The 144,179-nt window shown below is 37.0% G+C and overlaps 2 protein-coding genes across 6 annotated transcripts; one reads left to right on the plus strand and one right to left on the minus strand.

Moving 5' to 3' along the window:
• Positions 1-4,313: 4,313 nt before the first annotated feature.
• NUP205 (nucleoporin 205) lies at positions 4,314-120,816 on the minus strand. Of its 5 annotated transcripts, none has more exons than XR_011976830.1 (45): positions 120,353-120,815; positions 114,662-114,804; positions 113,826-113,997; positions 110,642-110,786; positions 110,018-110,177; positions 109,411-109,639; positions 107,184-107,348; positions 105,658-105,833; positions 103,934-104,050; positions 103,003-103,140; positions 100,121-100,271; positions 98,718-98,923; positions 95,827-96,009; positions 93,886-93,936; positions 92,960-93,169; positions 89,480-89,579; positions 88,890-89,027; positions 87,322-87,511; positions 86,722-86,842; positions 85,197-85,278; positions 84,735-84,899; positions 83,932-84,056; positions 83,129-83,243; positions 79,234-79,383; positions 78,153-78,224; positions 76,764-76,921; positions 75,971-76,051; positions 74,512-74,703; positions 73,864-74,146; positions 73,676-73,774; positions 67,411-67,559; positions 66,412-66,603; positions 65,475-65,596; positions 59,447-59,585; positions 57,431-57,557; positions 55,088-55,164; positions 52,479-52,604; positions 52,201-52,327; positions 45,385-45,551; positions 42,891-43,014; positions 33,799-33,927; positions 31,805-31,878; positions 20,752-30,167; positions 6,207-6,260; positions 4,314-4,674 (listed from the first exon to the last, which is right to left on the minus strand). XR_011976830.1 is itself a non-coding variant. In XM_072652634.1 (44 exons), exons 1-44 carry the CDS (start codon positions 120,378-120,380, stop codon positions 4,669-4,671), a joined length of 5,961 nt encoding a protein of 1,986 aa, XP_072508735.1. In that variant the 5' UTR covers positions 120,381-120,816; the 3' UTR covers positions 4,314-4,668. The 5 variants fall into 5 exon arrangements, 2 of the variants coding, with proteins under 2 accessions (XP_072508735.1, XP_072508734.1); XR_011976829.1 differs by having other exon boundaries at positions 78,153-78,227; XR_011976831.1 differs by lacking the exon at positions 120,353-120,815 and adding an exon at positions 119,755-120,104 and having other exon boundaries at positions 78,153-78,227.
• LOC140531041 (uncharacterized) lies at positions 19,554-63,940 on the plus strand. Its single transcript, XM_072650225.1, has 4 exons — positions 19,554-19,571; positions 19,756-21,135; positions 21,411-21,512; positions 62,723-63,940. Exons 1-2 carry the CDS (start codon positions 19,554-19,556, stop codon positions 20,917-20,919), a joined length of 1,182 nt encoding a protein of 393 aa, XP_072506326.1. The 3' UTR covers positions 20,920-21,135; positions 21,411-21,512; positions 62,723-63,940.
• Positions 120,817-144,179: the final 23,363 nt, after the last annotated feature.

Raw genomic sequence — 144,179 nt, forward strand, 5'->3', positions numbered from 1 at the left:
AGTTGAGAACATCAGTACCAAGGTCTCCTGACTCCTAGTTCCAGGGCTCTTTCTACTGACATTTCTTCATTCTTAGCTATTCCTCCATCGTGCTGAAAGCACTCAGTATTTGACAACTGACTACACAATTGTGTTCCTCAGACGCAGTGAAGATGTAACTTGAGCACTTGAGTATCTATGTAGAATCCCTTTTAAGGGACAATGTATTCCCTTCCCCAAGCCCAGAGACCTAGCAACAGGGGAAACTAATTCATCTCAATCAAGGATCAAAATGCTACCTTGTAGTCCATAGTAGTGGTATCAAACTTAAATAGAAATGGATGCCTTTGGGCCACATGTTAACTTAGAAAACCATAAATTAACATCTATGCTGTATTGTATTTTTGTTAAACATTTCCCAATTACATTTAATCTGGTTACAGCCATTCATGGAGTCCTAACCTCCTACTATAAAGATGACAGACTCAAAAATGCAGAATGAGATGTTTTTAGACATGGTCAAAATACGAATTTGGTTTGATGCATATTTGTTATGATGGTTTTATTTTTCTAATTGTTATTCATTGTGAAAGAGTGACAATAAATTCTTGATAAAAATAAATTTTTAAAAAATAACTAGGAAATGCTAAATAATCTTTGGCAATTAACAGAAGACATGCCATGATTTTGAACTGTATTATTTACTCATCGATACTGCTTTTTGTCTCAATGGAAAAAGGATCAGAATCTTACACTAAAATTTACGATAAATGAACCATGTCTGTTTTTATTCATGTAAATTATCAATCTGTGAACTACTAATTTACTGGCAGAAGCAAAAATGAAAAGAAAAAAATGCTGTGTGCAAATTACAGTACAGGAAATATAAGAGAAAGCTCATTTCCTCTATTACTGTATGTAATGTTCCTTCAGCAGAGGCTAATCAGAGCACAGTGAAAAAGGAGTAGACCACAGGGGAAATACAAACATTGGTATACTATCCAAAGGGTGAGGTCTAGCCTAGTGGAAATGAAAACATTATGTGCTATAAATATACGTGTACTTGCTCTGTGAACACATTTAAAAATACTCATGTGGATGTCTTCTATTTTACCTACATTCACACAAATGGAAATTGAAGGGGAATAAATTAGGTGGAAAAAATGAAATGCTGTAATAAAACTGTTCTTTTAGCTCACGCAGCAGGAGCTGAAGTTTACAGCGGCATAAAACACCAAGTCAGAAGTGGCTAAAAGCATTGGTAATTTCAGCCAATGAAATTATTGGTCCTTCCTTTTTTTTGGCAGAACATTTTAAGTTTTTCTATCTCTTCATAATGTAAAAGTACAGTGAGTACAGCAGTTTCCCAAATTACTCCACAGAAGGCACATTCTACATAAAGTTTAGAAAAGTGCATCATGTAGATTTTATCTCATGTGATCCTCACAAGAGCTATATGGTAGGTGGTTGGGGCAGCTAGGTGGTGCAGTGGATAGAGCACCAGTGCAGGAGTCAGGAGGACCTGAGTTCAAATCTCACCTCAGACACTTGGCACTCACTAACTGTGTGACCTTGGGCAAGTCACCTAACCCCAAATGCCTCATCCTGGGTCATCTCCAGTCATCCTGATGAATATCTGGTCACTGGATTCAGATGGCTCTGGAGGAAAAGTGAGGCTGGGGACCTGCATAGCCGTCCCTCACTCAAAACAAAGTCAAGTGCAAGTCATGTCATTGTTTCTCTGATGGTATGGTCTGGTATCGTCTTCTTAGGCAACAAAGGACGAACGAACACACACACACACACACACACACACACACACACACACACACACACACACTTCTGAGTAAAGAAAAAACTTCTGAAGACCTTCTCTAGATGGTCTTGCAGCAGAAGTAAAGCAAAAACAACTTTCAGTATATAGCAGTTTCCCCAGAACCTCCTAGAAAACTATGGCAAAGATGATAAAAATAGTCACTGTTGGAGATCCTTGAGAACACAGGCACACCAACTGTTGGAGGAACTATGTATTGGCTCATTCGTTCTGAACAATTATTTGGAATTACGTGACTAAACTAAAAATCTTTTAACCCAGCAGAACAGAATTCTAAGGAGGTCAAAGACAGGAGAAAAGGTCTTAACTATACAAAACTATTCACAGCAACACATCTAGTAGTAGCAACCAGGAAGCAAAGCTAACATCAATTGGGAAATGACTGAAAAGACTGCGGTACTTTCATGTTTCCTGAGAGTAGGGCAGAGGGGATATAGCATGCTAGACATTGAGAAGAGAGCCTTAATTCAAGTACCCCTCCTATGATCAGTAATTGTGCAGCTGTAGGCAAATTATAAACTCTCTGAGCCTATTTCCTCATCGGTAAAATGGGAATAATACCTGGAGTACCTACCTCACAGAGTTAATGGAAGGCTCTTTAGATAACCTATATAAGTTACATACAAGCTTCAAAGCCCTATATAATGACAGCTTGTAGCAGCTAGCATTTGTATGACATTTTAAGATGTTCAAATGACTTTACAAATATGTTCATTTTTATCTCCAAAATCCTGGAAGGTAGATGCTATTTTATAAATAAGGAAACTAAGACAGACAAGCTAATAGATAAGTGGTCCTTTGAGAAGAGATCTGATTTTTGAAAATAGCTAAAAATCTTTCAGAACCAAGTGGTTCTAACCAGATGGGTTAGACTAGTTGGCCAATGACAGCAAAGCTTAGTAGAGACAGGAAGCCTTGAAGTCAGGAACATCTTCCTTCCAGTCCCACCTCTGATATACAATGGCTATGGGACCTTGAGTAAGTCACCTAACTTCTCACTGCCCCAGGCAACAGCAGGTGATCTATACTTGGAGATCAGCAATACAGCAGATAGAGCATCATGTCTAGAGTTAGGGAGACTCATCTTCCAGAGTTCAAATATGGCCTCAGACACTTACTAGCTATGTGACTCTGGGCAGGTCACTTAACTGTTTTTGCCTCAGCTCCTCACCTATATAATGAATTGGAGAAGGAAATGGCAAACCACTACAGTATCTTTGCCAAAAAAACCCTAAACAGGGTTATGAAGAGTCAGACATGACTGAAATAAATGAACAACAAACAAATGAAATCAATAGGTCTAGGCCCAAATACAAAATAACCCCAGCTGGTCAAAGCCATTTGTGTCTCTTCCCTTCCCTTGTTCCCTCTCTCAGTCCCCAAAAAGTAATAACTAGTTTTATTATGAGGTTTAGAAACCAGATGCAAAGGTAATGCTGATGGAGCACAATAACACAGATTTTAGAATGGGAAGGGCCCTTAGAGATCCTCCCCTTCAATACTTCCATTTTAAAGAGAAAGAAAATGAGACCTACCAAGGCCCAAGGTTATACAGGCACTAAAAGGCAAACATCTGTAACTCTGGTCTCTGGATATCAAATCCAACACTGTTCCCACCACACTAGGCTCCTTACTTAGTAGAAAGGCACCATGCAACGGGGACATCATTTGGACAAGTTTTTGGCTTCCCAAGGTGATGACACTTGGAAGTCTACTGCTTTGGATATCTAATTTCTAATGGGGACTTTTTTTAATCCCTTACTTTGTAGTTTCAAAATACACAGTGCTGAATGTGTATAAAAACATGAACAACTAGTTCTTTCTGTTTGTAGGCTCTGTTAAATAACCTGGGTTATTATTATTATTATTATTATTATTATTATTATTTAACACACCACCAGTGTGGTTGCTAAAAACTAACCAAAACTAAAAAAAAAAAAAAGACATGCAAGTATCCCTAGAGCAGAACTCCTGATTAATTTTGGTATATTTAAAATACATACTTTTAAATTAGCATGTGGGTTGGGTGGTTCATCCGCCCAACAGCAGGGGTCACAGAAGAGAACTAGAATACACACAACAGGAGAATGTTCCTTGAATTTGTCAAACAAATACTGTATGGGTTGAGCCAAATTTGTCAGAGAATGTATCTCTGAAATACTTAAAATAAATATAAAAGTACAGTTCAACAAATACTTTCTTTATATACAACCTTTCACTTATACACAATTACAGCAAGTTAGATCTCCTTAAAATGAGAATAATCACATTTAGGAAGCAATATAGGACAAAATAAGTACATTAGTCATAGAAAAATGTATTCCAAGGAGACCAATTTCAAGAGCAAGTTTAATGTCCTATTTCTTTTCCCCCCAGAGAATATACTGTTGGACAACTAAGAGGTCTGAAAAAAAAAATACTTGCTCATTATTTAACTGGTTACACAAACAATTATAAAACTGCTGTGGTAGAACATAAAATAAATGGAAGTCACCAGAAATCAGTTGCTATATAATGGTTTTAATTGATTTGGAACAACACTGTTTGACACTAAATGCTTATAAAGCATCCAGTGTGGTAGACATAATTAGAAAATTAGTATTACTGCCATCTGTTCAGCCATATAAAAAGCAACTTAAAAAATTACTAGAAATCCACAATTTAAAAGGTAAGGGGAGAGATCACTAATCAAATCTAGCATTTCCTAGTCAAACACCACGATTCAAGCAACAGAATCTCCCACGCAGATACAGGGTTCCGAGGAGTCCAGGAGCAATAATAAAGGGTAGTTTTGGTGTTACAGGTGTAGTTTAGCTCAAAGGCATCTCAGTGTATCTCAGGGTAAAGACAGTCATTCAGTCCTGGAAGAGAGAATAGGAACTTTTGTTTTGAATAGGAAAGCATCCAGACGATATTACTAGATGTTGGCATTAAGAGTTAGGAGGTTTCTTCTTGGCATCTACATCTTTTTTAATCTCTTCAAGCTTTTTGGCCAAGTTCGGAATCTTTGAAAAGAAAAGAAAAGTTTTTAGCTTTGCATATCACCAATACCCTCTCCCCTTCCCATCTGTCCACCAAAGACCAATAAATTTCATAAATATACATATATGAGATAAATTTCCTAAGTTTACATTTCTTTCCAAAAGAGTTCTTGAATCACAGCACTAAGAAGTACTATAAATATTGCTAGCCGAATGCTAAATATGTAAAAATTTATTAAGTTAAAAAAAGGCTTCCTTTGAAAACGCAAACTCCCTATTTTCTACAAATCACAACACATTCAAATGCTATATGAACAAATAAGACCCACAACTAGGAAATTTTATCATTCCAATGAGAAGGTTGCTACTGCAAATGCTCTTTGTGCGCTAAAAATTTGAGTCCTGATGACTAACATAATTTTACCTACCAATTCTTTAAAGCAAAAACATCCTTCTCTCCTCTGAAAATCTTTTCAGGTTCATTTCTACCTCATCCTTTATAGGTAGTCAGGCATCCTCTGAGTTTCTAATCTATTTTTATCAATGATTCATTTGGTGATTCTGGGAAAAGAAACTTCCTTCTCCATCAATAAAGGCTTAATAGCATCGCCCGATGATAAGGATGATGATGATGGTGGTGCTGGTGGTAGTGATAGCATAATTTAAGGCTTGCAGAACTACACACACACACACACAAACACACACACACACACGTAAGTATTATAATCTCTGAATCTCCAACAACAACCCTATGAGGTAGGTGCTGTTATAATCTAAAGCTAAGAGGGATTGTTACTTTCCCAGGGTACACACAGTCAGTATATGTCTAAGGCCAAATTTGAACTCCCAAGTTCAGTGCTCTATCTGTGAAACCATCTTCCTTCCTAAGATGGTTCTGAAGAAATCTAAACAACTTGCAGTAACTGTACTATAAAAATTAGTCTTTAAAGTTACTGGTAAATTCTGTCACTACAATTAATTCCTCTCAACAAATGGAAGTGATGGGAAGCAAACATCATCCTGCTAAAGGTCTTTTATGCTCTTTCTACTTGATTTTCCACAGGACGTGAAAAAGAGCCTCAATTAAATGAAACAGCATTAGCTCAGGGCTAACAAGTTACAGCATAAGATCACTGCGAGACTGCTCTCCACTGCTGACAAGCTGCCCTCTTGCGGTGATCTGGGGCAGAGAGTACCACGGCTGCATTAAAAGTGTAATGGAAAAATATCTACTAAATGATGGACTTGCTCCAAGATTTAACACTCAGCCATCATCCCTTAAATATTTAGGGGGAAACTGCTCTTTATTTTTGCTAGGATTCAGTTCTGGCAAGGAAAACGCCCACACTTAAGGTAAATCACTATAAAACACTTCAACAGAGACAAAAAGGTTTTGAATGACAGTCACTTACGTCATAGTTCTGAGCCAGATACATCCCGACCACATTGCCGAGTGTAAATCCTAGCTGAAGGAAAAAATGGAATAGGAGTTACAGATGTAAAAGCAGAAGGGAAGGGAATAAGTATTTACACAGCATCTACTAAGTGACAGACAACACATTAAGCACTTTACAGTATCTCATTTGATCCCAAACTGATATAAACTGATCATCTTTTTTGGAGAACAAATCTCGAAATACATGATGGAATTACAAAACTGATTGTTCACCCCTTCACCCAATGATCCCAGCAGCAGGCACATAGCCCAGAGGCTTTTTTTTTTTTTTTAATAAAAAGAGAAGGAACCACATCTACACAAAATCATTTGTGCTGTTTTATTCGTAAAAACAAACTGGAAACAACTTATCAAAAGATTTGGGGGATTACTGAATAAAACATGGCATAACAATGTACTTAAATATTATTGTGTTGTTACAAATAAGTTACATAAAGAAATGTGGAAAGATAAAAGCAAAAGCAAAATTAGAACATACACACTGAATGCAACTATATAAAAAAGTTTTATTAAGCAAAAAGGTCAATAGGGAATAGTAAACTATTTTAACATTTAAATTCTTTAAACTGCTCAGATTATATAACATTCTTAGGAGTTTGGTCCTTATTTACAGTTGTTTACACAAATTTATGACAATACCAAATCAAATACCATGACATCTTCCCAGGAATAAAGATCAGGTGTTATTCCACAGACAGATGCAGTGAAATTCCACCCTATATTCTCATCTACCATTAAAGTGGGAACTCATTTTCCTTGCCAAGGATAACCTCTCCACATAGATCTTTGGTCCCATCCCTTCTTCGACCTTGCTACTCTCAAACCTTCAATCTTTGCTCTCTCTACCAACCAACTCCTTCCCATCTGCCTACAAACATGCTCAGATCTCTCCAGCCAGAAAAATCTTTCGTCCCTTTAAGCTAACATCTTTCTTTTCCTCTCCTTTCTGCTGCTAAACTTTGACAGAGAAATGTACATTCACTGACATACTCCCCCACGACCTCCACAATCTGGCTTCTGTCCTCACTACTGAAATTGCTCTCTACATCCAAGGTGTCCAAAAAGTTCTTAATTGCTCAATCAACTGGCCATTTTTTTACTCTTCCTCCTTGACCTTTGCAATCTTTTAAACACCTTCTATAGGAAACGTGTTCCTTCTTCATTTTAATTCTAATCTTTTCATTCTCTATCAGTGGCATCACTGTCAATTACTTTTTCTCAAGGCCATACATTTGAAATTACTTGAGGGAAGGGGGCAGAATAGAGGTTAGTCAGATAAATCATAGGTTAATTATTTAATTATTGTACAGTTTCTTTGATATGATAATAATAATAAATCATGGTCAAACTTGAAGGCCAAAATTAGAGATGCAAGAACGAAATAAGGCTTTTTCTTGTACTTGTGGGGCAGCATACTAGATTTAGGGGTACTTGTGGTGCAGTAGAAAGACTGACAGACCTGGAGTCAGGAAGTCTCATCTTCCTGAGTTCAGATCTGGCCTCAGACACTTACTAGTTGTATGACCTTGGGCAAGTCACTTAACCCTGTTTGCCTCAGTTTCTTCATCTGTAAAATAAGCTAGAGAAGGAAATGGGAAAACACTACAATATCTGCCAAGAAAACCCCAAAAGGGTCATAAAGAGTCAAATACAACTGAAAAACAACCAAACAACAACAAATACTTACATACATACATAATTCAAGCTTGTTTGGATCAGTAATTTGAGAGAGGGGGAAAAAAGAAAAAAAGACTAGATCCAAAGAGAAGTCTCACAAAATACCACTTTCCAGTAATTTTCTTTAGAAAACTGTAGTCTTTCCACACTATCATGCCACCTCCCAAACTGTTCAAATACTTTTTGTAGACATTCAAATGTGAAGGTAAAATAGAGCTAGCTGAAAAAAAAAGTTTTGCTATTTTTTGGTATCAAAAGTTAAAATAATTTATACAACTTATTATGTAACATGTTACCTTCTCCAAGCCTCATTTATCTTCTGAAAAATTAGAAGTCTTGACCAAATCTCTGCAGTCCTTTTCTAGATTTAAGATTCTAGAAGTTCTTCCTATGCCTCAAATTATTTTTAAAAGAGTTTTAATTTTGCAATTTTCCTGGGAATTAGAGCAAGCAGGATCATAGTTACTAGAGTAAAATCTATAAACCATCCAAACAGACATCATTCCAAATTCCAGTTTTTGGATTCATCTTAATGTTTGCACAGAAGTTGTGTCTCAGAAATGCTAATTAGTTGCTAACTAATTGAAATTAAAGTTAACTCACTTTAGTTTCACATGTACTAAGATAAGCATTACTTTCTATGGTGGTCTACCAGTATAAAAGGACAGATTATGACCATTAGAATACAGAATTTCAAAACTAGAAGGGACCTAAGAGACCTTCTAGTCTAACTTCCTTAATTCTAATTGCTACGAAAAAGGATGGAATCTGACCAATTTTTTCCACAGGCTTTCAAAGAACCAAATTCTTTATGGATGTCATTTCACCAATGCTGGTACTCCCTACAACTGCATAAATTGCAATACCTTCTCTACCTCCTTTTCCAGGCCTACATCTTTGATGACATTTTTTACTGCATAACTCTTCACTGTGTGGAATAAGCTCTAACCTATATCTGCTATGCATCTCTCCAATGCCCTTTAGGTGACCTAAAACCTGAGTCTTTATGATCTGCAGCCATATGAGAATATCAGAAGACTATTGGTATTTAAAAGATAGGTTTGTGGGAGACATGCACTGGGATATGGGGTGTATAGGGTATTCAGGGAGGACTAGCACCTCTTATGTGGGGGCTGCCAAGCCCTTTTCAGGGCTGTGCACCCACCTTTGGCATCCACCTTCGCACAACTCTCATCTGTGGCTCCAAGAAGCTGTAGCATGTTCAGGTTTACCCTGGTAAACCCATCTCTACAAACAGCCTAACCTAGATTTAAAGTAACCAACAGGCCTCAAACGCAATGAGTTAGGGGATGTCCACCCCAAGCATGTGAAGACTTCTCCCAGCTGAATGGGCAGATGAGAACAATTTGTTCCAACAGCCCCGGAGGCAGCTGAAGCAGGCACTGTAGAACACTTAGAGCTTGCTCAGACATTGAAAACACCAAGGTCATCCACTGTATCCTGGGCCATCCCCAGTCATCCTGACTTCTGTCAGAGAGAGTCTGGCTGCCGACTTCGTGCAACCTTGTGTATTTAACCTCACTTAAATACAACTCATTCAGAGTCAAGACATCAACCCATGATGTCACTGCTCTTCTTCAAAACAATAGACAAACAAAAAAAAAACCAATATTGGGATATATAGAAAATATAAGAACTAAACATGTCAATAAAGTTTTCTTCTAAAAAATTTGATCTCAGAGAAAAGAGGAAGAAATCAATCTTTCTCCTTTTTTCTTTTCTATTAAAGGGGTCATCCCCATGACTACCTTTTAAAGAGGCCTATTCACTGAATGGGCATTACCTCACTTTAAGTGAGGACCTTAAAAGGATTTAGCTTAAAAGGCCAAGGTGTCCCAGTGCATCCTGGGTCCTCTCCAGTCATCCTGAGGAGTATCTGGTCACTGGCTCTGGAGGAGAAGTGAGGCTGGCGACCTGCACAGCCCTCCCTCACTCAAAACAGTCAAATGCAAGTCATGTCATCATTTCTCTGATGGCACGGTCTTCTTCAGCAACAAAAGACAAACACAACAATAACAACCAGAAAGATGAAGAATGCTATGTGTTCAATCATATGAAGTCACAATTATTTAACTGGTTTTTCTTCTTTGCTAAAAAGCTAGGCTTACAGGGTAGAAGAGGAAGAAGGAGATATTCAGAAGTGTCTTTTGTAAAAAGAAAAAGCATCAATAAAATAAACAAAAATAAAAATACAGGTTTTTGTTTCTGGGAGATGCTTCCAATCATTAAAAGCACTACACAATTTCCCACTTTCTTGTATACCTGATTCTCCTTTTCAACTCTGGTCCCATTTTATTATTCATCCACAGTGTTTATCCAAGAAGTGCACTGACAGACTAATATATTATTCACCTAACTACCTATCAGTCTGGACAAGAAGTATCCTTCTACCACCTTCAAAGCAGCAGACCTTCTCTACTCATTCAAATGTCTCTTTAATAGTCAATAAACATAGAAGGATTCTGTACCTCCTGATCAATAGCTTCACTGCAAAGATGTGGCACACTACAGAACACTGCCTGCAAAAAGCCTGCCTCTTCCCCCATACCCTCATCAAGGACTCCCTCAACATATGAACAGATCACTCTCATAAAGCCCCTGCGGAAATATGAAAGCAGGCACAAGGGTCCATGGCAACTGATGTCATTAATCACTTTTTGTCTGTAGTTAATATTATATTGTTTCCCAAGCATTCGGTATCCTCCCCTTTTTCAGATATATTGAGTCAAATAACCTCACCCCTTGCTTTAACAAGTCAGTGATCAGAACATGTTATCAGCCATTTCAGATTAGATGTATGTAACCTGTTGTTTTCTAGCTCTTAAGACACAGAATCTGCTAACCTCTTCTATTCCTACTTTTGTAATTAAGTCACTAAGTATTAAGTCCCTCCAAATTAAATTAAATGGTTTTACTAAGTCCTTCACAGAATTTTTCTATCATCCTCTGCATCAAATGCCCAAACTACAATTATTATTCATGGTGATCTTTTTTCTTTTCTTATCTTTTTTCACAAACTTTCACAGTGAGTATTCAAATAAAATACCAAACATACCATGAAATAGAAATTATTGTTGCATTTAGACATACCAACTCTAAAACCAATTCTGCCAACTTCTTTATTTGTCTCTCCAAAAATAGCCTGTGAGACATCTTTCCATTTAGCTGTAACTCCCTTTTGTCTCCATGCTTTAGAGCAAGAATGTCAAAATGGATATGATTCAGGTACTCCAGCGGTGTGTCCACTCAGTGGTTTCTGAGGACACGCACTTCACTTTAGAGAAACAGCAACTGAATCCATATTACAGACTGTCTAGAGGCTGCACAATTCTTAGTGCCTTTTGTCCCTACTTTTTTTTTCTTGCCATTCTGCTACCATCACTGCATAGGCAGGGGAGGCCACACAAGAATTAGTCATTTTGCATTTTTCTTTGTTTCCTGGGTTGCCAAGACTAAATAAATAATTCAGGACCTAAAAAATCAGTCTAAGTACCAAAGGTTAAAAATAATTCACACAACTTCAGTTTACTGAAACTAAATTCTGATTTGTCGAGTGAGAAAATACCCTTGAAACACCAGGTGACCATTTATTTCGGAATAAGTATTTCCAAGTGGCTTACAGCTATTTAGATAAATGTCTGTGTTTTGTAACATAAAGCCTTTCAATCTGGGAGGAGTATGCCTTCAGTGTATATACAGTTGCCTATTATGTACTCAGAGTGTCCTATTCAGCCTATTTCCAATTCTCCCAACCAGTAGGTCAGGATCTACCAGTAGCTTCTGAAGCTTTGCTTCCAATCTCCCCCCATTTAGATAATTCTCCACATAGTAGCCAAAATAATATGGAATAGAGAATGTTGGCAGTTAGGTGGCATAATGGAGAGAATGCTAAATTTGGAGCTTGGGGTCAAATCAGCTCTTGCCTCAGACGCTCCCAGGTTGCATATCCACTAGGCAAATCACTTCACCTCTCTCAGACTCAGTTTCCTCATTTGCAAAACTGTTATACTAATAGCATCTACCTTTTTTTATAGTACTTATAACTGTGCCAGGGACTGTCCTAAGCACTTCACAATTATCATCTCATTAAATCCTCAAAACAATCCTGGGAGGTAGGTGCTGTTATTATCCCTGCTTTACAGACAAGGTAACTGAGGCAAATATAGGTTAAGCGATTTGCCCAAAGTCACACAGCTAAGTAAATGTCTGAGGCTGGATTTGAATTCAGGTCTTCCTGACTCCAGACCCAGTGCTCTATGCACTGTTCATTCTATATACCTAGCTGCATCAGAAAAAAGGCATTGTGGAGAAAATGCTGTGTGAGAAAGCCTTAAAGGAAACTAGGGATTTTGAAAAGCAGAGGTGAGGAGACAGTGTGTTCCAAGCACAGGGAACAGTCGGTGCAAAGGCATGAAGACAGGAGATGGAAGAAGGGCAAGCAGTGCAACTTACCTAGACCACAAAACACGGCAAGGGAAGTAATGCATAAAGTTGGAAAGGCAAAGTTGGGCCCAGATTGGAAGAGTTTAAAAGTCAAACAGAGAAACTTATATTTTATACTGAAGGTAAAAGAAAACCACTGTACTTTACAGAGGGGGAAACAGGTACATAGTCAGACCTCCACTTTAGGAAAAATCACTTTAGCAACTCTAAGGGGCTCTACTGGGGAAGGAAAAGATAAAGCAGGGAAGCTGATTAGAAGGCTATTGAAATAGGTGATGCACACTTGAAGTAAGGTTAAGGTTATAAATAGAAAGGGGATATACGTGCAAGAAATACTGCAGAGGTCAAAATGGTAAGACTCTACTGATCAGATCTGTGAGGATGGATGAAACCATTTAGTCGGGAATGACACTGACTAGTCATCCAATAAACATTTAGTAGACAGCTATTATATATATGCCAGATACTGTGCTAAATGATGGAGATACAAGGAAAGGTAAAAAACAGCTCCTGTCTTCAAGGCATTCTCAAGCTAATAGGGGGATGCAATACACAAAAAGCTGAAAAGTGAGTGTGGGGGAGAAGGGATACCATGGGAAAGGGCAACTGAAATTCTACAGGCCAGGTGGTATCTGGGATATGGGAAGAGGTCTCTGACGTCCATCCTCCAATCAAAGTGACAGAGGGTCCCCAGGGTCAAGAGGTCCTGAGGAAATGTGAGTTTCAGAGCTGATTCAATCTTGCAGAGAGATGAGTTTCTGGAAACAATGGAAACAAGTCCAGAAGAGGAGCCAGGTGGGAAATGATGAGTATGCAAACTTGGGTTACTGGAAAGATGGTGGTGACCTCAACAGAAATAGCAAGTTCCGAAGAGAGATGATGATGCAGATGATGCTTATGACACATCAGTTTCAAAATATCTAATACCAGCTGGTGATGTAGAACTACAAATACATAGTTTTACTATACCACACTGTCTCTCACAGTCTTTAATCTTTAGATTTTGATTTTTCCAGTCATTTCATATTACTCTCCTTTTCATATTCTCTGTTCCAGGAAAATGGAACAATCTACTCTCTTACATTTGTGAAAGCCATCTCCTACACCTGTAATATATTTCTCAAAATTCTTACTTTTTTTCAAGGCTCTTGTGCCATCTACTAAGGAAATCTTCCTTGATGCCCTCTATAATCAGTGATGTTGCCCTCCTCAAATTACCTTATATTTATCTATTTGCTATATTCCCTGATAGAATACAAAATTCTGGACAAGTACATTTTGTTTTTGTATTCCCTACTTAAGATACAGTAACTTGGCACTTAATTTGTTTGATGAATTGAACTGACAATGAATTAGAATAGGGGTCTGCAATACTGTCCAAAGTCAAATCCTGCCAATAGCCACTTGCTTTTGTATAGCCAGGCTTTTAGAAAGGTTTTCACATTTCAAATTATAGTAGGGTTTGGCCTACAAGGTCATAGCTTGCTAATCCCTGAATTAGAAGAAGAAATGAGAGATTGGCTCACCAATTAGGTTACTGCCTACATAAGTAGTGAAAATATGAGATAAGGAACTGAACCAAAGTGGCATCAATGGAAATTAAAAGCAACGGATACAAAAAACCACAGATCTACAGGTATGATTCCATAGTCCAAACATGTACTGAATACCCATGTACCAGTACAGTATAAAATATGGTCCCTGTCTTCAAGAAGCATATAATCTAGCTAGAAGGACTAGACATATACAAATGAAAGAGTTAAATAACAATACAAGAGAGTATTAGCATATTACCTTATATATGAGATGCCCAAAGATATCCAATTTGATATAAGTAAGGGTAATGATGTGATATTAGAAAAAATAAATACAAGATGTCAGAGAAGAGCTCAGTGCAGGTTCTAACAGTCATACAGTACTTGAATTCATGGAGAAGGTAGGACTTGGATTAGGATGAACTTAAACAGGTAGTAAAAAGTGATAAGATCTTTCCAGATAATGAAACAAAGAGAAATCATTAGGAGATGGTAAAAAACAGGAACTCTCCTATAGTCAAGTCCATTGAAAAACAGGAGACAATAATCAGGTAGGGCCAAATACCCCCAAAATCCAGGGAAGTAGGAGAGATGAAGTTTAGAATCGATAAGGTAAAGAAAAGGAAGTCATTACTTAATTTCAGGGCAAAGAATGACACTGATCTGGAATTTATATGCCCATGGGTTTTGACATGGTAAAAAAATAAAAAGCCTGCCCCAAAGTGGGCAGTGGCAGTGTGACTTTTGTTGCTGCTGTTGTTCAGTCATTTCTGCCTCTTCGTGACCCCATTTGGGGTTTTCTTGGCAAAGTTACTGGAATGGTTTGTCATTCCCTTCTCCAACTTATTTTACAGATAAGGAAACTGAGGCAAGCAGGGTGAAATGACTACTAAAATGTCTGAGGCCAGATTTGAACTCAGAAAGATAAGACTTCCCGACCCTAGATCTGGCACTATACCCACTCTTGCCACCTCGCCGCTCAATAGTGGGACTGATAAAGGGCAGATCCAAGAGACATTTATAAAGAAAAATCATCAAAACTGGGTGACAGATTACATATAAAAGGTAAAAGTATCCAAAGTGTTCAAAGATGACAAGATTTCTAAACCAGATGAGTTGTGAATCCTTAAACAGAAATGCAGATGGAAGGAGAGGAAGATGATACACAATTCACATTACTGAGCTGTGTCACAGTTCTCTGAATCATCTGTATTACTACGCACAGGGTGAAAGAATGTATGACTCATATAATTAATCTGTATTCTTTTTCCATATGCAAGTTATTCACAATCCTTATTGTTAACATACATATTTTAAAAAAAGTTCCAGAAAAGTTAACTTGACTTACTCTTGTACCACTTCCCATTCAGCTGAAATACAGTTACATGAAAGGCTATAAATTTATTCCAAGGGTTCCTTCTAAATATATGTTAAATCAAAAAAAGCTTAAAATGACTCAAAGAATTCATTTTTAAAAGTATGTAACACTCATTAATACATGTGTGCATATATACACACACACACACATTAATCAAAATTACTTTGTGTTTCAAAAGTACAAAAATCTGAAAATGACCTCCACAAAAATTTGTGATAATTTGTAATATTAACTAAATTCAAGGAACCATCAAAACTACTTCTTTCTAGTTTGAGTAGAGTTTTTACAACACTATAAACAATTTAAAAGGCAAAAGTAAGTTTGAGAGTACTATAGCCTGGGGATGGAGCCAAGATGGCAGAGAAAAGCCAGGGACTCACCTGAGCTCTCCCAAATTTCCAAACAACTTTAAATAATGCCTCAAAACAGAATTTTGGAGTGGTAGAACCCACAAAAGGAGAGGTGAAATAATTTTCCAATCCAAGATACCATAGAAGCTTGACAGGAAAGGCTTGTCACACAGGGTGTGAATGGAGTGCAGACATCAAGGCAAGCCAGAGCAAACTAGTCCCTGGCAAGCCAGTGCAAGCCTTGGGAACAAGTGACTCACAGAGTCACTCCAGATTTCTGGAGCTCTCAGCCCACAGACAGATAGATACCTGTCAGAAGATTACAAGGGACCCTTTGCTGGCCTCCTGTACTGCCCATGTGTAGTTCCAGTTCACAAGCCACACAGAAAGGAGGTGCACTAGCAGGAACAGAAACCCTGGACACAACTTCAGGACAGAAAAGAGTACTCATGGTCACTCACTGACCAGTGCACAGGCCAGGAGAGTAGTTAATACACCTCTCCTTAGATCATACCACTTGAAAGAACTGAAAACTTTCAGATCCCCCAGAACTAGTTCTGAAAACAGCTGCACAAAAAACTTGAAACTTGGGACAGTTCCCCCTCTACCCCAGGAACAGAGCCCAACTTTAACATAAAGTTTAATATCAAGAAATAGGCTGAAAAAATAAGCAAACAACAACAAAATAATCTGCCACAGAAAGTTACTACGGTGACAGAGAAGATCAAAATACAAATTCAGAAGAAGATAACAAAGTCAAAGTCAAAACAGAGACATCCAAAGCTTCAAAGAAAAATAGAAATTGGTCTCAGGCCCAAAAAGAATTCCTGAAAGGGCTCAAAAAGGATTTTAAAAATCAAGTAAGAGAGGTACTACTAACACACACACTCAGTTGGGTATAGAAACCTATCTTATGCTACAGGAAAGTAGGAGGGGAGAAGGCTAAGACAAGAGGTGGGAGGAGGGGGATGGTCTGATAAAAGGGAAAGCAGGACGACTGGAGGATACAAAACACTTTTGAGGAGGGACAAGGTAAATGAAGAAAGCAAGCAGGGTAGACTGGGGCAAGGGACTGGAAGGAGGAAGATACATACTGAATAATCATAATGGTGAAAAAAATTTACAGCAGATCTCATTTCTCAATAGAGAACTGAGTCAAATTTATAAAAATAAGCCATTTTCCAATTGATAAATGGTCAAAGGATATGAATAGGTAGTTTTCAGATGAAGAAATCAAAGCTATTTATAGTCATGAAAAAATGCTCTAAATCACTATTTATTAGAGAAATGAAATTTAAACAACTCTGAGGTACGACCCTACACCTATCAGATTGGCTAATGGCTAACTGGCTAATATGATAGTAAAATGACAACAGCATAACATTTCATAAAGACAAGACAAATCTGCCAAGCTTTTAGGAAAACAAGAATTAGCCAAGAAGTTAAAATAGTGGGAAAAGGAATAAGCACGTACATAGTGCTTACTATGTGCTTGTAGTCTGCTAAACAGTTTTTATAAATATCCTAACTGATCCTAATTTGATTGTTTGTTTAAATAACGGAAGGAAATATGTAAATTTCAGTTCAAGGTTAGTGAAAATAAAGAAATAATTTCTTTTCCTGTCCAAGTTCAGGGTCCAATGAAATTTTTCCATGGATCTCACTATTCTGGGAAGGGATCAAATAGGCACCACCAGGCTACCAATGGGTTCCATGATACAAAAAAGGTTAAGAACCCTTGAGTTAGAAGCAGTGTGTTATGTAGTAAAGAGCACCAGTTCTAAAAGCTCTAGTAAATTCTGCTGTTTACTATTGTATACAGGCTTACACAGAGCATCCAGGTGGTGCAGTAGATAGAGTGCCAGGTCTGAAGTCAGGAAGACTCATGTTCCTAAGTTTGAATCTGGCCTCACACAATTATTAGTTGTGTCACTCTGGGCAAGTCACTTAACCTTGTTTACCTCAGTTTCCTCATCTGTAAATGAGCTGGAGAACGAAATGGCAAATCACTCCTTGCCAAGAAAACCCCCAATGGGGTCACCAAGAATCACAAAGACAGAATAACAACAAAGTAGCCTTAGACAAGTCACTTCAACTAGATCAACCTCAGTTTCCTAGTAGCAAAAATGAAGTTAAACAGAATGATCTCTAAGGTTCAGTCCTACCCTACATACACACAGACACATACACACACGCACAAAACTGCCTGCTGGCATCTTCACCAGGATGTCCTATAAACATCCTAAACTCAGTATATCCAAAATTATACTTATTTTTCCCAGTCACTCTTCCTCCAAACACTCAGGTTTGCAACCTTGAAGTCAGTCATCTCTGACTCTTGTTGCTGCTATTCCTCTCACCCAGATACCAAGTCTTGTCAATTCTACTTTTATCTTTCACATCCAGTCCCTTCTCTACAATCAGAAGTCCATTCCTCTAGTTCAAGTTCTCATTTCTCACTTATAATATTACAACAGACTGTCTCCTTGCTTCTTTTCCATCTTCTACACAGCTGTCAAATTAATATTCCTAAACACAGAGTCTGTCATTTACCTGCTCACCCCCTCTATCATCCCACTGCCACAAACTTATCCATGTCTCCCTGATCCTCATCCGTTCTTGCTATTCCGCTATGTCTTCTTTTTCTGGCTAAACTCCTTGAGAAGGCTGTCTAAAACTGATGCCTCCCTGAGGGCTTCAAGACTCTCCTCACTCCAGTCCATTCCCCACTCAGTTATCACTTGATCTTCCTAAAGTGCAAGGATGATGATGTCAGCTTCTCTACTCAGTCAATGTTAGTGGCTCCCTATCACTGCCAGAATCAAATATAAAGTGCTCAGTTTGGCTTTTAAAGTCCTTCACAAGCTGGTGCCTTCCTATTCTTCCAGTCTTCTTATACCTTGGGACTGAGAAAAAAGAGAATTCAGCCAGAGTCTTAGCTAGTTCTGAGTACTTATTTTTTTTAAATGCCATTAATGCCCAAATTGGAGAAACCCATATCTAAAGCACAAAAATCTACTTCAAGGTCAAATACACAGCTTCATGTTGACAACAGCAATGTTATGTCTCACTTTGATAATAAAGTTGACTGTAATCAGGTCAAATTTCTCCCTTTTATAATAGAAGCAAATTAACAATGTAATTATTTCCTACAAGTAAATGGCATAAAGATATTATAAGTAGTTACTAGACTACCAACCCACGTTGGACACCTGTAAGGTAACAGAAAACTTGCTGAGAGCAGAGTAGTAAGAGTCCAGTTGGGCAGGTCATGACAATGATCCTTTATGCAGGCCTAGACAAGTAAGTGCTGTTATTGTTTGCTGTGTCCAACTCTGTGACCCCATTTGGGATTTTCTTAGCAAAGATACTGGAATGGTTTGCCATTTCCTTCTCCAACTCATTTTACAGATGAGGAAACTGAGGCAAACAGGGTTAAGTGACTTGTTCAGAGTCACACAGCTAGAAAGTGTCTGAGGCCATCTGATCTCACAAAGATGAGTTTTCCTGACTCCAGACCTGGCACTCTATCCGCGTGGTCACCAAGCTGCCCAAGATAACTAAGTAGCTGTCAATGTTAAAAGAATAAGGCTTTACTCTCTTGTAAAAAAAATAATCTGATCCCTTCCCAAATGCTAATGCTCTTTCTTCCAAATTACCCTGTATTTAACTGGGTTTTATGTGTTTTTATCTATTCACTTATTTGTTACATATATTTATGGAAATACCTCTCTTCCCTATTAGAATGCAAGCTCCCTGCCAGTAGATAGTGCTTCATTCCAGTAAATGCTTAAAACTGGTTGATTAACCTTATAGGAAAGAAACTTTTCCTAAACTTCAGTCGGTCACTCAAAAGACCTTCACCTATATGGCACTTATAAAATACTAACGCCTGAAGAATGTGCAGTCAGGAGGAGGTAAGCTACGGGTGCTCTCAAATGACGGGGATTTGCCGAGCCATTTGTTACAAAGGTTCATGTCAGAAAATGAATGGGATATAAAAACTAAATGGCATAAACTTATTTTTAAAATAAAAAAAGAATCTAGGATCCCAAATCAGAAAATAAACGTCTGCTTTAATCAATTACTTGACTTGAAAAGTTATGGGCAAGTTCACTCACGACACTTGCATCGTCCGTCTACGGAACCTACTACCTCTTTGGAGAGGGGACAACTCAATCCAGTGCAGGTGAAGAACTGTATGTGTTAGAAGGAAAGGTGTACGACAAACATGCCACTCCTTCGTGGAGCACTCGGGCGAGCCCCAGCCGCGCACGGCCCCACCGGGAGCTCCCGGATCCGGCAGCCGCGCACGGCCCCACCGGGAGCTCCCGGATCCGGCAGCCGCGCACGGCCCCACCGGGAGCTCCCGGATCCGGCAGCCGCGCACGGCCCCACCGGGAGCTCCCGGATCCGGCAGCCGCGCCCCTGCGCGGGCACCCGACCCGGCGTCCCCTCGGCCAGGCCTCGTGCGCTGCCCTCCTCCGCTACAAGGGTGAAAGCCGGCCTTCACGTCTGCTTCTCATCTCCTACGACGAAGACGGCCAGCAGGGCTCCAAGTCGCGAGAACTGACCCCAGAGGTCAGGGGAAAAGAACCCTTCCCCCGACCCCCCACACCCCCACAAGCACCAGGCTTTAGTACCCGCAGGCTACAGCAGGTTTCTTATGAACCAGACAAACTCAGAAAATCAGGCACGAGGAGAAGCGGCGCAAGGGGTAAGAAGGCAGATGGCCATTTACTTCCACGGTCCTTTAGGAAGCTTCCTGCCTGGCAGCCTCGGGGCGCTCACCCACCCGGAGGGAGGACACAACTCTACCCGGCAAGACCCCCAAGAGCCGGGGAAGTTCTCGGAGAACTGGGGGTGCACAAGGCGGCAAGTCCCGGGAAGCCAGGAACCCTCGGAAGGCTCCGGGCTGCCGACACGTGGCCCCAAGGCGGGCCCGGGCCGCCGCGGGGGGTCGAGAGGCTCCCCGCCGGCCCCGCCCTCTGCCCCGCCCCAGAGTGGGGGCGCGCCAAGCCTCCGCCAGAGGAGCCGCCCCCAAGTACCCCCCCGCAGCGGTGGAAGCAGGAAAGGCCGCGCGAGGCCGGCACTCACCAAAAACTGAATCATGGTGATGGCGGCGGCGGCAGCGAAGCGAGACACCGAACCAGTAAGCTCTGTGCCTCCCTCGGCGAGGGCTGGCGGAACCGGGGACGGGGAAAAGGGGAAAGGAGTTTGCTTCCGGGTCACGAGGACATGCGCGTGGTTCCGTCTTATTTGTAAACCCCGAGATCCTCCTCCCGCCTAGAGTTTGGAACGGGAGAGTCTCCGCCCCTGGTGGAGGAAGGGTCGAGGCTGCCATCTGAATTGGTTCCCACCCCCGGCCCTTTGGGTCAGCGCGGCTGTCAACTCTGACCTGGGCAAAAAGCACAGAATCTCCTAGAATCGTGGCTTAAGAGTGGAAGGAATGACCCCTCGGTGGGGGCACGCTCCTGCGTGGTTAGTGTCAAATGAAGGGAACTGGACCCCCTGGACCGCTTTAAACCTGTGATCCCGTGACCTAGACCAGGGTTTGGCGAGCGACCGCCCAGGGGCCACCTGGTTTTTTTGTGCAGCCTTCATGCAAAGAACTTTAGAAAAAAATTAAGGACAATAAAATATTATTTTAAAATGTAAAAATCATCTTTAGCTTTTTCGCTATGCAAAAAGGAGGGTGATAAATCCATAGTAATCTACTGACCTCTGAGTTCTGATCTCATTCCCTCACTTTATAGATGAAGAAATGGAGACCCAGAGAAGCGGTGCCTTGGTCAGCATGAACTGAGCTGAGGCTGGAACCTGCATCCTCTGACTAAAAATCCAGAGCTCTTTTCCAGGTAAGTCAACGACATGATCTTTGACCTCCAGGAACGCACCAATCAGTTATCTAGTCTTGTAGAATCTCCCTCCACAACATTCTCTTCCCCTTACATCTACCCTAGATTTGTAGAAAGTCTATTTCAAAGGGGTCAGAGGAAGGATGGGTCGAATTCCATGGGCTCTAAAGAATAAAATTCCAAACACCCAAAGTAAAATAATTCCCATGAGGAGAAAAAATGGACTGATATGGATGCACAGACAATTTACCAATTAATTTAGATTGTTTGTTTTAATGAAGCAGTATCTGCATAAGGAATTGAGAGCTGAGCTTCAGAGTCAAAAAAATCTGAGTTTAAATTACACCTTTTGCATGATCCTCTCCATGCCCCCAAGTAACTCTCTAAAACTCTAAATTGTAAAAGTTATTATCAGCTATAAATCATATGAGATAATATATGTAAAGCACTTAGTACCGAGTCTGGGACAGAGTACCATTTAATAAATGCTTATTCTCTTCCCATTCCACACCCCTTAAGGGAAGTGGTAGAAAGAACATCTTTAGGAGAAGTTCCCTATGCCAATGAAATCATAGGTCAAGACCCTCTCAAAAAAAAAAAAAAAAGCAAAAGATGAAACAAGGGAAGGTAACAGAGGAGAGATACAAAGTATGGCACAGCTCTGTAATAGTATCAGTAGTGTGACAGCTGAGAATGGCACAGAAAGTTAAGAACAAAAAAAAGATGTTGGGGAAGAAATGAGGTTCAAAGGGACAAGCCTGCTCTTCTCAGAGTGGAGAAGATGATGATGATGACAATGACGAATGACAATGGAAAGATGGCATAGCTGATCAACCCTTATTTTGCTTTCATTTTCTTTGCCTAAGAGACTGGTATTTGAACTGGGAAAACTGGCTAAAAAAAAACTTGATACCTAACACAAAGAAGAGATCAATAGTTCCCCTTGATAAATTGAAGGCACCTGGCCTAGGTCAATTAGACAATCAATCAACAGGCATTTATTAAGTACCGACTGTATCAGACACTTATACAAAGACCAAAGTGAAATAATCTAAGTCCTCAAGAGCCAGCATTCTTACAGAGGGGGACAACAAAGTACATATATCTACCACAGGAGCATTCTCTATGATATGTTAACTCAAACAGAGGTTTTCTCACCTGATCAAGGTCTCAGAGTTCAAAGCAGCTTGTTAACTGTATTACTCTAGGTTGAGGGGTATGGGACACCTCACTTACATAAAAACAAAACCTAGGAACTGGACCCCAGGATGTGTTGGAGTTGTCACTTATCCTGCTTTTGAACTATTAAATTTTCATGAAATTATTAAATTGTTATGTGAAAATGTCATGAGTTTACACCTCAGAAATCAGTAAATTCTACAAATCATAGTTTGATTTCTTGTTTCCTTGATTTTGAGACTTAAAAAAGTAATGAAGAAAATGTCAATAATGTAACAAACTACTTAAAAGTATGTCATGGGTACTTCTTTTGGAAGGGAGGTGAGGATAGAGCCAGCTGTTAAACATTTACTAGCACCTGTGATTTCAGTGGTACACAAACTCCTAAGAAGGAAACTTCCTCTGCCAATGAAATTCAGCACCTTCTCTGAAATTTATAATCTTAATTTCCTAGAGCTCTAAGAGTTTAGAGCTTGCCCAGGGTAACACAGCAGTGGATACCAGAGGTGCAACTCAAATCCAGGTCTTTCTGATTTTGAGCCTAGTTGACCTAACACCAAGACCATGCTGTCTTTCAAAAGTATGCCTACAGCCTCAGTGCTCCAAGGCCTGGGACTGGTATCCTTCTCAGCTCACTGGAGCTGCTGCCCCGTAAGCTCCCTCCATTATCTTCCCTCCCCGCCCCCCCACTCCCGGTCCCTCTCCTCTCCCTTATATAGTTCCCTCATCATCATCCAGGATATTTGGCCTTATTTTTCAGGGTGAGGAGAGGATATGGCATATGCTACTGTCACAATGCTCCTGTAACAATTCATTTTAGACTAGGTGAGTGGTCTATCCAGATTCAAGTATGCAGCAATTTAATTGAATTAATTATGTGGCAGGAGGAGCACTTAAGGCTGGTTGTAGGTTAATGACTCTAAATTGACATATAGGGTTGGGAAAGCACATAGTTAATCAATTCAGTATATAGCTTAACTTCCACAATAGCTATAACTAGTTCAAATTTCCCTTTGAGACGTCGTGTTGTGGGGAAGAAAACTTCCCTTTAAAAGATAAGCCAAAGAAACACAGTATGTCTCATACGCCTTACACTTCATTTTGTAAAGCATTTTGCTGATGCACTCTTCAGGTACTCCTAAATACCTGATTCACTGAAGAATTTCCTTTCTAATTCATCAACACAAACTTAAGTTGGCTGAAGTAACCTAACAAAGTACCATTATGTTGTGGTACTAAGAAAGTGACCTTTCAATAAAATTACTGAAATGAAAAAAAAAAAAATATGCATACAGTCATGCCTCAGAGACATTACAGGCTCACTGGGTTCAGACCACCGCAATAAAGTAAATATCCCAATAAAGTAAGTCACGTGAATTTTTTGGTTTCCCAGTGCATATAAGTTGTATTTACACTGTGCAAGTTTATTAAGTGTGCAGTAGTATTATGCCTAAAAAATGTATACATACCTTAATTAAAAATGCTTTTTTGCTACAAAAATGCTAACCATCATCTAAGCTTTCAGTGAATCATAATCTTTTTTTGCTGGTGGAGGGTCTTGCCTTCATGTTGATGGCTGCTGAAATTTCTTAAAATAAGACAACAATGAAGTTTGCCATATCAATTGACTCTTCCTTTCATTTGAACACTGACAGGCCACGGAAGGGCTATTAATTGACTTAATTTCAATATTGTTGTATCTCAGGGAATTGGAAGGTCCAAGGAGAGGGAGAGGGATGAGGAAGGGCTGGTCAGTGGAGCAGTCAGAGCAAAAACAACATTTATCTATTAAGTTCACTGTCTTATCTGGGCGCAGTTAATAGTGTCCCAAAACAATTACAGTAGTAACATCATAGATCACCATAACAGATATAATAATGAAAACGTGAGAAACAGTGTGAGAATGACCAAAATGTGACACAGACACGAGCACATGCTGTTGCAAAAATGGCACTGATTGACTCAGCCGATGCAAAGTTGCCACAAATCTTCAATTTGTAAAAAATGCAACATCTGCAAAATGCAATAAAGCAAAGTGCAATGAAATGAAGTATGTCTGTAAACATAAAATCAATATAAGGTAGCTTGGCGTGGAGGTGCACGAGCTGCTGGGGAGTGAGGGGAGCTGGGGACAAGAAAGGCTTTATGAAAGTGGTCATCAGAGAGGAAAATGTGGAGACAGGTACCAGAAGAAACAAAATTGTTCTTTTACTTTATGGTGCGTATGTCTTGATTAGAACAGAAAATAAATATGAGAGCAAGATAAGACAGTGGCCATTCTCTCATTTGGAAGTACTGATTGATCAGTGGCAGAGACATTTGTAGCCACACTCCAGTAATAAGTGAACCCTAGACACCCTAATATCATCACTGAAGAGAAAACAGGTCAACAATGTAAACCTGCCACTACATACTCCAACTAGCTATGGTCCTTCAAGCAGAGAATAGTCATAAAAAAAGAATTAGAACACCAGCATAATCTCTCAGACACATCTCTCATAATCTCTCAAATGACTTTTTCATTGGTTGCATATGATGTAATCTCTCTCAAATCATGATTCCAAGTAAGTGCTGACCTAAGGCTACCCAAATGAGCAACAACACCATCTAGTGGTAACCTACCCAAACAACACATTCCTGGAACTCAAATTCTGAGAGGATGTTATGAGGATTAGACACTTTTAGACCCAAAGGATTTTGGCGATCATCTAACTCTTTCATTTTACACATGAGATAACTGAGTCAGAGAGATGACAGTCTAGAGCTATTTCTTGTGGACTAAAATATCATTCTGATTCACCATAGTCCTTAGAAATCACTGCCAACTGTCAATAAACAAGAAATTGGGATAAAGCATATCTAATATTATAACAAGTCAATACACTTCAAAAGATGGGAGATCATCCACTGGTGTGAATGCCCCTGAACCTGATTCTAACCTTCTGTACTTTTAAGGGCAGAGGTATCAAAAACATACATACCCATGGAAGACCCCAGAAGAACCAGATTAAAATGTAATTGGGAAACATTTAAGAAATAAAAAAGACAATAATATATAAATAGCATTACCTTTTAAACTAAGCCACCGTGTTGCCCTCAGGAGCCCTTCTGTATGGATCAGGCCTCACTCCCACTGGAGTTTGACCCCCTCTGGTAGAGATGACCAATTTTCCTCTCCTTGCATTTATTACGTTTTCCCTTGTATGCTAGTTATTTGTGTGTGCCTTTCACTATTTGGTTTTAAACTTCTTGAAAGAACAAGATGCTTCTCATTCACTTATTTGATAAGCATGTACTAGCTTATTAGCTTGTTGTCAGTCACTGTGCTAGGTACTAAGGGTTACAAAAGTCAAAATGCCTTCCATGCTTTCCAGGAATTTATATTCCAGTGGGGGTAAATCATAGGCACAGATAAATATGGAAATATACAGGCATGCATACATACACACACACACACACACACACACACATATGTAGTGATACAAAGTAATTTCTTTTGAAGGAAGGAGTTTACACTAACAACTGAATCTAGATAGTATTCCTGTAGGAGCAGGACATGAACTAAACTTTGAAGGAAGTTACAGATTCGAGAAGACTGAAGTCAGACAGGCATGGTACAGAATGATTTGGTACAGGGCCAAGGAGGCAAGAGATAATATATTATGTTCAACCAAGAGCAAAGCAGTCAGTCTGCCTGGAAGGCAACATTCATGAAACCAAAGTCCTATTCGCTAAGCCTAGAAAGGTTAGCTGGAGTTGTATGGTGAAGAGCTTTATAGGGCAAGCTAAGGGAGGCAGGCAGAAGTGACTGGACTGGCCGAAAGAGCAGTGGATTTAGAGTCTAAGACTGGTACTCAAACCCACATCTGCCACTTTATACCTGTGGAACTTCAGACAAATCACGTATCTCCCCTCTCTCAGTCTTCCCTAAATGAGGGGGCTGGACTAACTTCTAAAGTCCCTTTTTGTTCTGAAGTTTCCATCTTATCCCAGGCTGTGGTTCTTTATTTGGGGTTCAAGAACTTGATTAACTGTATTCTTTTGTAATTCTATGGATTCTGTTTCATGCATTTAAAAACATTATTCTGAGAAGTGGTCCACAGGATTCATCAGATTGCCAGAGGCGTTCATGACAAACAAAAAACGGTTAACCTCTAGAATGAAGAGCTTCTAAACTCTTACTGGAGCTTTCTAAGCAAGGGAATGGCAAGTTAGGGCTTCAGGAATATTTAAAAGTTGCGTTAAGGATGAAATGGAGAAACTGAAAGCGAGCCTAATCAGCAAGTTATTGCCATAATTATCCCTAAAGCCTGGCATAGTGCTTTCCACACAGCACATATTTAACTGAATTGCTATGGACAAAAAAATAATAATCATCATCATCTGGTATCCACCCTTAAGTAACAATAATAGTTAATATCTATATGGCACTTTAAGGTTTTCAGAACACTTTTACATGTGCTAATTCATGTGATTTTTACAACAATCCTGTGAAGTAATATTATTATCCTCATTTCACAAAGAGAAAACTGAGGCACAGAGAGGTAAAGGGACTTACATAGGGTCGGTCGTACAGCTAGGGAATGTCCAAGGCAGCATATGAACCCAAGTCTTCCTGACTCCAAGTCCTCTCCTCTAATGAATGTAGTTACTATGGTGAAGAGTTTCTCAAAATATGGCCTTCCAATGACATACAGTCCATAAAAGGGGTCCCCTTTTCCACTTCATGCCTTTCCAGTTTAGTAGGACCTACCAAATCCTGGCTAACATGTCCTTCAAGAACCCAGGATACATCCACACTGCCACAATGCATTAGAGAAAATGAAATTTTATTTCCTGATAACTTAATTTTAGAACATCTACTGTGCAAAATAATGGAAGAGTTAAATGCAGAAAGAAGAGTTAAGACCTCTTCATCCAAACCCAAACTCACTTTACATATTGTTAGCTTCCTCCTCTCCAGTGTGGTATGTCAAGCTTCCCAGGCTGTCATTATTAGCAGTTGGGCTTCCAATTAAACTGGTTGAGAGGCAGATAGGCTAGTCAGGTCTAAAGATTCCACAGAGGGGAAGCCAACAAACTTTTCTCAAGCAATAGTCTTCAAGTACTTAGATCAAAATTACTAACCCAAGTGATTAATCTCTGTATGGTTTTGCCTAGCAAAATAAAACTTAAGAGTCAAAAAATTACAATTAGCAATTCACAGGTAATGTACTAACAAATATTTCATTTATCTAGCATCAGTAGAAAATAAATTATATCACACAAATAAAGCTGCCAAATAATTGAATTTTCTCCATTATTTTTCTGAAATTTTATGTATAAAATGTGTTCCACTCTTCCTTATCAAATAACGTATGAGAAATAAGAAGGGAATTTAACCCACTTCTGATGTCTAAGGGATACACAGAAGCATGTTGTCGTATATGGAAGCACGTTGTAGTATAACTTGATGCGCCACCAAAATTGCCACAGGCCACTGACATTACTCTGTTACCTTCTCTCTCCATTTTAACTGTTATTTACTTCTCCATGCCTTTAGTTTGAAATAATGTTCCCGACTCTTGCCTCCAATGTGTTGTACTCTGTGAATTGAATTGAAAAGCAGCCGACATCTAAAGTCAAGCGACTTTAAAACCCACAATCTTAATTAAAACACAATTCAAAATCAAAAGGCATGGGAGGGCACCTTTATTATAAAACTAGACTTCCTAACAAACAACTGCTTTCCCTGATCTTTTCTTTACCTGTCTTTTTTCTGGTTATTTCAGCATTGTATCTTTGCCAGAAGAATGATGGGTAAGTGTACATTATTGTAAATGGTATTTTTAATCATTTTTTAAATTCAAATAGATTGCCTTTAATTTCTTCTATTTGTTAGCAGTGTTCTTCTGAATTAAGTAAGGGATTTTTGGTCACCACACAGCTCAATTACATCTATCCTAATTTTGTTTTTTGCTCTAGATTTTTTTATTTCAATGCCTTTTACCACTGTAGATCAGCAACAGTTCTGCGATTTATTCTTAGAGAGTTAGCTGGGACACTGAGAAGGCAGTGAGACAACTTGCCTAAGGTTACACAACCAATTATTTGTCAGAGGCAGGACTCAAAACTAGGCTTTCCTGACTCCCCAGCACAGGATGCCTCTCTCTCCTCCTGGTCCTTTTTGTACAGTTCTGTCCTGCAGTGGGTGGGCCAAGGACTAAGTCACTACATGTTCACTTTTATCCTCCACTGCTCTCCTATACAAAACCCTCTGGTTCTAGCCAAACTAGTCTATTCAGTGTCACTAAACATGCCACATCCTCACCATCTCTGCCCTTCTGATGCTGCTGCCTGGAAGTTCTCCCTCTTTTCTATCTAAATCTTACCAGCATTTCTGGGCATCCAAACCAATTCCAAAATATTATTTGAGAGAAACAAAGGCAATTTGATAAATATCTTCTGTAGTTACTTTAAGTCTTCTTAATTAACATGAAAATCTATAACATCAGAAGCAAAGTTTTCATTTTCTTTGCTTACCTGAGTTTAAAGGAGCTATTGTTTCTTCTCAGCAGTATTTCTTAAGTACTAGACCAGAATGGTGAGATTGAAATGAAAAAGGGAGCACTTTTATAGACAGAAAATGTGATCAGAAATGGAGTAATTAGATAGAGCAGTGACATGTGAAATTTTGGTCATTTCCATCAAGTTAATTATATATGAAATAAAAATATAGAGTTAATTTGGGAAATTTCAAGATAAGGTTTGAAAAAAGATGTCAAATAGTTATTCCTCCAGTTATATGTATAACAGAATTTATATACTTTCAGCCCATAAAACATTACTGGAAAAGAGTGGTTTTATATTTCTACAACATACTATTCAAAGCTAGGCCTAATTTATAAAATAGCACAGTTATATCAACTTTTTCATATTCCTACCCTGAAGGGTAAAAACGAACATGAAAAACAAAGAGCACCACTGTAAGTTTTACTGTGATGAAGGAAAATACAAAGTTTCAACAATACAGTTTTTGTTTTACATATAGAATAAGATCCAAGAATTTTTTTTTTGGCCCTGCCCTCCCAATAGGGGATCATTCGCTAGGTCATTTTTCAAAAGATGGAATATTCATTTGTTTAAAAAAAAACCTTTATTTTTTTTATTTTTATCTGTACTAATAGGGTATCAATATGGGAAATGTGCAGAAAACCTATTTGTATAAGAAAAAAGTATGAAAATATTTTTGGCCATAATTTAGAAACAAACTAGTCTATAAAACTGAAATTAAGAATGTCTCCTATTTCATCTGTTCAGGAAGAAAAGAGTATAAAGAGTCTTTCAGCCCCTTGACAGTCTTAACAAGCCACGAATGCGTCTGACAAGTGCTTGTATGAAACAATAGCGAGATCGAACTTTGGAGTATAATCCTTCAATGTCCAGAAGCTTCCTTTGCAGTGATTCACCAAAGGCATTGATGGCTTCAATCTGAAGCTAGAGGAAATGAAAAGGACATTTCTCAAAATGGCAATGTCAAGGTCATTTCACAATTTACTACAGCTCAGAAATTTCTAGACCAATTTGGTCCTTATGATCAATTGGTCATATCCCACACTTTCTACCCCAATAACAATTGATGTGATAGGGGGTTTTTTGGATTGGAAAAAGGATGACAACTCTTTTTAATAGATCTATCACTTACATATAATGTATATACTGTGCAGATCTGTGATTTCATCACAGTTCTGGAAACTCTTGGTATGGAGAATCATTCCCCTCACTAATGCAGATCAGTTTACTCATCTTTCACTGACATTCTCAGAAAGTTGCCTGGAGCAATGAGAGGATAAGGGACTTGTCCATGGTCACAGAAAAAATATATGGCAGAAGTATGATTTAATCCACATCTTCCTGACTCCCAAGTCAACCCATCCCCATTATCTACAATTATCTACCTCCAACAAAGTAATTGTCATCAATTTATCTAATTTTTGTATTTCAACTGTTTGAGGTTACTACAGCTCTAATATTATATATGTACAAAAGACAAATTCCCTGTATGTGTGTATGTATCCACATACAGCACAGCAAATGGAAGATGTATATATGTGTGCATCTTAGAACTATAAATCGGCTTTAAGTACTGATTACAAATTCAGTGCTTATTTATTCCTTATTTAGGCAGCTTCGCAGCACAGTGGATAGAGAGGTGGGCCTGGGAAAGGAAAGACCTGAATTCAAATTCAGCTTTAGATGCTTACTAGCTGTGTGACCCTGGAAAAGTCACTTAATCTCTATCTGCCTCAGTTTTTCTCCATCTCATAGGGTCGTTCTGAGGATCAAATAAAATAATATTTGTAAAAGCACTTAGCACAATGCCTGGCTATGTGCCTAACACACAGCAGATGCTTAATAAATTCTTGTCCTATTTCTCCCCTTCCTTTAATTCTATGAGACTAACATAAATCTATAATCCTACAAATAGCCAAACTTAAAACTGATGTGACATCACAATCTAGTCTGGCCAACAACATGCAAATAAGTTACCTCTATAAAATAACTGTTACATAACTGTAGATAGGTCTAGACTGACAGCAGAGCAACTGAGGCATGAATATAAAGCTAGACCCCTTCCTCTTGATCCTGAACTGGACCCAAATTCAACCAGATTATCTCATTTGACAAATATTTGAGTGTGTGTGATGTGGGTGGTGCACCCAGACCTGTGTGACTTGCCCTAGGATACAACCAGTATGTGTCTGAGGTGAGACTTTAAACCCATTCTTCCAGATTCCACTGTTAGCTTTCTATTCACTATGCCAGACTGCTTCTTGTGTATTTATAAGGCATATCCAAAATGAAGCAAAGGTAATATTCTGCGCTCTTACAAAATAACCCTAGCAAGGTGTTTGACTACTATTTTATCATCAAGGCCCCGTTTCCAAGGTCATTAAAAACTAATAACTACTTAGGGTCTAAATATGCTACAGGGTTAATCAGGAGAAGAAAAACTATCAGCCAATTTAAAATGACTGATTTAGTATCTTCCAAATTTGAGTATCTGATTTCAATTATATTCTAAGGTTATTTTAACTTGTTTTATTAAAAAAAAGTCATGGTATCTACCTTACCTGTTCTATATCATGCTGGCTCACCCGAGTCAGCCCACTTCTGAAATCCAAGTTTGTATCTGGAGTGAAAGCATCTAGAAATAAAATAAATTTACTTTTATTATAATTAGAATGTATCTACATATCAATTTATCCACATGTTCCTGAATAAAGATTTTAGATACCACCATGATTTGCTGTCTGAGAGATAAAACCTGCTTTACAGTTCCATGCCTACCTCTGTGAAAGCCAAAATACACAGGATAAAAGTATTGTTAACTATATTTTCAATTATTATAGAAAGCAGCATCTATAAAACATTTTGCTAGCCAGTCACATCTCAGAGGTTCTGTATGAATCTACGTACAGAGGTATTCTAGAGCTAAAGTGAGTCCACAACTGAAGGACACAAACAGATAGGGTGCATGAATAGTCTTAAGCCCAATACTGGAGTAGAGAGGAAGGTCAAAGACCAAGTAAACTGGGTATATGTTAGCCCAAGGATCTGAGGATGGAATGCTACACCTATAGCAAAAAGCAGGATGTAAGCTGGCCACCTCCAAGCCAAATGAGGTATGTGACTAAACTTCAGCTACTTATTTGCTGATAGGCCACGTAACTTTTTAACTCAGGGAATCTGTACTCTCTGTATCTGCTTACCTAAAACAGGCAAAATCTTGTCCATTACTCCTGGCTTCCGATGATTCTACACTAAAGTATTCCAAAGTACAATTAAAATTGTTCTTTGCTTAAATCTGACTCAGCTGCCTAAAGCAAAAATCAATTTCTTTTTAAACAAAAAAGAAAAAATTCTTTAAAAGGACAAAAAACAACAACAGGTGATACTAAATACTTGAGAGTCTACCTGCCAAGACAAACTGAGGAACGATATGAAAACACTTAAAAAACACTTTAAAGATAAATACAGACAGTTATAAATAACTGGAGGAATATTAATTGCCCATAGGTAAACCGAGTCAATAGAGTAAAAATGACAATCCTATCTAAACTAATTTATTTATTCAATGCCATGCCAATTAAACTACCAAAGAATTATTTTATAAAGCTAGAAAAAAAATAACAAAATTCATCTTGAAGAACAAAAGGTCAAGAATATCAAGGAAACTAATGAAAAAAATTGCGAAGGAAGGTGGCCTAGGAGTACCAGATTTCAAAAGTATGTTACCAAACAGTAATCATCAAAACAATCTGGACTGGTAAATAAATGGTGAATCAGTAGAACAGATAAAATACACAATATATAGTTGTAAATGACCACAGTAATCTAGACTTTGATAAACCCCAAGATCCAAGCTTTTGGGGCAAGAATTCACTATTTGAGAAAATTTGCTGTGAAAACTAGAAAGTAGTTTGGCAGAAACTAGGTATTGACCAAGATTTCCCATCGTATACCAAGGTAAGATGAAAATGGTTATACGACTTAAATATAAAGAGTGATATCCTAAGCAAATTAGGGGAGCAGGGAAAAATTTTAGTTCTCAGATCTATGGATAAGGAAGAGTTTATGACTAAACAAGATAGAGAACATCACAGGAATATAATGGATAATTTTGATTACACAAAATTAAAAAGATTTTTTCAAAAACAACCAATGCATCCAAAATCAAAAGGAACACAGGAAACTAGGGGGAAAAAATTTCCATTAAGTTTCTCTGATAAGGGCTTTACTTCTCAAATATATAAAGAACTAAGCCAAATTTATAAAAGAGCCATTTCCCAACTGATAAATGGTCAAAGGATACGAACAAGCAGTTTTCAGAAAAAGAAATCAAAAGATATGAATAATCATATAAAAAGACAAAAATTTTTTTTTATTGAAATGGGACCTTCAGATAACTAGTTAGTAATAATTAGTTCTTAATAGCTTGTGATGATGTGGCTACTTCCACTAAAAAGTCAAAAGAAAGTTGCCTTGTCAAATATCTCATTCTCTGTAGGTATTTAAGTTTTTCTATTAGCATAATGCAATAATGTGCATGCAGAATAAGTCTTACCTTGTAACCGCCTACTTTTAAATGCAGCCCTAGAAGTCAGTAGAGAATCTTGGGAATCAGTGGGAGTACATCGTAAAAGATAGTATTCTAAGTGGCGCCAAAAAATAAATAAGCAAGTCTCTATGATATCTGTAAGTATGACCTCAGGTCAAGGAAAAGAGTTTTATTAGGGTGATTTTTCTTAAAAGGGATCTTCTGAATCTAGTGTACACTAGAGAAAAAATAAGCCTTTATAAATATTACTGGATGTGATGCATTAGCACTATTCTCGTTATAGTTTTTGATGAAGAAAACAGTCATACACAATATTTAAATATTAAATGTACACAAACACATATAAACACATATATCCAGGATGGAGTAGCTATTAGCAGTTTTAATCAAAGAGAAGAAAAGACTTAAAAGTCATATTAGCTTTGAAGATAACAATACCTACGTTGAAAATCACTCATTTAGTTATTTCTTTCACTGATCAGAGTTGCAGGAATATCAGTGAAGGAGGTATCTTGCTTGGAGATTTGAGGATTGGAAGGACAGAGCATTACTAAAGGCTTTTCCAAAGACATACAAGAAGTAATATTAGAGAATAAGAACGAAGAAGTTAAGACATGGGTACAAAGCAATCTCCGGGGAATCATAAGCAAGGTCAGGGCTCTTTGTCCCTCAGATGTTCATAACCTCTTATTGTTATGCCATGAGTCCAAATAATTTTTAACCAATTAATCAACAATTTTAGTTTCAATATATTATATTTAAGAGGCAATGAGAAGAAAATCTTTCTTGTGTTGAGTAGCTTGGGAGAAAGAAACAATGGATAATATAAGATTTTACTTATATAAACTCCAATCATTCACTGAACCCATTCAGAACAAGGAATACAATAGTCCTGTTATCCTCAATCCTGTTCAAGCTACATCTGGCCACATCAGTTCTGAGTAATACTTCTGAGGAAGGATATTTGTAAGCCACAGTATGTTCAGAGGTCAGTTACTAAGATGAATCATGAGTGAACTTGAAGTGAAGGTGACATTTCTAGATTCAATTTATAAAAGACAGGTAATACAGAAGATAGAGCATGGGCCTGGAATCAGGAAGACCCAAGTTCCAATCCATATTCAAACACTTACTAGCTGTGATCCTAGGCAAGTCATTTAACCTCTATTTGCCTCAGTTCCCTCAACTTTCAAATGGGAATATAACAGCATTTACCTCACAGGGTTGTTGTGGGGATCAAATAAGATAGTATTTGTAAAGTGTTTAGCACAGCACCTGACACATAGTACGAGCTTAATAAATTCCATTCCCTACTGCCCCAAAAGGGTAAGTCAAAGAAGAGGATTTGTTTCATTCAGTTTCTTCAAAACTCTTCTATACTCTCCTCCTGTTCCTAGAGTTTTTCTTAAAGAGAGAAGTTTAATGAAAGTTCAAGGAAAGTGAATAATTTGTTTTTAACCTAAAGGTAGAATTTCAGTTATCTCTATTAGATTTAATCTTATTTTCGGCAAATTACTCAAGCTTCTTCTACTTTCAACACTGTTCTAATCTATAAGAACATATTTTTAATTCAGTCACTCAACATGTTATCTAAACCTCTCCATTTCTGCACTACCTGTAGACCTGATAACTATATATTCCATATCTTTATCCAAGTCTGTTACAAATTATAAATTATGATAGCTATCTTTTCTATGCCTTCATCCAAATTACTGATAAAAATTACTAAACAAGACAGGGTCAAGGACACAAGTCAACACTCATTAGATTAAGCCAGCTAGAATATACCTAACTGTACAATTACACAGACCACATTTCTCCAGACCACGTGACCTTAACACTCAACTGCTGCATTCTCTCCATCACCATTCCCACAAGACAAAAAGTTCAGTAACCTGCTGATAGACAGACTGAATGGTGAAGAAGAAGAATACATCTGAAGGAATTTGTTTCAGTTCCAACTATATATGATACAGTTCCAATTACATGTGACCAACTGACCTTACTGTCATTGCCACCTTTTTAGGCCTTTAGTGCTATTTTGAGAAGAGGAGGAAAATAGCAGATGGATGAACAGGAAGCTGTTAATCTTCTTAACTGTAATACTTCATTAAAAGATAGTTCCTAAAAAGCCAAAGGATAAGATCATATGAAGACTATCGCCTTGACCGGGTAATTTTAAGTAAGTCACTTTCATCTCAATGGGTTTAAAAATGAAACAGACCGAAGATGGCGGAGTAGAAAGACACACATACGCTAGCTCCGAACCCACAGCCCATAAAATATCTGTGAAAAAGAACTCCCAACAAATTCTGGAGAAGCAGAAGCCACAGAACAACAGAGCAGACGAGATTTCTGTTCCAGAGAGCCCTGAAAACCTCTCACAAAAGGTCCTTCGCGCTGCGGACCCCGGAGCCGAGCCCAGCCCTGCCTTGGCCACACGGCACTGAGAGGAGCAGATCCGAGCGGGCTTCAGGGACTGAATCTCCAGCGGCCGCGCGGGTCCCTCCACCCACAGGTGACAAAGGTCTGTGAGAGGGTCTCTTTGGCAGGTCGAGGGGAGTGGGGTGCCCCCATAACTCAGGCCCCCTCGGGAGGTGGCAGCAGCAGAGGCAGGAGCAGACCGGGGCTCCCCAAGCAGGCAGGAGTCCAGATCCATTGTTGAAGGTCTCTGCATAAACCCCCTGAGGGAACTGAGACCCAAGAGGCGGCCCTGCCCCGACCCGAGCACCTAAACTTGATTTCACACTGAATAGCAGCGCTGCCCCCACCAAAGCCCTGAGGCTGGGAAGCAGCATTTGAATCTTAGACTCCAGAGCTGGCTGGGTGGATCTGGAGGCCAAGTGGGTGTGAAGAGAATATTCAGAAGTCAAGTCACTGGCTGGAAAAATGCCCAGAAAAGGGAAAAAAAATAAGACTATAGAAGGTTACTTTCTTGGTGAACAGGTATTTCTTCCCTTCCTTTCTGATGAGGAAGAACAATGCTTACCATCTGGGAAAGACACAGAAGTCACGGCTTCTGTATCCCAGCCCACTCAATGGGCTCAGGCCATGGAAGAGCTCAAAAAGGATTTTGAAAATCAAGTTAGAAAGGTGGAGGAAAAACTGGGAAGAGAAATGAGAGACATGAAAGAAAAGCATGAAAAACAAGTAAACACCCTGCTAAAAGAGACCCAAAAAAATGCTGAAGAAAATAACACCTTGAAAAATAGGCTAACTCAATTGGCAAAAGAGGTTCAAAAAGCCAATGAGGAGAAGAATGCTTTCAAAAGCAGAATTAGCCAAATGGAAAAGGAGATTCAAAAGCTCACTGAAGAAAATAGTTCTTTCAAAATCAGAATGGAACAGATGGAGGCTAATGACTTTATGAGAAACTAAGAAATCACAAAACAAAACCAAAAGAATGAAAAAATGGAAGATAATGTGAAATATCTCACTGGAAAAACAAAACTGACCTGGAAAATAGATCTAGGAAAGACAATTTAAAAATTATGGGACTACCTGAAAGCCATGATCAGAAAAAGAGCCTAGACATCATCTTTCATGAAATTATCAAGGAAAACTGCCCTGAGATTCTAGAACCAGAGGGCAAAATAAGTATTCAAGGAATCCACAGAACACCGCCTGAAAGAGATCCAAAAAGAGAAACTCCTAGGAACATTGTGGCCAAATTCCAGAGTTCCCAGGTCAAGGAGAAAATATTGCAAGCAGCTAGAAAGAAACAATTCAAGTATTATGGAAATACAATCAGGATAACACAAGATCTAGCAGCTTCTACATTAAGGGATCAAAGGGCGTGGAATAGGATATTCCAGAAGTCAAAGGAACTAGGACTAAAACCAAGAATCACCTACCCAGCAAAACTGAGTATAATACTTCAGGGGAAAAATTGGTCTTTCAATGAAATAGAGGACTTTCAAGCATTCTTGATAAAAAGACCAGAGCTGAAAAGAAAATTTGACTTTCAAACACAAGAATGAAGAGAATAATGAAAAGGTAAACAGCAAAGAGAAGTCATAAGGGACTTACTAAAGTTGAACTGTTTACATTCCTACATGGAAAGACAATATTTGTAACTCTTGAAACTATTCAGTATCTGGGTACTGGGTGGGAGTACACACACACACACACGCACAGGCACACACACATAGAGACAGAGTGCACAGAGTGAACTGAAGAGGATGGGATCATATCTTAAAAAAATGAAATCAAGCAGTGAGAGAGAAATATATTGGGAGGAGAAAGGGAGAAATGGAATGGGGCAAATTATCTCTCGTAAAAGAAGCAAGCAAAAGACTTATTAGTGGAGGGATAAAGAGGGGAGGTAAGAGAAAAACATGAAGTTTACTCTCATCACATTCCACTAAAGGAAGGAATAAAATGCACACTCATTTTGGTATGAAAATCTATCTTACAATACAGGAAAGTGGGGGATAAGGGGATAAGTAGGGTGGGGGGGATGAGGGAAGGGAGGGCATGGGGAGGAGGGAGCAATTTGAGGTCGACACTCACGGAGAGGGACAGGATCAAAAGAGAATAGAAGTAATGGGGGGCAGGATAGGAAGGAGGGAAATATAGTTAGTCTTATACGACACGACTATTATGGAAGTCATTTGCAAAACTACACAGATTTGGCCTATATTGAATTGCTTGCCTTCCAAAGGGAAGGGGTGGGGAGGGAGGGAGGAAAAGAAGCTGGAACTCAAAGTTTTAGGAACAACTGTTGAGTACTGTTCTTGCCACTAGGAAATAAGAAATACAGGTAAAGGGGTATAGAAAGTTATCTGGCCCTACAGGACAAAAGAAAAGATGGAGACAAGGGCAGAGATGGATGATAGAAGAGAGAGCAGATTGGTGATAGGGGCAATTAGAATGCTCAGCATTTTGGGGTGGGGGGAGGGGACAAAAGGGGAGAAAATTTGTAACCCAAAATTTTGTTAAAATGAATGTTAAGGACGAGGCGGAGCCAAGATGGCGAAGTAGAAAGACGCACATACACACAGCTCCAAGCCCACAAACCACAGAGCGGCTAGAGGGGACCAAGCCAGGGCGAATTCTGCACCCAGAGACCATGGAGTATTGGAGCGAGGGAGATTTCTGCTCCGGAGAGACCTGCAAACCTCTCGCAGGGGGGGTCCTTCACGCTGTGAACTGGGCGCCGGGACCGGGAGCAGAGTGCAGTCCCACCGCGGCCACGACACCGAGGGGAAGAGATCCGAGAGGGCTACGGGGACGGGATCTCCAGCGGCCACGCGGGTCCCCCCACCCACAGAGGTACCTGCAAACCTCTCGCAAAAGGTCCATCGCGCTGCAAGCGCAGTGCCCAGCCCGGACCTGCGGCGGCCGCGGCTCCCAGAGACACGGATCTGGGAGGGCTCTAGAGACGGGATCTTCAGCGGCGGCACAAGCCCCCCCACCAACAGGTGACTGACGGGGGTAGGTGAGAGAGTCTCTTTGGCGGGTTGAGAGGGGAGTGGGGTGCTCCCATGGCTCGGGCCCCCCCAGGAGATGGAAGCTGAGAGACGGCTGCAGACAGGGGCTCCCCAAACAGGCAGGAGCCTGGATCCATTGTGGAAGGTCTATGCATAAACCCCCTGAGGGAACTGAGCCAGAGAGGCGGCCCTGCCCATGACCTCAGCACCTGAACTTAATTTAACACTGAATAGCAGCCCTGCCCCCACCAAAAACTCTAAGGAGGGAAGCAGCATTTGAATTTCAGTCCCCAAACGCTGGCTGGGAGGACCAGGAGGCGAGGTGGGTGTGAGGAGAACATTCAGAGGTCAGGCCACTGGTTGGAAAAAATGCCAAGAAAAGGGAAAAGAAATAAAACTATTGAAGGGTATTTTAGCAGAGAAAAGACACTTCCTCCCTTCCTTTCTGATGGGGAGGAACAACGCTTGCCATCAGGCAAAGACACGGAAATCGAGGATTCTGTGTCCCAGCCCACCCAATGGGCTCGGGCCATGGAAGAGCTCAAGAGGAATTTTGAAAATCAAGTTAGAGAGGTGGAGGAAAGACTAGGAAGGGAAATGAGAGGGATGAGGGAGAAGCATGAAAAGCAGATCAGCTCCCTGCTAAAGGAGAATCAAAAAAATCTTGAAGAAATTGGCACCTTGAGAACTAGCCTAACTCAGCTGGCAAGGGAGGTGCAAGGGGCCAATGAGGAGAAGAATGCTTTCAAAAGCAGAATTAACCAAATGGAAAAGGAGATTCAAAAGCTCACTGAAGAAAATAGATCTTTCAAATCTGGAATGGTACGGATGGACGCTAAGGACTTTTCGAGAAAGACATATCTCAGAACATACCGCGCAGATTCGAAAAATGGAAGATAATGTGAAATATCTTATTGGAAAAACAACTGACCTGGAAAATAGAATCAGGAGAGACAATGTAAAAATTCTGGGACTACCTGAAAACCATGATCAAAAGAAGAGCCTGGACATCATCTTCCATGAAATTATCAAGGAAAACTGCCCTGAGATTCTAGAACCAGAAGGCAAAATAAATATTCAAGGAATCTGCAGAACACCGCACGAAAGAGATCCAAAAAGAGAAACTCCTAGGAGCATTGTGGCCAAAATCCAGAATTCCCAGGTGAAAGAGAAAATATTGCAAGCAGCTAGAAAGAAACAATTCAAGTATTGTGGAAATACAATCAGGATAGCACAAGATCTGGCACCCTCTACATTGAGGGATAGAAGGGAATGGAATAGGATATTCCAGAAGTCAAAGGAACTAGGACTGAAGCCAAGAATCACCTACCCAGCAAAACTGAGTATAATACTTCAGGAGAAAAAATGGTCTTTCAATGAAATAGAGGACTTTCAAATTTTCCTGATGAAAAGACCAGAGCTGGAAAGAAAATTTGACTTTCTAACACAAGAATGAAGAAGAACCATGAAAAGGTGAACAGCAAAGAGAAGTCATAAGGGACTTACTAAAGTTGAACTGTTTACATTCCTACATGGAAAGACAATATTTGTAACTCTTGAAACATTTCAGTATCTGGGTACTGGGTGGGAGTACACACACACACACACACACATGCACACACGCACACATACATAGAGACAGAGTGTACAGAGTGAATTGAAGAGGATGGGATGATATCTTAAAAAAAAAAAATGAAATCAAGCAGTGAGAGAGAAATATTGGGAGGAGAAAGGGAGAAGTTATATGGGGCAAATTATCTCTCATAAAAGAGGCAAGCAAAAGACCTATTAGTGGTGAGATAAAGAGGGGAGGCAAGAGAAAAACATGAGGTCTACTCTCATCACATTCCACTAAAGGAAAGAATATAATGCACACTCATTTTGATAGGAAAACCTATCTCATAATACAGGAGAGTGGGGGACAGGGGCACAAGCAGGGTGGGGGGGAGGATGGAGGGGAGGGCATGGGGAGGAGAATGCAATCCAAGGTCGACACTCATGGGGAGGGAAAGGACCATAAGAAAATAGAAGTAATGGGGGACAGGATAGGATGGAGGGAAATATAGTTAGTCCTATACAACTCAACTAGTATGGAAATCATTTGCAAAACTAAACAGATATGGCCTATATTGAATTGCCTGTCTTCCAAGGGGAAGGGGTGGAGAGGGAGGGAGCTAAAGAAGTTGGAACTCAAAGTGTTAGGACCAAATGTAATGTTCTTACCACTGGGTAACAAGAAATACAGGTTAAGGGGTCAAGAAAGCTATCTGGCCCTACAAGACAAAAGAGAAGACGGAGACAATGGCAGGGAGGGAGGATAGAGGAGAGAGCAGATAGGTCACAGGGGCAATCAGAAAGCTCGGGTTTGGGGAGGGGGAGGGGATAAAAGGGGAGAAAATTTGTAACCCAAAATTGTGTGAAAATAAATGTTAAAAGTTAAATAAAAGAAAAAAAAAAGAAAAAAAATTCATGTTAGTCATGATCAAAAACATAAATAAACAAATATTTCAATCTTTAAATAAATAAATAAATAAATAAAATGAATGTTAAAAGTTAAATTAATTAATTAATTTTTAAAAAAAATGAAACAGACCAAAGGAGGACTCCTTTCTTTGCAGAAAAAAATACCCTTTCCAGTGAGAATTCTTTACCAGTTTTAACCCCCTTCCTACAACTGACCTGGGGGAAAAACATATTGAATGTGTAAAGTCACCACACCTGACTCCCCCTGAAGAAGTTTCCCCTTTGAATGGCATGTCCTCCAGAAAGAAAAACTGCCCCAGATCACGGCAAAAGTTGTTGCAAAGAGGTATGGATTCTCACTCCTAGCCTGGCAGAGGAATGACTGTTTTTAAAAGTGAAAGAAAAATGAATGATTCTGGCTGCCAAGAGAAAGATCAAAATATAAAAGTCTTAGGAACCCAGGAGAGAAAAGGAAAGAGCAGATTTACTTGCAATCCTTATCAACAAATAACTCTGAGTTATGGTGATAAGAGCTCCAGGCTGACAGGCAAAGACAGTAAAGATCCCAGTTGGACTGGCCTTGTCCTTACAGCTGAGCAGGGCTCAGCTAACAAAGCATGGCTGTTAAAGGAGGAATCTTCCTAGCTTTCCTGCACCATTCTCCCCAATGTCTGAAACTTTATTCTGAGATAGGCAGGGTCAAGATGCCTTCTTGGCACTAACTGTGGGATTACTGAACACAATTCAGTAGGAAACTCACAATACTTTGAGTTGGAAGGATTTAAGAGATACTTTGGTTTGGAATTCAAATGTGCACAAACATCAAATTTCAAGGACTTGTAGTTGGACTGCCTCCATCAGGGCATGCTGCAACCCATTTATAATTTCCAGTGTTAAAACTCCAAGGCACAAGGAGGTTATGTGATATGCCCAAGGTCACTTAGCTACTAAGAGTCAGAGGCAAGATGTGAACTCTGACGTTCCAATCTGCAAGTTCAATGTACTATACTACTCCGTAATGTCCCTCACATAGAGAATAGATCACAGGGGAGAAAAAAACCTGAATCAATTTCAATTCAACAAGCTGTTATGGTGTCCAGTAAGAGAATAAATAAACATGCCATAATTTTCGGTAGTACTCAACAGGTTTACACTTTCCAAGTCTTGCTTGGAAAGCAATAATGATTATTTGATTAAGGATACAAGAACAAAGGGAAAGCAATTTGGCTCTATTGTTGATCAACTTCACCAAGCGCCGTCTTGCCAAGATGTACTTCTGGGAAGTGGAGATTTTATCAACTCCAGCTGGCATCACTGACTGGCATAACTGCAAAGAAAGGGATGCATCATGAAGAATATAATATAAATCCAGCAAATTTTCATAGCATACCCAGTATGTGCAAGGCCCATACAAGCAAAAGACAGCACAAAAAATTTAAGCAATATGGCCACTAATGTCACCAGCTGTGAAGACAGCAGCCCTTTAGTGCTGACAATCTGTCTCTGCTTTTACCAACTTCAAACTATTCTGACACTAACTTTATATCTAAAGTAATTCTAACTGGGTTTGGTTGATTATTTGTTTTCACTTTTTTTCACCTCTTGTATTTATGGATTTCTTCCCAGATACTTCCTGGTAATTAACATGCAGCTTGTCGTGTCACTTATCTCTTTAGCTCTAAATAGACACCACATAAAAGCTAAGGACTGAAATATCTAAAACCTAATTACCAAGAGGGGTTGGCTTCAATGTCTAGTGGATCAGGAACTATGTCTGGAAACCATCTCATTTCCAAAAAAAATTAACAAATTAATACTCTGTAAAGTATGGAATGTTCTTTTCACAGCTTAATTGTTAATTTAACAAATACAAGCATCTATTCTATACTGACAGTGAAAGAATATTCATACTGATGAGATCACAGATCCATTGAAGGATTTATGCAAGTCTTCTCATTTGGAAGCTTTCAGTATATCAAAATTGTTTGATAAACCTGATAAATTACTGATCATTGACTGATTAGCAGACTAATTCAGAGTAATATCCTGAGTTAAAACGATTAAGTAGCTCAACTAAAGGAATCAGCAAAGCAAGATTAATATCACGAAACCTCCAAAAGGGTAAAGAGGGAAATACTGTACATGAAATTGAATTTTTAGTTTTAACTAATTCTTAAAGTTCAGAACTTTAATACATGAGTTTCTACTGACATTTCTATAGGACACAAACTAAGTAGTAATCAGTATTTGAATAAGTTTAGGTAATGGTCCTTATAATAAGGTTAATTCTTCAATCATAAACTAGTTTCATCAGCATGGAACATATCACTAGCACCTACAAGCAGACTGCACAAAGTAGACGCTTAAATGACCTAAAGTTCAGAAAGAGTATGACTATTAGGAAAGTATAAAGATGGGAGATGATGGTCAGGAAGGAAAATTTCACCATTCATGATAGTAAGATCTAAGCTATTATTGACCCACAGAGTTGCTCAGGTAGAGACAGAATGCGTACGATTATGCTTTGGTCATAAGAAATTTTCTACAATGACTAATCCCACACAACACTACCTCTGGTGTCAGTCCTTGTACCTATGGTAAGTAATCTTTCGCTGGTGGCCATAATAAGTTCTGCCTCTTCTGAAGACCAACTTCAAAGTTCAACTGCAGTAGTAGCTGTAATAGTGGTAGTAGTAGTAGCAGTAGCAGTAGTAGTGGTTAGTAGTAGTAGCAGTGGTAGTGGTAGTAGTAGTAGCAGTAGCAGTAGTAGTATTACTAGTAGTAGTAGTAGCAGCAGCAGCAGCACTACAACTACTACTATTAGGATGATGATGACGACTACTCCTACAACTAAGGTTCTTAATTGCCTGATCTATCTATCTCTGTGTGTGTATGTGTATGTATGTATGTATGTATATATATATATGTATACGTATATATGTTTAACTGCCTTATCCATATATATTTATATATATACATACATATATAACTATCATCATCATTATTATTAGCAAATTATAATGCCTTATAGTACTACTTAATTTTTAACATGTGCACATCAGGGACTCAGGACCCTGTCAGACTTCTTTTATATTGTCCGTTACATCTAGCATAATGCCACATACATACAGACATGCAGTACATATTTGCAAAATGAATAAATTATTTTCTGTAACAAACATAAGGTGATGTTTAGTGATTAATGCCTTTGGCAGAAAGGAAAAAGAGAATCCATGAGTAAAATGTACATTTTAATAAGATGTCCTATTTAGACTGTAAGAACTTTAATGAAAATGATAAAGGCACATTGAAAGCTTACCTAAAAAAATCACCTTTAGAGGAAGGCAGCCACCTAAAAATTCTAATTTCCTCAGCACAGATTTTAGACTATAAGCTCCTAAAAATATTTACTCAAAAGTAAATTTTCTCACAGACTGACAGGTAGGTTCCATGTGCGTTTTCCCACATCACATTTGACTAAAGAATTGCTAGGTTTACAAGGTACAGCCATTAACATTAGAGCCTGATTCCATAAGCTGCACACCAGAACCAGTCTCATCACTTTAGAGCCACTCTTTCTTTATCTCTCATCTTTCTTCAGTTATCTAACAACAACCTTTTTCTTTATCAAGAAAACATTTTTTCTCAATTTTTTTATTCCCCAATAAGGCTAGGAAGTTTATCATAGAGTACACACCTCTTTTATCTCATCTGGGGGAAGCTGTTCTACATTCTGTAGTTTGTTTACATTCTGTCGATGACTGTCATAATAAGTGAAGAAATCATTAGCACTTTGTTTCAGCAAGTACATAATAATGCCCAAGCCAGGCAGACGCCAATATGGGACCACTGGAGCTTGAGTGTCTAAGGAGAAATGACAAAATAGGAGAATATTTAACCCACAGTTATATCAGTATATTAATCAGCATCTATAATGACCAATTTTAATACCCATCATACCTGAGGGAGAGGGGCTATATTAAAAGATTGCATAGCTATTATATTCCCAGGGACAAATATGCTTCCTTGTATCACTAAAAACAATTTAAAGGGCAACCAGTATGGGGAAGGGACAGGAAACCATGTTGTATCATAATAAAGCTAATATTTATATAGCACTTAAGTTTTTCAGAACAAGTAACAGTATTTCAATTGATCCTCACAATAAGCCTTGAAGGAAAAGTACTATAGAAATTACTGTCCTCATTTAAAAAAGGAGGAGATTGAGGTTCAGGGAGGTTAACTGACTTGTCTATAACACAGCTATGAAGAATTAAAGCAGGAATCAAATTTCAGTCTTCCTGACTCTAAGTCTTTCCATTCTATCATAATATTCTCCCTTATGAGGATTAAATGAAGGAACTAGAGATGACTTATTAGTGAAGATAACAAGGTGAGTATGAAAGTTGTCTTCAAGTATTTGAAAGACTGCCATGTGGAAGAGGAATTAGACTTGCTTTCCTTGGCTCCAGAGGATAAAAACAGGAAGTTAAATAGAGGAAAATTTAGAATCAATACAAAGGGCACTATACCCTTTGACCCAGAAATACCACTTTTAGGGCTGTATTCCAAAGAGATCATAAAAATGGGAAAGGGACTCACATGTACAAAATTATTTATAGCAGGTCTTTTTGTGGTAGCCAAGAACTGGAAATTGAGGGAATGCGCATCAATTGGGGAACGGCTGAACAAGTTGTGGTAAATAAATGTAATGGAATACTTTCATTATAGTTCTTCTATGCAACATGACTAATATGAAAATGTGTTTAATAGGACTGTATATGTAGAGCCCATATCAGATTGCATGCCATCTTCATGAGGGAGGGGTTTGAATTAGACGCTCTCTAAGATACCTTCCAACATTCAAGATTCTAGGAATCTATCTGTACTGAATTTATTTTGAGTGGAACAGGTATATTTAGTGAAGACCCCTCAGGGGCCCCGTGTGTCAGCCCTGTTTGTCTTACCCAGCTCTGAGAAACCAAACAATAGAGATTCTGTTTTTCTTAAAATTCTTTTTGTGTTACAAGATAGTCCTTGACAGAAACAGCATTTGCTTACTCCCAGACTGCCTTTACTCACTTCCTTATCTCCTTTCCTAGACATTACTCTATGTTACGTGACAGTCCTTGACAGAAGTTGCTCACGCCCTTACCCTGCTTTTTCTAAAAATTGCTCTTGTAGACTTATTCCTTGTTGCTGGGGTAGATTTGCTGGGGTAGATTTTCTGTGGATAGATTGTACCCTCAAGGCTCAGCCAATGGACTAAGAGGAAGGGGGTTAGAGTGGGGGTATTGTGGTCAGGGTCTATAAAAACTGTTGTGCAGGGCACACCTTCACCCTCCTCAGCCATTGCCATCTTGAGCGCAAGCAGGAGTGCCCTTTCTTGAGAAAGCTGAATAAATATCTTTCCTTTTTACTCCTTTGGTCAAGACTCTTAATTTTATTAAGGGGGTCATCCCACACAATTTCTAGCTTTGTTTCTCTCACTCTGGTTATTATATTATCATCTTAAAGTTATTCCTTATTTTCAGCTTGAATTACTTATTTTGGAGAGGGAGAAGAAAGGCCCTTTTGTACCCAAGTGGCAATAAATTCTGTATAAAGAAGGTAAAAAGGTATCAATGCTACAAAATACATAAGTTCCATATTATCCAACTTGGAACTAAATATTTAAGGCAGTGGGGTAGGGAAAAAATAAAACAAAATAAATTCCTGTTAAATTCAATTACATTAAGATAAGAGAGAAGGAAAAGGAATAAGCATTTACATAGTGCCTACTACATGCCGGACAGTATACTAACAACTTTACAAATACCATCTCCTTCGATCCTTACAACAACCTTGTAAAGTTACTGTTCTCATTGTACAGCTGAGGATACTGAAGCAAACAGGTTAAGTGACTTGCCCAGGGTCACATAACTAATAATCTACAAACTTAACTGGCTTTCAATATAAGAAAAATTCTGTTGGTTCACTACAGAAAAACTAATGAAAATTTTTCTCATTTGCCAAATTTAATGTTAGTCCAAATTAAACTTAATCCAAAATAATTCCTGTTTCATTCTCTGGTTTCGAAGAAAAGGAACAAATTTCTGAGAATAAAAATGAATCCTCAAACCATGTATACAAAGGCTAACTGCTTGAAATGCAAAATTTTTTCTTCTATTAAACTTCTATTCTACAGGAGGAAAGGCAACAGGAAGAAATCACTTTTTATAAGTCTTTAAAAACTTTGTTACCATATATTTAGAAGTGATTTGTGGAGTTAAGTATAGGAGGAAAAGACACAATCTCTCTAAAAGTAATTTGTGTTAGAGTAGTTCATAAAAGGATAGGTTGTAAAACCCCTGAAGTAAGAAAGAAAAATAGATTCTTATTTTAAGCTCCTGGAAAAAAAGAGAGTTTGGGAAAATTAAGGGTTAGCTTTTAGAAACAACTACCTTTACCCTTGGAAAAAGAGAATCACAGGGGATTCACTACTGCCTACATTCAGTCATGGGGTGCTCATCACCTTGCTTCTATTTTAATAACTGGAAAGTCAGTTTCTAGCCAAAGAAAAGAGATAACTGAATTTACTGGATTATTAGAGGGGAAAGGGAATAGTGAGACTGCTAACTGGAATATGAATTCTCTCCCTATGATAAACTGTAAGCAGACCTTGAAAGGTTTCTCCTGAAAGAGTGGAGAAAAACTTCCATTAAAGGATTCTGGTACCAAGCTACTCTGAAGACCGGACACCAGGGTTGAGAACTGTGTTTATACTCTGTAGGGTTTTGTCTACAAGGAAAGATTCAAGGTCAATTGACATTTACTCTACTTAGACCCAGGGCAAATAAATAGGATAAATTAAGTAGAGATTGTTACCAGTAACACAAGGAAACATTTCAGTTCTGAACCATAATTAAATAAGTTCTATTGCTGTTTCAGGAAATGGTGTGTCAGTTTACTTCCCTAAGGAAAATATCCTCCTCCAAACTGTTTTATCTCTCCCTATTAGAGTACGAGCTCCTTGGGGGAAGGGACTGACTTCACTTTTGTATTTGTATGCCTAGTGTTTAGCCCAGTGCCTGGCTCTTAAGTAACTGATTAATACTAGATGCCAACAAGGTAGTACAGTGGATAGAGCACCGGCCCTGGAGTCAGGAGAACCTGAGTTCAAATCTGACTTCAGATACTTGACACTTACTAGCTGTGTGACCTTGGGGAAGTCACTTGATCCCACTGCCTCACACCTCCCTCCCCAAAAAAAGTAAATACCAGATACTGATATTTATTTAAATCTGGCTCTTAAATGTATACTTTACAATTTCACACCAATATTAATAAATAAATGGAAGTTTTGACTGGGTACTCAGTCAACTACAACCTATGGAAACTTTCTTGCTCAGATTATGAGACCAGACCATGTAACCCATCCATCTGGTAGTAGTTTGTTCAAATTTACTGCCCAGTAAATTTTACTTATAAGAGAATAAACTGCTTCATACTGCTAGCCTAGAAAAGCTCAATGCAGGTACTGGGGAAAGAGCTGATCTCAAAGCAGGAAGGTCTAGGTTCAAGTCTTCTAACACATACTGACCCCTGTTTGAGACCCTGACAAAGTCACTTAATCTGTAGGTGCTCTATCAGAGAAGATGCAGGTTTGCATAGATAGGGAGAGCTTCCTCACCAAAGAAGTCACAGATCCAGTTCCAACCCATACAAGGTAACAGCAGGTATGGCTCTTACTACTATGCAAAGGGTGAAAACAAGATCTTAGGGTGAACTAGAAGCATGCAGAATTACCAAACTGAATCAAGTAAGTTACTGTATAACATATTGATTCCAAATAATTTAATTACTTCCCTCCATAGAACATGAAAGCTAAATGTCTGGAGGAGGGGAATGAGGTAATTCACCTCATGCCACCAGCTCAGTCAGGGAATACCAGTATTTTCATTTCAGGTAAAATGACCTGGATCTTCCAAAGAGCAAAAGGAAAACTTCTTCAACCTTCTAATTTTATTTTTGAAATCAAATAATGCAACGTTAGAAGTAATCTGGTACAACTTCTTCATGTTATAGATCAGATAACTGAGACCCTGAGAAAGTGACTTGCCTAAGATCACACAGCTAACTAATAGAAGAGTCAAGGCTAAAATCTCATACAAGTTTTTGAAAATGCAAATAAAATAGGAATGTTTGAAATGAATCCCTGGATAATGGCACAGTTAATGATGTTGCCAGTCAACAATGAGGTGCCTACTCATTGTATTTAGCTTAATTTATACATGGTAGGGAAAGATGGAAATGGCTTAAGAATAGGAAAGTGAATTTCAACAGTGTAATACCTTCCTGTCAAATGTGTGGTTTATCTCAATCAGTAGATTGTGACTAAGCATCATAAATATTTGTTGATACAGATGAGAAAATCCAGATATTTTAGCTTTCCTGGTAAAATTGCAAACACAAGGCCTCATTTCTAGAATATATAGAGAACTAAGTCAAATGTACAAAAATACAAGTCATTCTCCAATTGATAAATAGTCAAAGGACATGAATGGGCAATTATCAGAGGAAGAAATTAAAGATATCTATAGTCATATGAAAAAATGCTCTAAATCACTTTTGATTAGAGAGATGCAAATCAAAACAACTCTGAGATACCACATCACACCTATCAGACTGGCAAACATGACAGAACAGAAAGATGATAAATGTTGGCGAGAATGTGGGAGAGTTGGAACACTAATTCACTGTTGGTGAGCTGATCCAACCCTTCTGGAGAGCAATTTGGAACTATGTCCAAAGGGCTACAAAAATGCGCATACCCTTTGACCCAGCAATAGCACTTCTAGCACTGTATCTCCTAGAGATCATAAAAATGGGAAAGGGTCCCACATGTACAAAAATATTTATAGCAGCTCTCTTTGTGGTGGCCAAAAACTGGAAATCAAGGGGATGCCCATCAACTGGGGAATGGCTGCATAAATTATGGTATATGAATGTAATGGAATACTATTGTGCTTTAAGAAATGATGAACAGGAAAACTTCAGAGAGTCCTGGAAAGACTTATATGATCTGATGCTGAGCAAAAGGAGCAGAACCAGGAGAACTCTGTGCACAGCAATGACCACAATGTGTGAGAGTTTTTTTGGTAGACTTGGAACTTCGTTGCAATGCAAGGACTTAAAAAAAACTCCCAGTGGTCTTCTAAGGCAAAATGACTTCCGCATCCAAAGAAAGAACTATGGAATTCAATCGCAGAATGTAGCCGATCTCGTGTGTGTGTGTGTGTGTGTGTGTGTGTGTGTGTGTGTGTGTGTGTGTGTGTGTGTGTGTGTGTGTGTGTGTGTGTGTGATTTTGTATGCCATCTCGGGGAGAGAAGAGGGAGGAAAAAGTAATAATCTAAGTTATATGGTAGTGATTGTAGAACAATGAAAATAAATAAAATTAATTAATTTAAAAAGAAATAAATAAATCAATGAACACATGGGTAAAAAAAAAATTGCAAACACAAAGGTCCATGAGTTGCTACTGAATTTGTGTTCCACCACTTAATGAATGGAAGACGTCTGGAGAACACCCTGGAAGAGGGTCCTAACCCAATCCACAAAGTTGTACCACACCTCAAACATCCCCTCTTGGGTCACCAGCATGTCAAATGCTTAGTCATAGCATGAAGTAAGCATTTACTTTACTCACCACAAAGAATTTGAGAGGACAAATTATGAAAACCTAAGAAAATTTTAAGAACAATACTCAGTAGCTGGGACTCGTTTAACACATGAATGGCTATTATGGTTTGAACCTGTTTCTCCCCAGTACCAGCTATTTGCCTCAGATCTTTGGGAAATCCTTGTCTTTCATTTCTCTGCTCACAGTACAACCTCTGGCTCCTAACTGAAACTGTGCTTTCCACAGACACTTGAACCAAGGCCCAGCTCTTATCCTGTGCCCAAGAAATCCATTAATTTCATCTATACCCATGTATGCTCCCAACCCCCACCACCTAGCCTGAACATTCAACCTTTCCCTGATTCTAATATGAATACCTTTCAAAAATCTTGCCACTATCTGTTAAGGAGGATAATTTTATCCCACCCCAGAATCTGCAGGCCAAGGACTGTTGTTTTTCCCTTTTTATTTTAATTCATCTACATAAATTAGATTTAATTATAAATTGTTTTTATAATTTATTTATATTTTATATACATTTATTATTTGTAACTATATTATACATTATGGAATATAACATTATTACTTATATATCTTACATATATATAAAGTATATTATATCAAATTTTTATAATTTATAATTTTTATTATAATTATAATTTTATAAATTATATCAAATTTTTATAATTTATAATAAATTGCTAAAAAGTAATTGTATTTATGATGACTTCAGTACTGTCTCAGTAAGGGATATTTATCTCACTCATTAAAATAAAAATAGAACTTTGTTGTAATCATTTAAAAAACAGACTCAAGTTTCCAAACTTAGAAAATAGAGTAACAACTCCCACCTTGTCGTGTTCCATCTCTGTTAATGGTTTCAGAAAGGCTAGGAGTGAAGAGACACACTGCATGCTGAAATGTTGGAGAACTCTGTAACATGAGTGACTGGCAATATTCCATGACGTTGGCACAAATCTACAGTGGAAGAATGGTAGGCAAAACTGAGACACATATCACTGAAATCTAGTCTCAAGGGACAATAACGCCACCACTTAATTTCTAAAACTATTTCAAATTATATGATTTTCAATTTAAAGAATATGTCCAAAATTCTTATTCCTCTTACCTGCTGCATAGCCAGTTCAATCTCATCTCTCTTGTTCATTCGATCTACCTCCACACCATCTTGAAACTTAAATTGTCGCAGTCTGTCTGAACCACCAAAACGACTTAGTAGTCCTAGGCACTGGCGCTTTAAAAAAGTAACAAAATTCTAGTTGACATATCATTGAGTAATACAAAGCAGTTTAGGAAAAGACTGATGTAGAAAGGGGCACTTGAGCTGAATACTGAAGCAGGTAATGGCAAGAAGGGAGTGCAGTTCAGCCATGAGGGACAGCCAGTGCAAAAGGCAAGGAGATGGGAGATGAGAGAAGGTAATGCCATGTGTGAGAAACAGCAGTGGATAGACCACAGAGAGAGGGAAGGGGACTGATGTGTAAAGAGGCTGGAAAGCTAGGGAAGGGGTGGGTTGAGCTGCTTTAAGAACCAAAGAAACATTTATAGTTGATGCAAGAGGCAAAAGGAGCTAGTGGAGTTTATTGAGTGAGAGAGTGATATGGTTGGACCTGGATCCCTTTAAGGAAAAAGATTTTGGCAGCTGTGTGGAGGATAGGTTAGAGAGATTCAAAGCAAAGACCAATTAGGAGGCCACTGCAATAGTTCAGATGAGAGAAGGAAGAGGAGATCAGACAGTTCTAACCACAGAGTATCAATGTGGCTAGCCTACATACAGAAAGTGAATTACTATATATAGGCAGCAAGTCATTTCACCTCTGCTTGCCTCATTTTCCTCAACTGTAAAATCAGGACAGTAATGGCACCTACCTCACAGGGTTATTGTAAGGGTGAAAAGAGGTAATGTCTGTAAAGTGCTTTGCACAGAGCACGGTACAGAGAGGTACTATATAAGTGCTCGCTACTACTACAATCATTGCTACTGTAACATGTGCATCTTATTTTGACAAAAATTAATGAGAGGGTTTTCAATTTTAAAATGTCTATTTTAAGGTCCTAATGTGTGACTCTTACAGATATCAGAGCTATATAACTTTCTCACTGCTTACCTAATGACCCATTAAAAGCAAATGTCTGCCCTTCATTCTTATAACAAGTGCATTTTAATTAAGCAAATACATGGGATGCTGGGAGTGGGGAATAAACTGCCACCTAAGTAAGAATTACATCGGAGTGAAAAAAGGGATGTTTAATGAATGAATTTCAAAATATATCAGCCTAAAAGTCAAACTATCACATAATCAATTGTACAGATATTTGCTTTTCAAATATTTTGAAACGAGAAAAATCATCAGCCATACAAACCAGAAGTACAAAAAACCATTTTTGATGTAGATAGCTACATCCTCAAACCCAAAGTGTAAAGAATGATTGTCAAATAGTATTTTACAGAAAACTAGTTATACTGACAGCTTGTTTAGATTTAAAAGACACAGATACATTTTACAAGGCAGAAATGCCAATCTCTTTAAAAGAGAATGAGGTTTGACAGAGCAATAAGACTCTAAGTGTGGAGTAAGGCAGATGTTGTCAGATATAACCAACATCTGTTTTATTTAGCTATATTTCGTTTAATTTTTTACTTAAATTTTATTTTATCTTCACATGAAGCTCTGAATTCTCTCTCTCCCACCTCCCTCTACCCTTGAAAAAAGCAAGGAAAAAAAAATCCTTGTTACAAACACTTACAGTAAAACAAAACAAATTCTCAAATTGGCCATACCTAAAAAAAAAAGACTAGTTCATTATACTTTGAATCCATACATTTTTTTCCCCAGGTTTCTCTGAAACTTTCATCTCCTTTATCATTTTTTATACCACAATATTATTCCATAACACATATATTATAATAGATTCAATCATTCCCCAATTGTGGGGTATTCCCTCAGTTTCTAATTCTGGCCATCATAAGGGGTTAGAAATATTTTTGTACACATGGCTCCATTTCTCCTCATTCTTTGACTTCTTTGAGGTATCCATCTAAGAATGGTATCACCAGAACAAAAGTTACAATTTAATGGCTTTTGGGACATAGTTCCAAATTGCTTCCAAGAATGGAGCAGTTCACAGCTCCACCAATAATTGTATAAATGTGCCTTTTTGCCCACAGCCCCTCTAGGATTGGCATTTTCCTTTTGTGTGAACTTTGGTAATCTGATGGATGTTAGATATGCTTAACTATATTTCTTCATCATAAGGAAGGGTTCTATTTCTAAAGAGAAGTAGAATCATTGAGAAGTGACAACAATGCTTTTAAAAAGAGAATTAGTAAAACATTCATTTTTCTTCAAGTAAATGAAGATAGGCCACAATATGAGGACTATGAAGTGGCCAATATGAACCCCTCAGTCTTCTATTGGATTTGAATCTAAAAGCAACCAGAATAATTAAACAAGCATAGTGTCCATCATCTGGCTGTCATTACTGAGTTGTGATACGTATCAAATTCACTTTGAAGATGATATCATCACATACAACTGGCACAGTAACTTAGAATACAGGCGTCAAATTTGAGGTGTGGAACAGACTTCACACGTATTTTTCCAAAAGAAACACAGCACTTAAAAGAAACAAAGTGAAAGTTTTGAACATGGCAATATTGTAGCCAAAGAAGTTTATCCAAGGCACAATCACTGCTAAAGAAACAAAGTGAATTACCTGGAATCGCCCAATGTGACCCTGTAGCTCCATCAGAGACCCTTCAGTTACATCAACATCTAGTTCACTTAGCACCCCTACAAATACATGGAGATTTTTTTAAATTGTACTTTTATAAACAAACGAAAAATACTATCAGATTTCTAATATTTATGCACCCTTGATAGACCTCTGAAATAGATATTTTAGGGAATCTGAACATAAGTGCTCATGATATGAGAAGAATATCAGATGAAAATGCTAAGGGTAAACAAAATGTAAACTCCTTGAGACTTGAAATTGACTGTAAGAGGCTATTTTAAAAGTGTTCTGAGGAATTTTCAGAAATACTCATCATCACAAAAAATTAATTACATCAAAATTCAGAAGGAAAATTATTTTTAAAGAACAATCTGAAATACCAAAAAAAAAGAATTAAAGAACTTATCATCTGTAATTTCTGCAATAGAAATGTTCTTTCTCTAATTAAAATGCTAATTTTTTTTTTAATTTCCATTTAATTTTTCAGTATGAATTCAATTCCAGCTTCCAGGATAATTTCAGCACCAGGTTCATGTTCTTACTCTTCACCCCTTCATCTTTAGAAATTTAGAGTTCCCTGTTTTCTTTAACCTCAATTCCACACCAATCATCTACCACTAGCATGTACATAGTGCAGTCTTTGTCACTGCAAAGTAATGCTGTCCTCTCTCAGCACCTGTATGGCACAGGAAGGGAAGGCCTCAGGGAGGAGTCGGGATTTAGGACGAGTTCTGAAGGAAAACAGTGATTCCAAAAAGTGGAGGTGAGGAAGAATCTGTGCAGAGGCACACAGAAGGGACATAAGCCAGCCAGTCTGACTAGAGTGCAGAATGGAGATGGATAGAATAACACTGGAGAGAGAGTCTGAGGTGGTATAAAGGAATGTAAACAACAGAAGAATGTAGAGTTGATCCTATAAGTAATAGGAAGCTACTAGAATTTATTCATAGGGGCATCTAATGAGCAAAGGGCATACTTGGATAGAAATGTGCTTCAGGAATAATTCTGTGCAGGTGGCATTAGAGAAGGAAGAGACTTGAATCAGGGAAACCAATTAGGAAACTATTGCAATAGTCTAAGGCACAAGCAACTTCAATTCTCATAAAAAATTTATCAACTTGGAGAGAGAAAACTCACACACATAGAACAACCCACACCCATCAATCAAAAATCATTTAGTAAACTATGTGTTCAAGAACTGCACTAAGCTCTAGGGATACAAAAAAAGGTAAAAGCTTGTGTCCTCAAAGAAGCATTCTAAGGGAGAAAAGGGAGAACAATATATAAAAAAACTACATACAAACAGGATTTACACCATAATTGGCAGGTAATCTTAGATGGGAAGGTATTAACAGGTGGGAGACTGGGAAAGGTTTCTTGTCAAAGGCAGGATATGAACTGACATTTGAAAGAAGTCAGAGAAATTAAGAGATAGAAGTAAGGAGAAAGCGCATTCCTGGAATGGGGAACATCTAGTAGACAAGATAAGGAATGTCACATTCGAGGAACTGCAAGTAGGCCAGCACAGCTGAATTACAGAGTACGTGGAAGGGAGGTACAGCATAACAAAACTAGAAAATTAGGAAGGGGCCACCATACATGACAGAAGATAATCAAATGCTAAATTGTATGGAGGACCACAAGTGGTACTGGAATTCAGAGATGGAGAAACTGATGTGGCCTAGGGTAGGTAAGGGAAAGTTCTATAGAAGAGATGAAATTTGTAATAGATCTTGAAGAATAGTTAGGATTTTGACAGAAGGAAGAGAAAGAATTCCAAGTGGGAGGTGCACAAGGAACAAAAGTATGGAAGATGAAAGAAGGAGCAAGTAGTTTGCCAACTTAGATGAATGTTCCTCAGTGAGGCAAATGGAAATTAGAGGAGGGGGAAAATAGATCAATTCACACTGTAAGTCTTAAGATGGCATGTATTTTGCTTTGTCTTTGTTCCCCCATTGTTTCACATGTGTATATGATCTTTTCCTAACTAAGTCATATAAAGGCAGAGGCCATGACTTCTACTCCATCCACCCCTAAAGCATTTACACAAAGTAAACACTTGATAATCACATTCAGAGTGGCTTGTTCTGAATACCACCTTTTCAAAATAACCAGAAGATTTCAGTTTAATCAACAAAGTTTAATCAAAGGAAATTAAATCCATGTAATGACATTGCCAAAGATTTACTATTTTAGTTCATTTCAGTTAAATGAGCACAATAGTATCACTGGCGTCAAATTCAAATCATATGCCATCAACGTTTCAAAAAAAAAAAATCCACAGTGAGTCTGTAAGTAATCCATTTACCACAATTAGCTCACCAGGCAATGCAGCTTTGCTGATGATTCCTGTGAGGAGGGCTAGCTCTTGCAGAGAGCCCGCACTGACATCCTGACAGCGTAGTATTGCTTGTATGGTGTCAGAGTGGGAAATGAGAAACTGCAACACCTAAGTTGAACAGAGAATGAAAGGAAGAAAGCAAAAAGAGAGGAATACTAGTGAGGAGTTTTCTTATAAATTATTGCAGTACAGTTTTTAGTGACAATTAGCCATGGCCTTCAATAAACTGAATAGAATCATTAAACACAAGAACCTTTTCAGACCATGATTTCATCAATGTAAGGATTCCTGGTAAATAAAGTCCCTCTACTGAATCAGATCAACGTCTGTTGCAAACAGAAAAGCTATTAAACTCTTGCAAGTGCAAGATGTCCTTCTTTCTCCAAATTTCATTTGGAACAGATTTTATTTTTTTAAATAGTATTCCTGGAGTTGACAGCTAATGATAAGGATAACAGGAAGTTTAGAAAAGTGTCATCTCCAATCTCATATATAAACTAGGCTAGGATTTAATTAAGCTAATAGAGAAAATCAGAGGAAGAGTGAAAAAGAATTTACTGCTACTCAGTACTACAGGAGTAGATAAACCACTAAGCCAGGAGGTTTGGGTTTGGTTTTTTTTTTAATTTTACCTTTTAACTTGCATGCAGACAGGCAGCATGGCATAGTGGACTGGAGTCAGGAAGACCTGAGTTCAAGTACCTTCTTGATATATACCAGCTATGCCCACAAAAATGGATTCCATTATAACCTCCAACACCTGCTCTCCACAACAACACTTTATGACACATTGCTCTTTAATTATTTCATGCATTTTAAATCTTGACTATCCAAAAAAAAAAATCTAGGTTTCTCAAGGGCAGGAATAGAATCCTAGAGTGATAACCCACTTATCTGGAGATCTGAGTTTGTTAAATATCTACTATACCAAGACAATGGCAGTAAGTGAAATATGCACAGTACTAAATACAGAGTTGATCTGGATGTTATTTCATTAACATAAGGGAACTCTGAAAAAAATCCTCAACCAATACAGATCAGAAATTATTTTGTAACTTCATTTTTTACAGTAGCCTGAGACCCTAAAAGGTTAGACAACTTGCTCAGGGACATATGGACAGTATACATTAGCAATTCAGCCTGTACCTCATATCTTCCTGACTGAGCGTCTAGTTCTCTATTCACTGCCACACTGTCTCTCGATAGTTTCCTACTCAGTCGTAAGCTGAATTTAATTTTATACTCAACAGAACCAAGAGAACAATTTATACTCTAACATCAATACTATATAGACAAACAGTTTTGAAAGACTTGAGAACTCTGATCAATGTGACAACCAATACAATTCTAGAGGACTCATGCTAAAACCCGCCACCCACTTCCTGATAGGGAGGTGATCGGACTGAGTACAGATTGAGATATTTTTTGAACATGACCAATATCATAATTTGTTTTGCTAAACAATATGTATTTGTTACAAAGGTTTTTTTTTCCTTTCTTTTTCAACTAGGAGTGTCACTGGAAGTTAATCGAAAAAAATTAAATTTTTAAAAAATTTAAAGTTTATTACCTCGCAAAATATATCCTTAGATCTATTGCATTCCACTTAATTGCTCTGTCCATTAACCACAATGTCACATTCAGTGTACAGCAGTAGCAGTAAAACCCAGTATAATAGATTAAAAACAATAATAGGAAACTAATAAAGTGAGTCAGCATACTTGGGTTCTAGCTCTAACTACAAACAAGCTGTGAAATCTAGACAAATCAATTAATCTTAGTTTGCTTATTCATAAAATGAGAGAGTTGGACTGAATGCTATAGCGTCTCATAAACTGTCCTTGATAGAATGATAGCTTGATAGCTGCTTGGGAATAAGGACTGTGTCATTTTTTGTTCTGTAACCCAAGGGCTCAGTACAGTATCTAGTATATAATAGGCACATAATAAATACTGGTTGAGTGATTCCAACTCCAAAATTCTACAATCCCTCTTACCTGTCCTGCTGCCTGCAGATGCTGAGCCATACTGGACGTGAGGATGACCTGACACAATTGGAGAGCAGGAAGAAGAATCTGGCGATATCGATCCACAGGGGCAGGAATGAACACAGGGGGATCTCTCATGCCAAAGAGTCTTTATATATTTCAATAAACAGAGAAAGCAAATGACAAGGTTACATTAAAAAAAATAGTTTATATTCAAGTTAGTGGAATTTGCAAAATAAAACAAATGACAAAAAGATGATTAAGTTAAGCTATGAACTTCTATTACTGCTATTAATAGAGGGAGACAAAAGGGTATGTGACCTGTATTAGTAGTGCTTGCTTCAACAGCACATATACTAAAACTAGAAGAATCTCTATTCTGGTTCAAAGGAAAAAAGCTCTCACCTATACTGGATATATTCTGCACATACAATTATAGCCTGTTAACAAGAACTATTACTACAACTTTTTAAGACTTCTTAGGAAAGAAATTTATTAAAACACAATTTATTTTTCATAAAACAGAGCTTGAAATTTCTACTATAATTACAACCCTGGTTTATGCAGATATTGCCTCAGAAAGAGAAAACAAGTCACTTCCAAATGCTCCTCTCTTGACTTTAAAAATATTTCTGTATTCTTTGAGTTCTAATAAGTTCTAATGAGTTCTAATAAGTATTCTAATGAGTTCTAATAAGACTTCCTCTCAGACTCTACTAAAACTATTAATAGTTTTAAGGTGACAAGAAAGTTAGTGTAAAGTTGGAAACAAATCTTGTAACCTTCAAGATTAGGCCTCAAGTTATCAACATAACATAATAATCCTGCCCATCTAAAATTTGGAGTTAGAGAGGGGCAGGTAAACTAAAAACTTGCAAACTTCTTTAATTTAGCAACTAGAACCTCACATTCTTAGCCCAACTAAACTGCTAAATCAGGAGGAAATGTTCAATCACATGCAGGTTAATCGCCTAAACTGTCAATGTAGTTTAAGCAAACACTTTTTGTATCTAAGTTCAAATTGGAATGAACTAAACTAAAACTAAGCCAAAAGAAAATTGAGTAATGCAAAGAAATTTGATGGGAAACTTAAAAATTAAGAATTGGCAGTCAGTTCAGTACATTTTTACAATATCAAATGTTGAATTCAGAAAAAAAATTTTAATTTTAAGTACTTGCCCAGCAGAAGATTCACCAACTAACTTATTTAATTTCATCTCCGACGCTTAAATAATACCAAAATTCAAAGGCTTGCTGGAATGCAAACAACATCCTCTCATAGAAAAATCAATCTCTTACAGCTTAAAATTTCTTTCTGATAATGGAAACTTTGTAACAACACAGTGAATTTTTATTACTTCACTGACAGTGAAAAGAGCAAGGGAATAGATATTTTTAGCACAGTTTTAATTTTCTTTTTGGAAAAGGAAATTATACTTTACCAAAATTATGTGATTACTTTTCATAAACATTCCCCTCCTTACAAACTCATATTTCTCATATTCATCAAATTCCATATACTACCATCTGCCTAATCATCCACTTGAGAATTTATACCTGAATGAGTTTTTGTGTATCCATTTTTGAACCTAGATATGAATATACATGTGTGCACATGGGCCATTTGCTCTCTTGTTAAATAAACTAGAGTAAGATTCTGTTCAATTATGCTACCTCAACAGACAGCCCTGAGTTTTGTTTCCTTCTCCAGTCCCTTATCTGAGAGCAGCTTCCCCCTTCCCCCATTAGGCAGCTCTGGCTCTTCCACAACAACGAGAAGGCAAAGAAGATAGCAAACAGTTCAGAAACACTCTGAGGCAATTAAGTGTTAATTAAGAATACTTCTGGGTCATTAAGAAGATTGTGGTAAATGGATGGCCAGATCAACATGTTAAAGAAATATTGCCAACTTCATTCATTATTATACAGATTCAAATAACTTGCAAATAAGACCCAAAACTACAAAGAGATTTTGTTTTATACAAAGGCTCTATATTGGAAAAGGTATTAATATAGAACTAAAAATACACTAACAGATTATAGTAACACAGTTCACTACACAATGGGATTTGAATATTGTTTAAGTAAGGTTAGTTACTTCTAGATAGCAAAAGCACTGTTCATCAGTAACGCAGCCCTACAGCGCGGTCTTTTTTGCCACCTCCAGAGTCAGGTGGCAGGTTTATAATAAGACTCCACTGAATGCATTTTGAATAAATCAGACCAGTTTTACACATCTCTGAATCTCCTAGCTCATTAGATTTTTAAATGAACATTTTTCAGCTATTCATATAGCTCCTAGTTATTCAGAAAAAAAGATAGTTCAATATGTGGGTTAATCCTGCCTTTGTCTTTCCCCTTCTATCACATTCTAGAGAAAACAAAATGATAATTCATCTACTCCTAGTGTTCAAAATTTCTTAGCTCCTGGGCCCTTTTATGCTTGGTTTGGTTTTTTTGATTGCCATGCTCCAATTGTCCAAAAATTGTGTATCTTCCATCACTGCTCTGAAAATTTCAAACACCATACAGGTGTTGATTCTATATTTTTAGATGTATTCAGCTCAACTGAGTTTAAATAGAGCTATGAATATATAATATGAATCTGTTCTAAAAAAAAAAAAAAAAACTTTTTTTTTTTTTACTATAGGTTAAAGTCTGAAATAACATGAGGCTTTAAGGCAAGGTCTGTCCAACACTATGCCTTAGAGGATTAACTATAATAACAGGATCCTGATTATTAGCAATATATTAATAAAAGGAAGCAACAGGGAAAAGAACTACAAGGAAGAAACCCCAGTGTTAAAACTTTTAAAAACCCAACAAACTGAAATATTTACTCATATGTCTCTTTTCACCTTGATATTTTCAATATAAAAGAAAGCATCTTTCCAATATAATTTATGTATATTTTGTTGTTGTGTTTACTTAGCCATCTTCATTAAATAATTACTAAGAGTGATCATCCCTTAGGATTTAGGAAAGAATACCATCTCAGACAGAAATGGAATCTAAAAATCTCCTAATATTTCCACAATAATTAAGTCACAGGATCTCAGTGTTAGGAAGAACAAATGGTCATTTAGCCTGACTTCAAACCTGAAGTCTGAATCTTGACAAATATCCCAGACAGATGGTCAATCAGCTGCCACTTGCATATCTTCAGAGACATGGAACTTAGTGCCACAGAAAGCACCAGATTTTATTTTGGAACAGCTTTAATTGCTGGGAAATTCTTCCTTAAGTTATGCTGAAATCTGTCTTACTGTATTGCTTTACCCACAGATTCTGATTCTACCTTCTGCAGCCAAGAAGAACCAGCAAAATCCTGATCCCTTCTGAGAAACCTTCAAATAATTCAACAAAGTCATCATTCTCCACCAAGTTGTCTCTTTCCCAGCTGCTTTCTACTTAAAAATAAAAGACTGCTTTAGGGGGTTCTGGGAAAATGGCAGAGTAGGTCAGATAACTTCCAGTTCCCCAAATTTCCTCCACAAAAGACAAAACATTGCCTCGCAGTAGAAATAAACAAATGTCTATTTTTAAAGCAGTTATCCTCCTAAGACAACTGGAGAGGACAGGAAAGACTAGACTTCCAGGAATGGAGGTCTGGCTAGAGTGAAGTACAAACACTTCAATGGCATCAACACACAAAAAGCTCTACGGGCAGTTAGACTGGGAGGCAGCCACAGCTGCAACCTCAGAAATGTTCACCTCAAGGCCAGTGTGGGGATATCATGGCTGACCACTGCACAGCTATGCAGACCAGATGCAGTTCTGGGCTGCAACTGCAGAGAAGGGGCTAGCACATGCCTGGTGAGTGCAGTAGCAAAGACGCAAAGACCCTGCCAGCTGTGGGCACTTCCAAGAGAGCAGAGTCCCTGGCTTCAGTTCCAGGACAAAGATGATAGTTGAAATTTGCAATTTTATCTGATTTATTTATTCAATACCATACCAATTAAATTACCAAAAAATTATTTTACTGAGTTAGAAAAAAATAAAATTCATTTGGAAGAAAAAAAGGTCAAGAATTTCAAAGAAACCAAGGAAAAAATGCAAAGACAGTCTGGTCATTCGTGTGTGTGTGTGTGTGTGTGTGTGTGTGTGTGTGTGTGTGTGTGTGTGTGTGTGTGTGTCTGTGTGTCCATATTTAATTGTAGCCTCCTCTAGGGTGATTACAAAAAAAGCATAAAATTGGGAAAAATCATAAATAAATAATCTGTCACATTGGATGTGATTGTGATGGAATACCTGCTGTGATATAAGAAATGATGAGCTGTACATAGCAGAGAATGAAAGAAAACCTAGAAGAAAGCACAGAAAACCTAGGTTGTTTTGAAAACAATGTGTAGGATTTATTATATAGGTTTTCATGAAATGGAAATGTATTGTTTTATATAGAATCCTCCCTTAAGTCCTGCTGTGTACATGGAAGTGTTCTTTTTTTTCCCTTTCTCATTTAAAATGAATAAAAAAATTTACAAGAAAAAACAAAAAAAGAAACAGACTGCTTTTAAAAAACTATCATGAAGTACATGTTTATAAGAATGGGAGAGAGAAATAGTACTAAAATGCTTAAGTATGATTAACATAATGAATGCAGGGAACCATGGAAACATTCAAAGTGAAGTAAGAGAACCAAGAAAACAAAATACACAATGACTGTTGCTGTTGTTCAGGGGTTTTCTTGGCAGGTACTGGAGTGGTGTGCCATTTCCTTCTCCAGCGGACTAAGGCAAACAGAGGCTAAGTGACTTGCCCAGGGTCACACAGCTAATAGGTAACTGAGGTCACATTTGAACTCAGATCTTCTTGACTCCAGGTCCAGTGCTCTATACGCTAAGCCATCTAGCTGCCTCATACACAATGACCGCAACAATGTTAATAGAAAGAACCACAAGAAAACAAACAATGTGAATGTTGCAAAATTACAAAGAAGAAATTAGAGATGAGAAGACACCTCTAGTCCACTCCTTTACAGAAGTCCATGACTGTAGTATATTACACATATCAGACCTTTTTTGACGTTCTGACCAATTTTGCCAATTGCTTCCTACTCTTTTTCTTTTTTTTCTTTAAAATATTACTTGTTATATAAAATGACTCTCTGTGAAGGGAAGGAATGCTGGAGCAAATTTTGGTGATTAAAAAAAATCAACAAAAATGCATCTTTAAATAATTGTGATGAAGAACATAGTTATAAGAATTGGAAATAAGAAATAGTACCAAAGGTCTTAAAACGTGATATGGAACAAGCAAGATTTTCCTTCTTTTTAGTTTTTAGACTGGATCAGAAAAATTAGGTTCAATTATCATAGCCTAGGACAATGCAGAGGACTTTTTTTTCTAATGAGAACGACAGGTCACCTGACTAGAATATGGTATAAAAGTGAGAAAGAAGCAACTAAGCAGGGATAAAAGTAGTGAGTACTACTAACTAGCTCTCATCCTCTCTTCAGCACAAGGTTGTGTTTCTATTGGGAATGTGGTTACTATTTCAAATTAAAATTTTAAGTGTGTAGTGAGGACTAGGCAAACATTTCTTCTAATTTTCTTTTTAAAATAGGAAGTTTAATTAGTAAGTACAGAAATTATACTAAACATTACATCACCATTTACTATTCATAATCATTTCTTCACTGTATGTTCATTTTAGTGATTATAAGGGAGGACAGGAGAAAAATGCAAGAATAAATGGTTTTAAACAAATTTAATTTGTTACTAGTCACATACAAAGTCATTAGTAATGTCTAGAAAAAGGGATTTCATATGGACAAATCTGATCTCTGAAAATTTCTGTTGGTATCATTTGCAAGTGACAAAATTTATATGAGCTTATCTTCGGAAAACTGAGTATAGAATGCTTTGTATAATCATATAATACAACAGCTGAAGCAGAATCTTACCAGTAATAAGCCAGGAAAATTTAATTTTCACTGGCACATTGACTCTTACTCTAAAAGTAGGGAAAGAAAATGATACAATATCCCCAAACAGAGAGAGTACTCCCACTGACTCCCACTGTACTGATACTTACCCCTGATGATCTACTTCTGGACGCATGTCATAGACTTGGCACTGAGCCAGTCTCACAATCACACCAGACTTCAGCAGCTCTAACGCTCCTTGTTGTATTTTGGCCACTCTTGTCAAGAACGCCTAACAAGGTAGAAAAATTTATTAAGCAACTAGTAGGTGCCAGGCACTGGGGAAACAAATACAAGTGATGATCATTCCTTAAGGAGTTTATATTCAACCACAAGAACTGGTCAAAGTCATGTCAAGGATACTCTCTCACATAAAATCAGATTCTCTCATAGATTAAAACTCTAAATAATGGAAAACTTTAAACTGGCTAAGAGGAAGCAAGGGGGGCTGGTATCTTTCCATGAGTGCCTAGTTTCGAATGCTGCCACTCTTATAAGCTTTTTTTTTTTTTGAGATCAGAATATGGCTAACAAGCATTTGATTTGGGGTTTGAACTGAGCCAATAGCAGAGCAGTAAATCAAGATTAAGTAAGAAACATTTTCCAGCAATGGTATTAAGTCTAGTATTAATTAATCAATTAAGTCTAGTAGGAACATGCCAACCTTGCCCTTTAACACCAAGAAAATATATTTCCACAATATAACCATACTAAACACATTAAAGAACATTGTATTTGGAGTCAGAAACCCCGTTTGAATTTTAGCTCCGTTTCTTAATACATGTAACCCTGAGCAACTCAAATCCTTTGAGCCTCAGTTTCCTTACCTGCAAAATGATGAGTTGAACTAAGGATCTGTAAAGTCCCTACCTATAACCCCAAACTTTAAAGTCCCTTGATGATATCTATAACTAATATGATGGAAAATAACGTTTAAGACGTATAGTACCTGAGTTATCTTTGGTAGGTCTGTAAACCCTACACATGGAGCTGTAATTCACTCCTACTGACTGAATGAAACTAAATGCCATCACAGAGCTTACTCACCATTTTGGATTCATAAGTATAGAGAGCTTTCAAAAGAGGAGGTTGGGGAGTAAGCAAGCTCTGCAGAGTGAGGTCATCTTCCACTAAGCTGTCCACAAGTACCTTCAAGTAACCACTGTTGGACAGATACAAGAGCCACTGCTGCTGCTTATCTACAGACACAATCCGGTCAAGCAAAGCCAGGGCCAACATCTGAAGAAAAAATAAATAAAAACCGTAAAGATGGTTCATAAAGTTTTTAATATAACTAAAAAGAATGCTATTTACACACCAGAAGTTTATCATAGAAGGTTACTGCTGAAAATAAAACATATTCCTTTATTTTTTCCAAAAGAAATGTAAAACCTGATATTTCCTTGTATTATTCAGGATCTTCCTAAGTTTCAAATTTGAGAAGCACAATTTGCTATGTGAAAATGAGAAACTTTATGGAAAATTTTACATATCCATGTTCAATCCATCAACAAAATGGCAATATTAAGCAAATCTCAGTGGAACATGACATTTTGTTTAAAATAATTTTTTAAAAAGTTCTCTCCCAGGGAAAAATAAGTCTAGAATATAAAAATAAATTCTACTAGTTCATCAGGCATCCTGGAAATTAGAAAACTACATTAAAATACAAATTTTGTGCTTCTACAGTAAAATGATCACTGCTATTCATAATGATACCTCTTGGACAAAAAATGCCTTTTGCGCCAAAGACAACAATAAATCTTGTTCAATATAGTTTTATTTTAATTAATGGAACATTGGCAATATGTGTGTGTGTGTGTGTGTGTGTGTGTGTGTGTGTGTGTGTATACGTATATGTATATGTATATACACATAACGACTCTCCATTAACCAGAATTCAACTTCCCAATCATACCGCACATAATCATATACTTTATCCAGAAAATAAGTCTCATTTTATTGAAATAATTTTTAAATTCATCTACATTTATATCTAAGCAACTGAATTTCTTATTTAAAATAAAAAATTAGGGCTTAATTTACTCTTCCAATCTCATGACCATCACAGGCATCTCGACAGACTACTTCCATAAGAGCTGCTCCATAACTCTCAATGATAGCTATGTTTTCTCGCTGCAATTTACTGAAAGCATCTTCAGGTGCTGTTAGTCGTTCCCACATGGTCTTCTTAGCTAAAAAAGCAAGGAAACAGAAAATTAAACTTTCGCCAAAAGGACAATACTTTCTTATGAATATATTTTCTATACAGCAATGTAAAATAAATTTTCATCCCTTTAAAGGCGTAATCAATGAGTCTAGAGCAACTAACTTCAGAGAACACTATATATCTTGTAAGCATCCACTAAGATTACAATAAAAGTATATTAATTACTTTTAGAGGAACTAAAATGTGTCAGAAGAATCCAGTATAACTAGAAATCCATGGTCATATTGCGATGGAATCTCTTTTTCTTGAGACCCTCCAGAATTGCCTGGAATGACTTACATGCAATTTTGTAAAAATAGTTACTGTGATCTATTTTTTTTTCCAATTTCTGGTTAAAACTTTATGTTTAAAAGACTTGCAAAGATAATTTTTAAGATTCACTAGAGTTCAAAGACAGTATCATAATCAAGGGATTATAATTTCCAATTAAAATCCTCTATTATAAAAACACACAGTAGGAAAGTTAGAATTCAGAATGCCAAGCTTCCATTAGAAGAAACTAGTTTTTGTGATCCAATCTGGAAAATGTGAAGGATGACTTATATATGTAACATCTCTTATACTGGCATAAACTACTGCCTTCTCTTCAGCTGATGTACAATAAAGAAGGTTCCTCTCTAAACAAGTGGAGAGATGTGTTGCTGAATGCATTTTCCCATGGAAATAATATTACATGGCAGTGATATGTGGTAGAAAATGCACTGTATTTAGCACCCTGGCTGCATTTTTTTATTATGTGATCCTGAGGAAAGTCACCTAACTTCTCTAGGTCTCAGTTTTCTTAACTGTAAAATGAGAAGGTTGAATAAAATCTAAGTAGTCTTCCAAGACTAAATCAAATAAATCCATATAAGTAAGGATAACAACTATTAGTAGTGTATTTGAAATGCATTATAGACTCATTGGCTGGTGTCGGTTGACCTAGAAAGCTAATTACTAACAACACTGATGGATTCTGAGGCCCAAGCAATCAATCTGAAAACAAACCTTTGAAATACAATTTTACAGTAAATTGGGAACTACCTTTGCAATTCACAATATAATCATCATCCGTCAAAGAGCCAAACTCAAAGATTTTTCAAAAGTTCTTAACAAAGCTATCTAGAAAACAAGCATTTAGGGTTAGTTAGCCTCAAAGATCACATTAAGCATGAAAGATGATCACCTAAAATTAGACTTACTTTTTGAAAGAACATGCCTATCAAGACTAATACAAGGGGATGAAGAGGTAACAAAGCTTATCGTAGAAGGACAGATTTAGATCTAGAAGAGACCTTTATCATTTAGTTCAACCCTCTCATTTTACAGCAAATGAAGATCCAGACTGAGTCTTAAAAGACTGAGACCCAAAAAGGGAAAGTAACTTAACCAAGATCACAAAGCTGGTAAGTGGGAAAACCATGATTTAAAGCCAGATCCTCAGATTCCAAATCCAGCTCTTTACTATACCACTACATTCTGTCTGAAAGTTTTTGTACAATGAATCATGCCATTCCCATTCTGTAAAACAGCAAGATTTTAAAAGTTAAATTGACATGGGCAGCTCTGAAAGTAGCAAGTTAAATTTACTATATGTTTAAAGGCAATCTGTTCACAACAGAGATTCAAATTTTAAATATGATTTTATTTTTCTGCTCCTACACTGGATATGGAAATGTTCTTTTTTAGTGTTCATTAAATTCAGAACATAAAAAGGAAAATGGAGAAAAGAAAAAAAGGCAAAGTCATGGAGATCACTATAACAGCCTCCAATTGTTTTCCTTTACATAAATCTCTCTTCATCCTTCAATCTCCCTTGTTGCGGTTGTTGTTGTTCATTCTTTTCACTCCTGCCCAACTCTTGGTGACCCCATCTGAGGTTTTCTTGGCAAATACACTGGAGTGCTTTGCCATTTCCTTGTCTGACTCATTTTGCAACAGATGAGGAATCTGTGTCAAACAGGGTTAAGTGACTTAAGCAAGGTCACACAGTTAGCAAATAGTCTAAGGCCACATTTGAACTCCGGGAGATAAGTCCTCCTGACTCAGGGTCTGGAATTCTATCCCCAGGGGCTCCCAGCCACTTAATTTCCTCTAAAAACAACTTTCTTCATGTTAAATGTAAATAAAAATAAAGCCATTCACATGTGTGGATCATTCATGGGATGGGATCTGGGAAGCTACTACAGACTTTAAAAGAAACTAATACATGAAAATGCTTTTAATTAATAGAAAACCTAAGCATTAAGGCTGACAACTTACATACCAATTTTTAATCACATATGAGCCAAAGAGTGGGTGATGAGTTCTTGGAAAATGGAAGAACAGACACAGCTTCAACTATCATGTCTGAAAACAGCTTGGTTTTACTCTATTTTTGGCGAACTTCAATTTTAATGGAATTAAAAAAGAACAATGAAACAAAACTAATATTATGCAAAAGCAAGCATAACTGTAGAGGACAAAGAATAATTGCTCTTCAAATCACTTTCTATGCTGGTTTTCCTAATTAATGTACAATAAATTTAAATTAGATTCAAAAGTTATTTTTCAATTACCAATCTTGTTGCAACTTTTGAATAATGTTTTCAAAGATTCATTTTTACAGAATATTAACAAGAAATTAAATAAAATAACAAAAAGAAATGCAAACATAGGACCAATTAATAATTCACACATTGTACTAATTTTATTCCAGTGGTAATTGATTCAAAGGAAAGAGTAGAAGAAAAACATGAAGAGAATAGGAAATCCTGGATATGAAGTCTATGAAAACTATGTCAGGGAAATGTATATTTGTAAAGGTAATGCCATATCTGTGTATATGTTTTTTGAAACTACAAAATGTCCTATTGATATGACTATATTAGTGATATAGTGTCCTAAAGACTTAAAAGAAATGGAATTAGTTCATTAAGCAGATAAATATCATAGAGGTCTCAACATCATCATGAATTCAAGCAGATCATGATGCTAAGAGTCAGAAGAGCTAACCCTGACTCCCAACTCCTTATTAACTAACTGCGAATCCCTTTTTATCTTTCAGTCGTTTCTACTCTTCCATATATTAAAGTAATATTGGCTCTACATAATTCACTATAGAAATAAACTAAAACAACAAAGTAAAAAGATGCCAAACAAGGAGGAAGGGAGGGGAATAATATTTATATAGCACCTACTATGTACCAGACACTGTACTAAGTGCTTTTTTAAACAATTATTTTCTCATTTGTTTGTCACAACAACTCTGGGAGGTGCTATTATTGTCTCCATTTTATAGTGGAGGAAAATGAAGCAAACAGAGGTAAAGTGACTTGCCCAGGGTCATACAGCTAGTAAGACTCTGAGGCTGAATTTCAATTCAGGCTTTCCTGTCTCCAGGCCCAGCACTCTATCCATTGCACTACCAGCTGCCTCTCAAACAAGGGATAAGTATATGATTAAATGATTAATTAGTTCCAATGATAAGAAAAAAAGTTTTTTGTTACAAAATTAACAAGGACAAAAACATAAGCATAGGACCTAAGGCAATGTCTCAGAATTGGAAGCTTTAGAAATCATTGGTATATATGTATATGTATATATACATACATATATATGTATATAGATAGATCAATATCTATGAAGGATCATGAAAACTGTCATGTTTGAAATAACTCAACATTATTGTTCCATGAACTATGTTTAATTTGTTTGTGTCTTTATTTTCATAACAAAAATTTTTGTTTGATTACAAGAACTAATTAAATATTTAACTATGATATATATTTATAGTTAGATCATAAGGACATTGGTTTTTAAAAACAAACCACAAATAATTAAGTCTTAGATGAAGGAAAATGAAAAATACCCTGAAAAGGGATGAAATTACTCTAAAAATACAACATTCAAAATTAAGAAACAAGAAATTATCTCTTTTACAGTTCTTCCACTGTTGTTACAACTTAAGTGAATGACGATTTAATAATTTATTTGAAATAACAAGCTAGTGGGTGACACCAAGTGGTGAACTAGTAACTGACTGTATTTCAACTCAATCCAGGAAGTCAAGGAAAAGCAAGCTGCCATTATGGATGACTGTGAAAATCCATTTTTCCTCAAAGAATAGTTAGGTCTGTTAAGCAGTGACAGAAAGGAAAATGTGGAGCAGTAAGAATAGTGTCTTTACCACTTCTTCTGGGAGAAAAGCACTTTTCCTGATGCCTGATTACAGCACAGAGTTGTCCAAAGATTCTCCAAGACAGAGTCAAAGGTCTGCTAAGTATTACCATACTGGAAAACTACAGGTTGGGCAACAGACCTTTGTCTACTGTCCAAAGACTAGTCTAGCTAAGTGCAGAGGAGTTCCTGACCACACTGGCCTCAGAGATAAAATTTTTTGGGAATTGCCACCTCTCAAAGACTATCTACCAAGGTGTAGAATATCCATTGTGTCAGTGGAAGAAGATCCACACTAATGAAAATTACAAATCCTTTAAGCGCTGAAATATATATCTATTAAAAACAAATAATTTTAATATCTTTGAATCATCTTATAGGAAACCAGCAAGTACAGTCATCCCTTGACATTCGCAGGTTTCACATTCATGGTTTCAGTTATTCAAGGGTTGGTCACTGATTACCAAAGAGGAATTTTTGGAGATTTGAGGCACACAGCAGAAAATCACAGATGACACATGTATATAAAGAAAACTAAAAAGATTTAGTAAGTCTTTTAAATGCATAAATACTGCATATTATTAACCTATTCTATACATGCATAAATTTCTTTTACACAGTTATATCTAGCTAAAAGTTTCAGCATACTAAAGAATGGTGGGCTATGTACTCTATTTTGGGAAGGCCTCCTTTTTGTCCCTTTTTATCAGTCAGCCAGACCCAGTCATGTGATGATTATTGTTATCTTCACTTTCCCTAGAAGGAAATCTGCAAAGAAGCTGCTGTAGCTACACTGGAAGCTGTAAAAATTCTGCATAATGTGTGAGGTATTAATCTTTCTCATGTAAAAAGTGCAACTTTTTTATGGGTGCAGTATGTTATTTTACTGTTTTGTGTGTTAAACAAATGATCAGAATCATTCAAAATAAAGGTTGGTGTGGGGCCCAGAGTTATTCATGGATTTCCACATTCGGGCGGGGGGGGGGCCCTGCACCCCTAACCCCCAAGAATATCGAGGGATGACTACATTAGCTATCAGCTGCAACATTTCTACCCTTTTCAACTACCTTAAGAGTCACTTTAGAGTATGCAGGTTACACTAGAAAGAACAATGGACTCAGCATAAGTTCTATTACATGAAACTGCAGGACTTGGGAAGAATCCCTTCTCTTCTCTGACTCTTTGTTTCCTCATCTACAGAAGAAAGTGTTTAGACTAGATGACTACAAGGTCTCTTCTCTCCCTATAAACCTATGAGCCTGTGAGCTTCTGGAGAGAAGGGACTTTTCTGGATTACCCACACTTGACACAGAGTCAAGCACAGGCTTGCTGACTGGCCTTCCAGATTTTCCAAGTATACATTAGCAGAAAGCAAGCTGATTGGACCTGGAAAGCTGGTTAGTCACCCAAAGGTTAGTCATCAAGCAATGGAATTTTAGGCACGGCAACCAATGGAGATGATGGAGTACAAACATGAATAAGTCACATATCTTTAAGTATTCTATCAAAAGAGGACAAATATAATGAACTAATGTGTAAACTTTTTTCCTTATGAACCCATCTATTATTTGGTTAAAAAACACAAGTCGTTTGGCATATTCAGTCGTTTACATAGCACAAGGTAACTTACGCGCCATATAAAAAGTAGGTTTCAAAAAAACTATCTCATCTAGACATCAGAAAAATAAGATTTTTTAAAGGGCAAAGAAAAGCATTCAAAGACCAGAAACCATTCGTGATCAATTTAAAAATAATATGATGAGTCTGACCTTAGGTAAATTACTATTCATTATGATGATACTATAAACAGCCCAATTTTGCTTTGTTAAGTTTTAATATATTTTTAGACACCAGAGATTCCCAGTTAGGATTCTTACGACTCAAGGCTAGAAAGGTTACGGTTCTGAAAACGAAAAACAAAACCAGGAATCCAAATTATTTTACCTGCTTCTAAAGTGTCTGGTTCATCTGGTCTTTGGGCCATCTGCAAATAATAAAGCAAAGACCCATACAGGTGTGTCCTCACTCGCTGGAACCCACCACCTGGTGAGAAAAAGTAGAGTTTAAGGCTCTTAAACATACCAGAGATGCAAGCTGACCTACAAAAATTATGTGTAAAAATATACAAGTACCTGTTTTCAAAATGAAGTCTAAGAGTTTCTTCAATATGATGTGAAGTGAGGAATCTCCAATAGAAGCAAACCCTACAGTCATGCAGTCCAGTGCAGATGGTGAGGTAAAAGAACTATCGAGCATCAAAACAAACTGGGATTCTCCAGGCCCTGCAGCAGCGAGGGGCTGTGGCTGTGGCTGCTTCTGCTCTGTCCGCACAGACTGGCTCAGATGAGCAGTCAGAGTAAACACAGCCCCTGCCACAACAGGCATTAACTCTTGGGCTGCATCATCATCCAGTATCTTAAGGAAGAAAAGAAGAAAAAATAAAAGGTGAGGCTCATACGTTCAGCAGTAATCAGAGAATCTTTATGTAATGACAGTTGGTCCTGTGGTCTTTTCAACTACTGCAAAAGTAAAAAGATAAAACTATATAGTTTTAAAGGGGAAGGAAAAACGTAACCTGGAGAAAGATTTTAACATAGTGAACTAAGAGTTCAGACCAGCACAATCTATTCTATTTGACCTCTCAGAAAAAAAAAAGTCCTTTAATAACTAATGTACCCTTTCGTACAATAAAATAAAGTTAAGAGCATCTATTTATTAAGCAAGCTTTATTAACACCTGAAAAAACACAAAGGGCTTTAGTAATTTAGAAGATATATTACCTTATCATGTACATCTTGTAGGAGGTCACGAATAATCAGTTGCCTATCCTCTGCCTGTATGAGGTCCTGAGGACAAGCAGTCAAAATAATTTCTACCAGTTGCCTCCATGATTCAAGTGCATGCCGTTTTGCATGAAGGCATTGTAACAATTTATTTCTGCCCACAACATATTGTAGAATAGTGCTGATTTCCTAAAGATTTTAGAAATTGAAAAGAAGTCACAGGTTACTACATAAACAAACACAGTCAAACAAGTAGGCCCTAGGATCCACTGTCAAGATTGATTAAGCTAGCTATAGAGAAGAAAGTAAGGCCATTACTATTCCAACTGTCTCCCTTCTCCCTTCTGCCCCCACCTGCCTAGCTCCAATGATTATTTTTTAAAAAGCAAATGTGTTTATGGAAACTAAACCAGACTATACTACTGTAAGCAATGCTTGTTTCCTAGAAAAACACTACCTATAACATAGACCAGCAAAATATATCACATATAGCAAAAGTGGCTTGTGAGGTGATTTCTCATGGCATAGTCAGCCAGGGTTATGGAGAAAGGAATTTTAAACAAGTGCATAAAAAGGGACACAGCTCCATCCTCCCCCTCCTCCTGGGTAACGAGACTTCTGAGAAGTCCAAGGATCAGGACAATGTTTTTCACATGTGTCCCTTTTCTGGGACAAACCTGTCCCTTTGGATGGGCTCTCCATGTGTGCAACTACTACCAAACTCCCATCTGCTGGTGACTGCTTGTGAAGAGTCACACCACCACCACCACCACCACCATCACCATCTTCTCCCTCACCCTTTTTATTAAGGAATGAATGGATGAAGACTTAGCATGCCACTTCAGAGAGCTCAACCCTTGATCTATGTCCTGTCAGAAACCAGATACACATTATTCACTCTCATATATCAGACATTGGTATAAAATTCAGCTAACTGGTTCAAAAGTTAAAAATCAAAGAAATACCTTTGACATTTAACCTTTTGGCAAAGTTAAGTGGTTACTTAACCAGAAATGGTTTTATCCTTTAATTAAACTTTTGATAAAGTCAAGTGAATAAAAATTTCCATGTTTGACTCAGTAATCACATTGTCTGGGCTTTAAAAATAGCACCTTTACTTAACTGACAACAAATACTCTAACAGTATCATCATCAATACCAAATAAACTCATCAGGAATATATCTCTAGCTCCCATTAAATGTTTCTATGTCTTACTTTTTAAGTTATTTAACTGTCTAGCTAATATCTATGTGCATATCATACTATTCAACAGAATACTACTTGCCAAACACAAGGAAGATGAACACCTCACTAAGTTTATCATGTGAAAAATTATCTATTAAAAATTAATTTTTTTCATGTAAACACCCTCTTTAACTCCTTTTTTCTTTTCCTCATCCAAACTTCATACCGTTTGAGGATAAGTAACTTAAAACTTAAGTGAACAGGTCTTACCTCCATAAGCAAAGGTCTCTGGCCTATAGCTGCCATACCCTGAAGAGCATTTACTTCTGCCACAAGAACCCTGTGAAGAAGCTAGAGATTTAGGGAAGGAGGGAGAAATAGTTATTGCTTTATCACACTGATAAATTAGAATTTAAAAGTCAATCAATGACCAGCTCAGTTCAATAATCACTTACTAAGAGTCAACTATTTCTAGTGTGTGGGAGATGATAACAAGACAGTCCGTACCTTCAAGGAGTTTACTTTCTACTAAGAAAGGAGGCAGTGAAAAGCTCAGCTACATGTATCTATAGATTGCTAGGTGTATACAAACACACACACACACAAACACAGAGACACACACACACACATATACACTTATCTGAAAAAGTGTCAGCACAAGTACATACAATTTCAAGACAGTGAATACTGAAAGAAATTTATAAAGTGAAAGGAGTGGCTCCAAGCCTTCTCCGTGGCATGTTGTTGGTTGCAAAGTTCTATGGACCTTCTGAATATTTACAGTAAAATGTTAAGATCCATTAACTCTGTCGATAGGTGATAAAATGATTCCAAACACTTCACAGTTCTTGTTGGGTGGATCAACTATCATGAAGATAACTAGACATGTGAAGGTATTAAAAGGGGAAGGGAAGAAGGCAGGAAATGTTCTTCTACACTCTACACAGCCATTTTACACATGGGAAGCAGAGTCAGAAAAACTTCTGGATGATCAATATAATTACTGGAAAAAGCCATGTGTTCAACCACTGTGACATGGTAGCTAAGTCAAACCACTACTTGCCTTGACATTGCAAACTGTCTGCCCCCTCAAATTCTTGTGTTCACAGTTGGCAATGACTTGCTCTATCTGAGCACGATCAAAGAAATCCAACTGCAAAGGTTCAGGAATCTCTTGGCTGAAGTCAATTGAATCCAAAATACTTAGTATTTTTCGACGTACTAGGAAAGATAAATAAAAAAGTCAATTTTGTTCAAGAAAAAATCCAACTACATAAATCTTTATTTAAAAAGGTTGTTTTAAATAAGATATAAAGCAACAAGAATATCTCTAACCCAAAAGCATATCTAAACATTTTACCAAAAGTCAGCACACACATGTCTAAGGAGGAAGCTGCCATAAAGTATTAAGCATCTGAAGGTCAAGAGGGCAAACTACATGGTCCTCAACCACTCCTTCCAGTGTGAATCATTACAGTATTAGTTCTTTGGGACTTCTTTTTGCTAATAGGCTAAATCCTTAAGGAAATTCCAGTCTAATAGTAGCCACCTTCCCCCATCTTCAGAATTTTTTGATTTAATATGGCTGTGATACCTGATAGAAATTTCTACCTTTCCTGGAATTTGTATCTCCTCATGGATAGGCAGCAAATCCACAAAAACTAGTTGCCAATTTCTAAGTCATCATATGTATTACACACCAAAACTGGGCATGAATTTGCAACACTCAAGGTCACTGGCCACTTCTAGTGTTCTCAAGCCTTGCTAATTGCTATTATATTATCATCTCTATTTGCATGTACTGCTACAAATCTCACTATATAATGCCCACTATAATACTTTTCACTTTTCCCCACTGTCTAGTTACAATATGGTTCCCAAGTCATTCCTCTTATCTTCCATTCTCAATCCCTCTTCCAACTCACTAGACTTTGAGACCCAAGCAGGCTTTCTTATCACTTCTGTTGGAACCAAAACATTTAGACTTTCTGCTTTCTTGCCACTAATGCCAGTTTCAGCCACTCATCAACTGCCCAAAAGGAAGTTATGCAAACACCAATATTATAGCAAGCCCATAGTACCCTGGTTCAACAAAAGGTTTCCTTTTAGTTTATAGACCATGACTGGATTCTTAAATATTCTCAAATATTTCAAGCAGTGATGCTGCTAGGGTTAAGAAGACATATTATACCAAAGGCTAAAGGTGGTGTTATGCTCTACCTGAAGTCTTAAGTTTCTATTTCAATCTTTCACATTTTCAATATACTTTTACCATCTCATTTCCTTCTAATTGAAAGTTTCAAATTACTGATAAATTTAGATGACAAATAGCCCTTTTGTATAACTTATCTATTCCTACTAAGAAACATTCTCCCATTAGCTTATTGAAATTACTTTAGAAAAGATCATGATTAGAAAATAAATTATCTTAAAAAATTCCAAAGGGCTTTACCTTTTGTGGCAGTATCAAAGTGAAGGAACCCACAGACAGATCTATTTTCATCTTCTATTCCTCCTTCACCATCTGCTAGAGAATAAGAAAAGAAAGAAAAAATATAAAAATTTCAAAAATACATTTACTTCAGTAACAATGCTAAATGGACTAATCATCAAAGGCAGCCTTTAAGATAATTAATTAAACTCTAAGAGATTTGGTTTTAAAAAATTAATACTAACTTAGGGTTATTCAGTTTAGAGAGGGAGACAGATCTAAATACATATACACATGTATAAATTTCGATCACATAAGGTATTATAAGGCCTTTACAAGGAGGCAACAAGAAAGACAAAACTATTTGTTTTAGTGATAAAGAATTGTTACCTCCCATATCTCACTCTCTAGCCATTACTCTTCCCCAAGGGAGCAATTTTACAATTCAGAAGAAAAATAAAGCTAAAAAAGTAGTTATCCTTTCCACATCAAGGGGGGCTTAGGGACATGGTGGTCCTGGGATCTGGAAAATCTGCACAAAATTTTCTGGCCCTCCCTTCACACCAGACAAGCCTGAATTTTTTCTTTTTCTTTTATGAACTGTTTAAATTCTCTTATTGTGAAATTTGGGTTAAGTATTTGGTCACAGGCTCTGTGTCATCTGCTGGCCTTTGAGAGTCATACGTGGCTTTAGCAAAAGTCCCAAAATATTCCCATTTAATTTCTTATGCCAAACTGTGACATACTGAAACCATAAATCGCAATATGGAAGGGATAACTGTATAAAACTAAATCTAGCCAAATAAGTGGTTATTATAGCTAATCTATGTTTTTAAAAGTGATATCAAAACAAGTATCACAAATGCAAAGTGTGCCACAATGATTTACAAGCTAGGTCTTCAGCAGAGGAGCCTTCATCATGTACAAATGACATATACATGTAGCATGTTACAAAGTTAATAAGTACTTACAAAACATTAAAAACTAAAAAAGACCTATAACCTATCTTAAAGTCTCCATGTGGAAAGTAGGACTGGTACACCCTGCAATGTACACTTAAATAACACAATAAATAAAACACACTGCCATATTCTTAAGTCACCTGAGTAGGGTTTGACTGGCATATCATCCAGCAACAGGTGCAGTAGTCTTTGAGTGTGAGAGCGCTGGCGATTAAGAGAAGTTACTCTTAGCTCTATTGAGGCAGTCTTCATAAGCCATGACATTTGGTTCAGCATGGATATTTCATATTCTATAAGTCAAAAACATAAATGGGTAAAAGGGAATCCACCCAGGAAAATAAATAAAATAATGAAATATAGATGGGGAAATGTTTTCTCAGCATAATGATAACAGTTTAATAGATCAACATGGGGTAGAAGAAAGAGGCCTCAATTTTGAGTCAGGAGGGACAAGTATGAATCATACTTCAGAAACCGCTAGTTATGCACAGCAAGCAAGTGAGAACCTCTGATCCCGTGTCCTCATCTTTAACATAAGATATTTATAGTACCTGCCTCCCAAGGTGTCATGAGGATTTAATAATAACTCACATTTATGTCACTTTGAGATTTGTAAAGTGCTTTATAGACATTATCTCCTTTGTTCCTCACAACACTGTGAGGCAGGCACTATTATTATCAACATCTTATAGTTGAAGGAATGGAAACTCAAGAGAGATTTAGAAGGAATTAATCCGCCTAGAGCAATACTGCTACTATGAGAATGAGTTTGAATCCAAATCCAGCCTTCTATTTATGCCTTGCTACATCTCTAATGAGATAATATGTGCAAAAGTGCTTTGCAAACTGGAAAACACTATATAAATATAAGCTACTGTTAGGATTGTTTTTATTTCTTTTTCTCCTGACCTGTGATTTTATTGGCATAAGGAATTCCAATGCAGATCAAGAACTGCTCTGCAACGTATAGTCATAAGTGTTAGCTGGGGAAGTTGTGGCTTGCTCAAGGTCACACATTCAATGCATCAGAGACAAAAGTCAGGTCTTTCTGACTCCAGGCTAGGTCTCTAACCATTACACAACGATGTTTCTATTATTAATGAAGATGACAATAACAGACAAAAATGAATACACAGACATAAAAACAGAAAAACTAATCTAAGAAAAAACATCAGACCTTCTGCTCTTTGGCAGTCAGACAACAAGCACTTACTGAGCACTTACTATGAGCCAAGAACTGTGTGCTAAGCACAGGGGAACACAAACAAAGGGGGAAAAAAATAGACCTTGACCTCAAGAAGCTTATATTCTAACGGGACAGACAATGCATAAATAACTAATATATACAAAAAATTTACAAAGTAAATGGAATATGACGAAATGGGAAGGCATTAGCAGCTGGGGGAAACAGAGAAGGCCTCTAGAGGAAGGAGGAATTTGAGCTGAACCTTGAAAGAAGTCAAGAAAAGAAGGTAGGAATGACGAGGAAGAGCCTTAAGTAACAAGGTTTTTTCATTTAATTTCAGTAAGCTATATTTCACTTAGAAGAACTATGATAAACATCACAAAAAAAACCCCAAAACCTAGGGTGTTTAACAGATAAAAAAAGAAGCAAATGCAGACATAGGAAAATTTAAATCCTCCTTGTATAGCTGAATATGCGTACTTTATATTACATGTACATACAGGCAGCATTTCCCATTAGGATGTAAGCTTTTTTGAGGGCAAGTCTGTTTTTGCTTTTTTCTTTGTATCTCCAGCACCAAGAACAGTAGAAATGTTTAAATCAATCTAGAACCATGAATCATACTTTAAAATAATTTCAGATGATACTTCTAGACTTGAGATGTGATTATTGATTATTAGACTTAACGGATTTGATACTGCACAGTTTGATTTTATAATACAAATGCTATATATTCTTTGAAATCTAAAATTAGTTTTTGAGAATTTGATAAAAACCACTTAAAATAACAGGGCACATTTTGGGTATCATTCAATAATAGTGGAGAATCATCTATTCTGTTATGATTTCTATCTTAATAATACATATTTCACAGCTCAATTCAACCAGCATTCATTAAGTATATACTAAAAAAATGTACACAGAAAAGAAATAGGAAGTACTTTTTAGAGAAGGCACTCACAATTGGGGCATCAGGAAAGTCTCCTCTACCAGCTACAAGAATGCCTGTTTCTGTTCTGTTAACCTGTGGTCCTTAACTCATTAAAATGGCAAAGTAGTAAATTAATGTGCTGAGATTTGTGAAGATAACTGTTAAATATACATTACTAAGTCTTAAATAAGATAGGATTACAAGTTTTAAAAACATATTAAGTAGAATACTACTGGCCAGTTTTCATATGGATTTGGATACAGCACCCTCCAAAATTTATTCCTCAACTAGAGGCATATCCCAACTAATATCCTTAATTGGTCCACATAACAGAGCAATCATAAAAATCTGAAAAAAAAAAACAACCCAATGCAAGCAGATGAGCTAAATTTAGGCAACTGTGGGATGAGACAATGTTTCAGGGGACAAATAATTCATAGCAACAAAATTACAAATGCCAGATGGTCTCCTTGGAGGTCAAATTCCTATGAAAAAAAGTGTAACATTCAATCTTTACAAAAATCAGAGGGAATTACAGTAAATAGGTAGGATTAAGTATTTCTGCATAAAAGCTGAGTGCTCCAAGATGAGTTTAGAAATTGGTTCTTTAAAAAAGAAAAGTCCACAACTGGAAAAGGTATAATCCACCCAATCTTCCTATAAGAATAAGGAAATCAAAAAGCAATATGCCCCTAAGTGCTAGAAGTACCAGGGTAATCAACTAGAGCTAGAGCCTGGAATAACAGATGTGGGCTCTGTTTTTAAAAGGTTAAAGCAGGAACAATGATTCTGAATGTACATTAGCTGGGATACGAGTTGCTTGTTTGTATTTTTAAGCTTCACTTTTCCTTTTCTCCTTTCCTCTTCCACAAGTAGAAGAATTTGTTTGATGTCAGCTGGTAGTGAACAGGTCTAACCAACTACTTGGCAAGTTTTGAACATAACTCCATAATATGTGACAGCTAGAGTAAAGAGCAAACACCCAAACTGGACACATGCTCAGCTGAACAAGTTTTTTGAGATTAGTGGGAAGACTTGGGTAAAATATTATTATAATGTATTAACACTATGCCAAAGTGATATTAGTTAAGGCCATTTTATGTGGTGCATGCATGTATGGAAAGGAAAAATCTGAAATGGCTTGCTTAGCTTCTATCACCAGTATTAGTCCTATGTCCTAATACAAAGGTCATAAATGGAGTGTATTACACTGCACTAGTTTCTGAACTAGTCTGATCATCTGAAGTGATTTCACTGCAACCAGCACAAAGAAAAATAGTGCTTTTATCAAATTTTCCCCCTGAAATATTCCCACCACTTTCTTCTATTTCCCTATCTTTTAAATGTAATTTCATAATTTCAACAGTTAATTTAGGAACCAATCTGCACCCCTGAATGGCTAGGTTTTTAAAATTTTATACTACAAGCTCAAATTGCTCAAATTCTTGCCCCATGAAACAAAAATGACAGTTTATACAAAAAAGAATTAAAATATGCAGATAGAAAAAAAAGCTTCCACTAATATTATAGTTGTACCCCAAAACACAAAGGACAAATTAAAATGAAATTGGTGGATTTGCTCCCTAATTACCCTGTGCTTAAATTTTGTATCTACACTGCATATACTTATTTATTCCGTTTCTGTATATTTTATATATATATATATATATATATATACACATATATATGTATATATCTATACACACACACATATATATATGTGTGTATATATATATATACATATACACACATGCATATATATATGTATATATATAGTCTCCCCAATAAAATATAAGCTCCTTGAGCTCAGGGATGATTTTGTTGTTTCCTTTGTATCTTTAGTACCGGGTACAGTTTCTGGAACATAGTAAATGCTTAATAAAGCTTACTGATTGAATGAGAAAAAAAAAAGTCATACCTCTGTTAGAAAAAGGCAGATGCTGCAACTGAGAAAATAAAAAATCTTGGCTGGTTCTCAAATACCTCATAGTTGGACCAGATGTATCTGAGCATGCACACAGCTGATAAATAACCTATGTAATTAAAATAAGCAATGTTTAAGATGTTTAAATAAACAGATGTTTAATACATCAGTATTAAATCAGCTACAAAATTTCAAAGATAAAGAATTTTATAGTCTTAGCTCTATGAAGGTTAAGCGAATTTCATTGGCTCCACAACATTATAAACTTAACCAAACAGGACGGACAAACACACTTCCACAACTACACAAGGCATATATAGCAAGAACATTTATGATTAAATAACCCCTTAATTATCTGAATCATCAACATATACCTATGTGGGTGGAAGGTAGAAGGATTTTACTATGCTTTGCATTAATTTGACTTTCTGAAATATTCCCAATTTAGGTATGAAAACACTAAGGCAAAAAGGACAAAGATTTATACAAGTCAAATTCCAATACTTATAACTAAAACTGCATGAAAATTCTCAGTCTAACAAAAAAGGCTTCCAAGCCACCTTACTTCAAATATTATTACCAAAAATCCCAGCACAACAAAAGAACACAAGCCACCTCTTGGTATTTTCTAGTTATCTTCTTCCAAGATTTTACCTTTCAATAAGTAACTGGCAACACTAGTAAGAGAATACAAAAGTGCTCATTCTAATTTAGTCACACAACCACCCTAAGTTCCTTCTGTATTCACAAGATCACTTTTAGATCCTGATCTTAAAAATGAGCAGTATTCTCTGTACCTGGTAGCACAACTCTGCAAGTTGAGGTGATTCCCTTACTGCCACAGGGCCCGTTCTCCCTTCTGTTCCCTTCTCCAAAATGTTTAATATGGCATGAAGACAAGTTCGAGGACAACCTAAGACTCCTGAATACAAGGCAAAAGCAAAAAGATTCCTCTTAGTATCTTTACTGAACTTCAATTAACATTACAAAACAGTTAACAGAGACAAATTTCTTAAATAATATTTCTTTTAAAAGCCAGTAATATCCAAGCATGGCTGCGCACATCTATAATCCCTACCTACTGGGGAGACAGACGCTAGTGAACTGCTTGAGCTTAGGAGTTCTGAACTACAGTACACCTAAGTTAATGAAGGGGCTGCTCTAAGTCCTGCACCAACACAGGAAGCCCCCAAGAGTAGGTGGAGGACTATCAGGCTGCCTAAGGAGTAGTAAATAAATCCAGGTCAGAAACACACCAAGTCAAAGCTTCTATGCCACTCTACCTACAAAAGCCTGACTGAAACCCAGTCCTGACCTTTCCCTCCCCTGCAAAATAAAGCCAGTGATTAAAAAAAAAAACCCATTATATAATTACTGTACTTATAGGTCAAATACAAATTGAAGAAAAAGTTTAGCTAATCTCAATTGATTGGCTAAGGACTAACAAGTTATTAGTAGTTATTAGAAGAGACCAAAATTTAACTCCTCAATCAATTTTTCCAGATACTTATCAGATTTCCAAAAACATGCACAATCAAATATAATTAGGTCACCCTAATTGGGAAATAAATGTTAAGTCTGTGTATCTGATCTCCCATACCTGGATCCTGGAGGTTTGTGGTACTAACAGGTTTCTTCAATTCAAAGCCCAGGAGATACAGGGCAAGGTTGGGTGGATTGCGCTCCAAAGAAGTGATAAGAAGATTCAAGATGTGTATTCTTGTTTCATGGCGAATTCGTGCTAACTTCTTCTCAGGTTCTAACTCTTCATTAAGAAATAAAAAAGAAAAGCGATAGCATCATATAAAAGTTGATGTGAACAAAGTGACAATCACTCTACACAAAGATATTAGTACAATTTTTTATCCTAATGGTTAAAATTTACCCAATCTTCCATTAATTTGCACTATTTTCTTTTATCCCTAAAAGTTTCTCAAAAAAATTTTTTTCCATTTTCCCTGTCCCACTAATAAGGTGTTTTTGTTTCATCCATTTTTTTTTACTCACTTAACTACATTAATATAAAAAAAATCATGTTAATATAATCCAGAATTAAGCATACCCTCTTCTGGATTAATGAATTCCTCTGCATCTTCACTATCCAAACACTCCACAAATCCAGCCATCAGCTTCTGGCTTACGCTCTGGAATCACCACAAAAAAGTGGAAGAGGAAAAATTACAAAAACTGAATCACATTAATAGGGAAGGTATAAAATCAGTATAAATGTTATCCATGTGAACTAACACATGTACTTTTCCACCAAATTAAACAAACACTTCTTAACCTAGCCCCCTCCTACCTTTCCAGCCTTCTTACACCTTATACCTCAACATATATTCTCAATCCAGTGACACTGGCTTCCTGGCTGTTCCACGAACAAGACACTCATCCATCAGCTCTGAGCATTCTCTTGACTGTCTGCCATGCCTAGAATGTTCTCCCTCCCTCCATTCTGACTACTGACCTCTGTGGCTTCCATTAAGTCCCAACTAAAATCACACCTCTTACAAAAAGCCTTTCCTACATCCTTTTAATTCTAATGCTTTTCTTCTCATTTCCTATTTATCCCACCTATAGCTTGTTCTATATATATATATATATGTTTGCATGCTGTCTCCCCCATTAGATTATAAGCTCCTCAAGGGTCAAAGACTCTCTTTTGCCTCTTTTTGTATCCCCAGCACTTAGCACATTGCCTTGCACATCCTAGGCATTAAATAAATATTTACTGATTAACTAATTGATTTCTCTCCTTTTTGAGAGATTTTATGAAATTGTTAGTCTCTGTAAAAACCATATAAGATAGCCTTCTACAAAAAAACTAACATTCAAAATATGTTATTACTCTTCCCTTTGAAAAATGAAGTCACACTTTTAAAAGCCACATTATATTACTCTAGTTTTGAAGATCAAAATGAAAATTTCATTTATGCCTTCTACAGGACACCATCATCCATTCTGTACATCTGGAGTCCATGGTTTATATTCTCTTCTTATCCTTTAGAAGAATTTCTAATCTGCTAAAAGACAGCCTCAATAACGAGGCTCATTTAAACAGCTGCTGTTGGTAAGCAGAAGTGTGACAACTGTCAGAAATATGAAAACTCTACAAAAGCAAGTGAGAACCAAAATGTAAAAGAGATGATAAAGCACACTATGAAATGATATGGCATAGATGGGGATGCTGGGAAACCACAAAATCAGACAGGCTGAGCCAAGCAGTAGCATTCAGAGACAGAATGACTCAAGTACAACTAAGGCAGCAGAACGATGCAAAGACAAAGAAGAAGCCATAAATAATGACAGGCAACAGAAACGGGATCTGGGGCTACAAAGTCATATGATATATGTCTTTAAATGTGTTCTGCGTGTAGACAACTGGTCACACTGGCCCATAATGTAACTTTTTGTAGCATCACCCTTAAACATAAAGAACAACCTTATGCATACATTTTTTTCCTTTGAGATAATTTTTCACAAATAAGAGCAAATTCCTCTAAGATAGTTTGACAATATATTCATCACATACACACACACACACACACACACACACACACACATACACACACACACACAGAGTTTACCTGATCATGTGTGAAATCTCCTACTAATTTTATCTGAATGTTAGAATTGTAAGAAATACAGCAGAGGATCTTGGCACTTTCAAAAGCCAGTTCAGGATTGCTATTGCCATGATAGAGGTACCTTTAAAACATTAATGTTAGAAGTACATTATAGTGAAAATTTCAGCCTCCTACAGTTTTCAAAGAATGAAAACTCACAACAGAACAAGAGCTCAAAACTAATAAGTCAAAATTTTAACCAAATATGTTACCCAGCATACATGAGAAATCTTTTTTTTTAATACTCAATATTAAAAATGTGAATGTACTCATAATCTACAACACTGCTGATGTGGAGAAGTAATGATTTGATATTTTAAACTAAGCACTCTAGGTTAATTTAACTTAATTGTTTTGAAGGCAACAAACCCTGGAAAATATTAAGCCACAAGCATATCAAAAATAGCAGAATAGTGACATATTCCATCAAAAAAACAGTATCATCATGTTTAAAAAGGCACAATAAAGAAAATATACTGTATTAGCAGCAATCCTATCATATTTAGGAATCAAAACTTCATCTTTACACGTTTTATTTTTCTATCTCCAGTGGCCACTTACCTGGCAATGTTAACCACATTATCTGCCTTCTTAGTTCGGGGATTGATGCCTTGTAATAACTGTTCCAATGGAGTGACTATTAGAGCCAGCTGACTTTCCCTTAGAAGATCCATAAAGAGATTCTCCTTCTGCAGAGTCAAATTGAGAAGAGCAAGGCAGTGCTGCGCTGCTTTCTCCAAATGTTTCTTCCCTATAATCAACAAAATGAACTTAGAGAGTCTCTAAAATTTGGGGCATATCTAAAATATGACATGACCTGGCAACTTCTGAAGGTACTCTAGCTGCCACCCACAAGCAGCCACAGCTCCTAGAGACCAGGAAAGGAAAGTTCTTACCACTAAAGTCCTTCCACAATGACAAATGGTTCAATATGACAAATGGATAGGGTTTTAATCATGTAAATGAATGGTCTTAAAGATCCATTACCATCTGATACAAATTCAAAGGTGGTTAGCATAAATTCATATCCACACATCAATGCCACAGAGAATAATTTTGAAAACATTTTATACTGGCACAAGACAAACATCTTATCCTACAGAGCAAATATTAAACCATGGAATAAAACAATTCATTAACTTGACAGAAATTCACTTATGACTCAATGGAATCTGAAGTATACAGAATTAACAAGCCGTATCACAAATTCTAAGATCCACCATCACTCAAAATTTATATCATGTTCTCATTCTGACATAAGAAGTCCACCATGTTTTCCCTGAAAGCAGCCGTCTCCTGAAGCATCCAACTCTCCCCTCTTTATAATAGTTAAATTCCAGCAACCATTTAATTTCAAACAAAAAACTGCACCTTGTTAGATTCAAGAGATAATATTTTCATGTCTAACAGTTGAGAATAAGCACAATATCTGTCAGTTAATAATTAAATCTTTCACGACTATTAAAACTGTAAACATAGGCCCAATTATTTTCAGAGTTTAGTAAGAAAAGTAGCCTGTTGTGGTTGAGCACCATAGTCTTGCAGAGAGGAGACAGGATTACTTAGGAATAGGCATTTAATGTTTAAAATTTTATAATATTATCTCCTCCTATCCAAAAATAAGGCAATATATCACACAAGTATTTAAGGTAAAGGTGTTCAGAGAAGAGAAATGACGGGGAAATAAGTAAGTTTATTTATCATGAATAAAATGTTTTATGAGAAGTATTAAACTTAGTCCAAAGACAGTGAAAATTCAAACTGGTAAAACTATATTGCTGCCCTTACAGTCATATTTACCACATTTCCTTTAAATACATCATCTTAAAAGGCTTAATACTAGAGTCTAAAATGTGATTTTATGACATCCTGGGACCAACTGTTCTAATAAAATGTATATCCAACAAATATTCACTTTACAATAAATTTTGCTGGAATACAGTAATTTTGGCAGATCTCTAGATTCCAACTTTAGAGAAGTGAAATTATATAGTATATCACAGAGCATCTCAAAGTATGAACCAATAAAACTACGCATAATGTTGAAGGCAGGAATCCCTAAGATGATGTAAATAGTGTGTGTTTGTGTGTTAGAATGTATATGTAAAAAACAACATCCAGATACATACCAGGGAAAGGTGCATAGGTATCAAGCTGCTTAACCCCTTCTTCCAACAAACTAAGACAGAGCTCCAACATTGGTGACTCGTTGAGAAGATGATACATCAAACTAAACCCTGGAGGCTTATAGGCTATGATTTCTTCTCCTAAAAAGGAAACACCACAACATGGACCAGGATTGGAAGAATCAATAATCTTCACATTTTTCTTCATTCAAGTATTTTAAAAGTAACCTATTTAATATTTTAAAATAACTAGCTCCCAAATAGCAAATCCATGCAAAACCTTTAAATCTAACTTAAGCAATTACTTTTGTTTGTAGAGAGCTTTGCAGACTATTAATGACTTAGAAACTTTAGCAGGTAGAAATTCCAATAAGGATGCCTCTGCACAGTAGCTGCTCAATAAATGTTTGTCAACTAATTGAATTCCATAAGGAAGCATCCATCCTTGGTGAAAGGACTTGACCCTAATTTTCTAATGTGATAAACATATTAAAAGTGAAAAATGTTTTTAAATGCCTAATTTTTAACTTACAAACTACAAAAGTAAAATACCCAATATGTTTGAAAGCAAAAAATCAAAAGAATCAAATTACCTCGCAATTCTACAAACTGGTCCACAAAATCTTCCAGCTGAGGTTCATAATCTCTGAGCAGTTTATAAAACACCTCCAGTACTACCTCAGCAACTTCCCACTAAGGAAAATAAAATATTTTTCATTAAGGTATCATTAAGGGGGTGGGGGTAGACAAGAGAGACACAAGATAACAACTTATTGTCCAATTTATGACCATGTACTCTTAGAGAACTTACAGAAAGAGAAAGTATTTTTCTTGGTACCACTCTCAACTCATTTCACTTTCCTTTTCTTCCCCCATAAGAAGCAAATTAAAAAATACAATACATTCCGTTTTACTATCTTTCTGTATCTCATGAGCAAGAATGTGTTGTCAAATAAAAAACTGAAGGCTTATTTATTTGTATTAATATTTACACAGGCAAGAAACCATTATTTGTACTATAGTTCACTCAAAAAAATCTTTTTTATTGTATGAGAAATTTTTTAAAGCAAATATCTGTGCCTTTTATCTTAAAGAACTATATTTTATTACATTTGTTGACTATGTAAAACCTGATTTGGATTCTGGCTCTTCATGAAGTTTTAACCTTTGAAAGAGTTTCAACCTAAAAAGTTTCAGTATTTCATGCTCTGAAACTACATTCTTCTCCGTTGTCCTACTTCTCTCCACAAAATAGTCCCCATCATCCATATATTTAAGATGGCCAACAATGGACCTAGCATGTAGGACTTGCTTTGGTTAACCAAAGCTTGCAAACTCTCAAGTGATGCTTGTGTGCACACAAGACTTACATCATTCCAAAGCACTAATTATGCTCTGTGAGAAGCAAAAACCTTTGAATAAGGAAATCTTCTAATGCTTAAATGAAAGATTCACAAAGTCAAAAGGAAAATGGCATAGAGTAAATATTAACTATAAAGGGCAGAGAAAAAGTGGCTATCCAAACAAGATGCTGGTATCTGTTATCAAGCCTCTCCCCAGACTTTCTCCTTGCTCCCTCATTGAGTTCAGGGCCTGACTTATGGTCTTCCTCTCCTCTCTAACTCCTGTCCTGCCACTAGGAGACTTCGTCATACCTACTGGTACACCCTCAAATACTCTAACCTCCCAATTCCGGAGTTAACTCATTTTCCATGGTGGCTTACTCTTCTCTACCTCAGGCAGACACAGAGATGGACTTGATCTTGACCTTGTCATCACCCATAAGTGTTCCACTTTTATGTTCATGAATATTGAAATTCCTTTATCTGACCATGATCTTTTATCATTCAATCTTCCCCTCAACTTTACAACTCCTATTCCTGTTCTTGCTCCTGACCATGCCCTCCAATTCCTTCATCTGTCCCTCAGTTCTTTCCCAGGTCATCAGCCCTGCACTGGCTACACCCCCATCCCTTCCCTATCTCAAACTGTTGGTGAACCAGTTCATCTCCACTTGAGTCTCATACTCCCTTATTCTGTTGCAGATAATGTTTTCGAAAGCCCCAATTTGGATTACTCCCACCACTGGCTTCAATCATTGTTCACTTGCTTATAAGTAGAGGTAGAGAAAACCAGGAAAATCAGGTCCATTACAAATTTATGTTGCATAATCTCAAATGGGCCCTCACTACAGCAAGGCAATCCCTTTGACATCTCCCTAATCAATTTAATATTCTACTAGTAACCAGGAAGATTCCAAATCTTCTCATTATTTTTCAAACATGGCACCCTGTTCCTATCTAACATCACTCTGATAGCTTTTCCCACTATCTCCTGACTCACCCTACTCTTTCACGAAGAGGTGTCCTCCTTGCTTAGGCAAATCCCTCTACATGCACCCTTGATCCCATTCCATTCTGTCTTTTCCAGCATACTTGCCCCCCTCTATTATATCTCCTTTTATCTCCCTCTCTACTGGTCACTTTCTTGATGCCTACAATAATATCCAATTCTGCACCATTCTTAAAAAAATCAGAGATCCTACCATTCCTACTAGTTATACTCCTACATCTCCACTCCCTTTCATGGCTCAAGTTCTTAAGAAAGCTGTCTATAATCAGTGCCTCCACTTCCTTTCCTCTTCTAAACCCTCTGAAGTCTGGCTTCCAGCATCATCCTCCAATTGAAACTACTCTCTCCAAAGTTATTAATGATCTCTTAATTGTTCTCTTTCTCATCTCTACCTCCTGGATTCCCAGGCATTCTTCAAGATTTAGTTCAAATACCATGTTCTTTGCAAGCTTCCCCTCATTCACTCCCACTAAGGCCTTCTCCCTAAGATTATGTCCAATTTACTCCATGTAAATATTACATGTATTTAGTTATTTGCTTATTGTCCCCACCATAAGAATATGAGTGCCCCAAGAGCCTTTACTGTTTTTACCTTTCGTTGGATCTTCAGAGCTCAGAACAGTATAATGCACATAGTAAGCCTAATTTAATAAAAGTTTTTTGACTGGTTAATGAAAGAAGAAATCCTGACTGACTCTGGATTAAGTGACTACAAAGTAAGAACGAGACAGAACAATGCTTACTTGGTTAATAGATGCTAAAGTCATACTGATCTCTCTGGTGGTGGAAATATTTTTTAAAAATCAGAAAATATTTGTAATCGTGCAATAATGTAGTTATCATATAGCATCCAATTGATAATGAAATGTTTGACAATAAAGCATGAATATTTTATGTTAATAGTAATATTATTATATGTAAATCATAAGACATGTTACTAACATCTTTTTAAGGGTTCAGGAGGCACCTCTTTGAGAGCTCGATCCTATTACAAAGAATACAGTAAAAAACAGTCCATCTGAAAAGTTCCCTGGAAAAATAATGCAATGCTCTTTATAAACCACAAAATCCCAGGGGAACTGCCCCAGATGGCAAAATCTAAGCCAAACTGAGTCAAGACCCAGTTAACAGTCCTCATTTAAGGGTGAGTGGAGCTGGCATTACAAATTAATCTGATTCTGTAAGGCCTAGAAGGGATGAGCTGTCCAGGAAATAAAGAATCCTTGCAAGACAAAGTCTTTTGAACTAAACCAGTTGGGGAAGGTGAATTCTCAATGACCAAGGTTTCAACACTACAGATTATCTTTTTTTCTGACAAACTTCTGAATAACTCTTCCTTCTAATGCATTTCAAATTAATGATCTATAAAATGTCAAAGACCCAACATACTATATACATCTCAAGGATTCATAAAGTCAAGAGGAAAATGTCAAAGAAAATAGCAATTACTTACTGACATAAATAAAAGAAATGCTCTGGTTTCAATTCCAAAAACCAAGACTTTTTTGGTCTGATTTATAGAAATGAACAAAAGCTATCAAGTCCTGATGCTAAAGAGTTCAAAATATAAAGAGAGATAAAAACAGTATTACTCCAATGGACACCACTGTATCTTCCAAATATAAAGTGCATTTATAGCACCTAGTATTTGTAACAGAAAAGCAATACAGCAAATAAACAAATAAAAAAAAATAAAAGCCAACATCCCTTTGAGAAGTTACCTTTTCAGCTGCTCTGCGATAAGCTCTAGTGCGAAATCGGAGAAACACAGAATCTCTGAGGAACTGCAAGTATGGGTCAAAGCCAGGTGGACGCAGTCCAGCCCCCAAGTTAGAAGGAAATGAACTTTCTACTAGTGTACTAATAAGCTGACAAAAGGCCCTTGTCAGTGGATATTCTTCACACCTGGATTCTATTTCATTTAATTCAACCTTACCAACAGAAACAAACATTGAAGACAAAAGATAAAAAAATAAGAAAATTTGACATTCAAAGAACAGAAGCTAAAGCTCTCAAGCCATTAACTCATTAAACATCATAACATTCTTGCAAGATGTAAATTAAAAAACATTTTCATGGTTCAAAAATGCAAAGAAGAGTTAAAATACATGAATATATGTATACATGTACACACATATAAATATATATCAAAACAGTTACAGAACCAAAAATTTCTAATTTCCAATCCAGTGTCTCTTATGATGAACTGCATTATTATCTCCAAATACCATTAGCTCTATTAAAATAAATTTAAAAGGACAAAACTCAAACACTGGAAGTAAAACCAAAACAAGTAAATTCTGTCTTGGGACTGACTCAAATAACCTAACTTGAATGAGGTGAATCTAGAAACTGCAGCTCACAAAGCTGGTCAACAACAATCCATTTTACATTCTGAAATTTCATTAAGAGCCTTTCTACATCAAGCACTGTTAGCTTTAAATTAGATTTAATTCAAATATATGTAGAATTTGTTTCAATTCAGCACTGATAGAAAACTCCTAAATCTTGAGTGGGAAATACATAAAATCCGAAAATAATATAGAAATTTGATAAAAAAAAAAAAAACAACATAATTTCTTACAGCTTCCCCCAATGTTCAATGAAATTTACAAAATTAACAATTTGACTAATAGATAGTATTTACCTCAATGCCAATTGCTTGCCTCTGGCTTGGGATCCTTACAGTCTGTAGAATCTTTTTAAAATAAGAAGATAAAGAAATCAGGAACATTTCTATTCTGTTCATGAAGCAATGATTTTCCACTAACATTAATTATCACAGGTACCATTATCCTTGATTATTTTTTACAAGTGTCTACTGACTTTAAAATAGCACTTCTGAAGTCTCTCCATGGGCTTTCACTGGTGGATATTTCAGTTAAAGGTATAATGTCAATTATGTGGTTTTTAGCAATTCTCAAATATTAACAATGAACAAATCCCTTTCTCATTACTTCAATAACAGAAGATGAAAAGGTTTTTCTGGGATAAAATCTTACTAGTATTGAACTGCTGATTTTCAAATATGAGTTTACAAGTTGTTCAGTCATTTCAGTCATGTCTAACTCTCCATGAACCCCTCTGGGTTTTTCTTGGCAAAGATATTGGATTGATTTGCCATTTCCTTCTCCAGCTCATTTTACAGATGAAGAAACTGAGGCAAACAGAGTTAAGTTACTTGCCCAGGGTCACACAACTAGTAAGTATCTGAGGCCAAATTCAAACTCAGGTCTTCCTGACTCCAGGCCTGGTACTCTATCCACTGCACCACCTATAGCTGGAGCTAAAAAATAAAATGCAAATTCCAAAGACAGGCTTCTAAGACAAATTTCTAAACACTGATATTTTGCCCTGACTTTGCTGTTGGCTGACCAAAAAGTCTATGGATTAAAATATTCTTTTTAGCCAAGAAAATGCTATCATACAGAACCTTTAATATAACTACAAAAGAGAGCTGTGTTTCAATATTATATTACAAACAAAAAAGTTAAAATCTAAATTCTATTTTCCATTAAACACATAAAATGAGTATGCCATTACATTTATCCAAGTCAAACCACAACAAAACAATCATAAATTTGTAACTCAACAAAAGTCAACTCCACTGTATTTTATTTTTAAAAATTCAGATCTATCTAAAATTCTCTGGGCACATATGCTTAAGTTATCTATACTTCACTTCCCCTAAAATAAGTTCTGAAAAAAAATCAATTGAACAATGAAATACTGAGTGCTAAGCTTCTCATTATTTCTAAAAATTCATGTATTCTGCAAAAGATATTTTCCCAACCTAGAATTCTTCCTACAAATCATTTGTAAATGTTTTCCCTCCCCCCACATTCTATCTGAATGTAAGCCCTAAATACCAAAATGCCAACAATATCTGCATTTACAAAAAAGCAATGCAAACTTTAACACTACTTTTATTTAAAGTCAAAGACCACAAAATGTTTTACAAATATTAAACTGTATTCTTCGTCATATGCACAGAAACACATGTAGAAGAAAAACAGCCCTAGAACTTCCTTCACTTAATCTGAAGGCAATTCTATGCTTGGCACAAGGGAACAAATACAGCTTTATACTGTTCTTAAAACAAAATGAATATGAAGTTTAACAGACAGTCTCCTAAAATGGAACTACAGCAGAATGCAATGAAAGGAAACACAGAGGCATTACACTCACTGAAGGATATGTGCTTCATGAGAAGGTAGGAAAGGAAAAGGAAGAGGCATTTCCAAACCATATGCTCTTCTGTAGTAAATCAAGACACTTCTAGAGTAGCCTACAAACCATAGGTGAGAGAGCTTTATGCTGCTCATTATTTATTAACATTTAATAGATGATGGGGGAAAAAAATTTTTACCTGCCCTTAGTAATCTAAGGAAGTTTTCAGCAAGAATCAGCAACAGAACCCAGGCCTGCTCATTTCAAATCCTATACTGTGATCAATAAAGAGTGCTTCAAATGGGACATACAACTAATATACTACAAAGCTTACAATTCCTGTCTTTGTTGCCACTGGTACCAAGTACTACTTTGCAAAGTACACTTAGAAAAATATAAAAGTTGAGATTGATTCTACCTGTGTATATTCCAAAGACTGCCAGAGGGAAGCAGCAATTTCAGGAGATTTTCCAAAGGCTGTAAGCGTCTTCAATAGCTCAGCTTTTAAAATAGGAGGGATACTGCACTGCAGAAGTCCCAGGATGACAACCACAGGGGTCCACTGAGGATGCTCACAGAGAGCCAAACGGGCATTCTCACTCTGAAGAATTAAACAGAATTTTTTTTTAAAAAAGGCAAACATTTGATTTCTAGGTCCTTAGTTTTATTACAGACTAAAGAAAAGTATCAGTAAGAGATAAATGGTGAGTATTTGCTAACCTAAATGATTATTCATTAATCTAGCAAAAAGGGAAACAGTATTACTAAGGATATCAGTGTATTACATCAGACCGCTATATTTTAGTCAATTTCACATTTCAAATAATGAAATAGTAGTATCACTGACAGTACACTGTTGAGCCCAAATAACTATTAAATAAACAAAAATTCAAGATGATCCACTCTTCTCATGGTTACACACATCAGCGAAAGAAGCAGAAAATGACAAAATCACTAGTAGGACCTTTGCTTAACTCCCTTTATCTTTTCTGGTGCAAAAATAAAGTTAATACAATTCAAAACAGAACTTAAGTGTTTACTACTATATGCCTAGGACTGTGCTATACACCTCAAGGAATATAAAAGTATCAAAAAAAAATTCTGCACTTAAGAGGTATGATGGTGCAATGAAGAGTGCTAGACCAGAAAAAGGGGGAAGAGAAAAGAGGACAAACAAACATTAATTAATCACCTACAGTGTGCTGGACACTGTGCTAAATGCTTTATAAATATTATTTCACTTGATCCACACAAGCATTCTTGGAGTTAAGTGTTATTCTTATCCCCATTTTACAGTTTAGGAAAATAAGGTAAACACAGATTGACTTGCCGAGGCTCGCACAATTAGTAAGCATCTAAGGCTGGATTTGAATTCAGGCCTTCTTGACTTCAAGTACAGTACTCTATGACTAGGAGTAAAAGAGGACCTGGATTCAAATCCCCCCATTGACAAGGACTAGCTGGATGGCCACAAACTACGTACTTTAACCTAAGACACATCTGTAATATTCAGAGCTCTATCAACAGGAAGATCAGCTGGTGAGAGTAAGATATGTATAAACAATTTTCAACTTGGCTATTACAACACAAGACATAACTGCTACCAGACATATTTCTCCGTATGGAGAAATATGGGTCTAGCTGAAGTCTATCTTTCTTATGACCCCTACCAGGCTCTTCTGAAACTAAAGCCCTCTTCATTGTGGTACACAGGCTACTCTGGGTTCAGGAAGGGCTAAGCAGGAGCACAAGGTCTATTAGCGCCTATAGCAAGCTGGGAAGGTTTTGAGTATCAGCCTGGCAAGAGACTGTTTCTGTTGTTTGAAAACAAGTCTAAAGATCATCACCAGAAGTTTTACCACCATATAAGGTATATTTTTGTCCACAGAGACTCATGAAACCATCGACTAACACACATAGCAGTGTTGTGATCTGTACTTTGTAAACCTTAAAACAGCATGAAAATATCAGCAATTATTACTAGTGATATAAGACCATGAAATACCAAAGAACAACTCCAAACAAGTGGAAAATCATATAATAATAATAAAGGTTCAGCTAAGTGCTGAGGACATTAAAAATAAAGGAAAATTACTGCTGAGATGGCTTAATTAGGAAAGGTAACATGAAGAAAGGAAAAGGTAATGTGAGGATTTAAAGAAAATATATAATCTCTGTGGGAAAGCAGGGGGAGGGAAGAGGTCTAGCACACCAAAAAACAAGTAAGTGAATAAAGGGACAAAAGCAAAAATGTGCTTAGAGATTATGTGGGACAGTAGCTTAGAACCATTCTGAAAAGTAATAAGACAGACTAGGTAGATAAGCTGGGTCCATTGCATAATGAACCTAAAATGCTAGGCTAAGGAAACTAAACTTACTCTGATCTCTTTAAAATAGTGTTTTAGAAAAACACTAAATTAAATTAATTGGTGCACTAGATAAAGCACCAACCTTGGAGTCAGGAGGACCTGAGTTCAAATCCTGCCTCAGACACCTGACACTAGCTAGGTACCTTGGGCAAGTCACAACCTCAATTGCCTAGCAAAGAAAGAAAAATACATCTAATACCAGCTTACAGAACTGACTAGAGAGGAGATCAAAAATATAATAACCAAGTCATTAACTCTCAATCAGGCATCTGTGATTTTGCTGTAATACAGACTACAAATCCCCTACCACTAGCAGATGGCCTTTGAGAGCTACTTTGGCCAAAAACATCACAAGCCCTTGCCCAGCTAGTAATGAGTTTTTCCAAACTAAGATAGGCTGGTCCTCAAAAAACTACCCTTCAATCCTTTACACTAGGCCCATCCTGGAAGTACACTTGGTAGGACCTGTCAGACCTTGTGCTCTGCTGGCATAGCCCTTAAGAACATGGGGTCAGTTCTACACTATTATGAGGCTCAGGAGTTGAGCTCCTTTGGAGAATTCTTACTATCAACACAGAAAAATTTTCAACAGTGTAGATGCCTCTGCTAAAGTAACATAAGTTTCTCAATGAGTTTCATCAGCAAGAGTACAGTTCTAAAATCATGGACTATATCTTGAATTTTTAATAAAGTCTTTACTTATGCTGAATTGTTTTCTTTTTTTCTGACAATGTTTTAGTGCTCACTTTATCCTAATAAGCCTGAGTATCCTTCCCTCTGATGGTTAAAAAGACAAGGAGATCAATACAGCATGCTAAGTGCATGTCATATTTATCATCCTAAAGTTCTGATTAGAGAAATCTATTACACCTATTAAAAAGGTCTTTTTTTGAAATCAAATAGATAGAACCCTAATGCTATAGGGGGGTTGATTACCTACCCACGTAATGATTGTAGTTGTGAGTTGCAAAAAAGCAATCAATCCATCTTGCTCCTTCTGGGTGATGCCTCGCAAAGGCAGATGACGGTATTGGACGCTATCTGCACTTGGCAGATCTTTCCTTAAGTGTTCATGATACAACATCAAAGAGTGAAAGAAATGTTCCCAGGAAACAGGGCTGCCACCTGCTCCTTGAATGTTTTCAGCTGTTAAGACACAACAAACAATTTCCTAATTGCTTTGAAATGAAGGTAGAAAAACAACTTTAAAGTGCTAAATTTCTTTCTCCTTTGTGTGTGGATAAAACACCTGCTGGTAAGCTTGTTGGTTACTATACTGTAAAATCTAAAATCGCAAACTCTACCTCTACCTCAGATTAATACATTTAATACATTGTCAAACAGGAGATAATGGCAATGTGCTACTTAATCAGCTGATGATTAAACATTTATGGGTTAGTCACCCAAAGTTCCCCCTTAGACAACAAGGAAAGCCAATTGTGTCATTTTACAGTTACAAAAAGGACTGCTTCCTTCCACAAAGAGCAAAAAATTCCATAATGCAATGTACAATGAAGTGAAGAAATATTTTCAAATCAAAGTTTATTATTGCATACCAAGAAGGATAACTGACAGATATACTGTGTGCTCCTTTGGAAATCATTTGATGTCAGGAGACCTTAAGAAGATAGTCCTTAGCACAATGGGTGTAGCTCCCAGAGCACTTACGGGAGTATATAGACAAAAGTGCCACAGAATGAAAAGGCATAAGTGCATGCAACTTGTACCACTAGAGGGAGTACCCAGAAAGAGGAACACAGTTAAAGTTTCCCAAGTTTTTGAAGTATTAGGATAACATTAAGACCAAGAAGTCTTTGTTTTGCTATGATTGTACTGATCAGATTACGTCCAGTTTATAACTCAAATTAAGTGTAAAAGTTTGAGAAGTCCTAGAGAAAAACAACCACACTGAGTAAAACAGTATAAAATCAGACCTGTGAAGGAAGAACTGGTATAAGAACTGTGTAGCAGATATACTCTGCTTTTGACAACAGATATGATCTTGAAAAGGTGGGGGTCAAAACTAAAATCTGGCAAACTGAATCACATTTTAAAATGGAACAAAACAAAACTTCCCAAACACCAGTGTGTTAACAATACATAAGTCAGATTTTCCCAAAAGCCCAAGCTCCTCCCCTGTCTACTGGCCATTTGCTTCTTTGCTGTTTTCATCATCATAGATCAGTCTAATCTTGTCACTTCTTGTTTTGTTTAATATTGATAATATACACTGAAAAAGAATATACATTGCCACGTAAAATTTCATCAGCATTTATAGAGATACAAGGATACTCTGCCTGGGAATGCTACAATCCATTTGGAAAGTTTCTAAATTGTTCTTACCATGACTACTGCCATTGACTTTTAACAAACTGAAACAGTAATGAGCACACTGTGGCCCACTGGCCAATCCCTGGAGCATTTTCAGATACGGAATATAAATAGTAGGAGGAAGTAGGTCTCCCATTTGCCTAACAAACTTTGACAAGACAACCTGAAAAAGAAAAAAAGTCTATAGTTTACATCAAATACATCTTTCCTCCATATTAAGATATAAAATAGCATTACAACTCAGTTCAGTTTAAAATCAGTAACAGTTCCTGTTTAACAGAAGGCTCCCATCCTAGATACCATTCTTATCTCATTCTTTCTCACATCCAACATCCAATCAGCTGCCAAACTTCATATGTTCTCTTCTCTCTTCTGACACTCTGGTGCATCACCTCCACTTGGACTAGTGAGGCTGGTCTCTCTCTGCCACAAGTCTCTCTTCACTCCTCAGCTGTCAAAGAAATCTTTCTAAACTACAGGGCCCTCTCTAGTTAGTAAATTTCAGTAGCTCCCTATCATCTCTGGGATCAAATATAAAACCCTCTGACATTCAAAGCCCTTTAAAATCTGCATCCCTTGCCCCAAACTATCCAGAAAGCTTACACATTCATTTCCACATTCATTGCAACGTAGTAACAACAGCCTCCTTACAATTCTTTTCATAAGATATTCTATCTTCAGATTCCAGATATTTTCGCCCCTACTACCCAGAATTTTCCCTTCTCATCTCTGCCTCCTGGCTTTCCTGGCTTCCTTCAAGTCTCAGCTAAAGTCTTGCCTTCTAGAATAAGTTTTTCCCAGTCTTCTTTAACTTACTTCACTCTGCTGGTTACCTCTAGTTTATGTTGTGTGCCTATTATTTATGTAGATGTAAATATAGAGCTATAGATACACACATATATACAGTGTTTGTACTCTTGTCATTTGCAGGCCATGTCCCCTATTAAAGTCTGACCTCCTCAAGATCATAGTGTGTCTTCTGTCTTTTTTGTATTCCCAGTGCTTAGAAGAGCACCTGGCACATGATACATGTTTGCTGAGTAATAAGTTAATTTTCAAATGCTTATTGGTTCCAAATGTAAATAGAATTGACTGAAAGGAATTGTTTTTTGGACTTGAAATGCCATTTATTTAAAATAGTGATAATAACCCCATGAAGAAAGTTCTAAGAATGTTTCCAGGCAACTTACATTTTAAATATACAAAAGAGAACTCTAGAAACTGACTCACCTAAGACACATACAGAAAATCCATAGGTATATATTGGGATTAAAACATCAAAAAATTCATTCCTAGTCCAATTCATTTAGCTAATCTAGGAACACGGAATATTTAGGAATATCTAGGAACAGAAAATTTAACACAATGGAGCTGGTATTTGAACTGCACATCCAACCTCCCAAAACCATTATTTTTCCCTGTTCTTTTCCTCACGTATGCGCCCTTGCTATTTGCTTTCTCTTTTCTTCTTTCCCTTTGCCTTGGCCTATGTATAGAGGAATCCCATTGATATCCCCACACTAATTTAGGCAGATGTCAAGTTTAGAAACATTAATAGATTCATAGATTTAGGGCTAGAAGGGAACCAGTCCAACTTCCCAATTTTATAGATAAGGAAGATGAAGCCAGAGAGCAACTTGCTCAAGGTCACACAGCTAGTAAGCTAGTAAGCACACAGCTAGGAGTCAGGACTAAAACCCACATCCTCTGACTCCAAATACAGTATACCTTTCCCCGTAGCTATAGCTACAACATTTATAGAGGTCTTTGAAGTTTGCAAAGTGCTTTACAAATATTATCTCATTTTATCCTCATAACCACCCCCTCAAGTAGGAACTATTATTATCCCCATTTTACAGATGATGAAAATGAGGCAGACAGAGGTTAAGAGACTTGCCCAAAGTCACACAGCTAGGAAGTATCAGAGGCCAGAGCTGAACTCAGATCTTTCTGACTTCAATTCCAGCATTCTATCTAGTGTGCCACTTAACTGCCTCACATACCATGCTATCTCTCTAAATATTATTAATTATAAGCCAGACTATACAACAGGTAAAATATTTATGACGATGCAATAACCTTTAGAATTTCAAATTACACAAAGATGATATGACAATGGCAGGTTTTTATCATGTGATACAAATCTCAGTTTTAACAATTTCTTGATCTTTATATATTAGGCTTTTTAAAACTACATGCCAGCATCATGCTGGTTCTTGACACCAAAGCATTACTGACCTCGAATATATTTATAGTTATCATGACCTCTGGGGTTTTTTTCTTCTGTATTCTTGCCTAGCCTCCTTTCTAATTTTATAAGGAGGATGCTGACCACTTAGTCTTTATGTCCAAAGAAAACAGGGTAAGAAGAACTTGAATTCAATTAGAAGGGATGCTGGAAAGCCATAAAAAACAAAGCATCTATAAAGTGCAGCAGTTAAAATAGATGACTGCTAAGTTTTCACTGCACTCTAAAATTCTTGAATTCCAGGAACTCTTTAATCATTATAATACTATATCTCAATTGGACTACTAAGGAAAGTTTCAACTCCTGGAGAGCTTTAAGAAAACAACAAAAAATTCTGTGAGCTGGATAAGTTAGACATTCATATAATGTGAAAATAAGGAGTCTACTAAAGAGAGGCTTTTATTGAAAGCACAGAAATAGACCTTAATTCCAGCTCCACTATTTGGAGTGACATAAAATTAAAGGCTTCAATTATCCTAAAACATTGACCTTGAAAAATTTAGAAGCAGGAAAAAAAAAAAGGAAATAGATTGATAATAAGCCATGTGCAGACCTCTGTTGCAAGGAAATAACATTGAAACATTGTTAAATTAAAGGATTTACCTTAACAAATTAACTAAGCAAAAGAATGAAAGCTATAACTAACCTGGCGTTGAGGGGGTCTCTGATGAGCTACCCCTAGATAAGATCCCATAATAGTGGAAGTCTGAAGAGGTTCTGAAGGACACCAATATTCCAAAGCAAGTTCCAAATTAAAAGGGTTTTTTTTATACAGCTCAGCAACCTGCAAGTCATGAACAAAGATTTTTGAGGAGAAATGACAACTATTTTCTTAAGAAAATATTTAGAAATTTAATGATTACAATCCTAGTATTAAATAGGTTAAATATTTATTAAATTACTAGTTATAATTACAAATTATGAAATAATCACAGGTGTCTGATGAAGAGTTAATGACTTGAATTCTCCCTTTCTCTCCCATCCAATACATCTTACAATTACTTTTTCTAAATAATAAAGAGAAACTATGCCACATACCAACTAGTTAGCCAAAATCTGTATTCAAAATCCACCTCTGATACGTGCTAGCTGTGAATCTTGGAGTTGGAAGGGACACCAGAGAGCTTCTGTCAGTTCAAGGCAAGTTATTTAATTTGTAGATGCCCTCAGGCCACTCTCTAGGACACTATAAGATGCCAAAAAGATGCCTCTGTGATTTAGTAAAGGGAATTTCTTCATTGGGAGTTCCTTGGACTAATGAATATCAAGGTCCAGAAAAAAGAAGTTAAGAAGAAAAACTGTAGGTACTTATTGCCAGGAAGTTGATTCTGGATAAAAAGGGATGCATTTTGGCTTTCTTTCAATAATCCACATTGCACCCTAACTCCTCCCTATGAGACTTAGAGACAATATTATCAAGAAAAGGAACACCTAAAATATTCATGATTACAAAAGAAACAACGATAGTTCATATCTATAGGGGCATTCTCCATGTATGAGTTAACTTAAGGTAAAACAGCTTAAAAGTTCATAGGGATAGAAAAAGAAGTTAAATTACATCTAATAAAGTGGCTTACCAAAAGCATAAGGTGTTCCAGGTCTCTCCGAAGTGAAATAGGAAGGTCATTACCCATATGCAAACTCATGTGAATCATTCGAGCATCTTCATCTGCTCTGTTTCTCAACTGTTTCACCTATTACATTCATTACACGTATGTTAAAGACATTTATTAAAAGTAATGAAATTTTTTAAAAAGGTAAAAAATTTAAAAGCTAAATTAAATTTTAAAAATTAAATATCCTAAAAAAATTAAATATCCTAAAAAAAAAATAAAATAAATCTCTTACCCAAAGAGATTAGGTAAAAAAGAATGTCTTTCTTGTAATCTAGTTGCACTATTTTAAAGAAGAAATTTACAGGGGTTTTATCACTAAATTATAAACTGTGATATATAACAATATTTTAATGGTGCATATATTTCATGCCCCAGACAGGGGTCAATTTTTTGTTACCTTTACCAAGTCTACAAATCCCAAAAAGATAAAAATAGAATATCATTTCTGCATTAAAAACACGACAATGTACAAACAGTAGAATTCTACTCCTTCTAAGTCTTTCCATTCCCAATTTGTCTTAAAAAGAAAGCTGAAAGTCAAATTCTTCCTAGCAATTATACACATAAAATCAAATTTTCAAGCACTTCTATAGGCTCAATACTTAAGAATGGGAGCTATCTTTATTAATGTACAGCTATTAAGCAAACATACTTTCAGTTCAATAAAAACCCAAAAGGAAACAAACCAGTCAGCAAAATTCTCGACCTTTGGACACTATGTAATGATTGTTTTCCCAAAGCAATAAAATATACCTCATTCCTAAATAAAATACTACCTACATTTGGAAAGACATTCTTTTCATTTCTGATTCAACAGCTTTTACTTTCTTCAAGTACAACAATCAAATCTGAACAAATGTATTTCAGGTATGGATGCTATACCCTTTACCATTATTGACAGATTCATAGGATCACATATTTTAGGAACCTTAGAGGTCATCTAGTCCAAAATCCTCACTTTATAGGTGAGAAAACTAAGACTTGGAGAGGTTAAGTGATGTGATGTTTTATTTTTAATGTGCTCCTTGATGACCTCAAGCACTTGTTGGCTTCTTGGGCCACTGCACCATGTTGAGTTGAAATCTTCAGGCAACAGCCTACAAGGACTCTGATCTGCTTCTTGAAAGTTTAAAGGCAAATCGTTATATAAGCAAAGTTTGTATTTTCCCCTCAATTGCTAATTTACAGGTGTTGATAGAAGGGGTTATCTGGGTTATCTGGTACCCAGAAGGATTTGGCGTCATCTATAAGCCCAGATTTTCACTAGGTATTTTCTTTTTCCCTTTCATTTATAAAAATATGAAATAAATCAACTCTAGCACAGCTCCCTAGGGACTATATTGTTCATACATTTCTGTCCACAGAATCATCCATTTATATACCATTTTACCTCTCAAAGTCAGTTCTCTATCCAGGATAAAAATTCTTTCCTATTAGCTCAACAAAATTATATCAAACAGAATACATACACCATCAATTTCCATGATTCAGAAACCAAATTACAACACAACATATAGAGCATGAACCTCCACATTTTTCACAGTAAGTCAAACAGTTTAGTGAATGTATTCAAAGGTGTATCCACCTTGAAAAGTCTGGTATGTTTCCAAAACAAAGCTAATTTACCAGAGCCAAGTCTTAGATTTGTTGTAATTATGTCCCGATTCTGTGTTTCTATAACTTACCTTCATTGGCATAAGTGCAAGGAAGTCTGTGATGAGGTTATGAATTCTGCGAATATAAAATTCTTCCTGGTAGAAGTTTTCTGACCCCACTACAGATTCAGTTAGGAAAAGGAAGATATTGTCTGCAATTGCAAGCTCTGCCATTGCTTCATCTGCTTCTGTAAATTCAGCAAGAGCTTAAAAGAAATTAGGGGAAAAATTACAAAATAATGGTAAATTTATTCAGTGAGGAGATAAATCAATGTACTTTATTTGTCTAAAATTCAGATTCCCCGGGTAATGCATTACTTTGCTGGGCACAAGAAAAGCTGTCAAAATGCAATTTGTTAATGTGCAAATGAACACTGGAATACACAGGTGTGTGTGTGTGTGTGTGTGTGTGTGTGTGTGTGTGTGTGTGTATACATATATATAAAAATATATATACACACACATATATAGATACAGTGACATTCGAAACATAAGGAGATAAAACTATCTCCATAAGATACAGAAGCATTAAAGACAAAAAACTACTTTGGAGGGGGAATCTGATATAACCAAAGATAACATCTGAGCTACCATAATTCTAGTTTTACCATATTAACATGGTACTAGGATTCTGCTTCAAAATTATACAGGAACAGCCTTAAATTTACCTAAAGAAACATATAAATAATGACTTCACAAAATCTGGCACAGTCTAACAAAAGTAATAGATATTAAAATGCATAAATAAAATTGACTTGAGTTTTAAATCCATAAATTTGGACCTTTCCTAAAAAATTCAGTTAGTGGGGTTTTTTTAATTTTATCTTTGCAAAGGACTGTTGAACATGGCCATTAGCTTCCCAGTAATGAGGACCAGATGGCAGGCAAGCTCTCTTCCCCTATTCCCACTAGTTCCCACATAGATACTTTAACTGATTTTTAGGTTCAAGAAATTGCGTAGGCAGGACAGAATGGTCTCAGATCAGAAAAGAGTTAAGTCTTTATTAATATTTGCATAAGTACCCTAGCAGACATGTGGGAAAAGAAGAGCTCCCTACAGCATCAAAGTTCAAGAACAAGAACTTTGATTGATAATCGGTCATCTATAACCTAATAGGGTCAAAAATCTTAATCCCTTAAACAGATTCAATTCAACAAATATTTTTCTACTACAAATACACACATAATCTCTTCAGAATATAGACAGTACCTTATGCATCTTTTTCCAATTAATCCTGTTTGGGAATTTGCTCAAAGAAGGCATTCAATATATATTTGAACAGGATTATATTTGCTCTTTTTAAAAGATTACTAATTGTCATCAGAAATAAAAGTATAATTGAATTTCTTTCTCTTCGAATAATTTTTGATACAAGTTAACTTAAGATATATTATAAAAATTTACACCTGATATAATTCTAAATAGCTTCTTATACTGAGTTGTTTCTATCTCAATAAGCAGATACCATCTCTATTGAAATTGCCAGTGTAAAATAAATTGCAGGTTTTTGTTTTAAAGACTTCAAAAATGACAACATTGTCTCTAATCAACTTACCTGGCACATCAGAAAGTTGAGATATCCCCCGCAATGCCAATGCCCAGGCAAGTCTAACAGTGGCTTGCAGGCCAGGTAATTTCCAAGGCTGTGAATCTTGAAGGCGTGAATGAATTGATGAAATATACTGTCTCTCCGTCAACAGTGGTAGTTGATGAATTATATCTGTAATTGTAAAGTGTGTGATTGTACTGCATAATAATGATATTCTCATTTCTTCAATAAAGAAAAGAATAGTTAAAAGAGATTTGATTTTTCTTCATCAATTAATTACTGAGGCAAGTTTATAAAGTAAATCTATAAATAGACAATATACAACAAAAAAAGAGAAAGATAGCAAATGTACACATCATCTAATAAAGAATCTTTGCCTCACCACAGGAATTTGAAAACAACTTAGTGTTACTTATATATCATAAAAGACACAATTTTAGTAAATAAATTATAAGCAGCAAGAACTTAGAATTAGAAGTCTCTGCATTAGTTAAAACTCTACTAAACATATGAAATGGAAGAAATGAAACGAAACTGAATTAGTCAAGAAGCCACTGAGCCTATACAGAGACCTTAAATTTACTAACCAAAAAGCATTATAGTGCACCAGACACATATCAAAACCCAGGGTAAATTAGTATTAAAAAATATGAACCACTAAAAGTAAACATTTAAGGACAATCACCTTTGACATTCAGGGAATTCAAAACATTATGAATTTATTTTATTTAATGAAACCTCATTTTTTTGAAAACAAATTATAGAGACCTGACTCCATAGGATCTAGAAAAGAGTTAGAAAATGTCTAACTTATTGTACTTGCCACAGAGGGAGCAAAAGAGGAGAGACATGGAGAAAATTCAGAGGTAAGGTGAAGATGTCAACATTCCATCAACTGTCCTGATTAAGGGGACTAGGGTGAGATAAAGAATTTAACAAGGGAACAACTAAGAGGAAGCTTAGCAGAGAGGAAATTCAAATCCTACATCTGACACAAATTGGTTATATGAATTTAGCAAGTCATTTAATCTCACAATGCCCCAGAGAACTCATAAGTTGTAGAAGAAGTGCCAGTTGGCATTGGTTAAGAGTTTTGTCATAAGGAGTTACTTCCTTGATGAAATCAAAGTTTGGTCCAAAAAACAAAAAACAAAACTGAAAGCATTATATGTTTAAATATTTATGATTACAATTTTGTAAGGAATAAAAATTGAGATTACTATTTCTTTTAGATTTTCTCAGTTCTAAAGAAAATCTGTTTAAAAATTACTACAGTGAAATTTGGGGCAGGTAGGTGGTGCAGTGGATAGAGCGCCATGCCTAGAATCAGGAAGACTCATCTTCCCAAGTTCAAACGTGGCCTCAGACACTGCTCATGTCACTTAACCCTGTTTGCCTAAGTTCCCTCATTTGTCAAATAAGCTGGAGAAGGAAGTGACAAATCACCCCAATATCTTTGCCAAGGAAACTCCAAGTGGAATCACAAAGAGTTGGATGTGACTGAACAACAACAATATGAAATTATAACCATTTTACAGGAATGTGCAACTCAAAAAATGATTTCTTTCTAAAACATCAATCTCAAGATCCTCTTTTAGAATAGATATTTTTGAAAAAATAAGCAATTAGAATTATGTACTGGGCATACAGAATTCATTTATGCCAACACTTTTCTGATTCCAAACGTCAAAAATGTAAATGAAACTGTATGTGTTACATATATGAATCACTCAATACAAAAATGAACATATTTAAAATGTTGTTTTACTGTGAATAGTACAATATTGCTAATGAAATGACTCTTATTTGGAAACAAGCTTATAAAATTTCTCATTTTAGTTGAATTTTGTAAATGGTCAAATTTAAACATTAATCCCAAAATTTCAAAAAGTGTTTAAAAATGCCTATCATTACACATAACATAGCTAGTCTCAGAAATAGGTTCAAGTTCCATTTCTGTCACGTATATGCTATGTGACTTTGGGCAAGTCACTGAACCTCCTGGTGCCCTAAACAATTCTTTAAAGCAATGAAGTTACAGAGCAACTGATTGTCCATGGGCATTGGTAGAGGGAGTTTCCCCACTGCAATGAAGTTATAGATCTAGACAAAAAACATTTATGTGCATTCATACACATACACAAATACACACATATATACTCATGTACAAACACACTCTCTCTCTCTCTCCTCCCCCCTCTTTCCCTCCCTTTACCCCTATACTCTCCAGTACCTTCTCGGTCCTCTGCACCCTGCTCTATAAAACTGATATCAAAGCAGTAAAGGAGAGCCATGACAAGAGCCAAGTTCACACTATCCAATGAACCAGAAGCTTCAACTGTGACTCTTTCTAGATGGCCAATAAGGAGCAAAGTATCATCTTTGCTTAATGGTGACTGGCAGGTCCAGGAAAACAAGCTTTCTGCCAAAGACTGGCGACATTCCTTGATGAGATCTGAAACCTAGAAGTCAAAACATACAGCATTCATCATGAATCAGCTACAGGGAAGCAAGAAGCTAATATGGCCTAATTAACTGAAATATAGTTGAAACCCCAAGTCATTTTTAAACTACTTCTAAAACTCTAGCCAGCCTCTGCTATTCAACTGTTTAAGTGTCAAACTGCTATATGAAAGAATTCACCTCAGACATACAGGTAGAGTAACAAGAGACACAGAAAATACAATTGCCAGGCAGCAACCTACAACTGGTTTCCCTGGTCATCTTAAGGGCAATTCATTCCCTAAGGCTGGATTAGATGTATATTTTAAATAACTTGATATGATAACATTTTACATTTTTCAGAGACATCTAAAGAAGTCATCTGGATGAACACTTGCCTCTTTGCGATGTTTTTCACTGCCCAAGCCTCTCTCTCGCTGTAGTTTCTCAAACTCATTGTTCACATCAATTTGTGACACCAGAGTTAGGATTTTTTGAGTCAATCCCTGTTCCATTAGTTCATCTGTAAACCGTGTTGTCATGGACACCAGCTCAGGACTATAATGATAAGAAATAAACAGTTAGAATGAGACATTATGCTTATACCTATTCAGCACAGGAGATACCATAAAACCTCATTCTGCCAATATCAGGTGCACACAGAGTACAGCTAAAACAGTTCCTTTATAATGTAAGGTACATATTTTTTTAATTTAAACTGTATTTAAAAACAACTAAGATGTACTAAAAATTATCCCTTAAATAATTCTTATGTTTTGAAATCTCAACAAGCTTCCAACCATTCTCATTATTTTTCATGTAGGATCAATATAATGCACAGTTTAAATCTACCACATAGTTCTCAAGCAAAATATAAAAGTCATAAAAGTCACTTCAGATTATTGTAAATATTTGGTTTAAGTCTACATATCACTTCCTAAGTTACGATTTCCTATGTAACTCCTAAATTGAGGTTTTTTTAAATATGTAAAATCAAGTGAAATCCAAAGAAATAGGCAGACCTGAGTTCTAGTGTCCAGGTCTTGCCTCGCCGTGACTGTACCAAGGCTTTGAGGGAATTTGCAATGCATCGCTTTCCATCCCAGTACAAAAGAACTGCTACTAATCCTCTTGTAAGGCCAGGAAAATGAGGCTGCTGGTGTTCTCCTAAAAATGAGAAGAGAAGAAAAAGAATTAAAAAGAAAATATAACACACATGAAAGATAAAGGAAAGATCAACATAAGCTAGAAAACAACATAATCTAACAATGTATTTAGGTCATATCTGCTTGTTTTGTAATATATTTTTTTAAAATAATCACTAAAAAAAAAAATAATCACTAGTTTTACTTTTGCTTTAAAAGTCAAGTTATTACACAGAAATACAATCATAAAGTCATGTTTTTATTAAGCCTCTACTACCTGAAAGGGGAATACAAAATATAAGATATGAACTTTGCCCTTATCAGTTAAACATTTGTTTTAAAATATCCTTTCGTCAAATCATATTTACGTTGTACAACAGCAAAATATACTGTAGAAGAATATTAACTCAACAACAAAGTATCTCCTAAGGCTTCAGTGCATATGTTTGCCACATAACTCTCAGCATGAATATGTCCAAGTCAAAATCTATGGGCATAACAAAACAATGGGTAGAAAATTTAAAGCAACTGATTTGTTTGCTTCCACTTAACCTCTTTCCCCACCACAAAACTATATTTAAGAAAAAAGGATAACTATTCAAGTTTTCTTAATCTTCCATTAAAAGACTCTTTTAGTTGAAATAACTTCTAGATAAGCTAAAAGCACTGCATGAATAATCTTCACTAATCTTTAACAAGCTCAAAGCACTAATAAAAAAAAATGCAGAGAGAAAGCATACATTACAGGAGAAGAGCACAACACTGTCCCTGGTACTTCCAAATTTCTATGGATTCCTGATCTCACGTGTGTAGGTATTCCATTAAACTGAGCAGATCCTAACTCAACCCTACTTTTTCCTGCACGATTTCTGCCCATGTTCCTATAAATCATCCAGGGGTCTCCTTTTAGGACTTAAACATTCCAGAAATACCAATGCATCTGGTGTCTGTAGTCTGTAGTCTGAAACATGGTGATGATGGACTAAGTGAATGAACTACCCATCTAACTTCATGATGGAAGAAATAAATGTTCTTCATCCATTTGGCACCCTCATATGGTTTGTCAGTCTGACCTTTTTTCAGCGGTCATGATTCGCAGAAAGAAGGCTCTTCAGTATTTTGGGAATACTTGTACTCAACATAAAGACATCTATAAACAAGAATGTCTAGAAAAACTCAGTATGTAAAAGGAAACATTCTTGCATTTGGTCACTGGGCAGAACATCCTCTATAACGTGACAACCTTTAGTGACTGTACATCTCTTGGTTTGATGGCTCCATTCATACTAATAATCAGAAGATTACTGAACAAAGTTACTATCTCTCTGGTTCAAGTTGTCTTGTGTGAACTTAACATGTGGATGACAGATACCTTTTGGACGCCTTTAAGACTGTTTTGTTCTCAAGTCAAATGCTTTTATATAAACAATAAGAATAAATATAGCAGGATCAATTATGTGACTATTCTGTTCTCATAGTTTCACCTGGAATACCCTAGATACATGTGGAGATAATTCTTACAAAAGTTTAATAAAGATAAGAAAATAGGCTTATGGGTCAGTAGTCACTGATGTCCTTTCAATCTCCTTTTACTTACTGTGATTTTTTCTTAATCTTTCAGAATTTCTTCCTCTTTCGGATATTGTGAAAATTAGTCCTTCAATACTTTTGAAGTATTAAAGTATCACCTCCAGCATGGGGGAGGGGAGAGAGGGAGAAAGAGAGAGAGAGAGAGAGAGAGAGAGAGAGAGAGAGAGAGAGAGAGAGAGAGAGAGAGTGTGTGTGTGTGTGTGTGTGTGTGTGTGTGTGTGTGTGTGTGTGTGTGTGTGTGTAAATACCTTAAAAGAATAGTGTAATGATAATAATAGCTTGCAGTCATATATTTTACATAAAACAAGTTGTTTTACAGCTTTCAATTTTCCAAAGAACATGTCTCCATAAAAGAAAGGCAAAATGGTATAGCACAATAAATAATGTACCATACAGTATAGTATGACCCTAACCCTGATATATCTTTCAATTTCAAACCTCTAAATTCAAAAATACCTATTGGACATATCCTCCTGGCCGTCTCTTCAGCACCTCAAACCCAGGTTCATGATCCTCCCCAAAAAATCTGCTTCCCTTTCCACCTTCCCTATTTTCCACTCTGTCAAGTCTCTGAGTCTTTGCTCATGCTATTTCCTATAGCCAGGATGCCCACTCAATCCCACTTCCCTCAATCTCTGCCCATGTTAGTTCTCCTGACAATTAAGGCCCAACTTCAATGCTACCTCCTCCATAAAGCCTGCCCTGATTCCTCTTAGGCAACAGCAACCCTGGCCTGCTACGACCTTATAAAATGTGGACCTCTCTTACGCTTCCATTTCATACCATCCTGTACTCTTGCTATTTATGTAGGTGTCATAATTCCCTTCCACACTATGTTTTCCCTGAAGATGGTGAACTAGGTCCCATTTATTCTGAGGATCTATGCCATCACCCTGTTAAGTGTTCTGCACGTCAGATTCTGATAAATTTTTGTTGAAGTTGCTGAAGTGGAAAGTTTAATTCCTTTTCTAGTCCTATCCTTAGTCTCTCATGTGGTATTGGGCAATTTATGAAACTTCTTAAAACCTCAATTTCCCAAGTGTAAAATAAAAAGATATTCACTCCCTAGAGAAGATACCTTAGAAAATAATAAATACATGATGACACACACACACACACACACACATATATTTTCTATGTCATAAAGTAAATTCGGGGATCTCTTACTTTATCATTTTAAATAGTTACATTAAAACTGGCTAAATTTACAATTTTAACAAAGAAAAAGACATACCCTGAACAATGCATTTCAAGTAAATTAGCTTCTTTATTTTAAAAAATGGACAGATTTGGATTCTAGATCATTTACCATTTTTTAAATATGCACTGATAATTACAACCACCGGCACTACCAGGCCACAATACATTTATATAAATACAATACATTTATATAAAATCACCTAAGATTCTCAGTGTTTTCTTTACCACAACCCCATGCATTCAGCAGAGGTTTGGTTTCATTCCAACTTACCAGCCAAAAGAAGTTCAACAGCAGCTAGTTCACCAATGTCAAAGAGATCACTCAGGATGAAGGCTTCTCTAATGAGCTGCTCAGGAAGAAGCCGAGTTCCTTGCTGACCCTGGATAGCAACTCCTTCTGTACTTGCTTTCTGAACCTTCTCATGCTGCTGAACATTTTTGGCCTAAAAAGTGAAAATAATGATCAATTAAACATGGGATCAGCAAGAGGCTCCCTATCACCTCTAATAGTATGACATCAGTAATGTAGCCTTAACATAAGTATAAGCAGAAAAATTTTTTCTTAAATAATCTAAGAAATTGATACTCTTGGTTTAAGGTAATAATTTTAAATAATATTATTCTAGTTTTCCCTCCTTTCAGTCTAACCACTTCCTCAGCTTCCATGGATTCAAATATGATGTTTAAGGAGAAAATTCCCAAAAGTATTTTTTACCCAGCCCTAACCTGTATTCTAAGCTCTAGTCCAGTGTTACCAACTGCTTAATATCTCCACCTGGACATCTCATATACAACTCACATTCAACTTATCTAAAAAAGAATTCATGATCCTCTCCCTAAACCTGCTCCTTCTCCAAACTTTATGATTTCCACTGAAGTTACTACTATACTCCCAGTCTCTCCCATTCATAACCTCAGAGTCAACCTCAGCTCCTCCCTCACCCTCATACATCCAAACAATTATTTTCTCTTATCAATTGTACCCCTATTACATCTTGGGTATCCATTCTTTTCTATCAACTCACATGGCCACAACTTAATTCCTCATCCCCATTGTAGTTAATACTCCCTTTCTCCTTATATAATTCCCAAAAAAAGATCCCTTACTGGGTTCTTGAATAATGAGATGAAATCAGGTTTGTGTTTCTTTAAAATAAGGTCAAGAAGATGGACAGCTTCAGGTTGTCTTCTCCAAATGGCATTTCCCACTGTTTGCCAGATGTCTTTGTATGGACCCCAAAGGCTAGCAGCTTAAAGAAAAATTAACAAATTAAAATCTACATTTGGAATGCAATCTTGTAAATCTAAAACTATTCAGTTTCACTATTAGATGAAGAAAATTATTTTGCAGAGGATAAATGATCACACTCCTAAATACAGGAAGCTATCTGGACAAATTATATGTAAAGTTAGAAGTATAAATTTAGAAATATTGATGTTCTTAGGAACAAATATACATGATACTTTACCCCTACATAGTTGGGACAGAAATTAGACCTGTGAGTTCATTGTTAAGGAAACTCCCTCCATCAATGCACCTTCTCTGCAACTTAAGAGTCTCAGATCTGTCTAAGGCAGAACAGTTAAAAAGAGGATACAACATTCGAGTGAAGGCCAAACCAAATCAAAATGCAACTGGGAAACTATTTAACAAAATAAATAAAAAATAAAACATAGATTACATGATGGTTTACAATTCAGCCAACATGCCACCCATAGGGATCTTTATGTATGGGTTAGTTCTGTCACCCCCACCTCATGCAGAACTTGAAACCAGGTGTTCCTGGCTCCACATTTTTATTCACTATCTCAGTCCAACATCTTATAAAATTATAAGAACAGCAGAACACAATATACACAGCAGGGATGGTTTTATGAAATTTCAATGAACAAGCCAGTTTAGGAGCCTAGAAGAAAAGATGACAAATTTTCTGGGAAGCTATTTGAGAGTGGTACAGATTTTTATTTAATTTTATGTAGACATTATAGGTTAGGGAGACTTTCTTAGATGATTTATAGAGAAATATACAAGTCACACAGGATGAAAGTGTGCAGATGGGATGCAATCTGCCCTACTCATTAGAGCATCTACATCAAATACATCACAGATTCATATAATGAGGACAGTACAAACTGGTATGGCAGAGAAAGTAGAAGGACAGACAGAGGAAGCAACTTTATTGCCTTGAATGCCAAACTAGCGTTTGGATTTTAGGCTTGAAGCAATGGAGAACCACTGCAGGATTTAAGGGTCTGGGAATATTTGCTGAAATTCGTGTTTTTGAAAGTTTAATCTAGCAGCACTATACAGAATGGACTTGGAGAGACATTAAAGGCACAAGGCCAGGTAGGAGGTTATTAAGAGTAATCTAGGTTTGAGCACACATTCTAAAGTTGACCCTGAAAACAAAAAGGGACAGACACCAAAAAGGTTGCAAAGAAAGAATCAGCAGGACTTGGTGACTGACCAGAAACAGAAGGGAGAAGAGTCAAAATAATTTAAGGCTAAGTCAGGAAAAATATGCAAGCAAAATATCACAAACAATAAAATAAGAGAAGAAGCACAAGCTATGTAAGTCCTACCCTACAAAGAGCTATACTCCAGGCACTAGCCAAAAGTTTAAAAATCGGTCAATTTCTAAGTACTACATGTAATACTCTGAAAATTTCTGTTTTAGTCAACCAGAAGAAATTCAGTTCTTCTTAAAACAGGTACTCTGATCCTTGGTAATACGGTATAGGCATAGGGCACTGATTTGGAGTCAAGGACTTGCATTGAAACCCTGCCTCCACTATTTACTACCTGTGGAAGAGTAAGCAAATCATTTAAGAGTCAAACCCCAACCAGATTAAAATGTTATTAGGAAATGTTTAATAAAATAAGTAAAAATATAGCACAAAATAGATAAATGTTCATTTGTGGTTTTCTAAGTGAATATGCTACCCCAGAGATCCATTTCTGAGTTTGACTGTTGTTTGTCCTTTGTTCTTGGTGACAAAAAGACTTGCATGACTTGCAAATGAACTGGATTTAAGTGAGGCAGGGCTGTGCAAAGTCATAGCCTCACTCTCTCCTCTGGAGCCATCTGGGTCCAATGGCTGGATATAGATCAGGATGACAGGAGATGGACCTATCCAGTGGGAAACCTTGGCTTTTTTAAGCTAAGGTCTTTCCCAGGTCTCAGTTTGTCTGAGGCAATGCTCATTCAGTGACTTAGGTAAGAAATGAGGCAAAGAATGGCCTTTTTTACCTAGTAAAAAAAAAAAAGTCTATCTGTGAGGGAAAGACCCTCAAAGTTTCTGGCCAAACAGAAACAAATGCTATTTATACTCACTCTGAGCCATCAGAACCCTAACACTAACAGAATAAGGTTTGGTCTGGGACCTATTGCTGGCCAATTAATGAGAGCAAGAGTGATTTGGGGTTAAGAATAGTCTTTAAGAAGTACAGTTAAAACACCAATGGACTGGAGAATTAATAAGTCTGTATATGTGTCTTTCCATGACCCTGTCTTGTCCAAAATTTGTTTTACTGGAAGAGATAAAGGTACAGAAAGCATCTTATTGAAACAGAAATAATACAAAATTGGGAGAGATAACTAAGATTTTAGGTAACAGATTAAAACAGGCTAGAACAATGTGCCAAAATCAGATATAACAGCAATGAATGTAAAGTCTTATAATTTGATTTTTTTTCCTTTTTTAAAAATTTGTTTGTAGTTTTCAACATTTACTGCTATAAGATTTTGAGTTCTAAATTTTCTCCCCCTTCCTCTTTACCCCCCTCCTCAAAATGGTGTGCTCTCTGATATAGGCTATACATATACATTTGTATTAAATATATTTCCACATTAGTTGTGCTGTAAAGAAGAATTAGAATCAAAGGGAAAAAACAGGAGAATAATCCCCCTCCCCTCCAAAAAAAAAGAAAAAGAAAACTGTATGCTTTGATCTGCATTCAGCATTTCTCATCATGAGTCTTTTGGAACTGTCTTAGATCCTTGCATTGTTGAGAAGAGCTAAGTATATCAAAATTAGTCATCACACAATGTTGCTGTTACTGGGTACAATGTTCTTCTGGTTCTACTCAATTCACTCAGCATCAGTTCATGTAAGTTTTCCCAGGTTTTTCTGAAGTCCACCTACTCATCATTTCTTATGGAACTATAGTATTCTAATACATTCATATACCACAACTTGTTCAGTCATTCCCCAACGGATAGGCATCCCTTCAATTTCCAATTCTTTGCCATCACCAAAAGAGCTGCTATAAATATTTTTGTACATGTGGGTCCTTTTTCCTTTTTTATGATCTCTTTGGGATAAAGACCTAGAAATGATATTGCTGGGTCAAAGGGTATACAGAGTTTTATAGCCCTTTGAGTATAATGCCAAATTACTCTCCAGAATGGTTGGATGAGTTCACAACTCCACCAACAATGCATTTTAGCTTGTCAATGTCTTTCTTAAACTGTGGCATTCAGAACCAAATACAATAATATTGCAGATGAGGTCTGACCAAAGCAGAGCACAGTAGGACAATTATTTCCTTATTCCTGAAAGAGATGGCTTTCTTAATTCAACCTAAGAGTATATTCGTTTTTCTGACTGCCACATACTGAGTTTATATAGTCCAGTAAAACCCTCATATTTTCATAAAACCTGCTTCCTAACCATATAGTCACCATTTTATATTTGTGAAGCTGATTTCTGAACAAGTACAAAACATCAAAAAATTTATTTATCTTAGAAAATTCCTAATACTGACAGGACTCCCTGTCTACCACAGCCCAAGGCCAGTGGAACCTACAGAGGGTCAACTCTCTGCTTGGATGCACCCAGTTTGGGTTTTAAGAGTTTTCGCACTGTATCCCTCAATGTAGGAGCAAAAGCCTCCCAAAAGTTTCCCTCAAGCAAGATTGAAAAGCAGGCCATGGCTGACATCCGTAAGAAAAAGCTCAGTCTAATCCCTAACCCCCAACCTGAAGAGAAGGGAGCAGGGCAAAGGAAGAAATAAGGGAAGGGAAGGAAATCAGAGGAGGAAGAGCTGCTAAAGAGATATTCCTAAAGCACAAGTATGACCTCGACACTCTCCTGTCCAACAAACTTCAGTGACTCACTCCTATTAGCTCTAGGAACAAGCACAAGCTCCTCTGGCATGGAAAATCCTTCACAATCTGACTACCATCCTGGCTTTCTTGCTGTATCCCTCACAATGAAATTGTATCTCTTTTTCTCATGCCTTCTCACAGGCCTTCCCCCATGCCTGGAATGGACTCCCTCCTAACTCGTCTCTTGGAATCCCTAGTTTCCTTCAAAGGTCCACTCAAATGCTACCTCCTACATGAGGCCCTTCCTGATCTCCCCACTACTACTGTCGCTTCCATGAACCTTATTACCAATTACCTTTCATTTATTTCTGTGTCCATGTTTCCACCCAATAAACTCTAACTTGTTTTTTCATCCCCAGTGCCTAGCAAACAGTAGATACTTAATAAATGTTTCTGACTGACTGATCCATGGTGAAAGGAAGCGGTTCCATGGAACAAGAGCTCCTTGCTTTGTGTTCCACAGGGCACCCCAACTCTGAACCCTCTTCCAGGGGACTTTGTACGAGTGCTCAGTAACTGAGTGGACAGCAGAGATGTACCTCACTTTTTCCAGGAGATGGCATTTGCTCCTGAAAGACTGTGGGTCAATGAAATCTCTTATATGAACCCTGCAGGAACTGAACTGAAATCACTTTTTTGTACTAATTTGCTTTTTCTGTAAATCTGAAATATTCACATATTTAGCTTACTTGGAGGCTACAAGTTTCTCAAAGATGGGGGCTGTTTCAAATAACATTTTTTTCTTTGAATCCTCAGCACAGAATAGATGCCTAAGAAATTAAAGGAATTCATGGGACTCAGCTAAGAATCGTGAAATTGTGGGTTCAAATGCCTCCTGTGACACTTTCTGGCTGTGACTCTGGATGAGTCCATTACCTTCTATGTGCCTCAAGGCCACCCTGGGATTTCTCTAAATCACAGAAAGGGAGTTTTCTCACAAGGGCCCAAAATCAGAAACCTTAGTATTCAACTTTACTTCCCTGGGCAGGTCATTCAACCTCCGTCTGCCTCAGTTTCCCCATCCGCAGAACAGGAACAGCAGCCACCTCTCAAGATTACTAGCTGTGTGGTCCTGGGCAAGTCACATACCTCTCCCTGCCTCGGTTTCCCCGATCTGCAAAGTGGGGATCAGAACAGCACCTAGCTCCCCGGATGACTAGCTGGGTGACACTAGGCCGGTCATTTCCGTCTACCGGCTTCTGCTCCCTCATCTGTAAAATGCAGGGGCCCGTCTCCCAAGCAATTCCACTGAACTGCAGCCTGCCTCAGTTTCCACATCTGTGGGACGGAAGTAACAATAGCCCCTTTCTCCCCGGGTGACTGAGGATCCACGCGAGAAATATTTGCAAGACGCTCTGCAAACCTTCTGGGCCACCTCCCCGCTCCCCGGGCCCGGGCCCTGCGGCCCAGCGAGGGGCACGAAGGCGGGCCCACGGCGATGGAGAAGGCAAGGGCCCGGCCAGGCCGGAAGCTCGCGGGGCAGCCCGGGCAGCGGCCACGGCATTCAAACCCCGCCGAGGGGCGTGACGCGAGCCCGGCCCCAAGGCCCGGGGACCAAGCCCGACCAGACACGGGGACCGTGCTCCCTGCCCCTACCCTTCCCGCACCCCGGGGCCCAGGGAGCCGACGCCGCGGTCACGCTTCCCCGTAGTAAAAGAATCAATGAAGGGGCCCCGCCGGCTCTTACCCGAATTTACCGCCAACAACGAAGCCATCTTGGAGGCCAGCTACCCGGGTTCTCCAGGAGCACGAAGGACCCAAAAGAGAGAGGGGAAGACTATGGCGGTGCCTGCACAGAATTGCTGCAGTCAGGCTCTCTACGAAACTCACACTGCTGCGACGGAGGCGTGGGCCACAGCCCAGATAACTGCCTCCAGTGTAAACATCGTTTTTCGTCGTTAACGTTTCTTTTCAAATAAGGCAGGCACCGCTCGAGTGACACATGAGGTCTTTGTGCTCCCCGCAGTACATGCTGGGATATGTAGTTTAGTTGTCTTTGTCGGCTTTACTGTAAATTAGTAACCAAGAGCGGAGAACCGAATCCCCGGAAATAATGATTGTAGGCTTGTTATCAAGGTTTCTTGACTCCGGATAAGTTATAATTGCTTCTCCCTATAATTTAGAGAAATGTGTAAGCAACCCGTCCTTTCTTTCTTGTTAAATTCCTCTTCTTTTTACTCCCTTCTGAAGCTTTAGCAAAAATTTCCCAAGAAGATCAGAAACTGAATCTCCTGTTAGCAGTATTTCAAAAACAAAACAAAACAGAATCCCAAGCTTAATCTGTCAAAATAGTTGTACAGAGCAGAAAAAAGAAAATCACAAAGATTTCATTAATACATATGGATGTCCCAAACACGTGTTTCTTTGCCTAGCTCTATTAACTTTGCCATAACAGACACGAATACCTTGTGCTGTATTGATATAAATATTTCTTTTTATTGAAAAATAAGTTTTCATTTATGTATTTTGGTGAGGGGGTTTTAACATTATTATACTCGCCTTTCACCCTCCAAGAGAGAAAAAGAAAAGAAATAAGTTAGCATTACTGATCAAAACATCGAAAAAGTATGAGAATGTGTGCGATGTACAGCACTAGTGGATCTTTTCACCTCTGCAAAGAGGTGGGGTAAGAGACTGCATTTTCATGACTTTATTTTAAAGTTGCTCCCTGGACCTTACAAAACATTCATTTCTCACAGTACTCCACAGAGGTTAAAAGGAAACAGGAGTCATTGCAACTACTTTACTGTGGAGAAACTGAAAGACAGATGTTAAGTTCACATAGAAGAATAGTGAGAAGATTCAATTCAACCAATATTTCTTAAGCATCTACACTGTTATATTCTGAGAAAACTAGGAGGGGTAGGGTCCTTGACCTCAAGGAGTTTATTTGCATTCTCCTGGGGAATTCAGCATGTAACCATGTAAGTACATGCAAAATAATTTCAAGAGGAAAAGAGCGTGAACAACTGAAGGGACCAAGAAAGGCCTCTTGGGAGAGATGGTACTTGAGCTATGATTTGAAGGAAGCCAGGAATTCTAAGGCACAGATGAAAAGAGACTACATTTGAGACATAAAGGACCTCATGTATCAAGACATAAACATGGTAAATAGAATGTTTTGTACAAGAAAGCATCTAACAGGCTAGTTTGACTGGAATGGAAAATGCATTCCAGTTTGACTGGAATGGAAAGAGCAATATGAAATAAAACTGGACAGTTATGTGGGAGCCAAAATGTGAAGGGCTTTAAATGTCAAACAAAGGAGTACTTTATGCTAGAGGAAACAAGGAATTATTGAATATTATTTCGTTGAGGCAGGGCAACAAGCATGTATCAAAGCACTTACAATGTATCAGGCACAGACACATAGGGATGACATGTTGGAAGAACATAAATTTGACCACTATGTGGATAATGGATTGTAAAGGAGAGAAATTAAAGGCAAAGAGACAAATTAGAATGTCATTGTAGTTGTCCAGTTAAGAAAATGAGAGTTGGAAGTAAAGGAAAAGCCATTCGAGTAGAGACATAGGTGAAAATGCACAGGCAGAACCATCAGTTGTTGAAGGAAAGGGAAGAAACAAAGATGACTCACAAGACTGTGAATAGAGGTGACAGGAAATATAATGATACCATCAATAGAAAAATGGTAGTTTGGAAAAAAATTAACTTTTAGAAAAAAAGAGTTCCTTTTTACACATACCTAGTTTGGGATGCATACAGAATATCCAAGTGAAACTGTTCATCCCCAACCAATACAGTAAAGAGATTAAGGCTAAATTAAAATAGATTTGGAAGTCACCTGTACAGAGATGATAAACCCATGCATAATAGCTGATCTGATTGCCAAGAGAAAGAGTGTATGGAGAAAGAAGACAAAGCCCAGGACAGAGCCATCTGAGAAACCTCCACTTAGCGGTTAAAAAGGAAGAGGATGATCCGCAAAGGAGAATGGTCAAAAAAGTAGGAAGAGAACCAGGAAAAAAGTCATAGAAGTCAGGAGAGAAAAAGAATGTCCAAGAGAAAGAAATCTACAGTGGTTAAAAACTATAAAAAAAGTCAAGTTGAATGAAGCCCAAGAAAAAACTATTTATTATTTCTTAGTATTTCTTAGTACAGTGTCTGGTCTATACTAGGTGCTTAATTAGTGTTTGTCTGTTCATTGATTAATTAATTTAGCAATTAAGGAGGAGGAATTGAGATTGGTGACCTTGCACTGCCCTCCCTCAGGCAAAACAAAGTCAAGTGCAAGTCATGTCGTCATTTCTCTGATGTCATGCTCTTCTTCGAAAATGAAGGATGAACACAGACTGTGAGTAGACTGAGTTGCCTGAGTGGGGATCCAGCTAGCTGGGTAATCCAGCTCATCCTCTTCCTTCTGTCTCCCTCACACCTTCCTTTGGGGCTTTGGGGTCTACTGGCTAGATGTTCTTCCTTCCTTCCTTCCTTCATTCTTTCCTTCCTTCTTTCCTTCTCATTCCCAAAAACCTTAAACCCAGTGTACTCTGAAGCACATAGGCTGGACAACAATAGGTCCCTGCCCAAGCTCCACTTAATGACTGGCTTAGAGTGATTATCACTAGTAACAGTTTCTGTTGATTTAGTTATTTTTTTCTTTTATTCATTAAAAGGGTCATTCCCTCACTAATTCTTAAAGAGGCCTATTCACTCAATGGGTATTACCTCCCTTTAAGTGAATACCTGAAAAGACCAGCCTAAAAAGACCAAGGTCTCCCATTGCATCCTGGACCATCTCCAGTCATCCTGATGAATATCTGGTCACTGGACCCAGACGGCTTAGGAAGAGAAAGTGAGGCTGGTGACCTTGCACAGTCCTCCTTCACTCAAAACAAAGTCAGGTGCAAGTCATGCCATCATTTCTCTGATGTCATGGTCTTCTTCGAAAATGAAGGATGAACACACACACACTCTAGCAATTAACAGACAGTTGACAACTTTGGAATAAAGATTTTCATTTGAGTGTTGGGGACAGAAATTGATTGTAAGACATGGAGAAGTGAGTAGCAGGAGATGAAGAAATGGAGCCAATGAATTTAATGCAGGCTTTCTAGCAATTTGGCTATAAAGAAGAAAAGTTGAATTGACTTGCATAATACAAACATTATAACTTTATATATTTAAAAGTAAGTATGTAGTTGGCATTTAAAGAAGGGAGTGATCAATTCAGTTCAACAAACACCTACTAAGGACTTACACATGTAAGACAGTATGCTAGATGCTAAGCACACTAAAACAAAAATCAAACAGTCCATGCCCTCAAGGAGCTTACAAGTTTCTACTACAAGGCTAGAACACTGATGGGGAAGGGGTGGGGAGTAGGAAGAAGGGAAGATGTCCTGGAAAACATAAGGCTAAAGTTGTGTTGCAAAGAAAGTATAATGACTGCATCAACATCAAAGAGCAGGTAGCTAGATGGTTCAGTGGATAGAAGATGGGGCCTGGAGTCAGAAAGATCTGAGTTCAAAGCCAGCCTCAAAAACTTGCTAGGTGTGTGACCCTGGACAAGTCACTTGAGCTCTGTTTGCCTTGATCCATTGGAGATGGAAATGGCAAACCATTCCAGGATCTTTGCTAAGAAAATCTCATGAACATGAAGAGTCAGATAGGATTCAACAACAACAGATATCAAAGAAAGGCAGCATGGTACAGTGGACCTGGGGTCAGGGAAACATGGGTTCAAATCTTCTCTCTGATACATACCAGATTGTGACTGTGGACCAATCACTTAATATTCATTGAAAATTTATCTAAGTTCCAGGTGATTGTCATCTGAGTGGAAGAAGTTCACTCACCTATGAAATCACAAGTCCTTAATGTGTTAATATAATAGACATGGATGAGGAAAAAGGAAACATGGGGAAAAGCATGTTCAGCAAGAGCAAAAATATAGAGAATAGAATTAGAACAAATCTTGCCTATTATCTAGTCTGAGCCTCCTCACATTAAAGATGAGTAAACTGAAGACCAAATACACTGAGTAGTTTGCTATTGGAAAAGCCAGCATTAGAACCATGTCTCCTGCTTAGTTTAGATGAATCCTTAAATAGAAAAATTCAGGTCATTTTTCTATTACACCATAGCTGCTACTCTCACTAGAAAATAGGTTCATCCAGATTCTCCCAAATAACTCAACCCATTGTATTTATTCTTATGTGCCCCAACAAGGACTAAAATGGCCTGGATCTCAATTTCCATGGTCTTGTCTTAAGAAGTTTGAAATTACCTTGAAATGAATCTCAGGACCTCGATGTATTTATAGTACAATAAACTAAGGGAGTATCTTTCTATTTTAATGTAATGCCACAGTAGAATGAGAAACTATAATCACTTGCCAAGTATATGAAATCATCCTTCTATAAAGAAATGTCACTCAAATTGTACATAGCACATATGAAACAACCCTATGAGTATACTCACCCCAGTAAAATTATTACCCAAACCTTAAGTAAATGTTCAGTCCTAAGATATATGTGCTTTCTACAGGAATGTACGATGATAACTTTCAAATTCCCCTTAGCTCTCTCCCCATCAATGCCCAGATCTTCCACTAAATCAACAGAAACTGTTACTAGTGATAATCACTCTAAGCCAGTCATTAAGTGCACAGGCATATACAAACTAATATTCTAATTGGAAATTTGAAAGTGGTCTTATATACTCATAGCAAAATCCTTCCTACTCAGTAATCCTCTTCTTGTATCACCAGCACAGATTTCCTATCTACCTTCCAACCTCCAGTTTTCTTTATCTCCCTTGTACTCATATCCTTAGATCTTTTGAAAGCACCTTTTGCAATTCTCACTTCCAGTAATCTCATTCCTATCCAGTTTAGCCCTACCCTATATCTAACTGCTGATCAAGGGATTAGTACTAGTCATCCACTGTGCCCTTTGAAACCTCGAATATCGTAAGCTTTGAAACAACCTCAACCTTAGCCTTTGCACGAAATGTGGTTCTCCTCCCCTCCCCTGCTTCATTATCTCCTATCCTTTCATTTCTACCTCTACCTGGACACTTCCTAAACCTAAACCTTCATCTTCACCAGGAACATTAATATGAATCCCTATTCTCGTAGTCCATTATAAATAGTCTAATTTTCATCTTGACCCTATAACTCACAGTAGTGGTTCAATCAAAGAATTCACCCATTAAACTTTTGAGTTTATAGGGAGAAGTAACCCTCAGTTTTTGCTAGCTTTTTCTTGTGGATGGACATACCCCTGATACCTCACTGATAAGAGAAAAAAATCATCCTAAGATTCAGTGACTAGAGTTGCCTCCAAAATAAATTGGTTAGTTTGCAACAACCCTGAGCTCCTAGAAATTGTGAATTGTTTGGCTCAGGCTCTTTGAAGAACACATACATGTTAGAGGAGTCACTCATTTGTGCTGACCCATAGCGAGAATCCTCAAAGATTCAGTCGATTTTTTAAAAATGTTTTTTCCTTGCATCTTTCTCTTTTAGAGACCCTGAGAGTACAGCAGTTGAGAGATTCTCTATGTCTAAAGCCATTAATGTTGCCTTGGAATAGAGGAAGATGTCACCCACATGTCCAGAGTGGAGAAATTATGAACACTTTTGCCTTTGTTATTGTTTATTTTTCCTTTTTTCTATGCACTTATTAGAGACCTGAAAATAGACTTCTCTGACTTGAGAAATTATAATATCTGGTACAATGATGGAAGATCAAGAGCTCCTGCAGAAGTATACCCACAAGATCTGAATAACGTAAATTCCTGAACTCCAGTTTCTATGGTCATTGCTGAAGTTTGCCTCAGTCCCATGTTCAAGGTTTCTAGAAAATGACCTTCTATGCAGTGAATGGGAATTTCCTAGGCAGCATGATCATGGAATCTAGTCTTACGATCAGAGAAAGAAAATGTGTTGGCTGATACCCATCTTGAAAATCACCTGAGTGACTAAATTCAAGACTTCAGAAATCTTTCCTTCTCTGTACAGAAAGAGAATTTCCTGAACAATCTGCCACGTTGAATAGAGAAGAGAATCGCTGGCATTCATTTTATAACTTTGGACCACAGGTTTCATAACTAGTTCACACAACTTCCACCTTTGAATCTCTTGTACTATCAACCTTCTGCTGTATCAATGATAGGTCACCTCCCTTCCATCTGCCTTCTTTTCTCCTACTCCTATGCTACTGAGTGTCACCAAAGAAAGTCGTAAATACAATCAAGTTGACTGACCAATCCAAATTCATATTACCTAACCTGAACCCTTACCAATTATTATGGGTATTCTATCAGTCCCTGTAGCAGTTTTTCCAAACCTTTTCCTCCTCAAAACCTTAACAACATCCCCAACTATTTGTTTCTCAGCAATGATTTAATATCCTGACTGAAAAAAATTGAGGCTCTTCAAATGCAACTTGCCTCATCTATGTTACTCCACACTCCAGAATCCCTTTACACGTTTTATTCTCCTCTGCTCTTGTCTCAAAGGAAAAGTAGCCCTTCTTTTTGAAAGTTTTTTTTCAATTAATGAAAATCCACCTTCTCTATCTCCCTTGTCTGTATTGCTACCCCAGCACTGAAAAAAAAAAACAAAAGAACCTTGTAACAAAATATGCAGAAAAACAAAAAAGTACATGTTTAAATCTACACTCTGGGATTGGCTAAGATGACAAAACAGGAAGATGATAAATGTTGGAGAAGATGTGGGAGAGTTGGAACACTAATTCATTGTTGGTGGAGCTGTGAGGTGATCCAACCATTCTGGAGAGCAATTTGGAACTATGCCTGAAGGGCTACAAAATGTGCATACCCTTTGACCCAGCTATATCACTTGTGGGACTGTATCCCAAAGAGATCATAGAAATGGGAAAGGGTCCCACATGTACAAAAATATTTATAGCAGCTCTCTTTGTGGTGGCCAGAAGTTGGAAAACAAGGGTATTCCCATCAATTGGGAAATGACTGAACAAATTGTGGTATATGAATGTAATGGAATACTATTGTGCTATAAGAAATGATGAACAGGAAGACTTAAGACAGGCCTGGAAAGACTTATATGAACTGATGCTGAGTGAAAGGAGAACCAGGAGAACCATATACACAGCAACATCCACAGTGTGTGAGGAATTTTTCTGGTAAACTTAGTACTTCATTGCAATGCAAGGACTTAAAAAATTTTCAGTGGACTCTTGAGGCAAAACACCTTCCACATCCACATCCAAGAACTATGGAATTGGATCGCAGAATGAAGCAGACCATTTTGTTTTGTACTATGGTTTGTTTTGTCTTGTTTATGGTTTCTCCCATTCATTTTAATTCTTCTATGCAACATGACTAAGGTGAAAATGTATTTAATAGGAATGTATGTGTGGAACCTATATAATATTATACACTGTCTCAGGGAGGGAGTGGGGAGGGAAGCAGGGGGAGGGAGGGAAAAAAATCTAAGATATATGGAAGTGATTGTAGAACACTGAAAACAAATAAAATAGTTTAATTTTAAAAAATCTACAATCTGGGTCCATCATCTGTCAGGAGTATATTTCATCATCATCATCATCATCACAGCTAACATTTATATATCACTATGCACTGGGCACTGTGCTAAGCACTTTACAAATGTCATCTCATTTAATCTCACAACAATACTGGAAAGTAGGTGCAATTATTATTCTCATTTAACAGATCAGAAGATTGAAGCAAATAAAGGTTAAATGACTTGCTCCAAATCATATAGCTTATGTAGTGTTTGAAGCCAAATCATATAGTGTTTGAGGTTAAATATGAACTCAAGTCATCCTGACTTCAAGTCTAGCACTCTATCCAATGCATCACTGTCTACCCTCAGTCACTGTCATCGTAAGTCCTCTGAAATCATGGTTGGTCATTGCATTGATTGCTCTTTAATCTTTCAAAGTTGTTTGTCTTTACAGTATTGTTATTTTATAAATTGTTCTCTTTGTTCTGCTGATGTCACTACATTAGTTCTTCCCAGATTTCTCCGAAACAATCTTCTTAATCATTTCTTACAGTGCAATAGTATTCCGTTTCATTCATATACCACAATTTGTTCAGTCATATTCCAGTTGATGGGTACCCCCTTAAGTTTCCAGTTCTTTACCACCACAAAAAGCTGTCTCAAAGGCTATGCAAGTCAACATCCTCAATTCAGTCTCAAACTTCCCAGTTGATGCTTGTCAGTCAATCAGTTAATTAACATTTATTGTGATAAAGTCATCCTGCCCTATGTCTCGCCACTCCGATGACTCTGGAGAACAGAGTGAGACTAAAGACTTTGTATAACCCTGCCCCTCTTAAATCCAATTCACTTGCAAGTTAAGACATCACCCTTCCTCTCCTGGGGAACAAAAGACAAATAGCCTAGTCCTTCTTGATCTCATCCTTTCCAATCATTGATGGGAATTTACCTCCTCAATCACTCATGTTTCTCTCTCTCTCTCTCTCTCTCTCTCACTCCTTCCCTCCCTCCCCCCCATCCCCCCAAGCTCTCCCATTCTAATGACTCCTGTTCTGTTGACCACTAACAAGCTGAGATCTGCCCTTTAAAAAGAAAATCTTCATTTAACCCTGCCCTCTCCTCTAGCTAGCATCTATTTCTAAGCACTTTCACTACCAAGCTCTGAGCAAGGGTTTTCTACTCCCACAGCCTACAATTCCCAACTGCCCATTCGCTTCTCAGTCCCTTTCAATCAGGTTTCTGACCACACCTCTCTACTGAAATTGCTTTCTCCAAAGTTAACAATGATCTGTTAACTAAATCCAGTGGTCTTTTCTTAATCCTCATCTTTCTTGACCTCGCAATAGTTTTAGAGCACTGTCTACCCCCTCCTCCTAAGACACTGTTACTCCCTTAGCTTTAGTGATACTGCTATACCCTACCTGGTCTCTTTGGATATAAAGTTTTCCCCTACTTTAGTTTATCCTTTTCATCCACCATTGCCACAATAATTAGCCTAAATTACAGAAATATGATTTATGTAGAAGACTCCAAGGCTGCTTCTACTAAACACATAATAAGACCTAGCAACAACAAGGTGGGGAGAGGGTCCTGAATTCCCCTACAATTCTTCTGAAACATCGAAGGCTATGTGAGGGGAGGAGGGAGTTCTTGCTATATCCTCAATTAAGGAAAGAAAGGAGGCCAAAGGTTAATGGATTCTAATCACCTAGGAAAGACTTGAAAATCACTTGAAATAGCCTGCCACAGCAGCATATTATTCCCATGAAGGTTATTAATGCTATCTAGCCTTGAGCATCCTGTGGCAGTTTTAGCTTGGCCACATTGCAGATCGCTGAACATTTTTAAATTTGCATTTAATAACTGCCTAAGTAGTAATAGACACATCGATTTAAAATACTGGTAAAATTAGATATCAAATTAATATTGCTTCAGGAAACTTCGCAGTTGCCATTTTCTATAACTTTTGAAAATTTCAGTTTCCAACCATAAAATTATGTTAATGTGAACACTGTAAAATGGTAAAATAAGCAATTATTTTTGCTTTTGATAAAAAAAAAATGATTACTGCATTGGAACATCGTTGCTCCTGGGCTTTTAAAAATTAACTCTACATAGAACCTCGCACAAAGCTAGGCACTCAGTAATTATTTTTTTATGATGATATTAGGAATCTTTGATTATTATAGCTTCCTAAGGCTAGAGGAGACCTTAAAAACGCTCCTAGTCCATTTTTTTCCCTTCAGACATAAGCCAACCTATAATGTATAGAAAAAAAAATTACCTAGCAAGGAAATTCCTTTTTTAATACTATATTATAGCAAGTACATAAAGGACAAAAGCATACAACAGAGTATAACCAGAAATTGGGGGAAGGTAAGAGGCTTTATGCGCAATAATGATTAGCCTTGTTTTAAAGAACTAAAAAATTTATGTGAAAATATTTTAGCACATCCAAGATAAAATTATGATAATAAGGCACACCTTTAGCAATTCCCATGCAATCTAAGAAAAGTTGAATCAAAAATTTGTCAGTGTTTAGCCAGCATGGTCCAGGGAAAGGGATATTTTGGTAATGAAGATTGATTCTTAAGACAGAAATGTTACAAGAGTATAAAAAGATAAAAAAAACAATAAAAAGTATAAAAATGTAATTTAATGGGATAGCTTTAGAGTTTAGAGGCAAGAAACCTGGGTCAAAGTCCTAGTTTTAAAACTTAGTAGCTGTGTGACCATAGACATTCTCATATAGCTTCTCTAAGATTCAATTTCCTCATCAACATAGTGGGGATAATGGTATTTACACTATCTACCTCATAGTGTGGAAAGAGCATTTCATAAATTCCAAAATATTTTTCCATGTACATTATCATTATCTAGAAGAATGTGTGTTTGTCTTTTCTTGCCAAAGAAGACCATGCCATCGGAGAAATAATGACATGACTTGCGCTTGACTTTGTTTTGAGTGAGGGAGAGCTGTTCAGGTCACCAGCCTCACTTCTCCTCCAGAGCCATCTGAATCCAGTGACCAGATATTCATCAGAATGACTGGAGATGACCCAGGATGAGGCAATTGGGGTTAGGTGACTTGTCCAAGGTCACACAGCTAGTGAGTATCAAGTGTCTGAGGTGAGATTTGAACTCAGGTCCTCCTGACTCCTGCACTGGTGTTCTATCCACTGCACCACCTACCTGCCCCTTATCTAGAAGAAATGCATGATGAAATCCTGATACAACCATAGAGTAGGTTTGTTGTTGCATCATTTCAGTCATGTCCAATTCCTTGAGACCCCTTTTTGGGATTTTCTTGGCAAAGAAACTGGAGTGGTTTGTCATTTCCTTCTCCAGCTCATTTTATAGATGAGGAGTTGAGGCAAACAGGGTTAAGTGACTTGCTCAGGGTCACATAACTAGTAAGTATCTGAGGAAGCATTTGAACTCATGAAGATAAGTCTTTCTGATTCTAAGTCCAGTGCTCTATCCACTATACCATCTAGTTGACCTAGAGTAGGTATGGAGACAGAATGCAGTTGTTACAAGGAATATCGAGTATACATTGATAGACTAGGGATTCTCTCTCTCTCTCCCCTCTCTCTCTTACACACACACACAGACACACACACACACACACACACGCAGAACATCTGTTAATTCTTGATGATTTTGTCATTCTGAACTTAGAAAAAATGACAAGAGAGAACAGTTCTTTGAGATTTAAATATGACCAACAAGAAGGGACTAGTTGGTGAGGAGGACATTATTGAAACTTTGGAAGGCAGTGGCCATAACATAAATTGATTACAGTAATAATAATATCACGGTCACTCAAGTTTAATTGGATTTCAATGAGTTTCAGGATAAGATAGATATGGTTTGATGGCCTGAGACTACAAGAGAGAAGTCAGCTAAAGAGAATTGTTAGGTGCTCAAAAAAATTAAATTCGGACAAAAAAAATCACAAATGCATCACAAAGACCTATGTGACTTCAAGGGAGTTCCTTGCTAAGCTCATACATGTACAAAAAGCAGAAAGTGTGGGGCAGATAAATGAGGATGAATAAAAAGTAATACAATACTCTAAGAATAATTCAAGGAGACCATTATGTTTTCTGGCCTCTGATAAACATTATAGGTGACAACTGAAAGTAAAACAGAAGACAAAATCTATATAGACCAATAATAATAGCATTTATATGGCCCTTTAAGGTTTACAAAGCACTTCAGATAAATTAATCTCTTGTTTCTCTCAAAAACCCTATATAGGCACTACTGTTACCACCATTTTTCAGATAAGAAAATTGAATTCAAGAGAGGTTAAGTGACTTGCCTAGGGTCACACAGCTAAGTCTCTGAAATACAGTTTGAACTCTGCTCTTCTTCACTCTGTCTAACACTGTATCTATCCACTCGCAGGATCGCGATCGTGTTCATCCTTTGTTGCCAAAAAAGACCATGCCATCAGAGACATGATGACATGACTTGCACTTGACTTTGTTTTGAGTGAAGGAGTGCTGCACAGCCTTCCTATCCACTACCTATATCTTTAATGAGTAAAGAGTCTACAGCAATATATTCAAAAGACTTCACTGTCACCAACTTGATCACAGTGATAATTCACCATACCAGGAATTACAAGGCTACTCAAACATTAGGAAAGCTATAAAAAAAATAAGTTATATAAATGACAAGAGGGTGCTTAAAAAAACTAGGTTTGGAACAAAATGACAATGAGGGAAAGGATCCAATCTTTATGGAGTCAATAGGATGTCATCAATAGTTACAGGCAGAACTCAATTCCTATTTGGCTTTTGTTTTCTCTGCCAAGGAAAATGATTTTTAAGAGAGAAATTGTTCATGAGAACTAATAACAGGACCCAGTTATTAAATTTACACCTTGAAAATCATCAAATGCTCTAAATCAGGGCTTGAATTATGGTTTTGTTGATTGTCTGGATTTAAGAAAGTAACGGAAAATATGTTAATAATAATGTGTACACACACACACACGTACACATACACACAGGCACAGAGGCTGCTAGATGGCACAGTGAATAGAGCAACAGGTCTGGAGTCAGGAAGACCTACAAGTCATTTAACCCTTTTGCCTCAGTTTCTTCATGTATAAAATGACCTGGAGAAGAAAATGGCAAACAGCTACAATATCTTTGCCAAGAAAATGCCAAATGGGGTCACAAAGAGTCTGAAACAACTGAACAATAATATAATATTTTTGTATGTATGTATGTGTGAGAGAGTGAGATGATTATTAATAACCAATGATTTGGGAGACTCAGATTTCCCCCTTTTTCTTTTATCTTTGTTTCAAGACCTCTCTCTGAAGGTTGAGCTAAACTTCTCCTCTATTTAGACCCACCCAGGCAGGGAAGTCATTGTGCTCTAGCCAGGTTTAGGTGGGGGTACATTATTTGAATCTATTGCCCAAATCTGGGGGTAACTTAGAAGTAAATGACATAATCAAAGTTCAGGTGCAGCCCCTCACTGTAATAGTCATATTTTCATTAATTGTTAACCAATCAGGGTTGATTGCCACCCTCGGAAACACCCCTCTTCCAATGGCCATATAAGGTGTGAGCCTGGCCATGATTGTCTTTAGTCTGAGAGATAGCCAAATGACCCTCCTTTTATTAAAATGCTGGCATTATTAATGAAATTGTTGTATTACCCAGAAATTATGTCTCTCCAACCTTTTTAATCACCACATATATGGATGTGTGTGTACATAAATTTCCCAGCTACCTGGTTGTTAAACATTTACCAACATATCGCTGACTAAAATTCAAGAGAAGTGAGGAAAGATAGTAAGAAAACACCTAGCTGACATCAATAAGTTGAAGATACCTAGTTCTGACAAACTGTATTCAAGGGAAACAAAAAAAATTATTGGTGTGATTGCTGAACTGCTGTGTGTACCAAAGGTCTAGAAATGGGCAATTGATGTCCCAGTTTTTGAACGGGGAAGAGAGTGAAGACTTCATTTGTAGGATGACTATCTTGATATCTCTTCTTTGTAAAATTCTTTACTAAAGAGATAGGAAAATAAACACATCTTTGGTTCATTAAGACTCAGTCAAGCTAAACTAAATTCATTTCCTTTTTCAACAAGTTTGCTGTACTGGTAGATAAGGGAAGATTACAGACATAGTATAATACAATGATTTCAGCAAGACATTTGACAAAGACTCTCATAATATCCTTGTGTACAAAGTATGCATATAAGATAAAGCTATAGACTGAATGGCAATACATTTAGGTAGCTTCTGAATTGGTCGAATGGCAATGATAATTTCCAGATCAACTCTAGAGGCCATGGTTCCTCCTCAATGGAAATTTTCAAGTAGAAATAGGACGACTACTTGCTAGGAGAGATTCTTGATGAGGTACAAGTTAGACTTGGTAGTCTTTGAAGTGCCTTCCAAAAATGAAATTCTATAATTCTATGATTATTTGCTGAAGTAGGGGCAAACAAGTTTGAGCTTATGAATGGATAAACAAAAAATAGTCTGGTGTACTAGTCTCAAGGATGAATATTTAGCAAAGCACTAGGCAAATATTTGGTCAGGGAGGCTGGAAAATGATACTGGTGAGTTTAGTTTGAAATTAAGGCATATTTTAGGAGAGGGACTTCCCCATGGACTAATGGTTATCAGGTTTACAGTTTGCCTTGATATCCTGGAGGAACACAGTGAAATGAAAAGACTGATGGACTTAAAATATTCTATCCAATTATTTTCTGGCTCTGCAACATAATCAAATCAATACTGCCATTGGAAAGGACATGTCGATCAATTCCCCAGTGACTCCAATCACCATCTCTGTGACTTGCCAAACCAAAATAGCCCATTCTGTTTTCCACTCACCCACAGATATTATCTCTGACTATTAGAACGTAAGCTCATTGAGGGAATGTTTTGACTTTATATTTGTTTTCCCAGCACTTAGCACACTGTTTGATAAATAATAACAATTTTAATTATAAAACACTTAATAGATGCCTTTCCTTCTTTATAGCCAAGAATTACTGGGTTCAAATCCCACATCTGACAAATAACAGCTGTGTGACCCTGGGTAAGTCACTCAACCTCTCTTGAGCCTCAGCTTCCTCAACTATTAAATGGAAGTTAATAATAATAATAATATCTCACAGTGTTGGAGACTTTTTTTAGGCTCAAATGACACATGCAAAACACTTTACAAATTTTAAATTCCTATACAAATGTGAGCTGTTATCATCTTCTACAAATTAGTCTATACTTCCCTTGGAGGGAGAATTGCTCCAAGCTAGCATGGCCATCAATTGGAGGACCCTCATTTTGCACCTTGGTGTGTCCTAGTCAGCTCAAAGCAGCTTAGTCAGTCCTATCCCAATCAGACACTTCTGCTTAAAGGAAGCTTGCTCTCACTGAAATAAAAGAGCAAGGAGAATTCCATGTCAATCTGAGGAGAGAGCCAGATTAAGTACTATGCGATGGTGTCTATATTCTGGCTAGTTGTGGGGGAATCACAGAATCATGGAAGAGACCTGAAGAGGCATCTAGTCCAGCTCATACTCAATAACAAACCACTACTACAACATACCCCAAATAGTCATTTGGCCTTTGCCTGAAGACCTCCTTTGAAAGTAAACCAATTACCTTCTAAGGGAAAACATTTTATTTTTGAATATCTCTAATTATTAGGAATTTTTCTTTACATTAATTCTAAACTTGCATCTTTGTGACATCTATCCTCTTGCTCCTAATTATTCCTTCTGGGGCAAAAGAGAATAAGTAGAATTCCTCTTCCAAAAGATACCTTTTCACATACATAAAGATAACTTCTATGTCTATCCTATTGTTCTTCCCTCTGTCATTCACCTTTCTGCACCACCCTCTCCCTTCAATTTTCTTTTCTCTAGGTTAAATTTCCCCATTTTCTTCAACAGGTCCTCATGTGACATGGACTTGAGGTCCTCCACTAATCTATTTGCCTTCTTCTAAATATTCTCCAGCTTACTAATGCCTTTGCTAAAATTTGGTGGATTGAACATGACAGTCCAGATGAGGTCTAAAAAAGGCAAATATCACCTCTTTATTCCTAAAAGATATGATTGTCTTAATACGGCCCAAGTTTGCATTAGTTTTTTGGGGGAGGGTGCTGTCAAGTCAAATTGTTTGATTGATACTGTGCCTGTAAGATACTATAAACTCCCAGACCTTTTCCAAATAAGCTCCTATCTAACCACATTTCCTCCTTTTTATACTTGTGAAGTTGATTTAAACAATAAGCATAAAACTTTGTATTTAATTCCTATTAGATTTTGTTTTATTAGATTGAGCCCAGTGTTCTATCCTGTCAAGATTTTTTTGAATTCTGTGTTAGCTATCCCTGCTAGCTCTCTGTCATCTGCAATTTTTATGATCATGCCATCTGCACCTTAATCCATTGATACAAAGTGTTAAATAGCACAGAACCATTCCACTGGAGATTTCCTTCCAAGCCGACAAAACCATCAATGACCACTACTCTTTGAGTTTGGCCATTCAACCTATCCCAAATACATCTAATTTATTGTGGTCTAGTCCACATTTATCCATCTTTTGTAGAAAAGATTCTTCTTGTGGAAGAATAAGATAAGATACTTTACCAAACACTTTGCTAACATTGAACTAAACTATATAGAATTTACCTGATTTACCTGGTTACAATCCTTGTAAAAAAAAAAAAAGAAATAAAGTTAATCTCATGACCTGTCCTTCCTGAATCCAGGCTATGTCATTGTGTTCTCTGCTTCCTTTTCTAGATGTTTCCTAACAGTCTCTTTAATAACACATTCTAAAAACTTCCTTAGAATTGAAATCAAGCTCACTGCCTAGAATTCATAGATTTGATAATATTCTCCTTTTTGAAAAATTGGTACATTGGTTCTGCAATACTGCAGTCCTTCTCCATAATCTCAAATATCACTGTCAGTGACTGAGCAACTATATCCACAATCTAGATTCTGAACTGGAGGGTCTGGGTCAATTAGAACAGGCTCTCCTCTCTTTGGAGGAATTCTTATCCTTCATTCTTCCAACATGGGGAAAGAGGTCCAGAATAGCAGGATACTAGAAATATTAAAGCTTTCTTTAGGAGTAAATAGCTGAAGAAGTTGGTACAAAACAAATTGTCTATTCACCCACTCTTTTACTAGAAAAATAGAACTCTTTATTAAAATAACAGCATGTTACTAATACGTTTCTAACCTCTACTTATAAACAAAACAAATTAAGCCAAATATAAAGGAATAAAAGCACTTAAAGACAGATTAGAACACCTCTTTTGGCCAGAAACTCAATTATTGTCACCTACTACTCATTTAAACCTAAGTTTTTCTTCCTACTTAGAGAAAATTGGCTTTATCTTATCTATCTTCTATGCAAGGACTGATTCAGAGCTCCTGAACATTTAATGTTCTGGCCTGCCACACTAGTTTTTTAGAATGAAGGTGTTAATTGCTTCCTTAACGCCCACTTTTTAAAAATTGAGTACTTCATACGCTAACAGCCTGTGCTCCAAGGGAAACATTGCTTTCATTTTTTTCCGAACAAAAGCCCAAGTTCTGAGTTTTCAGGCCCTGCAGCTCTTGGCCTGGTAGAGAGGTAAACCAGCACTGAAACAAAGACATGTAACATGCTAACATTTGCGTTTACAGCTTTCCAAGATGATTACTTTCCAAAAAGGGATCCATCTGGTAGCTGATATCTACTTCACTCATCCAAGCCTCCCTTGTGATAAATCTGTTTTAGTACTTTTTTCTAAGCTTCCATGGTGGTTGATTTTCCAGGTTCTTCAATTCAGTGAATTCATCAAATATTTCTGAAATGCCTACTATGCACAAGGAACTCCAGAGATATAAAAATAAAAAATTATAATTCTTGTTCTCAAGGCACTTATATTCTACAGGGAGATAGGATGTATAAAACAAAGCAGTAATAAAGGAGGACAGAAAGGTTCAGAGAAAGTACCCTATCACAGTGGTGTCAAACTCAAATAGAAATGGGGGCCACTAATCCATACATAAGTATCCCTGCAGGTAAGCATATTGATTCACTTTTAAAATGTAATGTTATCTATGCTTTACTATATTTTTATTTTGTTAAGCATTTCCCTATTATATTTTAGGGTTCTGATAGGACTCAGGAGCATTGTGGACAGCATGTTTGACACCTCTACTCTAGGAGACTAATGGCTCACATGGTCACTTGCCTAAGAGGCAAACACTCCCACCTCCAACTCCCACCTTAGCTCTCACATACCTGCTCCAGCAAAACCTCGAAGTTTGCACCAGATCAAACAATGATCAAGAAATCCAATGAGAAACTATAGTAAGATCTTTCATCTGAGAATGGCACAAAAACTCACCCCACATCCCACAGGCAAGAGAAAAGGGTCCTCTTCCCCAAGCAAAGCCAGTGCTAGCCCTTCCCATACAACCAGAGACTGGACACATGCACCCTTCAAGGCTTTCTGTCCAAAGACATCAAGAAGAGAGGGCTCCCTTAAGAACTCCCCAGGGTGGGGAAATGGAAACCATAGTAGAATGTCAATAGGCAATGATAACCATGATCTCACAGTGCTCAGACTAAGACAGCCCAGGCTCAGAGGCTCTGAGATCTCTAACACTGTCTTGAGACTCCAGAGAGAGCCCTGAAGATCCAGTACTCTGAACTTTAAGTTAAGGTGGAATGGGGAGGGGAGCTATTGCTAGGGTATGAAAATCAGTGTAAGAATTCAGGGGATGCAGAGTGAAATCAAGCAACATGGATCATCCTATTCAAAAGAGCATCAGGGAGAGGAAGCCAGTCCTGCCATAAAACTCCATTTCAGGAAGTAAACCTGAAATAAGTGGGATAAGTAAAGATAAAATAAATACATAAAAAGAAATACCTATAAGTATCAAAAATTGTCGCAAAGCTAACTCTATAACAATTAAAATTAGAGACTCAAAGGAAAAGAATTGATTTTTCACAAAGAATACATGGATGTGTAGAAAAAATAATGCATAGATAACAAAATAAAGTTTCCTAAGGAAAGAATTGGAAGAAGCATAGCTTAGAAGAGAAAGTACTAACTCTTACCTAAGAAATGGAATCACTGAAGACCAGAATAGACCAAACAGAAATCAGTGACTCTATAAGACAGCAAGAAATAGTATAACAAAATCAAGAGATTTGAAAAATAGAAGAAAGAATTTCTGATAAAAGAGACAAGCTGGGTAGAAACTTTGAAATATAAGCATGAGAGTCCAGAGAAACCTAGAAGGGTAAACTTATTTATGTGAGCAATTGGAAGGAAGTGTCTGATGACATGGTGTTTAAGGTCTTCAAAAGGTATTTAAGGCATTAAATAAGAAAAAAGAGAGTCCCTGGAAATGGATTGGTTCTGTTCTGAGGGTTGGAAGAAGGAAAAGAGAAGGAATGATAAAAAGAAGAATATTAGTATAGAAAGGAGAAGGAAGTTGGCAGGGAGGTACTATTTCTCATAATTGTGGTGTGTAGGAAGAATATACAAACATAGAGGAAGCAGTGTAGTAAGGGCATCAATTAAAGGATAAAGAGGGGAAAAAAGAAAAGAAAAGGAATGTGATAGAGAACCTTAGATTGCCTCTTAGACAACTGGGTAATGGCTGAACAAGTTGTGGTATGTGAATGCAATGGAATATTATTACACTGTAAAAATTTACAAAATAGGTGATATCAGAGAAACCTAGCTAGTATAAACTGATCCAACGATATAAAACAGGAAAACAATATATACAGGGACAACGCCATTATAAAGAAAAATAACTTTGAAAGACTAAAGAAATCTAATCACGGCAATGACCAATCAGGTCTTCAGAGGACCTATGACGAAACATATTACCCACCTCCTGACATAAAAGCACTAGACACAAGGTAGAGCCACACATTTTTGAACATGGTCATTGTACACACTCATTTTATTTAGGTTTACTTATTGTAATTATTTACAAAAATTAATGTAGTGCTTTTTTATAGTGCTTTATAGTTTTATATAGAATTATATAGTGTTTTAAAGTTCCCAAAGTTATATATATCTCACTTGATCTTCAAAGCAACCCTGGGAGAAAGGTGTTCTTATTGTCTCCATTTTACATATAAAGAAACTGAAGCTGAAAAGTTAAGTGACTTGCCCAGGAACACATAGATACTATGTCTGAGGCAGGATTTGGTCTAGGTTCCCTTAAATCCAAGTTCCTCACTCTTGCTGTATTTTACTGAATAATCATCACAGATTTTATGCCAATTTTTTTTTTTTGCAAAAAAGTAGGGTGTGATCATTATGTAAAACTTTTAAAAATTGTGCAGCATTACTTAAAAATCATTTATTACCAAACTATCTTGGTGCAAGATTAGGATGCATGGAATACTTGTGAATACTTATTAAAATTGGGAAGATACAAGCCTTACCCTATCATGTGATTTACTCATGGCAACTTCGCCTGCCTATGCACTCGCTCACCTTGTACCTATGGCACATTGGGTTGAGTAACAATATCATTAGTACTTCAGCACTTTAAACAAACCACTGGAGTCAGCTTTCTGAAATATACTGACAATGTGAGTATGCTGAGAATTCTAGGATCAAGGCTGGAAATATGAGAGAGATAAAGGCATATCCATATGTCACTGGTGAATACATTGCTGCTTTATTTTTTTAAGCAGTGTGATGAGCAGAATTATACCATGAGATGATTATGTGATGAAAGGCCATAAACCAAAAAACACAAACAAATCCTAAAAAAAACAAAAAAAAAAAAACCAGGGTGTGATGATTATGTGGTGGCAACAATTAGGTGGTGAAATACAGTATTCACTTCACCATCCACCTCTCTCAAACAACAAAGATCCCAGAAAAGAAAGAAGAAAAAAGAGGATCATTGTAACATTTTTTTTTATAGACACAGAAGAGAATAGAAGAAAGTTCAAAAGGAAACATAGAGGAGAAGCAGGACAGTTTTGAAAGTAATGTGTAAAATGTTTATGTACTTTTAAAAAAAGTAAGTGGTGTGGAACAGAGATTCACAGCTGCATATAGAATCCTCTTTTTATGTTTGGTTGAATAAAAATGATGCTTTTAAAATTTAACTTCAGAATAAATATTAAAATTTTTAATTAAAACTAAAAAAATATAGTACTATAGAAAATTTTGAAGGCCAACCCTACTCTTTTATCACCATCTACACATTTTAAAATATTATCAAATACATGGTATATCTTTGCAACGTTATATAATGTTTTCTTCTTATAGGCACATGTGTACCTGTGTATACCTAGGGGCTCTGTCTACTTAAGAACTGCTTGGAGAAAAGATGACAAGCTTAATAACTTCAAAGAATGAGGGATGAAGAAAGGCATTTATATTGATAGTATGTTACTAGTATAAGGGACATCTGGTGTCAGGGAATGCAAAGAATAGGAGGAAGGGAATGCAAGCAAGAATATATTCTTTCTAGAGGCTCAGATAATAAATATTAAGATACTGTCCTGGCAGTATTATCCAATTTTATACATGCGTAATAAATGTTTTTTCTATGATAAAGATTACAACCTCACTCAGAACCATTTTTACATGCATTCAAATACTAATTCCTTTCATATTTGATAATCTTTGTACATCAGTAGAAGCAAATTAATGGTAGGATGACTCACAAGTTTTCTTTGGAGAAGCATGTGAAGGAGCTAGTAGGGGCTGTTTATATCATGCATCCAAGGTAACATGAAAAATTATTTCACTGGACATAAGTATTCTAGAGTAGCCACCAGGAAGATTATTGAAGCCAATGCATCAATATCTGTGACAGAGGATAAGGAGATATAAAAATTCTATCAAGAACTCATCACATTACATCAACATATACTTTTCATGCTTGATGACAAAAGCAAAGGTTGGCATAGGGGAACATGATGAAAAATATGTTGGAAAACATGGTTTAGGGATAAGAAAGTAGAAAGGGCATGTACATTATATAAAAGCTGTATACCTTTACAACAAGAATACTTTCATCAAGTAGAGAGTCAAGAGGCACTAGACTGGCAAGTGTTGAATAGTATCACAAAGATACTAAATTGATTATATCCTAACAATAGAAAACAACCTCTTATTGATGTGAGCATTATTTCTGAATCAGGCGTCTGTCAGCAGTCAAACCCACTGGCTTGTTAGAGTAGTAATCAAAAGCAAAACCAAGTAAGAATAATGAACACGAAAAGATCATGGTATGTAATAGAGGTAACTCCAAAGTCGATGAAATTCCCAAATGGGGAACAGATGAAAGGACATCAACACAGAATACCAGCATTGATACAAGAAAATTCCAGAAGTCTAAAAACCACTTTAGCTAGCAAACATTTGTTCTCCTGTAAAACGATAGGGCAAGTATGGGCAATATATATTTTTGTTTGTTTGTTTATTTGATCTGTCTCTCCCATTATCCTCTCTTGCCCCTAATGAATAACTCCTCCTCCCTGAAACCACCCAACAACAATAATCACAACAAAAGAAAACCCCCCAAAATAAAGCCTTCTCTACATAGCTGTATAGTATGGCAAAGCAAATTTCCACATCAGTCATGTCCAAAAATATTTGTCTGTTTCTGCATGCTATACCTATCACTTGCAAAGTAAAGCAAGTAGAACTACAACATTGTATACAGTGACAGCAATATTGGAATTATGACCTTTGGAACTGAAAATAATTTGTAAAAAACTCAGTTCTCTGTTGGAAGATGAGTGACATTCTTTAATTTTAATTTAGTTTCTCATTGCATTGATCCACGGTATTTTTCTCTACATGGGATGTCAAATACACAGCCCACAACAGTCCTGAGTATGACTTAAACCAGATTAAAATGTTATTGGAAAATATTTAACAAGATAAGCAAAAATACAATAAAAATACACATATAAAAAATAAAAATACTATAACACATAGACAATATCAGTATCTACATATATCTATAATATTATAATCATTGAAGAAATTGTTTTTCCAGTTCTATTTACTTTGCTCTGAATCAATTCAGAGTTCTTCCAAGTTTCCGCTGAAATTATTGATTTCATCATTTCCTGTGGTACAATAATACATTAAGATATATGATGTTCTTAAATAGAGAAAATAATATTAATATATCACACTTTGCTTAGCTATTCCTCAACAGAACACTATCTAAGTTTCTGATTTGGGGCTACCAAAAAAGAAATATTTTTGTATGGATGGATTGTTTTTCTCTTTCTTTGAGGACATTGGCCTACCAATTGTATAGAGTCAAAACATATGTGCATTTTAATGACTTTCTGAGTACTGTTTTAAATTGCTTTTTAAAATGTTAAAGCCAGTTAATAACTATACAAGCAGTGCACTAATATACTTATTGTCTAGAAGCCATTATCATAAATCATTTTATCATATCATAAGTCATTTTAATTTTTTATCACCTTTGCCAAGTCTGATGGGTGTGAAGCAGAACCTCAAAGTTGCTTGGATTTGCACTTTTCCAGTTGTATGTGTTTGTCCTTTGTTGCCATCAGAGAAATAATGACATGACTTGTACTTGACTTTTGTTTTGAGAGAGGGAGGGCTGTGCAGGTCACCAGCCTCACTTCTCCTCCAGAACCTTCTGAATCCAGTGAGCAGGTATTCATCAGGCTGACTGGAGATGACCCAGGATGAGGCAATTGGGGTTAAGTGACTTGCCCAAGGTCACAGAGCTAGTGAGTGTCAAATGTCTGAGGTGAGATTTGAACTTAGGTCCTCCTGACTCCTGCACTGGTGCTCTATCCACTGCGCCACCTAGCTGCCCCACTTTTCCAGTTATTACTGATTTAGAACATTATTGTCACATACTGGTTGATCAATTGGATTTCCTGGGAAAATAGTCTGTATGTACTTTTTGACTATTTATCTATTGGGAAATAACCCTTATTTTCATAAATTTTAATCAGTTCTTTGTCTATCAGAAAAACTTGTTGCAAAGATT

This window comes from Notamacropus eugenii, chromosome 3 (assembly GCF_028372415.1).
Source record: "Notamacropus eugenii isolate mMacEug1 chromosome 3, mMacEug1.pri_v2, whole genome shotgun sequence".
Lineage (NCBI taxonomy): Eukaryota > Metazoa > Chordata > Mammalia > Diprotodontia > Macropodidae > Notamacropus > Notamacropus eugenii.

What these genes read in the sequence shown, in the direction of transcription:
- NUP205 (XM_072652633.1), bottom strand. Translation starts at nt 120,380, where the DNA reads ATGGCTTCGTTGTTGGCGGTAAATTCGG. An exon ending in AGTCAATGGCAGTAGTCATG is followed by an intron (nt 98,924 to 100,120) that starts GTAAGAACAATT and finishes GTGTCTTAACAG; the next exon opens with CTGAAAACATTCAAGGAGCA. An exon ending in TTGAACTGGCTATGCAGCAG is followed by an intron (nt 52,328 to 52,478) that starts GTAAGAGGAATA and finishes CTTCCACTGTAG; the next exon opens with ATTTGTGCCAACGTCATGGA.